This window comes from Colias eurytheme, chromosome 22, assembly GCF_061535395.1.
Source record: "Colias eurytheme isolate Ceu_HAF_F1 chromosome 22, ilColEury1 Martin Lab GWU primary, whole genome shotgun sequence".
NCBI lineage: Eukaryota > Metazoa > Arthropoda > Insecta > Lepidoptera > Pieridae > Colias > Colias eurytheme.
This window is the reverse complement of record NC_143001.1, coordinates 98,306-207,103: the sequence shown is the minus strand read 5'-3', so window position 1 is coordinate 207,103 and position 108,798 is coordinate 98,306. Positions and strand designations below refer to the sequence as shown.

Genomic DNA, 108,798 nt, shown 5'->3' with positions numbered 1-108,798 from the left:
TATTAAACTGACATAAAAATAAAATATTAATTAAATCCACGATCCCAACAATACAAAATATATCGCACCTTTGTAACATTTTTAACAATTCTTATCCAACGCACGAACCACGTATATTTTTTTCTCAAACACTTCATATCCATAACATAATATCCAGCTTAAGTTTTTTCCAAGATTAAGTATCACTCGAGGTTTCGCAAAGCCACAAAGGCTCTATTGATTACAACATAAAAGTTCCGACATGTTTTCAAACAATATAATCCTGTAACAATGGAAATTTGCGCAAATCTGTCAAGAGTATTTGTTATTGTGTCCGCCATAACACCTCTTCAGAAATGGGTAATTACGCCGCCTCAGGTAATGTTACTATCCGAAGATATTAAGGATTTCTTCCTATGTTTGAATTGTTTTTTGAAACGTATGAAATTTTAACACATCAATGTTATTTAAATAAAAAAAGACGGGTTGCACTCCGGGAGTGCCGGCAGAAGTGAAAACGCGCGTAGTAGAGAGGGGATAGCTGTCTACTCTCCATCCGTCTTTTTTTCGATCAGGTCACGTGTCCTGAGTCCTGACGCGAGTTTAAGATTTTATACCCATTACAGAAAAAGTGCTCAACGCCGCTAAAGAAGTTTTCACTTCAAAAATATGAGTGTTTATAATTAATTGGTCTTTCACACAAAACTTTTTTTACTGTTAATTGACTGAAATTTTTTATGCTAATTTGATGAATACCTCGAAAAACATGTAGGATACTTTTTACGTATTATTTTAAGCAGACCTACTTGCTAAAACTATTATTGAACTATGATATAGTTTAGCATTGAACAATATATGCATTAATATCGCAATGCTCGACAATAATGAGTGAAATGAAATATAGAGACTGACGGGGAAACGGGAAATGGAAAACTTAACACGATTAACGACTCATTGTGAAGGATGCGGCGCGAGATGCAACATTCTAGATGTTTCTAGAATATAATATAAAGTCTGAATAAAACCATATTGCCTACATTATTGTACAATATGTTCCGTTTACAAACAATTCTTGAAAAAGAAACACAGAAACTTTTGAAAGGACAAAGCGCTGCATATTGCAATTAATTGTTGATTTATTTACCTAAATATATCTATATTATGTGTTATTTTTATGAAAAAGGCGAATTTTTGCAATCCAAGAATAAGTTACAGAGAGATTTCTTGCACGTCCCTTATTCAATTCAACAATAATAATTTATACAATGCGTACTTATTTGTTTTCTAATATTTTGAACAAAAATTCCTTAGTTTTCAAACAGCTCTCGCTACATCTCATCACTTCTGTCAATCAAAGCGTTCGGAAGCTGGATGCATCTTTATGACTTCCCGCATTTCATCATGATTCACAGCTCAGACCGCCAAATCCTAGATTTTCTAATATATTGAAAATTAATAGGAATGGAAAATCGAACTAAGCTGGTAATTTATTTCAAATTTTTAACATAAATTGGCATTATTCATTTTCCGAAGGAGACAAAAGGTCTTTTTGGTTAAGTATATAAGAGTAAACATTATGTGAATCGTACGATACCTAATCCTACGGTAATTAACTTTACCACTATGATAATAAAATGAATTGAAATTATTTTAGTTCGTACGTAGGAGGATAAGAAGGAATGTATTTATATAGAAAAAAAAGAAAAATATTTTTGTGCAAAATAAATTATTTCCAGGAAAAAGGTCAGACAAAGAAGGAAATTTTATAAGCGTAATTTCTTACGCATGGATAAAATCCTTCTTAAGTATTATCAAAATTTCCTTACATTATGTACTTGATTTACACTAATACATACTTGCAATTACTGAATCGCTCCTAATTAAAGTGTGTACCTAATTATTATTTCACTTCATAATACGTTACATATTACATGTTATTACCGTCTACCCTCCGATACAAAGGGGCTAATAACCATAAATATCTATAGAGTGTAATATTATAACAAATATTAAATTATTAGCGAATATTACAATAAGCTTACGCATAATCCTCTAAACCTCAACCACGACCTCATACTGTTATTTTGTCTGTGGCATTATTAATTATAACAAACGATATTATAGTTTCTATTACAATGTTATAAAATTCACTTTCGTATGAAAAATTATTGAGTATTCTATTCGTTTTTTTTCTAGAAAATAATTGGTGTATTCAATTTTGTACTGTAATTGTATTAATATAAAGGTTATTATGGCTTACATAGATTTAATTGACACACTCGATATGTAGTGTTTAAGCGACATTTCACGGTTTGATGCGCGCGAAGAATATGCGACAAATTTATTTACAGGGTGATAATTTTATTTTATGTTTTTATTTTGCATTTCTTAATTTGTTTATATTTGAGGATTCATAATAATTAATCATTAGCACATCTTATCTTAATACTATTATAAAGGCGAAAGTTTGTAAGTATGGATGTATGGATGTTTGTTACTCTTTCACGTAAAAACTACTGAACCGATTACAATGAAATTTAGCACACATATAGAGGGTAACTTGGATTAACACATAGGATAGGTTTTATCCCGGAAATCCCACAGGAAAACGCGGGCGAAGCCGCAGGCGGAAATCTAGTAATAAAATATTTGTTACTTGTTATATTATGTGGTAGTGAATATTTTTTATTACACAGTACAAAGGAAGAAGAGCTTCGTATAGTAGGTATCTGTAATATACCTTTTATATTATTATTTACAATGTACATAAAATTATTAATACACAGGAAACATAGTGTTTTGGGAATGCTTATTTAGTTAAGAATTACGTCAATAATAATCCTAAACCATTATTCTAATTTCAACCACATTAATTTGTGTATTATCCACGGTTAATTTGTTTTTAAATGAATATAGAAACCTCAATCAAAACTGAATAGCAACAATGATGTAGATTTAATGAATACTCCAGTTCGAGCTCGACCTAAACTAACAGCTCTTTCACAACTTTCATTAAATCCAACTTCATTAACTAATTTAGATTTGTTTAACTTGTTATATCAACTAACCAGGATATAGTTTCATGTGAATACGTATATTTATACACAATAAAACTTAATAAATAACGTGTTCTAGCTATGAACTGCGGTTTCACCTGCATTTTAATATTTCATGTTTTTGATCTGAGAGAACCCTCGAAAATATTATCTAGTTTGACATTTATTTTATTTTTTTAGATTTGGTCTTGAATACGTATCATCTAATAGTAGATTGGTAATTTTGCTTTATACCCACTCTTAAACTAACCTGCAAATTTTACCGATACGACAATCCGTGATGTATAAAGGTTAACTTGAAACTATGAAAAAAGTAGCATAAGTTTGATACTGGATCTATAACTACATTTCAATTTAAATCCAAATCGGTGCTCTGATTTTGCTGGGAAAAACGATTATAAACGATATTTAGTTATCATCATCATACATTCGTAATACTTACCTACTCTACATTTTCCAGAGACATTATAATTATAATTTTGAGCACCCTGTATATGCGTGTAATTCCCGCCCCTTGGATTAGTTAACGCATTAACACTTTTTTGTGAAGTCGGATCAATGCATTGTGCGCGTGTTTGTGACGAAACGTTATGTTCATCGTTAAGCTATTACGAGAGATATTAATGGGCTGTTTTATTTTATTAGTTTTTATTTATTTTATTTATCAAGGTATGCCATTAATTACTGAAAAAAATGTCTATAATTTGATGGTTTAGTTAAGAAAAAAATATTATTTGAATCGGCTCTGAAAAGGTAATTTAAAATTTTTCATAAAAGTTAATTGTAGAATTTCTTGACTTATTTCTCGGTTGAAACATCTAAGTAGGTAGATATTCTTTGTGAGGATAAAAAATATGATTCGGTTATCGGTAGGAGTTAAAAAGTTAGTACCTATTGATAAGGTTTTGTACTTATTATTCAAGAATACAAACGTTTTAATTTTAAGCTAGAGCAAAACGTAGATTTTGGTAAGCGATATACCTGTATAAGACCAAATTGCCTACAATCTACATAAAAGCAATTTCTTATAAAATTCCATATTTGTTTCATATTATGATTTATGAGCTTGATTGTTTAAAAATGTTGTAAACGTTAAGTTAACGTTATACAAAACTTAACACACTAAAATTGAATAACACCGCATTACAAATACAAATACGAACCAACATTTGTATGTATTTCCCACATTTTTCCGTAAACTGCAGGCGTTACATGCATTCACGTCAGGTGTGAGAGGGGGAAGGGGGGGAGCGAGTGGGGGGGAGGGACTGAATTCGATTCCCGGCTATTGAAAAGTTTCAAGAGGCGAAAAGCTTCGACAAACGAAGCTAAGTGAATTTCGAGCCCTCAGATGGTACGGGGACGGATTTGGGATTAGATTTATTTTGTTTTTTATCTTGGACATAAGACTGATGTTATTTAAAAACGTTACTAATTAGGTTGGTCTATACAGAGCGAGCAGCCTCGTGAAGCAGCTCGGTCAGTAGGTAGATATACTCAGTGACGTGGTTCGCTCGAAGAAACGTGTGTATTATAGGTATAGGTATTAAATATTGACTTGACAAACTAATGTGCATCAACAGTACAAAAAAACCCTGCAATGGGAATACATTTTAAGATAGGATACTTATATTTAACATATGCAACGACTACGCCTATTACGATGAATTTAATTTATAATAGTAATTTAATATTATAAATTAAATTCATCTTAATACATAAGCCATCTCAACTGCTTTTCAATGCCTATTATTTTATTTTACATTTTTTATATTTTAATATTAGTTTAATTTACGTATGTTTTAGCGCATATAAAATATCGATTAAAATATGTTCTCTAAGTCTACATCTTAACAATTTTGTGTTATGCGAGTATTTTATTTTGATTGGCTCTTTCATTATACATTGTATCTTCCACAATTTTAGAAACACGAATACTTGAACAAGTACAGCTCTGTACGAGCGGCTTGGTTCCAATTTTTATCAATCCCATTTTATTTCCCCTTACGAAAGTTTTCCTCCAATTTCGCGCGCTCGGCCCGCCCACTAGTGATGTGATTCTTGTCTAATGTATCGATAGAATACTCTTATCGATAAATATGTTATATTGGAAGTAACACACACCATTTAACTTCAGACTATAATCAATTAAGACTTATCTAAGTTAGAAATAATATGGTGATACAAGCCATTATTGATTAAATCTAACAATTTAATGAATAATTGCTACTGTCGCCATATAGTTCCTATTACGGTGCATTTACGAACGAACATAGAGCTAGAGCTAGAGCAAGAGCATTCTTTCATGATCTTTTAGCTTCAACGAAAACTCGTGTTCACTATACTGTTTGTACCACTTTCTATATCAAATTAAATTATTAGATATTAAATGTATGACTAATAACAGGCGGATTAGGACAAATCAGTAATAATATAATATTCACTACTCATTTGCATTTCATTCAAGCACTTACCTTTCTATGCGTTGCCAATTGCTATCCCATATTCCCATATATTAACTTGCATACTCATTGCAGATTCTGAGTCTATAATATCTCCTTATTATTTTTGCAAGTTTGTTGTATGTAGGTAAGTTAATCGTAAACATAATGCTTATCTCTTTCCTTTTACTCAATTTCCTCATACTAAGGTGTTTTTTTTAATTATCGACAAAAAATGTCGATAGTCGCGCATCCCTTTCGGAACAACCGTAGATTGAGAGGAGGTATCGTCACTCGCCGGGAATCGAACCCCGACACCGACACTTCCTATCGGTGACCCAATATAGCTTCTAATTGTCCATAATATATTAAGTAATCTCTTTGTTATTAAAATAAAATCATTTTAAATTTACCTGTTTTATTATTAGAAGTCTTTGTAGGTACTAAAGGTTTGATTAAAATTAAAAAAAGTTATTGTACATATAAAAATTGCGCGTGCTATACAATGACCGAGAATCACACAATACGAGTGGCTAGATAATAATATTTCAATAATGATCTATCTATAAGTTGTTTAAACCGTTTACTTTTCACTTTTATTTTACCAACTTGTTTAAACATAGATGCCAATTATCACTGCGACTGAAAAAATCGCGAAAAAGGTAATTTTTAAACAAATATTTATGAGATAAAACAAGGGCTCTACAAATTGTTCAGTCTAAATTCTAAAGTAATAATTTCATCACTAAATGCATTTTGAACATAAGCATTAATTTAACACCTATCTAAGTATTTTTAAAACATTTTAATTTCCAACAAAACGTCAAAAACGATGAAAAAACCAATTCAAATATTAGCTTAATTCATTCCACATAACGCGCCTCAACACGATAATCTTATAAACATACAAACTTACTTACTTATACTTACAAATGCCCACTTCAAATCCCAAAGCTTCCTTCTCAGAAGTTTTTGCTATTCAAAGCAAAAAGCTGGTCACTACAATATCTGATTTCTATGTGTGATGTACAATGATGCGTGAACCAAGTGACCACACCATTGTATGGATGGGATTAGTCAGCTTTTGTAGGCTCTTGTGTAGCGAAAAAATTGTAAACATGTTATAGATTATAGTATGAAGTGGACTAGGCAAAGGTTTTATTAGGTGAATTTTATAGATTGTAACTTGATCGTAATAAAACATGAATATAGAAGCTAAACATGTCGAAAGACATCCTACTAATATTATAAATGCGAAAGTTTGTGAGGATGGAACGGGAACTATGCGGGTGCGGCGGGCGAGGCCGCGGGCGGAAAGCTACTTGTCTATAATATTATAACGATGTTTAAAGCATGCAAAAGTTAAAGCAAATGATAATAACATTTTGTAAAAAATCGCTGAAATTCCACTAGGTACCTACTTATTATTGAAAATAAGAGATCCCTACTAATATTATAAATGCGAAAGTAACTCTGTCTGTCTGTCTGTCTGTTACGCTTTCCCGCTTAAACCTCTCAATCGATTTTGAGGAAATTTGGCACAGACAATCTTTAGACCCTTAGAAAAAACATAGGCTACCTTTTATTGCGAAATATGTACCACGGGCGAAGCCGGGGCGGACAGCTAGTATTCTAAAACATTTATTGTATTTTGATTTATTTTATAGTCTTATAGATATCGAGTGTTTATATAATAATAATTAAATATGCAGATTAAAGAACATGTGCATTTCATACCCACAAAAAGCAAAAATCGAAGCGTGCCCTCCATTCCGTACAATTTATTCACTCATAGATCGAAATCTCACCAAATAAAAGGTTATTCGAGACGAAACCTCAATACTCCTACTGGTTACATTGTAAAACTAATTGCTACATAAGCTCTGAAAAACATCGTAACATAGAAAACCAATGTTTAAGATTGCGCAAGATTACTTTGTAGTAACATCTTTGTGGTACCGCGAGTAATGTAATACTTTCTTAGAAATGTAGGATTGTTTGCTTCTGGTCTTTCAATGGATCGGCTACTTCATAGATGGTAGATGAGTTTTTGTGGAAACGCTGTCGGAAAGTGGAAGACGTATTACATTGCAATTGTCATCTATGCCATTGCGTTTTTTGTTAGCTCTTATAAAACAAATATTATGGCAACAACACCTAGTTTTCCAGTAACTATAAAATATTATATTAAAAAATATATTGAGACTTAAATCTGTCCACATTAAAAACCAGTTGAAATACTTATATGTATATTATATTTTTAACTGTTTTTTATATAAATAATAGTCATTAGTCAGCAATAAGTACCTAACGAGTTACTTGTAAGTTGTAACCATGTAATGATGTAACTTATTAAGTAGATAAGTTTTTAAAACGAAAAAATTGCTTCCCCTTAATATTAATAAAATGCTCATCTTTTGCTTGCATTGACTGAAAATTTTTGGTCAAAATTGAGATGCTCAATAAACATAGAATAGAATGATGGAAAAGACAGCCTTATATAGAATTAATGTAATATAGTACTAACATTTCTCCTATTTAAAAGGATAGGGGTAAACTGAAAAGCTAAGGAACTAAACTAAAACTAGGAAGCTTTTTTGCAATTTTTTTATTCAATTCATACTAAGTATAATTGTAACAGCAGACTAAGATAGCTCGAAGCCAAAACATCTCATTTGAATGCAATTAATTCCACTCGACCCTTCACCAATTTGTGTTAAAATTCAATTTATTTCGTCCCCACGTGATACGCCTTAAACAAATGTTAAGCTTTTTACTAACTATTATCATTTTACATTTATCACATGTTTTACAATTTTGAACTCTATCACTTTGAAATAGAGCTTATTTGAATGTTTTGTAAATGCTGGGCAAATGTATAACGTTGTTATTTAGTAATGGTTGTTGATTTGTATTGAAATTAAAAAGTATGGTGACGAGATTCCTTTGTGACGATTTATATGGGGTTACTTTTATATGTATGGATATTAGATAACCTATCCTATTACTGTTATTTTAAATATGAAAGAATAAAATTGAAACCTCCAGATTATGATCTGTTGGACTGGTTGTGGTCTGCAATAGCATTATTAGAATATTATAGATTTATCCTGAAAATACTGTAAAATATACTTTATACACGTTACATAAGCTATTATGTAAACAGTAAAACCTACTTTTTGCATTTTTTTTAGTAAAAACTAAAAAGTACAAACTTTAACATCAGGTTTAGCTTTAATTTTTCAAAATAAAAATAAAAGGTTTTCCAATTATTACTACTTAGTAAATATAATGTAATGTAAATGTAATTTCAAAATAAAAATACGCAGAAGAAATGTAAAAATTGAACGATATATTATTTACAGTTTTTTTTTCAATTTCTGCACATAACATTTCAAGGTACAAACATACAGATGTGAAAATGTAACAATTAGCGTATCCGATCAGATATCAGCTATGCTATTAGCCATGTGCGACGCCGCGGGACGCCGCAAAGCTTTGTGTGTTTTACTTTAGGGTTCCGCAGGCTTGCTGAAAATATGGATATAACTTCACCCGCGGCAAAATCAAGCATTTCTAAAGCTAATGTGCTATTTTGATTTTAATCTATATTACTGTAAAGTTTCATCCAATTCCGCCTGGTAGATTTTTCGTGAAGGAGTTACAAACTTACAAATATTCGCATTTATAATATTAAGTCGGAGCTCTTTAAGAGTTGGCTATATATTTCAATAATAAGGTTTTCCTTTGTTATCTTAATATTATGTAGTTTTTTATTTGCTATCTTTTGAGCAACGAGATATCTGAACTGTAAAAAATTACATATATTAAATTTTATGAAAGTATAGGAAGCTAAAGCTTTTATACGCGCAAAAGAAGCGGATTATTTAATGATTATAATAATATTATTATGTTACAACTAGAAGCTAATTGAAGCACCTTAAATCTAATTATACTTACCTACTTTTATATTACGGAACCAAACAATGTACCTAAATTGGAATATTTCTCAGCAGGAGTCCGCCGAATTGTAGTAACAGTTCCCTTTGATCCGGGGTAACTACCGGTTCGATTCCCGCTCCGTATCATTGATATTACACAATTTGATACCTTTCGCTTACATATAATTAGATTTTTTTATTTATTTTGCGTGCACACGATTAAAATGTGTGTAAAAATAATTCGTATTAAAGAAATTCCGTAAAAAAGTCTACTTTCGTGTACTATTAACGGATTTAAAACATTTTTCACGATTTATTCATTGTTACACTTTTTCCTAAATCGTGTTTTATATCAGTTAAAAATCATCGTCACACTATCAATATTTTGATAGAAGTACATCATATCTATCAACAAAAACAATTTCCATCAAAATCCATTCACCCGTTAAGGCGTTAACAGCGGACAAACGGCAACATTTTAGCACAATAGATGCAATCTAATGAAACGAGAGCGAATTGTTATAAAAACAAACGAGGGTCGTGTCTGAGTGCGTAATGTATTCTGTGTTATTGAGTTAGTGGGGTGTGCGCATGCGCATGAGCGACGCGGGGGAATCATGATTCATGAGCGGAGCGGGTATTATTAAAGTTAAAAGCACAAGCTTAAAGTATGTTTATATGGATTTGAGAGTGATCATCAAAGTTGTTGGAATTTGTTAACACTGAGGGCTTATTTTCTCTTCATTGTAGCGTTTCAAAATAGTGCTAGTTTTAAATGACATATTAGATTTTTAATAGTGTATAAGTTTTTAATATGAAAGTTGATTGCTGAATGTGAATTTCTTGAAATAATACGTATATATACGTAATATTATGTATATATTTAATCTGCTTTTACAGATTTTGCCTTATATGATTCGCTATATCGTCGCTCTTCACTGGACGCTATATTAGGTACAAATTAAAAAAGTTTAGTCACTTGTCCTATACTTGTAGTAGATCATAGTAAATAAAATGTATTCCTTATTTACAAGATCCTTTTTCGATAAAGAAATTATCTGACTGCGATACAATCTCAGCCTATATTTCATATTATTATACTCAAATAGGTAAAGGAGCTCAATGCGCGGACAGTCAATTGATGGGTGACCGCTTATATTTCAGCGTAGAAATGAGCACGAAAACTATCTAATATGAGTTGTATTTAAGGGATTGGTTCAAATTCTAATGTAATACTATAACAACGTTTTTAACATCTTTTACTATTTTACATGGTATTTAATAAACGTCCTCGTGATTGTAAACCAAATGTAATTTAGGCTACAAATATATACGTAAATTATACAATTCTAAGAACAAAAAAGATAATATGTAGGTAGTTAGTTCTATAACTATTTACATCTGCGGCTCTACTTGGTAGAGCCATTAAAGATGTTGATAGTTAGTCCAACATTATATGTATTGGACTAGCCATAAATTTATTATATCACATACAATTAATGTACTATTCCGTAATGTCCTTATTCCTGCTCAACTATAGAACGAAAATAAAATTGTAAATTTCTCTACGACATGTCTACGATTTGTTTTAAGCATCATAAGTTTTGCCTCCTGTCTATATCTCCGTGGCAGAGCATCCAAAAGATTCCCTTGCTAAGTTAAACGATGTAAAATGGCAAATTGTTCGTTGAATCACTCGAGTTTTTTAATAATTGTTTTATGCTCTAACAAATGACTTTGAAATTGGATCTGACTCGAAGCGCTTACAAAAAACCGGCCAAGTGCGAGTCGGGCTCGCGCACAAAGGGTTCCGTAGCAGCAAATATAATAAATTACAGTTAAATCAACCTATCTCAAAAACTATAAGAGATACTTTGATCAAACCAAAAATCGTTGAAAGAGTTAATTAGCATGCATCACCTCTATTTTTTTTAGAATTTTATACCCCGTAGTTATAAAAATAGAGGGGGGGGGACATACTTTTTACGACTTTGAGAGCTGATATCTCAAAAACCGTTCACTTTAAGAAAAATGTTTTTTAGAAAACTTTATATCATTTTAAAAGACCTTTCCATTGATACCCCACACGGGTATGTACATCGAAAAAAAAAATTTCATCCCTCAGTTACATGTATGGGGGGCCCCACCCCCAATTCTTTTTTTTACTATTTAGTGTCATATTTTTGTAGCGGTTCATACAACACATATTCCCATCAAATTTCATCACTGTAGTACTTATAGTTTCCGAGTAAATCGGCTGTGACAGACGGACAGACGGACAGACGGACAGACGGACATGACGAAACTATAAGGGTTCCGTTTTTGCCATTTTGGCTACGGAACCCTAAAAATGGATGCATAATTCCATTAGAGCGAGCGAGAGGCACCGCTAGAGCGAGATAGATGATTGTTATTTCCAAAACGGTCATATAGAAATTGTTTTAGACCAAATGTGACAAATTGAGGGGTTAGTTTAGTCGATATATTCTCATTTTCGCCTGCGGCTTCGTCTGGTTTTAACTGGATTATATAATATTCTATTGAATAGTACCAATGTAATAAAATACGTTATAACATTTTTTATTAGTTACATTACAATTTACATAACAAATTCAAATCAAACTTTTTGAAATCTTTTCCTTAAACTTCACGATATCTAGGCACAGTTTAAAAATTACGTCGAATTAATAAAATTAATATGAAATGATAAATCATCAACGCCTAAGCTTTTCTATTTAAATAACTAATGGTCTTTCGTTATAAAACAATAAAAACTGTATTAAGCGCGTCCCATCGTCCAGTAATTACTGACGCCTTGAGAGCCTGCGCCCTGCGCTGTAGGGTCGCCATATTATTTTTTTATTTTTCTTCTGTAATAAAATTTTCACACTTATAATTTATTATTTATTTAAGTTCTTAACCGATATAATATTTAAGTTCCATCTCTGGTGTAAACTTAAAAATAGTGGAAGCTGATCGAAGGGGCAAAGATAACCAGCCAATAAAATTGATATTTAAAATACTGAATTCAGCATACATAATTGTTAAATGGCATGAGCATCGTAACTTTTAAGCCTCCAAAGCTTTGATTTAATAGCTTTTAGAATACAAAAATATGATAGAGGCTAATTATCCCTTAAAGATTCGATCGTGCTCTACTTTTTTCCTCTTATGATTTTCATCTGTATTCCTCTAGACGTATTGCGATGAAACATTAAATAAATCTACACGATAATTCAAAAACAAAGATATGTAGATACACACAAGACCACTGTATATTTATTAAAAGTATCTAAGCAAAACTATATTTTCTTAGATGAAGTCCTCTCCTGGCTACCCTAATCGCAAGCAATCATGTTAAACGACGCTCACAATTCGTTTTAAGGCTCTCTTATAAGATGATGAGGCAATTTGTGACGCTCTTGCTTAATGACGTCCCGGAGCTCGGACACCCAGTACTAGATTATTTGATTTTAATCGAGATGGGCTCCTGTACTACATTGGAATCATTGTGAGCTTCTGACTTCTGTGTTCTGTTAATTTTAAGCTTATTTGGATGTTGTTCATTAATCATTTATAAATTGTTTAAATAAGTGCAGAGGACTGAAACATTGAATAAAATTTGTCAGTATTAAAAACCATTGCATTGATATTGTAAGAGTATGTAATAGTAATTGTTATGACCACAGATCACAGAAACTAATGACACAAGGACCAGAAATAAAATTGAAAGGCTGTTTTTCCAGCTATCTAAAGGAGGCGCTCCTAAAGAACTTATTATTTTGTAATAACTTACAGTAGTTTATTATTTATATAGCTTTTCGTGTAATCACTATAGGTATACCAACAAATAAACAGTTTTCAAAAACACTTTGTTGTGTTATGTGTCATATTTATCTAACGGCGTTGTAAAATGTAAACTCAAATACATCTATTATACATATTATATATTTTGTGCTTACAATTCTCAATACAACCCTTGTTTATTGTGAAAAAATCCGTTTGAAAGGTTTGATTTTATTCCTATTTCATTTCAAATGAACATCGATTCATGGAAAGGATTCATTCAAAGTGCTTGTTATTTAGAATGTGAATGGTCAATGGGTTACAAATATTTGGTGTATTTCAATGATATTGTAATTCGCAAATCCGAAATGTTGTGAAGACGGTTTTGTTGCACTTATAATGTTTGCGTTTTTATGATTTTTTTTTTGTAAATTTGGAGCGGATTAAAATACAATTTTGCTTTAATTTAATTTAAGTCATAGTTTTGATCTGTGATGCTTTATAACATGACACACAAAATATATTTATAAGTAACTACCTAGTTATAGAAGACGATAATATAATATAAATTTAAAACTGTTAAAAATATTTTTTTTTTGCATTTAATTTTAAAAGTACCTAAGTATATATTTTATAAATTTATAGTACCTAAGTAGCTTTCCTTTTTTGAAATGTAACTGTTTTGAAACAAATAAACGATTTTTTTTAAATCAAATGCAAAGATGCCATCTGCTATAATATTTCTGTCCTAAAACAATCATTAGACTGGGGTAGAAGCCTTTGAAAATAATGAAAAGATAAAAAAAATCGCAGTCGGATGAAACCCATTAGAAAAGGAGGGGAATATGATAAAAATGTAAGGAAAAATAAATTACGGTCAATCCGAGTTCGGGAAGCGGGAGGGGGGAGCTTTAAAGAGAAAAAAATGGTTTCTCTCGATTTCCGACAAAACTACAAGTCCTATAGAAAAAAGTTCAATGGCAAAGTTGTAGGTAATCAAAAGTTCTACAACTTTTGTATTCACAATTTTTTCACATAACCTAAAAATTTAGGTGAAAAATTCAAAAAACCAAGTTTTTGGTCTTTTATTTCTATCTACTTCAAAATTTATTTTTTTTCTACGAAATTTGGTGGAAACTTACTTTATTATGTCCCAAATACACTGTAATTTATTTGATTGAAAATATTTATTTTTTCGCCTTATTTTGAATTAATACCAAAAAAACAACCTAATTTTCAATCGAAAAGTCACCCGTCAAAATATCAGCTTTTTTCAAAAACTTGGGGTGCCTTTTATTCATTGAAATCTCTACTTTCATATGGTGTAAAAAAAATAAACACCACCATAGTAAATGTTCTCAGGAAATGCATACAAACAGTCTGAAAATTAGCTTTTACTAAATCAGGCACACTTCTTTAACTCTATATCTTCTCTTGTATCGGCTTTTCGGTAATATTTCAAAAGAAAAATAATTATCTGTTCTAAGTTTAATATTTTACAGCATATTCAAAAGCAAAATGATGTCGATAAAAACATTTCAGGTAGTTCGAGAAGTGTGCCTGATTTAGTAAAAGCTAATTTTCAGACTGTTTGTATGCATTTCCTGAGAACATTTACTATGGTGGTGTTTATTTTTTTTACACCATATGAAAGTAGAGATTTCAATGAATAAAAGGCACCCCAAGTTTTTGAAAAAAGCTGATATTTTGACGGGTGACTTTTCGATTGAAAATTAGGTTGTTTTTTTGGTATTAATTCAAAATAAGGCGAAAAAATAAATATTTTCAATCAAATAAATTACAGTGTATTTGGGACATAATAAAGTAAGTTTCCACCAAATTTCGTAGAAAAAAAATAAATTTTGAAGTAGATAGAAATAAAAGACCAAAAACTTGGTTTTTTGAATTTTTCACCTAAATTTTTAGGTTATGTGAAAAAATTGTGAATACAAAAGTTGTAGAACTTTTAATTACCTACAACTTTGCCATTGAACTTTTTTCTATAGGACTTGTAGTTTTGTCGGAAATCGAGAGAAACCATTTTTTTCTCTTTAAAGCTCCCCCCTCCCGCTTCCCGAACTCGGATTGACCGTAATTTATTTTTCCTTACATTTTTATCATATTCCCCTCCTTTTCTAATGGGTTTCATCCGACTGCGATTTTTTTTTGTTTCAAAAATTATCTACTCTAGTCTACATACCCACTTAGCCACCACAAGAAGGCATTAATCAAAAAACAGTAGTTTGTACGTAAATATATCGTTTCTCTAAAAGCACTCTAAATGCCATTCAAAACTTTTTTACTTAAATATCCTAAAAATTAACATTACTAATAAGCCCGCATTTATTGAGTTACAAACCTTTGAAGATCTTTATCCAGAAACCGAAGTCAATTTACATTGCCCAATTAGTAAACACGATTATATTTCCTATTACTTTAAACATACAGACCAAAATAGCATGCACAATTAGAATTTCAGAAATATCAGGCCAACTTTTTGGTGATATTGTGCAGGGGTCAAGTGAAGCTGGTCGTCGATTGCTCAAATCTATTCCTTTGTAGGCAGGTATTAATTTGAGTGCGTGTTATTATGATCCCCGTGATGGATGGCATGAGTAAGCAAATATTTGTTTTGCCTTTATAGCTGTAATTTCAAGTGCTGGGACTAACTAATCGTTTGAGCGTGTTTTTAGAATTTGTAGTGACAATTTGTGATGATAAATGTGGTTAGTGTGTATCGTCTGCTTTGGTGCAGCAGTTTGCGTATTTATAATGTAGAGATCTGGATTTAAATCAAACTGAAGTACCTAGTTAATGTAAATAGAAAATCACAGGAAAAAGCCGTAGAAGCCTTATTTTGTATTTTTAAATTGTATTTTAATTTGTAAATTGTATTTTTATACATTAACATACACCATTATATTTTGTGAATTTACATTATTTAATTAATTTGACATCGAAAAGTGGTCATAAGTCACCTAGTAGGTATTAAGCAGTTATTACCCATATAATATTTACTTTACTACAAAAAATAGCACAATTTAATCCCAGGAATCAAACCTTTACCAATCGACACCACCACTGCGCCCATGGATGTCAATTACGTCCCCATGAAGGTGTATAATTGCGCGTTGACGAGTCGCGGTCACCAATCGAGTTAGCGCTGTTCGTGTGACCACTATGTCGCTATGTATGGGGAGATACTACAGATAAACACAAAGAATTTAGTTAGGTATATAAAAAGTTAAGAAAACAGAAGTTTGACCACTATGTACGTGATACGTGTGGGGAATTTCATTAGGTAAAAGTTAATTTAATTGATAAGATCAAAATTTTGTTATATGTTAGAGAGAGAGAGTAGACTGAAGCTTATTTTCAGAAATAATATATTTTAAGCAGGCAGTTTCACATCTATTACACGACATAGAATGTGTAATCATTTAATACACGTAATAATAATTATACATGCTACGTAAGTCTACGAATACTCTACGAAATCATTCATTCATTCAAATCATTATAATATTTTTTACTAGAATTCCGCCCGCGGCTTCGCCCGCGTTTTCAAAGGAAAACCCGCATAGTTCCCGTTCCCGTGGGATTTCTGGGATAAAACCTATCCTATGTGTTAATCCAAGTTACCCTCTATATGTGTGCTAAATTTCATTGTAATCGGTTGAGTAGTTTTTACGTGAAAGAGTAACAAATATCCATACATCCATACATCCATACTTACAAACTTTCGCCTTTATAATAGTATATTAAGATATTAAGATCTCTTACGACGAAACGGTGTGAGTCTGGAGTAGCGTGTAGCTACTCCAGACGTACCTCAATTACTAAAATGATTACAACAAGATTTTTGTTTATAAAATCGTGCATGATCTGTAAATCGCGCATATACACACAATGTCCGAGCAATCACAAGACGGTGCGACCGCTCTATACAGCTCACGTAACTCACTTGCGAGTCGCAGACTTTGCTTAAATATTACTTGACTAAATACTCCACTAACTACTTATACTGATATTCACCATTTATATTATGAACTAGCTCTTCGTCCCGGCTGTGCTCGGTTGACAATTTTTTTAACATTTTCAAATTTTCGTCAGTTTTTATTTTAGTAAAAATCTTTTCCTTGTTATCGAACATATTATGAAAGACGTAACTTTCTGAGTATGATTTTCTGTATTTTTTGTGGGTTAAATATAAAGTTTATAACTAGATTAAAATTAAAAAGGTAGGTACCTTTTGATTAAGTTAAGTTTTAAATAAACTAAAATGACGTTAGGAAAATCGACTTTCGGAATATCTTTCATATTTCATCAGAATTACATACAATTACTAAAATTTATCGATGCTATACCAAAAACTATAGCTACCTACTTAAAGAAGCTTCTTTACTATAGGCCTTTTTCTATAATAATTATTGCTTATTAGTTAGTAGTATACAAAATGCCTCGTGCCGCAAATTATAGGACCGTCTTTATCAGATCACAAATTGGCAGCATTTTGCTAAAATTGATATCGATCTATGACAAACCACTTTCATAATGACAAGATACACATCGAAGTGCTCTTGAATAGTTATTTTTAATGACGTTGGTGATTTTTTTTTTCATATTTTTAGTAAATTGTGAATTTTAAACTTTTATTTTTATTTGGTTTCATGTTTAGTAAATAGTACCTATCGTAAATACTAATTTCCGCTTATAAATACGAAATTCTTAATGCTTATGTGGAGCTCGTATAAAATTAAAATTAAAAGTGTATTTAAGTAAGTTTTTTTATAATAATGTAGGTAGGTAGATAGATAGTGTAGAAATTAGAATTGAGTATACCCTGTTAAATAGCATCGATGTTTTCAATAAAAAGTAGAAAACACTGGGAAATAATGGTTACTACTAGGGATGTAACGATACCGATACCGATACCGATATATCGACCGATATATCGGCAAGCCGATATATCGGTATCGCCGATAATAAATCAACCGATACCGATATTTTTTTATTAAATTCTTTCTTTTCTTTTATGTTTTTGCATTGTATTGCACGACTCATGATGCGAAGCATCAGAGAGTGCTTTACGATCGAAAAATTTTTTTCGCCTCATTTTTGCAGCTATTCTTATTATTATAGCCTTGTTAGTTCACGGAATCAAGATATTTTGCATACTATTGTCGAGATAATTTAATGGAGATTAATCCCATACTTTTTAAAAATTGATTTACTTCAATAGAATTGGAAAAAAACACCGAAATAGGTCAAAAAATTTTCCTGTCCGTCATGTGTGATGAAAACACTAAACTTGTGAAAAAATCCATCATTTGAGTTAAATTTTTTTTTTAAATATTCTAATCGACGATTGTAGGTCACTGAATGCGAATGATTAATTAATTCAGTGTCGTTTAATTGCAATTAATAAAAAACGAAAACTACAATAAGTTTTTTTTTTTTATATTTCATAATTAAATGAGCATTAGGAGTCGTGCACTTTTGGATTTTCCAAACTTTTCATTCATATTGTTTTATTTCTGTTTCTGTAATAGTGTTAAGGAAGAGCGGAACCTCCTGACACAAGCATTTTATTTGCTTACTAAGAGTGTGAATCACAAATTTGTTTATGTAAAGGAAAGAAATAAATAATTTTGAATTTTTTTAATTTTTAACGTGATAACGTTTTTAAAATCGTTTTAGTCGGGTGACATGTTCATAAACTTGTGTCACACCAAAACCTCACGAGCGCGATCGCAGGTATAACGAGAGAGAGACGGACCGATCTCCCGTTTCATCTCGAGCGCTGCCACTGCATTATGTTATCACGTAAACATCTCGATCGTAAACCTACTTTACAAACAACCAATTTTTTTGATATCAAATAATTCAAAAACCCGCGCCCAATGAACGATGCGGGAGGCCGCCCGCGCGTGCGCACTTTGTTTTCTGAAAAAACTCTACCAATAGTAAACTTTTATTAGGTACTGATTGTATGTGTATTACTTAAAGTTTAACTGACTTCGTAAAATAATTTAATACTAAAATAAATGGTTTTGTTGTTTTTGATTTGGCATTTTTATTTAAAAGAATACGATTAACAGTTGTCTCTGTTAAATGTTGGTAACTTTTTATGCATAATTCACTATTTATTTTTCTACCAAGTCATCAATATCGGTATCGGTATCGGTATCGCCGATACATTACTACAAATATCGGTATCGGTATCGTATCGGCAAAATCATGTATCGTTACATCCCTAGTTACTACATTTATCAATTTATTATCTTTTATTTATGGTAAGTACGTACCTAATTAACAATTTCGTAAAAAAGAAAACACAACATTTTTTATTTTAATGGTAATTTAGAAATGCTTAAGATTTAGTACTTAGATACATAACCTTAAAAATCGTACTTACCTAAACATTGATGACATAATATTGAAATCAATAAAGTAATTAGATATAATAATGTCGGTTAACTCTTCGGCAACAATCAGCGGACAAGAGAAATGAGGATAATTCAATGATCAAAGCATGCCAGGCGCAGGTGTCCCAGGGTGGGTGTGCGTTTGGGACATCTGGGATTAATGGGAATATAGAAATAATGGGCTTTTGTATCAGATGTTTATGAAATAAAACAAAAGTTAAATTAATGATAGTTCTTTTATTTCTTCAAGCTTAAATTCAATAAGGCTTAAAACGTTATCTACCATTTACCATCGGTTTGGAAAACAGTTTCTACAGAGAAGAGCCGGTATGAAACTCTGTGGCAGTTGCTCTTTCAACACCATATCAATGTTGTGATGTGTTTATATCGAGAGACGAGATATTTGATTCGATAGTAATTGCTGTTATAAATGGGAATAGGTGAATTTCCATATATTTTTATTATTTTACTTATAGTTTTATTCATACCTAACCTACCTAGTTACCTATCAAATCTAACATATAAAAGCAAATTTTCTTACATTATCGTATTTGTTTCAATATCGTTATAAATAAAATGTTATTTTTAAAGCAATGTATGCATTCTTTCATCAATTAATATTTATTCTAAAGTTGTGACCTTATCGCTGAGATGTAAATTCATCCAGTCAAAAAAATTACCATAGTATGGAGTAGGTATATATCTGTAGTTGTAAATGTAAATAAAAAGTGTAGTAATATCTAGGAGCGAAGTTAAGACAATAGATTAAAGCTCCGATTTTTATGAAACTTATGATTTTTTAAGTCTTAAAAGTTTTATAAAAATCAAGTAGCTGGTCACATCACAGCCGCCCGCAGAGTCCGACATTAATAGCTGTGCGGCGACCGAGTTATTAATTAACTCAAGGGTTCATCCCCCTCCTCCCCCTCCCTCTCCCCCCACACACCACCCCCCACACAACCACTCCCACTTTTTATTACATTGTCTGATACATCTCGATATGGGATTATGCTTGTTTTAAAGTGGAGGTTAATGGGCAGTTGAGACAAAAGAATTTGTTATTAGGTTAGCTTAATACGACTTAGGATGGTTTAAAATTAATGAATATTTATTGCCAAAACAATTTTGATACATAACCTGAAAATCTAATTAGCCTAAATAATAGATAGAATAAAAACATATTATGTTTATGTTTTTACTTTTAAATAGGGCCTTAATAGCTGTGTAAAATTCCACTCGATTCAGTGTTTTTGTATTTGGGAACAAAAATCAAATAAGATGAAATGGTAATAGTTGTAGGTATAGTTACTAAAGCACTATGTTTTGTAATTTCTGTGCAAGTAGGGATAGGTAATGTAAAACAGTATTTTGAAAAGCTTAAAGCTAGCGAGTTGCCTAAATTAAAATTAAAGCGGGATTTGTTTCTTATTCTTCAATTTAGTCTAATATTGCTTAGTGAAAAGCGTCTGCAATATCAAAATAACTACCTCATACAAAAACGCATCACCTAGTTCAAATTAATTGACATAGGTACACACAACACAACATATACCTAAACTTTTTCTGAACTAGAATATAATTAAATTTGACACACAGTTCCACAGATTCAAAATCTCTATCAGTCTAGTATTTAATTAACAGACGCAACAATTAATTACTGTAATGTTCTCAATTATGTCGGAGCGAGCTCCCCCCCCTCCCCCACACTACGGGGGGATGTGAAAACCAATCAATGTCGATTAATTGGTGCTTTAATGCAGCCTCATTCAACAATTATTGGGTCGACTAGCGACTGGAAGGATAGGGAAGGGGTGTGTCGATGAAAATTGTCGATACTTTTTCATAAAAAAATTCTGCGGGATTAAAATTTTAATTAATAGTGTATGCACAGTTTTAATATATAAGTTCTGTCATGATTATTTTTATTAATGCGCTTGATTAACGTAGATTGATTACACTTAAAAGTAGATTTTTTTAAATATCTTAACTCTACACGAATAATTCTTCATATAAACGTCAGCATCATTTAAATAAGAATTCCTAATAAAATCGAACAAGGTTTGTTTTACGTGTTATGAAAGTTAAGGTTTTAATTGAAATATAAATAAAATTACAAAGTTAATACTAAACAAGAGAAGAGTCAACGAAATTTTCATAAAATAAAATTGGGGCATTAAAATTTTTAGATACTGCTTTCCGAATCGGTGGTAAATGTTAAAAAAATATGTACCTACTGACGTTTCAAAAGTGCTTCTCAAAGAAGTCTAATTGAATAAATAAATGTTTGAGTTTGAGTTTGAGTTTCGGTAGGTATAAAATGACGGTCAGCATTTCTCACTTTGGTCAAATCGAAGCTGTAGAACTTGAAATTATTTCGTTTAAACACACCATATCTTCAACTATATAGTAGGTACTAGGTACCTATAAGTTTAAATGGATAATATAACTCTTCAACTGAAAATAGTTATAAGTTAAAATAATTGATATTTAAAATAAATATAATATAAAATAAATTTTAATTAAATAAATTCATAGTTCACATCACTAGGTGAAATAATGCCGCGGAGGCTCCACTCAATCTGCGATGTAAACTGAATTCGCGTTAATACAACAAAACGAGTGTTATTTTATCAATCTTCTCTAGTTTGTACTGCGGCGACGCCTGTATTTTGTGTTTATAGTTTAATTTTTGCGTTTTTTGTTCGAGTTGTTTGATGGCGATGGTATCAGCCTATCCAAGTAGGTAATAAGTACTTGATTGAAAGATACCTCAAGTTAATGTTTAAGTCGTTATTCTTAGCATGATCAAATCGAATAATTTATATTTCTTTATTATGTCCATTATTCAAGTTTCGTTCTTGTTATCTAGGTATATATAATATCTAATGTAGTAAAAATTTTATAAAATATAAATATTTGCGAGTAAGTAAGGACCTACCTATGTACCTATATATACGTATAAGATATAGCTTTGAATTCATGGTTCGCTAGGACATGAAAATCTTTTATTATCTACATGTACCTAGTAGGTATGTATGTTCATTGTTCAGATGTTTGGGCGTGATTGAAAACTGCTGTTCCTATCCACATCCATAAAAAGGATATAGGTACCGATAAAAGGTTTAAAGAATATACTTACCATTGAAAACATTGGAAAATGCATAAAAAATTATGATAAAAAATTGACTCTCTGAACAAAAAACAATCAACCACTGTACAGCAATTAAACGCAAATGAACGTAAAACTGAATAAAATATAAGTGAAAATTGCGGAAAATGGAATTAAATCGACATGTAACGAGCGAATCCATTTGAAAAATTAACTTTTTCATGAAAAAGCGGCGCAGCAAAATAATTAAAATCAATAGTTCGCGTGAAAGTAATAAGCTGAGAGCTGCTTTAAATATTCAATGAGTGAACCACTGCTGTATCTCGTTATTACTTGCAATTAATCGTAATGATAAAATATATCACTGTTTATAAGAAGATATTTCGGCGACTTTGCACAAAAATAAAGACTTCTAAAGTAGTTTATTCATTTTATCAGGCAATAAATCTAAATAACGCTTGGAAACCGGCAAGAGCCAAAACGATGAAAGACATGCACTGAAAACAATTAGTAGGTACGGGCACGTGATAAAGATTTAAATAATAAGGAATAGTAAGCTTGTAAATCTAGTTCTAGCTATTATCTAAAAAAAAATAGGTACTTGAACTAATTATTAAAACGTCTTTGATTTAACATCTTCAGAAAACTTTAACAAGCTAAGTTCATTTTAACAAGTTCAGTTAAGAAACGGCCGGGTAAGTTAAACTTGCAAGGGTGGCATACATTTTACATTGGAATTTATTATTCCCAAAGTCATAATAAAAAAAGGAATGTAACAATTATTTATTTATCAAGTTTGCAATCCAACTAACCGCAAATAACATTTTATATTACGTTTACAAATTAGGACAGGCTCTATGTTTTTATTGAAACAGCGAAGTAATGAAGTAATAGTTTCATTGCTTTGGACGCTGATTTAATCTGTTTGCTTTTTGTGTTTTCAATCATCAATCTATTTGCTGCATATTAAATTATCACGGGAATTTGAATATGAAAATTAATATGAATCTCCTCTTCCGTTCGGACAACGTTCGCGAGTAGACGTGTGTATAAGCAGTTTCTGTATTTCGTAAAAATCAAATTTCAAAGTTAATTATTTAAACACAAATAATAGGATAGCATACGAGCAAGAAGTTCAACGGTGATTGTGAAGTTGTTAAGGAGAAAACCTCTCGCTACTTATGTGCTCCTAGTACGACGGAACTACGTTTACGTGCATATTCTTGATTTGCTAAATGAATGAGATCGCCTGCTGATGGTTCTCTCTCTTGCTGCCGAAGATAATTAATGAAAAGGTATGAATGAACGATTAAAACCATAATAATTAATTTTTATAATCACATGTTGGCGGCATTCAACCTCCTACGGACTTATGATATCCTGGTACCTGAACCGACGACGCCTTACAGATATTATTAGCAAATGTGAGAGAAATCATAAGTGTGTTGTTTATTTTGGTTAAAGTAAACACACACATGAAATTATTATAAGAATAAAAAATAAAAATTTTACATCAGTTAACCTCCTGATTGTTCTGTCATCTTGGTAGTGAGATCCAACTATATGGCTGGAAAGGGAACAAACTAGTGTGCTGAATGAAACAATCATACTGGGTCAATTTCCACTTTTTTATAACGCCTATTGACTTGTGTTACCCTAGTACTACAAATTGATACATTCACAAAAAAATGCCACTAAAACGTAGCCCACCAACTAAAAAAGCATTAACTGCATCTCCTAGCTTAGACAAATCTGCCTCGGATTCTCGCATCAATGAGTTGGCTGATAACAGCTCACAGTCAAGTTTTATTACTCAAAGATTGAAACGTGGAAGGGAGGATGACTTAAGCACCGAATTAAATAAATTAAAAGAGGAATTTATGGCTATGTTTTCTTCATTTATGGCTTCACAACAGTCGGAGCTTCAATCCATCAATGCGACTATTAAAGAGATACAGCAATCAAATAATAACATCGATAGCTCCATAGCTATTCTTACTAGTCAGAACGAGGAGTATAAACGAAAAATACAAGAAATGGAGATTCGAGCCAAAAGGGATAAAGAATACATTACTTTGCTTGAAGAAAAAGTCGAAGATTTACAGAGGGATAATCTGAAACGAAATATTGAATTTAAAAATGTACCCGCGTTAACTAATGAAACAAAGGAAGATTTAATTAACATGACTTTACAACTCTCTAAAAACATCGACTGTAAAATCGAAAAATCCGATATTAAGGACATTTACAGAGTACGATCTAATAATCGCAATAACGATTCTAATAAAAATTCTCGTATAATTATCGAACTAACTTCCACCATGTTGAAACGGGATGTTTTGAGGATGACAAAATCGTTCAATATTAGAAATAAAAGCAAACTTCAAGCAAAGCACTTGGGCTTTACGTCAAATGAAGATACTCCTATTTTTGTTACCGAACATTTAACCCCTAAAGGTGCCCGGCTTTTCTTTTTGGCAAGGGATCTCACTAAATCTAAGAACTTCAAATTTTGTTGGACATCGTTTGGTCGGGTCTTTGTGAGGAAGGACGAAACTTCTCCAATTATTGTTATAAAAAATGAGTCTCAAGTCCACCACCTCCTGCAGCAAGTGTCCCAAGCATGACTAGTAGGCAAGATTCTCTTTTATTTACTTTTGTTTCTATATTTTGTTTCTTGTATTAATTATTATAATATATTAAGCGAACAAGTCTGCGATGTGCTAGTTGTATTCTATATAACTATTGTAACTTTTTCCACTAGCTCATCAGTAAATTCTATTTTGTATACCTTAATGTTAGCATATTACACACAACTCACTACTCATACTCTAAATCTAAACCTCACACACAAACACACTTACATATTAAATACAGATATACACCTCTATTACACTCTAGAACGCCTCTATCTATATATTGTTTTCTTGATTGCTATTAATTTGCTTTCATTCAAATCAATGATTGCTCATAGTAAATTACGTTGTTATACTTACGTTGATCTCAATATAAACCTACTCATAGTACTAATTAATGTTAAACTGTATTATCTATTGATAACCTCGTCACTGAACATTCTATTTCATTTGATTTTTAAAAACCTAAGTCGTTATGTAAATTCTAAAATAAGAAATTTATTATGCAATATTGATACCTTTACTTTGCACAATTACTTTTATAATGGATAAAGTTGATTCATTAAATACAATTACAGAATTGGATCAGACTGAATTTTTTACGCAAGTAAGTTGTGATATTCAGGATTTGGAAAAAAACATACGCATTAAAAAAAATGACCTGACTATAATATGTCAAAACATAAGAAGCATTTATCGTAATATAAATGATTTCCTAGTAACAATGTCGCTTCTGAATTTTGACTGTGATGTATTAGTCCTGACGGAATGTAGACTGGACAAAGATAAACCTATACCTCAAATACCTAATTATGTTGCTTTGGAATCAACCAAATATTTTAACCAAAATGATGGTGTTGTAATTTACGCTAAATCTCATCTTAAACCAGAATTAAAAGAAGTTAAACTTCAACATGCCTCATGCATACAATTAATGATTACTGATTTTACCTTATTGGGAATTTATCGCTCTCCATCGATTCAAAATGCGTCGGCTTTCATTGAGTCCCTAAATGATTACTTGGAAAATATAAAATCATCTAACATAATTATCACCGGAGACATTAATATTAATCTTATCCAGAGTGCTAACGAACAAACATATGACCGGAATAATAAAAATTACTATTTAAATATGCTAGCTACTCATGGCCTAGTAGCTGGCCATAAGCTACCCACAAGGGAATCCAGCTGCTTAGACCACATCATATTGAAAGTAAACAAGGAAGTGTTTCTTGCTAATATTGCCGTATTGAATACTACCGTAACTGATCATTTATCTGTATTTTTGAGTGTCTCAAAAATTATTAAAAATTCAAGAATAAGTAAAAAAAATGTTGAATATATTGACTACGACGACGCTTATAATAGACTTCTTAATAAAAATTTAAAATCATTGCTTTTTTGTGATGATCCTAATATAGTAACAGAACGTCTAATAAAGTACCTTACAGAATCATTAGAAGAAAGTAAAATTACTAAACATCTTCCGAGGAACCAACGTACTGTCAAGCCTTGGATAACAAAGGGCATTCTTAGATGTATCCGAAACAGAAACAAAATGCAGCTTCAACTTCGATCTGATCCACACAATGAAATTTTGAAACTTACCTTTAGACGATATAGAAATCACTGTAACAACTTGATAAAAAAATTAAAACGTAAATATGATAGACAATTACTTGCAAAATCCGCTAAGAATTCGAAGAAATTATGGAAATCTATTAAAGAAATAACTCACTTTAAGACAAATAAATCGCATTGTAAAGACCTACTTAACTTAGAACAAACGTCTACTGATTCTCTTAACTCTGTGAATTACTTTTTTGCGAATATTGGTAAAACTCTGGCAGATGATCTTTTGAATAATCCTCCATCCGTCTCTCCAGATAATAACAGTTTTAGCTTGCCTGCTCAGCCAAGCTCATCCTTTGTACTTTTAGAAACAGACCCTGGCGAAGTTATAAGTGTAGTTATGTCTCTTAAATCTGACAGTGCCCCTGGCTGGGACAACATACCAACAAAATTTTTGAAATTATGTATAACTGCTATTGCCCCTCATATTAGCCATCTTGCAAACTTGTGTTTCAGGCAGGGCGTCTTTCCACTATTCTTAAAAAAATCAATTGTTACCCCCGTGCACAAGGGTGGGGATAGGGACGATATCAATAATTATCGGCCAATCTCAGTTTTACCTGCTTTATCTAAAGTTATTGAGAGACTCTTAAATAATAGATTGTTAAACTTCTTTGAAAAAAACTGTATACTCTCGAATTCACAGTACGGATTTAGACATGGGTTATCCACTGAAGATGCAGTTTTGGCTCTCACATCTTCAATCATAGACCAACTTGACCTAGGAAATAAGTGTTTAACTGTCTTTCTGGACTTAAAAAAGGCCTTCGATACCGTCTCTTTTCCCACTCTTGTTCACAAATTAGAGCGTGTAGGAATTCGGGGAACACCTCTTAAATTGTTAACGGATTATTTGTTAAACCGCACCCAAAGAGTTAAAATTGATAATCAAGTGAGTCGGGATATGGACATTACTTTTGGTGTACCCCAGGGTAGTGTCCTTGGCCCGACTCTGTTTCTAATTTACATTAACGATCTTACTAACCTTCCTATTGATGGTGGTAAAATCATTTCGTACGCAGATGACACCGCTATAGTGTTTTCTGGGCGCTCATGGAATATGGTGTACTCTATTGCTCAACTGGGTCTCTCAAAGATTTATGATTGGCTTAAATTGAATTTACTTACATTAAACATTAAAAAAACGAATTATATTTGTTTCTCAATAAACAATAGAACTCAACCTAATAATAACTTTTCTTTAAAACTTCATGAATGTAATAATACAAATAACTTGAATTGTAATTGTAATTTAATTGAAAAAGTCTCCTTTACTAAATATCTAGGCATAATTTTAGATTATCGCCTCTCTTGGTATTGCCATCTAGACTATATTAATGAAAGAACCCGGAAATTTATATGGATTTTTAAAATGTTAAGACATATAACCACTCCTGAACTCATTAACCAAATTTATAAATCTCTTGTGCAATCTGTAATTAACTATTGTATCCCTATCTGGGGTGGAGCAAATAAAACTAAACTCTTGGACGTGGAACGTGGCCATCGTTGTCTACTTAAAGTGATGTATTTTAAACCGCGAAGGTTTTCAACTTCGGAACTATATAAAATCTGCGATCTTCTAACAGTTAGACAGTTGTACATTCTTTTAGTTACTACTAAAATTCGTAAAATGGCTCCTTTTGACAAATCAACTGAAAATAGAAGGAGAAAGAAAGACGTTTTTAACACTATATGTACTAAAACAGTTTTTGCTAAACACCAATTTAAAGCAAGGTCCATTTACCTCTATAATCGTCTTAATAATATTTTGGATATACATAGACTTAATCATCGTGATTTTAAAAAAACAGTTATTCATTATTTAAAAACACTTTCCTATGAGGATACTGAGGCGCTTCTACACTACATTTTATAATATTCCGTAATAGCTTAAACATACCCAAACACACACACACACGAACGCACGCACACACACACACACACACACACACACACACACACACACACACACACACACACACACACACACACACACACACACACTCATTCACTCACTTATACGTCATATACATCTGCACACGTATTATATTTGTAAACTTTAGTTAAGGAAGAGCGGGTCCTCCTGACACAGGTTTTTGTAAACTTACTAGGAGGACTCATCCACTTTCTGTATTTGAAAATTGTGTGTATGAAATAAATTTATTTTTATTTTTTTTTTATTTTTATTTTTTATATGAATAAAATTATTTTAGCGAGATTTAAAAAAAATTACAAATATTTTAAAGATGAGAAATTTTCGAATAAATAGAAATTAGTTAATTATAACTAGGTAATTAACAGTTCTAATTAACTTAAAAGTTCTGAATTAATTTAAATAGATTTGCCAAACGAAAGTGGTTATTTACTTATTTCTTTTTAATAAATATGTATAATTTATTTCCCAGATTTAAAAATAATGATAAGCTAGCTACACGTCCTGGAATCTCTTTTATACGTACTTTTCATCTCTATATAGGTAAAGACCTGGTCTGTACTAAAACAATTACCTAAAAAAATATAAAATATATCTATTTCAGTCATCTGCAACTCAAATTTCATCAAAATCGGTTAAGGAGTTGAGTTGTTGTACAGAGTACTGATTTCGATTTACTGTATTAAACTGCATGAATGTGTGATAGTAGGTACTTACATAAATTATTTTCGTAGATCAATATCTACGTATTGTAAAGATTTGAAACATATTTTTAAACATAATGTCTCTTGATCTGAATTCTGAAGTGGATTGTAGAGCAGCTCTACATTTTAGAGATAACTTAATTTATAGCTTTTATTTTAATACCCTAGTCTACATAACCTATATAGGTACCTAATACCATATCATCAGTCCATAAAAATACCCATCAAACCCAAGTATCAAAACGCCAAACAAAAAACTGTAACTCAATAAAAACATAATCTCCGAAAACAATTTCTCTTATAATAAAGTTAATACAATTTCGTAAACCAATTTGTTCAGTAACCTGTCCCGAGATAACGAGCTACTAATGACGCGAACAATTAAAAAAAAACCGTCAAAAGCTAATATTATTTCGTCCAACTAGTAGAAGTCACCCTAGCGCCCGCGACAAAGAAACGCTAACAAAAGAGAGACTTACAAAAAATACGCGCCCGCCATTGGTAGAACGGTACGTGACGTCACCAGGCCACGCCCCCTAGCAACCGTCGCTACACTGAGATGAGAGTGACAGAGACGGAACTACGCAAATACGAGACAGATATATCATCCACTTCAGCATAGCAACTTTCGAAGGTAGCATCTCCTTAAATTATTCTGTTGAAGTCGAAACTTTATTCTGATGGTGTAGAGTTCGTTTTCAAACAATAAGTGGAGTTGAAAGGTTGTATTGAAGCGGTGATTGTAAGCTGTTATTGTTGGGTTACCGGTTAACCGATTTGGTTAAATTGGTGTGCTAACAGACAGTTGTCCGGGTGTTTGCTCACTCGCACTTGACCCTGCCTCATTATGAGAAAATACAAAGTTTATCAGCAATACAACATTACTTGTATGTTTCGGGTTACCAATTTATGCTCTAGTTGTAGGTAGCTACTGATAAATATGCTCTTCTAAACTGACTCCTAAATAGAGAAGAAAAGTTTCACACTCCACTTTCAATAACCGAAGTACAAAACATCTAATTAAACCCTAACAACAAAGCAAACGAGCCGACACAAACGGCGTCGAAAGAATAATTCCACCGTATTGTACCTGAAACTAATCTTAAACAGTTCAAAGAACTAACGCGTCTCACAATCGACCCAATCAGAGGTGAAAAACACTATTGAACGCTCGAATACCGCGAGGAACGAAGGGGAAAATGCTAATACTCGCGCCTTCCCAAACAAAATCACTTCGCGACCCCAAATTCGCACTTTCAATGGGCAATTTCGCCCCCGGGCTAACTCCGCCCCTCGGAGCCTGAGCCTGAGCGCCGCGGCGTCAGTCCCGCTCCGACCGCCGCGCAGCATGGACGTGTCCGACGAACGCTTCTACGGCTCGCAGACGCCGGAGCGCGCCGACAGCACCAGCCCGCGCTCGCACATGAGCAGCCCGAACTCCGCCTCCTCTGTGAACGTGACCGACCAAGGGCTGTCCATGTCGCAGCATCAGCAGAACCTAGAGACGCTCAACCGCATGGGCATGTTCTTTCACGCGCAGCAGATGCACCTCAACCAGAGCTTCGATGCCGTCAAATCTCGGTTAGGGCTGACACAAGTGGCCAGTGTTAGTCAGGGGCCGCGGCACACGATAGATGCGATATTGGGACTGAACGCGGGGAGACAGCGAGTGAGTGAGTTCGAGCAGAGACGCGAGGAGAGAGAGAGAGATTGTGAACCCGTGCCCGTGTCGCCTGGAGCTATCGAAAGTGCTGGTGAGTTACAGAAATTAACCATACCAAACTATTCCGTATAGTTCTTAATATGTAGTTGATATTAGGAACATCGTTAGTCGCATTAAGCACCAGTAGAGTTATAACAATGCTTCTTCTTCATTGATTTCAAGTAAAATTCTGTCACTCCTGAATACTGAATAGTTTACGCTCTATTTAAACTTCATCAAACTTTCTCGTATACCTACAATCCATCGTTTGTTGCAATAAGATATCTACCAGTACAGCTTTTTCCATCTTTATTTCGTGAAAATACTTATTTATATTATTTGGGATAGCCCGACTTTAAAATAATTAGCCTATGTTACTTCTGAATAGTGTAAGCTCTATTTAAAATCATTAAACTTTCCAATATGGTTACTTGAATCTATTGGTACAAAACTTTAAGAGAATAAGAGAGTGGTAGAGTTTCCACAATGTTTATTTTATGCAAACTTTATAATTTATAACTGACTACCCGGTTGACCCAACTTCAAAAATAATGAACTATGTTATCCCTGAATAGTGTAGCTTTCTGATAGTGAAAGAATTTTCGTGATCGGATCAGTGCTTTCAAAAATTACCCGTACAAACATATTAAGTTGGAAACTCTACCATCTTCACAGTATTAGTATACCTACACCTACCTAAATTATTATGTGTAGTACCTACCGTGTTTCACTTATTATAATTAATGTAAATATAATTTAAACTCAAAATTATAAGTATGTAATCTCGGATTGATAAGAAAACTTTTTAAAGATAAGAGAAAAGCGTGCGTATAATTTGAGTAGCAACTTTTATTCTTATATATAAAAATGAATCGCAAAATGTGTTGGTAAGCGCATAACTCGAGAACGGCTGAACCGATTTCGATAATTCTTTTTTTATTATATTCCTGCAAGTACGAGGATGGTTCTTATGTAGTTCTCTACATACCAACGTAATACATAACAACGTAAACAAGTACCACGGGCGAAGCCGGGGCGGACCGCTAGTGAGTGATAAAAATCGCTTAAATAATAAGAAAACCATTTAGATAACTTTTTATTGATTTAACAATAATTTGAAAGGAGGAAGGATCTACTTTATAGAAAAACTAGCTTTCCACCCGCCGCTTCGCCCGCTTCGTCTAAAACATAATAAATTATACATACATAGGTATATAGGTACCGTCGTCTTTAATCACTATATCTCAGAATATTAAAATAAATAATGCTCAATCTTTGCTCAATTATTTAACAACATAACTATCATGTATGTAGGTACCTTAGAGCTTGAAGATATAAAATTCTCGTGTCACAATGTTAGTCTGCATACTCCTCCGAAACGGGTGGACCGATTCTCATGAAATTTTCTGTGCATATCGGGTAAGTCTGAGAATCGGCCAACATCTATTTTTCATATGTACCACGGGCGAAGCCGGGGCGGACCGCTAGTAATAATATAATATTATCTATAAATGCGAATGAAAAAGTAACTCTGTCTGTCTGTTACTCAATCACGCCTAAACTACTGAACCAATTTGCATGAAATTTGGTATGGAGATATTTTGATACCCGAGAAAGGACATAGGCTAGCTTTTATTGCGAAATATGTACCACGGGCGAAGCCGGGGCGGACCACTAGTATACTATTTATAGTAGAGCCATATAATCTCAAGAAGAGATTAACGCGTTTAACAAACAAACTATTCAGCTTTATAAATTTATAATATTATGAGGTAGTTATTCCTAATCAATTAATGAATTATATTCCTTACGAGAACTTCTTTCTATACCTACTTTTGATTTTGTAGGTATGTAGTTATGTACCTACTTACTTAAGTTATGTAGCGACGGTAAATATATGAAACTGAAAAATAATTTTAGATAAATACCATAGAAATCTAAGTGTCTTATAGAATAGACAATTAGGAAATTTTATTCAGCTCTATTGTTACTTTTTAATTTACACCACGTTGCTAAATAATTAATTTAGATTTTTTTATTGTGTGTAATTTTTCAAACAAAACGTTACCTAAATAGGTATTTTAATGGGAGAAATAAATTGATTCAATATTCAATTTTAGTTAAATAATAAATTATATAATACTAGCTTTCCGCCCGCGGCTTCGCTCGCGTTTTCAAAGAAAAACCCGCATAGTTTCCGTTCTCGCGGGATTGACGGAATAAAACCTATCATATGTGTTAATCCAAGTTACCCTCTATATGTGTACTAAATTTCACTGTAAGCGGTTCAGTAGTGTTTGCGTGAAAGAGTAACAAACATACAAATACACATCCATCCTCACAAACTTTCGCATTTATAATAGTTAGGGAGCCAGGTGCAAATTGGGTTCATTATTTCCTCTCAAGAGATAATTCGTCAGAAGCATCAGAGTATAGTATTATAAAGCCTCGTGAACGTCAGCTGGAGCTCGGTTGGGGGGATGAGCGGCTGTAGCCTCCCACGCACGTAGGAAAAAAAAATACATTCATTCATTTCCTCTCAGCTAAAAATTTGTCAAATTGTAGCTAACCCAATATCTCAACGAAAAAAAATAATCAGCTGGTTACAGCATGGTGTATTATACGTCAGCTGATGGCTCGAACATGAAAAAAAAAATATTATTTTCCGTGATTTCCTCTCAAACAAAAATTTACCTGATGATAGCTTATATGTAACTGTGGATAAATATATATAAGTCAGCTGGCTGTATCTTGGTGGAAAAACCGTCAGCTGATACTTTGAAACTTATTACATAGGAGTTAGACAGAAGCATCTATTGCCAATTTATATGCATCAGCTGACTAGATTTTCCTCAACTTATTGCTAGCTGATTCTTTTATTTATCGCATCAATATATTTTTAACACTCTCACTCACAAATTTTCATCTGAGAGGAAATGACGATATCTTTAATTATTCGACATTACACTTCAATATAAGAGTTGAGTTGAAATAAACATTCAGTATCAATATTTTTGAAACGAATAAGTATGTAATCAAATAATTTTATATATTTAAATAATTAAATAATCAATTAGCAATAAATGAACTAGTTACTCGATAAAAAAAACAATATAATAAACTCTGCTCTTTTACGCATATCCAATTGGTTCACTGCTAATAATTTATTATTAAATGCAAAAAAAAAAAACAAATTGTGTAGAATTTATCCTTCCAAATGTAAAAAAGGTGAAAAGGGATATTATTTTAAACGGGGAGGTATTATACCCTGTGGATTCCACTGTTTTTCTTGTGATTGGTTTGACACTAGATGAGAAGCTACAATGGGGGGCCCATGTTGCCACCACCGCTGCTAAGCTTAGTTCAGCTGCATATGCAGTTCGAAGAATAAGGCATCTCACCGATGAAGACACGGCTAGATTGGTTTATTTTAGCTACTTTCATAGCATTATGTCCTATGGAATTCTGCTATGGGGCAGGGCTGCAGATATAGAAACTATATTTATATTACAGAAAAGAGCCATACGCTCTATATATTATAATTTACGTGCTAGGGACTCACTAAGAGATCTCTTTAAGAATACTGGTATCCTCACTGTACCATCACAGTATATATTTAATAATATTTTATATGTACACAAAAACGCAGACTTACACACAAGAGTAGGAGATAAGACACCGTTATGGCACAAGGAACAGAAATAAAATTGAAATGCCATTTTACCGGTTAGCTAAAGTTAAAAATTAATTTATGGGCCAAGGTATACTTTTTTACAACAGAATTCCTCATAGTATTAAAGAGTTTAGTAGTGCTAAATTTAAAAATTATGTAAAAAACGTATGAGTTCAGAGAGCCTATTACAGCATTAAGGAATATATGGAAGATAAAAACCCATGGAGGGTTGTCAGAGCGAAAACGAATAAATCTCATTATAATTTTTTATCAAGTTTATATAATAAATATTATTTATCGAGTAACTAGTTCATTTATTGCTAATTGATTATTTAATTATTTAAATATATAAAATTATTTGATTACATACTTATTCGTTTCAAAAATATTGATACTGAATGTTTATTTCAACTCAACTCTTATATTGAAGCGTAATGTCGAATAATTAAACACAAACTCAAACTCAAACATTTATTTATTCAATAAGACTTCTTCCAGAAGCACTTTTGAATCGTCATTACATTCTTTAAATTTACCACCGATTCGGAAAGCAGTATCTATGGAGAAGAACCGGCAAGAAACTCCATAAAGATATCGTCATTTCCTCTCAGATGAAAATTTGTGAGTGAGAGTGTTAAAAATATATTGATGCGATAAATAAAAGAATCAGCTAGCAATAAGTTGAGGAAAATCTAGTCAGCTGATGCATATAAATTGGCAATAGATGCTTCTGTCTAACTCCTATGTAATAAGTTTCAAAGTATCAGCTGACGGTTTTTCCACCAAGATACAGCCAGCTGACTTATATATATTTATCCACAGTTACATATAAGCTATCATCAGGTAAATTTTTGTTTGAGAGGAAATCACGGAAAATAATTTTTTTTTTTTCATGTTCGAGCCACCAGCTGACGTATAATACACCATGCTGTAACCAGCTGATTATTTTTTTTCGTTGAGATATTGGGTTAGCTACAATTTGACAAATTTTTAGCTGAGAGGAAATGAATGAATGTATTTTTTTTTCCTACGTGCGTGGGAGGCTACAGCCGCTCATCCCCCCAACCGAGCTCCAGCTGACGTTCACGAGGCTTTATAATACTATACTCTGATGCATTTTACTAATTACCGCTTGAGAGGAACTTGGTCATAAAATCTGCTTCTGGCTCCCTAACCATAATATTAGTAGGAACACTAGGAAGTAGGAAGTAGGATTGTGATGCCTCAGAATATATTTTTTTTCTAAACGACATAATTAGCAGATTTAATTACATCAATTATTATATCTATCGATAGGTAGTATTCCATGTTACATGATAACCTATATTTTCGGACTTCGGTTTATCCAAAACGGCTCTTGTCCCGATTATTATGGAAAAACAAGAGTATACTAAAATTATAAAAGTAATTGGTGTAATTTTGTGACGTGGATTTTATGTTTATTGTTAGATATTTGTCACCAAAACGGCTGATTAGGTTTTGATGAAATTTGGCTCAGAGATAGACTCTCATTTAATCGCCTTTACCTAGGTAAAGATAATTTCAAATTCAAATTCAAATTCATTTATTAATTGCTTGAACACGTACATTAGATGTTTTGTATTACAAAGTATCAATGTTCGCCATCTGAACTGGCATGCAATCGTATAGTTTATAACATATTGATACATTAGAAAATTAATTTGACTTAATTAAAATACATTGAACTAATTCGATTAAATATCTAATAAAATTATGTCTAAATTATTCTAATGTCACAGTTTTAAAAAGTCAGCGTTTAAAAAAATATATATACCTATAATAAAAAATAATGATGATAAACCGATAATAGATATTTAGATAATAATAATTCTCATGTCTGGGTAGAGAAAAATATTTCTTATACTTATTTATTTATTTATACGCGAGGTAAGAAATAGGTTGAAAATAAATAATAAAAAATACTACACATTATGTAGGTAGGTAAGTACAACCATTTATAAACAAAAATAAATATTGAAACATGAAAAAAATTAAACTCTACCAACTACAGATAAAAAATATAAAAAACATTGGAATAACCTTGAAATAAAAAAGTCAAAAAGTTTTGTCAGAAGTGGGATTCGAACCCACGCCCTCAGAGAGGACCAGAACAGCTCAGACCTGCTCAGCAGGTAAGGTTTCCCTTGAGTCTGGCGCCTTAGACCGCTCGGCCATCCTGACAGATACGAGACATGACGAAATTATCGATTGTTTCTTATTTATACTCATTATTTTCATGAAACAGTTTGAACAGTTGGCAGTTGGTACCTATAATTATTCGTTGTCTTTTTAATTATCTGGGGGCACGGTAGTGCCCCCGCCAAGACGAGCCAAGCGAGGCGCACGGGCACTACCTACCTTTTCTCGAAGCGCTTCGACGTTTTTTTGAACCCTCATAACTTGGGTTTGGATTATGCTAGATCAACAAAATTTTCGGGATATATTGTCAATAGCGGACTTATTGAACATATTAAGTTTTAATTACATTAGCTTTTATACTTCAGATTTTATTTATATCTAAAAAACGCTAATTTCGTCACTGACTCACTGATGATCATCAAAATTCTTAAGGTATTTCCTAATGTCCTAGAAAGCTGAAATTTTGTATGTAAGCTAGTATTAGTACACAAACAACAAAAAAATTATAAAACTTGTAACTTTCATCCCCCAACCCCTTAAACTAGGGGATGGGAGTTTGTATGAGACCTGTAATTTTAAATTAAATTTTGATGACGCTAGAGGTCTAATCTAATAATCTAAAACTTGGTTCCCCTGGATATATATATGTATAGGTACTCCTTGTTAAAAAAAAATTGTTACAAACAACCTACAAAAAGAAATGAAATCCCACCAAAAACATTTTCATGTAAAATGTTGCCAAGACGAGCCCATATGACTCGCACTGTCAAAAAGTTATCAGATCTCATGTAGAGCCAAGCTTCTAACACTACACGCCCTAACTCTACAAGGCCTAACTTCACAAACTCTACACCTTATTCAAAATATGTGGCTTGGCCGTTCGTTACTACAAGAACTATTGTATAACACAATAGTAATTGAACAGTGAATTAATTTTTCACCTTACGCCGATGTGAATGTAGCGAAATGGCCAAGCCACATATTTTGACTAAGGTGTAGAGTTTGTGAAGTTAGGCCTTGTAGAGTTAGGGCGTGTAGTGTTAGAAGCTTGGCTCTACATGAGATCTGATAACTTTTTGACAGTGCGAGTCATATGGGCTCGTCTTGGCAACATTTTACATGAAAATGTTTTTGGTGGGATGTTATTGACGATAAATAGGACAGATATTTTTGATATTTTTGTAAAATAACTAAAATAATATACTAATGACTTAAACATAAAAGTAGACTCTAGGTAGGTAATACCACAGACTAATAATAATATACTACGTGTAATACCTACTCTTCCTATAGAAAAAGAGTCGTTCATTATTATTTAAATAAAAAAAAAACTAATTAGGTATAAGGTAAGCCTACCAATTATTATTTATCTATACTGGTTTATATACATATTATAATAATATAGACCTGTATTTAATTTTGTGTTATATACTTATACAAAAATGAATTTTCTAAGAAAACTCCTGAAGTAAAATCTTGTATCATTATATTGTAAGATTTCGCAGATCTAGTCAACTGGCATTTGGCATACAAAATTTCATGAGAATCGGTCCAGTCATTTCGGAAGAGTATGGTAACTAACATTTTATATAGGTATATGTATAATATGTATATGCGTAGCTTGAATATAAATCAAAATGCTGAGATTTACTGCGAGGCCAAAAAGGTTCAAACCAAAATCCCCGCATCGGTCAAACTTGCTGATATTTCAGTCTTTTCTTTTCTAGAAAATTCCACAAAATTCTTTATTTCACCTACGACTTCATATGTGTAAATGGTCTGCAATTTTAATTAACTACTTATGTTTTTAATGAAATGAAATGAATGATGAATACCTACATTCGATCAATTATTATGTATATCTTTTCAGTATAAATAATATGTTCGAAATAAAATAATCAAACAGTTTAAAAATTATACGTACCTATGTTAAACCTTGCATTTTATTAGATAGATACTTAATAAAATAAGTCACCTAGATAATTTAATAAAATTTAAGCTTTAGTTCAGTCGGTATTTACGAGCCTTTTCAAACGAGCCTAGAATTTTCCGCCCTTTAAAATTTGTAACATAATTTGCAGGTTATTACTTTACAGCTTTAAAAACTCTTACAGCCACGAACACGATGAATGGATGGCTCTTACACAATAATCCGTTAATCGTATATATTTTATGAAATTTGGCGAATAGTCTTTAGCCTTTTTTTTCAAATTCAAATTGTCTTTATTCGTCTTATTATTCACACTACTTTCTACTGCAATACTCTACGAGAGAATCCACCAAACCACGCGCCTTATAACGCTAATTACTTTGAAAATATTATTACATAATTCATGTGGCAGCAAATTGTCCAACCAGTCGAGCGATCGATCGACTAACAAATCTAATGTGCCTTAAGGACGCTGTCACAAATCTGCGTTACTCAAATTTAGGTATCTAACGACGTAACTTTGTTCGCGGCAATATCACGCTCACGTAAACATAGCGCATTCCATTTTATAGACCATCTTCATACTTGATATTATTTTTAATTTTTGATATTATGTATTTTTATTGAAATTGATTCCAGAAGATTACTAGGAACTTTAAAAATTCATTTTGTTACTTTTATTAGTAGGTACGATCCTAATAAGTATGTTAGTATATTCAAACAACTTAAAAAAGTGTGACTATTTTACATCATTATTTCATTGAATAATAATCTATGAATTGTATACAATAACAAAGCTTTTTAAGAAATGTAGAATTATTATCATACATATGATGTTACCGGCACTGTATTAAATCCGGCATTGTATACAATTCTTAGTAAATGTATGTTATTCCGAAAAATAGTTGGAATGAAATAAATTATAGGTATTCGTCACATAACACATTACCTAGGATACTCTTAAATCTGAACTTTTCCTACGTAGCAAACACATTTGCAAGTGTGGGTAGTTTTTGGGGTAGCTATTAACCAATATGAGGTCAAAACTAAAATCCAAGATGGCGCCGACGAAAATTTTACATCTTTTCGTCATGGGTGTCATTTTCAAGGTTTTGGAGTAGCTCTTAACAAATATGAGGTCAAAACTAAAATCCAAGATGGCGCCGACGAAAATTTGACTTTTTTCGTGATGGGTGTCATTTTCATGGTTTTTGGGGTAGCTATTAACGAATATGAGGTTAAAACCAAAATCCAAGATGGCGCCGACGAAAATTTGACTTTTTTCATGATGGGTGTCATTTTCATGGTTTTTGGGGTAGCTATTAACGAATATGAGGTTAAAACCAAAATCCAAGATGGCGCCGACGAAAATTTGACATCTTTTCGTCATAGGTGTAATTTTCTTAATAATAAAGAAGTAAACTAAAATAAAATAACAGATTTTCGTCGGCGCCATCTTGGATTTTATTTTTGACCTCATATTGGTTAATAGCTACCCCAAAAACCATGAAAATGACACCCATGACGAAAAGATGTAAAATTTTCGTCGGCACCATCTTGGATTTTTAGTTTTGACCTCATATTAGTTAATAGCTACCCCAAAAACCATGAAAATGACACCCATGATGAAAAGATGTAAAATTTTCGTCGGCGCCATCTTGGATTTTAGTTTTGACCTCATATTGCGTAATATCCACCCCAAAAACCATGAAAATGACACCCATCACGGAAAGATGTAAAATTTTCGTCGGCGCCATCTTGGATTTTATTTTTGACCTCATATTGGCTAATAGCTACCCCAAAAACCATGAAAATGACACCCATCACGGAAAGATGTAAAATTTTCGTCGGCGCCATCTTGGATTTTATTTTTGACCTCATATTGGCTAATAGCTACCCCAAAAACCATGAAAATGACACCCATCACGGAAAGATGTAAAATTTTCGTCGGCGCCATCTTGGATTTTATTTTTGACCTCATATTGGCTAATAGCTACCCCAAAAACCATGAAAATGACACCCATGACGAAAAGATGTAAAATTTTCGTCGGCGCCATCTTGGATTTTAGTTTTGACCTCATATTAGTTAATAGCTACCCCAAAAACCATGAAAATGACACTCATGATGAAAAGATGTAAAATTTTCGTCGGCGCCATCTTGGATTTTATTTTTGACCTCATATTGGTTAATAGCTACCCCAAAAACCATGAAAATGACACCCATGACGAAAAGATGGCAAATTTTCGTCGGCGCCATTTTGGATTTAAGTTTTGTCAAATTGCTTTACCCCACCAATCCGTTCAACAACCCATAAAAAAAGAGGATATCAGTCAACATAATTTTTAAAACATAATTTTAAATTACAAATAACTGGAATATGAAACTTATACAGTTTACTCTTATAAAGTATCAAATATTTCAAATCACGAAAACGACAGTATACGCACAATAATCTTTTTCTAATTCGTTTTTATTTTTGGGACGAGGAGCGATACACCCGTCCTTCCAAGAGCGCTTCTGAGCGCGGTCTGACGACCCGCGAGAGCAAAATGTATGAAGAAATCGACAAGTATTTTTAATTTAGCTTATAATTGAAATAAAATTTTGATTTAGATACAAAAAAATTATCACAATCTATAAAGGACTATATATCCCTCAATAATTTATAGGTAAGAAGATAGATTAGGCTTTTAATTTTCTTAAAAGTGTACCGGTTTAGACCCCATTTTTTTGCATTTTATGCGATCATTGTGCTGGGAAAATCGTATTTCAGTGACAATTTTGTATGACGTCGTACAATTTTTATAAGATGATCGTAGAACTGAATATATTATCTTTAAATTAAGATATTACTTTGTTCTCACGTGTAAGTGCTTTGAGTTAAAATTGTACCGTAAAATAGCGGTTTTTGTTAAAAAACTGTTATAGCACCCTTAATGATTTTAAACCAGTTGCCCAATAATTGCTAGACATCAGATCGGTTGACGGACGCGTCCGGTCGATAATTGTTTATATTGAAAACACTGAAAATAATTAATAACTTGAACGTTTAAATATGCACGTTTAATGTTTGCTAATTGATAATTGATGTATGCTTTTAAAATGTTAATTGCAGAAAGTTTTTAACTATCCGTAGCTATGTATTTTTGCGCGTTCATTTGATAGGTTGGTTCTTGTTTTATTTACTTAATAAATGAGTATATACTTGGTATATATCTATCTTTATTATCTATCTAGATGTGACTGGAAATATACTGAAGAATCACATAACATATTATATATTAACTGCATCTTTTATCTCTTCCCCTCGAATCTCTATCTATTTTAAAACGCATCAAAATCCGTTGCGTAGTTTTAAAAATCTAAGGGTGCATAAAGACAGACCGACTGACAATAGAAAATGTTTTCTATTTACTGAGGTACCTATGTAGTGAGTACAACATGATTTAAGTACCTAGGTATTATACAATAATAATAATAAACTAATTTGAGATGGTTTCAGCCATTCGGTACATTTAAATTTTTAATAAAAAACGTTACATTTTTTATATTGCATTACTGTTCAGATACAATATATGCAGAGGCAAGTTATTTTTATCAATTTTTGTTTGGCTGTCAAAGTTAAATCTATAGGTAATAGATTAGAATATTTTTAGGCAAAATGGAAAAAAATACTTTCGCATCTGTCGCATCTGCTTATTTAAATTGTCTCTATGTAAAGTTTTGGATATTTATTATCAATCTAGATAGATTTAAAAGTTTTCAATGAGAAGCTGAAAAAATATAAGGAGTCAAAAGGAGGAAATATTTTATATTTTACTATAAGTCATCTCCTGCGACTCTGACCGCCTTAAATTGATTTTTGCGTGCTATACCTACTCCCTCCAAAGTAAATTTGCCCAATAATGTGAGCTATCGAAAACATACTTTTATTTATTTGACGAAATTGCCATGTTTTCATAGAAATACAGATACTTAGATACCTACACAGAAGTTTGATGTGTCGCTAAATATAAGTAAAATTTAAATTTTATGTCTAGATATGTAACTAGGTATACCCAGACCAGAGCAGAAAATGTTTTAGTTTTAATATTCATAAAATGCTTTTACTTTGACATTAAAATTTCATACCACAAACTCTTCAAGTATTAAAGAGTAAACAACAAACATACAAACCAAACGACTGTAACACGATTATTAAACATCGCGTGTTCAAGTAATTCGTTAATTATGGGAGCGATATAATAAAATGTGTATTAATTAGTACTTTGCTATTTAGCCTTCTTACCGTTATGACGTATTGTTCACTTTACATGCTTTGCTCGTTAAGATTTCAATTTAATGGGTCGACTTTGCTATAGCTTAATTCGTAAGTAAGATACATGAATTAAAATTCTAATAACACAAATTAGTTTACCTACTTCTACGTTCCTACTACTACTACGAGAGTGTCGCAACTCGCAATGATCCAAAGTGAGCCTAGCGTTTAGACAGAGCATATGCCCACAAATCTTAATTACTCAAATATATACAAAATACCATCCATTAATTTCACAATAATTGAAATTCCCTCATACTCGTCCAATAATCGAATACAAAGCAAATATAGTGAATCGTTTATCTATCTGTCCATTAGGAAACGGCAGGCGGCGGTCAGCCAGTAATCGAATAGCGACGTAATAGCGATTGCAAATCGATTGTCACCGCATCGACTCCCCCCTTACTAATCAACCTCTCGATTATTGTCCGATTATTCGATTCGAATCGATTTTGATTGGTTACCCTCGGTTGTGCAAATGTTTGCTTTGCTATAGCGTTGAATGCGATTATTAATTTCTTTCTTTGTGGTGAATAGGGTAGTGCAGAGTACTTATTGCAATAGCTATTAGACAAATAGGCACTTGGATAGTTTCTGGAAATAATAAAACATCTTATTTAGACATGCATCTGATAAATCGTAAAGAGGTTATCACTAAAAGCAATACGACGTGAATACGACCGAAAGAGCCTGAGTTTGATTACTATTAGAGACTGTAAATATTTACCTAATGGTGGTAATAATAATAATTTCTCTATGGCCCAGTAGTCTAATGAAAAGTAAATGTGCCTGTGAAAAAAATGATGTGTTTAACAAATGTGCAATGTATCTGCCCATGAAAATACGGGCTTTATTTATTTATATACCTTTCGTTGAATTCCTACTTATACATGTAGGTTTACTTTATTTAAAGCTAGCTAGTACCTACTAGGTATTTCGACAAGCGAAATCAATATTGTGAAACATATCTCTGAATATGCAAATACGAATCAATTTTAGAAAGTTGCCTCTCCTAAAACACAAACGCAATTACTATTTCAAAACGCCAATTTACATTAATAAAAAATCATTACGATTGATTGTAAAAAGCATGATCGAATCGCTGCATTGTTATTACTTATTACCATTAGGCAATAAAATTAAACAGCACTCAAAATGATTAAATACGAAGAACTTAATACACAGCACGGCAAATCTGACACGTGATTAGGGTACAGATGAAAAAACAACAAGCCATTATGCCCATAATGCTGCGGCTGTTGCCAGATTAACAATAATTATTACAAAAAAGACAAGATCGTATCGTGATAAGTGTAAAACATCTTAATGCGTCCATAATATTTTTATTTGTTTTCTACCGCTTGAAAACACCCGTCCCTTTCACGCTTTACTCTCAGCCTAAGAGAGAGCGAGACGGTTGTATGGTAGCAGGATTTTGATGGCTCTATCTTTGACAAGTTTTCTGTACGTTTGATTTCTTAATCGTCGTTGCGAGTGACATTGGGTGAGATAGCTCGGAATTGAATTAAAATATTTGTACAATCTTATTTAGTCCAGATAAGCGATTGCGACATCGACTAATTGACTGTAGTTAAACGCTATTGAAGTAACACTTGACACGCCTCACGCCTGCGACACACAGATTACACGGGTTTTTTAATCTGTGATTTTGTTCAGCTATTAAGAATCTGTCTATTCTCTATGAAATTAAATCAAATATAACTTTGAAAAAAAAATCACTCGGTGGATTTTTTGTTTGCACGTGGTTTATTGTGAATTTTACAAAATATTTTGGCATCTTTAGGAGATTCATGTTACAATGTAATTTAACTTTATTTTACGATACGCATAGAAAATAATTTGACACAATGTATTTCATAAAATCTCTCGATGATCTGCTTTTAAATTAGGTAAGTGACTTTTATTTTGTTAAAAGAACATTCTAGTAGCCTTAGCTAGCTAGCTATATGATTACCTACTTTATCCTTCTTCTATATTCTAAAACGGAAGTAAATAGGAACTACAATAAATATCAGTTTCCAGTAATTTATTAGACAATAATGTATTGCAAACATGAAGTTAAATATCCATTTGAACACACAATAATGACTGCGTTATCGGCGATCAAGCTGCTGCTTCACGCAAGCTATACCTAGGGATTGTGATTTATGAAATGTTACTTCCCATAGTGATAACATTTTTAATCTGTATGTGTGTATGTATGAATGAACAGATGTGTTCTTCAATGTAATTGTATTTCACACGGAAAGTTTCTCTTGATGGCAAATTTCGAGGTAATAGGTATGTAGAAGAAATACGCTATGCTATAGACTTTTTACCCGACTGCCAAAGAAGGAGGGTAATGTTTTTCGAGTGTATGTAAGTATGTATGTATGTCTTTTCCTTTGTGACCACCTGTAGCCTAAACGGCTTGATGGGTTTTGATGTATGAGGTATCGTTAGATTTGTCTTGATTACGGGAGTGTCATAGGATACATTTTATCCTAAAAGTCCCACGGGATAAAGACATAATAATATTTTTTTAGTGTGCAGTCGGGTATTTTGTTTTTTTAATAATAATTGTCTTGTTTCAAATGTTTGTTTGTCTATTTATGAATTACTTTTACTTTTCCGTTCCTTTCTTATCTGACTACTCGAGTATAATGTTCTAATGTCTCGTAAAAACTAAATAATTTATCCTAAAAACAATGAATCAATTTTTTTTTTTATATAAAGGGTATCCCTTTATATTTTAACATGATGTGCCTGGCTGATTCATCCTATTGATTTCGTCTTTCTATCCCTTTTTAGGTACCTTATACATATTTTTTCTTAACTGTATGTTTATAACAGACATTTGACTTATTTATTGAAAGATATTTCACACTAAAACTTAAACTATCACTATCACGTATCACTTTACATCGGAAGCGAACACCACTGCACACTGCAATCAGCAGCTATATAAATCACAAACATACACGCTATCTGTCCGTGTGTCCAAATTTGAATATAATTGCATTACAGTCTCACTCATTAACATAAACAAACACACTAATTGTTATGTTTGATTCAGCGTACGGACGGACTTGGCGAATCATTTGGGGCCTCATTATCTTTAAACTGAGTATTTCAAATTTCTCGTGTACATACTTATATAGGCGTATGGAGAAAAATAGAAACATTAAGACACTAATTTCAGTGGGTGTCTTCTTTATTGCTTCATTATAAATGCGACAACAGCTTTTATCTGTACCTACCTATTTCACTCTTGCACCGCTATAGGTATTTTTTAACTGATAATTTAAAAAACGAAAGATATTCTAACTCAAGTGTATTTTTATAAATCATTGAAAACCATGTAATTAGTCTAGTTTAATTCACGAAAACAAAGCTCGAAAATACTATAGATGTGTATGAAGAATATGAACTCAACGCAAGCGAAGCTGCAGCCGGAAAGTATTTTATAATTTTTGTTATTCAACACATGTAAGCTCTGAAAAATTATATGAATAAATGGATAAACAAGACTCTAATAAGTCAATACATGTCTAAATAACATACATATGTATGTAGATGATGTAGTATGTTGACTGTTGGGGCCTCTTAACATCAGGGCCCTAAACATATAAGTACATCCATTTACCTGATTGGTGCTTCAATGATATATGTGTTTGCACACCACTTATCTGTTATTGCTGATGTGGATTTAATGCGGTTTGCTGTAGGCCTGTAATAACTACTTGCGTTTCCTTGTACCAGTATTTAGTAGTTTGTGTATAAAATGATTTATAAGGCACGTTTAGAAGGTGGTAATTTGCAGATTTGTGTATCATGTTATATATGAGTTTCTCATACTTTAAATTTCTATTCTTTATAAATTTATAAATTTATATTTGTTGTAGATACATATATGTAATAATATTTTAGGTCTATTAAAATGATTATACAATTTATACCTAAATAATTGCGCCGGGTCTATCCCGCGATAATAAAACTCAAAACACAAAGATCTGTTCATTCAATTAGATTACTGTTGAATCATCATTAATTACCTACCACTACAACATTAGGTACCTACCACTAAATCGTTTACAATTTAACATATTCACAAACCCATTCCAGGCGAGGGTTCATGCAACAGCAACGATGGTTACCAAGTTGCGGACAAGTCAGACGACGAGGGTCCTCCAGCATCTGCAGAAGACAAGAAGAAGCATCGGCGGAACCGCACCACCTTCACCACGTACCAGCTGCATGAACTAGAGCGAGCGTTTGAAAAGAGCCACTATCCTGACGTGTATTCGAGAGAGGAGCTGGCTATGAAGGTCAATCTGCCGGAGGTTCGGGTGCAGGTCAGTTGCGATTTTTAAAACAACATTGATGTCTTATTCACAGATAATATATAACTTAAATATGTGTATAACCACAGATACTATACGAATAGTATAACCTTAGTAATCTGTAGTAGAACAATAATGGTTGGAATGCTACTAATATTACCGAGATAATCATCTACAATATTTATAAGCCTCGTTTGATATCTAAACTGCGATATAGCGTATTATGTAACTAGTTGAGCTAGTTGTCTGTACCTTACAATCGCGTTGGGCCTGGAGATATTCTGCCGCTGACGGGTCTGCGGACGCGGTTCTACCGAATACCCGCGGCCCCGTCAATAAAGCGGCACGGCGGAACACAGTGGAGTTTAGTCGGTAGGACCCTGCACTCAGCAGGGTGAGTCCGACATAACCCAGGGCTCTTTCCCCAAGTGCCCTGGGTATGCCTAAATGCATTCTCCACTATAAAAAAAAAGTTGTCTGTAGGTACCTATTCAAATTTTAATAGGTATCTGATTAATTGATAACATTGCAATTTACAAATAATGAATTCCATACCATTCGCATTATAAGTATTACCCGTAGACATCAGCCTATCGTGAATTTAATATTTACCGAAAAAAAAAAAACAAATATAAGATTGACGTAAATCCTACAACAGCCGTACATTTAACAACTAATAATGAACGATTAAAGTTTCACAAACGTTTCCGAACAAACCCAATTTTTCACTTAAGCAAATAAACCGCATTCCGAATCCAATCCAGTCCATAATTCAATATCGGAAACTAAACGAAAAGCACCCTTTAGTAAGTAAAGTTCGCAAACAAAATTGGCTTCAAATATAATGAACCCAAGGGGTTTAGCTCCCCACCGGAGCATATGTCAAACGAACCCCAATGTTGGAAAAAACCTTCCACATAATACAAAAGTTATCAGGGAACACGATTTGGGGATCCTTTCAACTTGGACATGCCTTAATTGCTTCTTATGCCACATTGAAAATGGCATCAATTTGGCATTTGTGTGCAGTAATAGTGTTAGCGGACAAATTAGCATTATTTGTGAAATGTTACTTTATTTTACTAAACGGCTTTGCATGTAAATCATGTGTTTCAAATCACATGTGTTTTAAAAGTGTATTGTAGAAAATGGTTTACAGAAACTTATTCTGAAAGCACTAAAAGTTATAGCTGCATTGATTTTCATTTTATCTATGAAGATTGTTTCTTCTAAAAAGGAACCGCATAACAATTGTTTGTTTCTGAACACCCCGTTAGCGCCAATCTTTAACAAACGTTTAACGTACCTCGCGTGACTCGCACCAATTTATCACCACACAATAAACGCACAATAAAAACGCTATAACAAAAGCGAAGCTGATCGCTTACCGCTGTAACTAGCACTGAACAAATACTACACTGTCTGTAACGCAGTTAATAAAGGGGTACAAATGTTTTCGATGGGAAAGCGTTCGCTACGCATTCCTTGTTACACCTAATCTATTTTGCTAACGGGTTTTTAATTGTTAAAGCTTTAATTGCTTTATAAAGGTTTGCTAGGTTTAAGTCATTGTTGCAATTCCTTTTATGTACAGTAATTAATAATTATTAATTGGTGTTTATTTGTATATACAATTTCCCAAAATACTTAAGATGTAGATAAAGCTACATTTTAAATTCTCATAATGTTCGCCTTGTCGTACATCTGTTCTATTTTAACTATTGCACGCCTCATAAGCGAAGCGTTGAGGTGGGTACTACTGTCACTTCGCGCAAAACATCTGATTTTTCAAACTTAAAATGTCTTTATGTATCATACATTGCACTTGTAAGATAATACATACACACACATATTAAGAAAAAACACTATTTTTAACGTTCATGATATTTTTGATGTCATTTTTGTTATTTAAACTAGTTAAAAAACAGTTTAAAAAAGTTCTGTCTTGGACGTCCGTGTGTCTGTATGTGCGGATCCTTTTTCTTGTTAACACGATAGCGACCGAAATACTTTACTAATCGAGTCTTTTTTTTTCTCTTACGCTTGAGTATGCTCAGGAATAGAACCCTTTCATTTTTCAGGGTCTGATTCGATGTGGTTTAATTGTTATTAAATAAACAAAAATAATAATTAATAAATATTTATTAAAAAAAATTATGAGGCGTGCACTTTTGGATTTTCCAAATTATTTTACTTTGCGATCATGTTAAAAAATGTCTTGATCCCTATCGACTCTGTCTCGATTTTCTTTATTTCGTTTGAACTCTTCTCTCCAATCTCGTATTTTTATTTTTATTCTTCTTCCAGTGTTTCTTACTTCACGGATAATTTGATTGCCGTCCTGTTTTCACATCTAGATAACCTATGAGGCTGCACTCAAGATTCACTATTAGTAACTAATTTATAAGTAAAATGCCTCAATATCCCTTACCCTTTAACCTGTCTGTAAGGCAATTAACTGCCCCAGAATTAGCGGCCATTTCGCCACTTCTCATTAACTTTTTCATTACTTTGTGTCCGAACTTCGCTAAAGGACGGTTGCGATGTTTATTTGAGGGCTTTTCTAACTTTGAACGTAAATTTAATGAAAATAAGACACCAGACGAATCTGTTATTGGAAATAATTTTGGTAAAAGCAAATTATATATGCCCTTTCACCTTTGATAGTAAGAAAATTATTCATTGTACCGAATTAATGTTCATTTTTTTTACAACTTGTGTTTATTTTTTTGTGAAACTTCTGCTAAAAATTATGATAAAAAGTGGGTTTTATTATTCGATCTTTTTGTTTTATATCTGACTTAAAGAACAACAAATCACCAATAAATAGTTATTTAATTCAATTTATGACTGTCTTAAACGTTTAACACGTATTTAAGTACCCATTACTTCTCTATGTCCCCACGTCAATGAGAATAGGGGACCGGCACTTAAACCCAATATGAGATCTGTTAAAATACTTCAATTAACAATAGTTTAATGGCACTGATTCCGATTGACTGCTCCCGTACACTCGTACAGTGAAATTAGCGAATCAGATAACAGCTGATTATTATCTGCATTGTTGAAGCCACTACAAAATAGGGCATTGTGTTTTTGTGTTTGATACAATGTTTTTATAAGTCTTCCCGCTATTTTTTTTATTTACTTTTAAATTACTCAGTGGGAAATTAGTGTAGAGTAATAAGTCTACAGATATTATCATCGTAATTAAATGTATGTAAAAGCAACAGTTTTGATGCGTTGATTATTTGACAAACAATCCAATAACAAAACTTAAATAAGACAGCCTTATAATAACCTTCTCCTTATTATCATCATAATTATACATTCATACAATTCTTACATAAAATAAAACGACCTACACATGTATAAAATACAAAAATACATACGAAATATGCGCACTAGTATATGCAGGTATATGCAGGCGTAATAAAGGGTGTTTAGCTAGCAATCAATATGTACTAAAACAACAAAAGCCTATAAAACCATTCAGAATAAATGGCTCTCAAATCGTCCATCTGTTCACTCAATTGCTTGTCGCTTCACTGGCGCGGTTCACTTGCTCTAATGTGCTAATAAACGACGCGTACTAAACGCTCCTCGAGGTACAACTCTGCAAAATAAGACTCTATCACATTCATATAAGATTGAAAGTCGGTTGGCATATCTTGGTGATGAGGTAAAACAAAACGTTTATACGTTACTCGAATATAGACTTTATTTATTAGCAGAAAGGTTCATTGTAATTTAACTTTCGAACAACTTTCGAATTTCGATTGATTTAAGTGTGTGACGAGTGATATGTGGTTCGTTAATCGTAGAATATAAACCTTATTACGGTGCATTAAGGCTATAAATTAAATGTCACAGTGATAAAAAAGTTTATCACGGTGGTGTTATATTGGGAATCGAACTTTGCTAATTGTTAAGTTGAAGTTCAAAACAGCCTGGCAAAAAACAATTTGGCAACAGTAAAAATGACATCTAAAAGGGAATTTACGTTTTAGTGCTTACGAAATATGGTTTATTTTTCCATATGTACCAAACATCTAATATTAAAACTTGAGGGTATTTGTGTTTGTTTAGTAAACGGCTTTCTTTTGATATCCGTTACAAATTGGTGTACCTAAGTTTTTGTCGTAATTACAGGGGTTATTGCGAATCGTTTGACACTTGGAGATTATTATGTTTATCACAATGTATATGATGTATTGAAATACTCTTGGAATCTTTTTAACGACTTATTTGTATTTTGTTGTATTAATTCATAGAAATAAGCCATGCTTTTTTAAAGCCTTTAGTTTAAAACAATTTTTGTTAATCTATATTGAATATTTCCTATAGTATATCTTTATTAAAATTGAAAATTTTACATAAATTATACTAATATTATAAAGAGGAAAGGTATGTATTATATGTATGGTTTTCACGCATAAACTACTGGACCGATTTTGATGAAATTTGGCACAGATAATCTTTAGACCCTGAGAAAGAACATAGGCTACCTTTTATTGCGAAATATGTACCACGGGCGAAGCCGGGGCGGACCGCTAGTTAATTTGAGTTAAGATAAAAATAAAGTATCTTATATTCTTGCCAACTCAAACGTACGTATATTTTCCGGCAATAAAAGAGAAAATTAGAGCAAACAAAAAGCTCCCCTTCAATAAAATTATGATAACCATAATCGAACCCCACGACCTTTGACGGTAATAAATACCGTCACGCATTAGAGTGCGTGAAACTGGCGGCAAACGAGCCAAGCGGGGTAAGCGGATAAATGCCCTGGAGATAATTTGGATGGGTATAGAAATTGATCAATTATGTAAAGATAAAATTTATTTAATTATGCATAAAATGGATTTGCTTGTGTTTGATATTACGCGAGTATTATACGTTCAGATATAAGACTAACGAATTTTAAACGAGATTTATTCATTATTATCCGCCCATCCGGGAGATGGGTAGGTATTTAGTAGTTGTATGTATAAATGGTTGATTGTGTAAGGAACGTGATTGGTAGATATTTATATAACTACTTGCTTTTACCACCGCAAAATAATGTTAACAGATATTTGTAACTAAATGTGTTCAGATTCCTGTCTGTTAACAGTGATAGTTTTCCGTTTTATGAGAAAAGTAGAAGTAAAATAAATAAATCCATGTTCGTAAATAACAAAAAGAGTAGGTACACCTAGTAGAAACTAAAATATTAGTTACTATGATCTAGTAGACAAAAACAATAATTTCAATCTATGCCAATATTATACTATCTTACTGGACATAGTAAAGCGACAGACAAACGAAGTTATAATAGTTGATTAACCGGGAGGTGGAGGGGAGGGGGGGAGGGGAAGGGGGGAGGTAATATAATAACTTGCGCGGTTACCTCGTTGAGGAACGGATATATTAATAATATTAATTCGAAAACAATCATCGTGTATTGCAAGTGAATTATTATATTATGTACGTTCACTTAAATTAAACGAGGCTTTGATTTCAAGTTAATTTGCTGCTCTTAAAAGTATGCATGAAGGTTGGACAATTCATAAGCAATTCTAGAAGGTGCCTAATATCTCGATTACCAAGAAAGTGAAGCGATTAAAGCCGGTAAATCTTTCAGACGTGGTAGGTAACTATATTTAGGAAACTATAGTGGTATTTATAATTTAGTAGTAACTGTTACTAATTAAATACTTCAAATTAATTTAGAAGGAGAGCCTTCTAAACGCCGTTTTGTTTGTTAATTATTCTCATTGCAACCAACTTTATATAAAGATGTAAAGGAGCATATACATGCACTACGAATAGTCTAGTAAGTTAAATAATATAGTGTAAAGTCCACATTAACACCTCGTTTCTGATCGCTAGTTGGCTGTAACTTAGTTACTGCAGCTTTCGTTAAACCAATTACCAACTGCTTCCCAACTCAGACTGCACAATTTGCAATTATATTATATTCAATGAAAAATAATCTCTATTTACGTGGTCGTAAGATGTAATTTTGTAATCATGTCTTTTGTTTATTGAGGTGTATTTATAGTTATGTAAACATATACATCGTCTAAAATATATCTTGCGAGTATATTACGATATAAGACATTCCTTTTAGCAATAGGTACATATTTGGTTCTCTAACTTGGGACAAGAAATGTAAAAGCTTTTTTTTCTGCAATTATAAGTCCGGTTGTGTACGCTTTCTGACTCTATGAGATAAATATAGAATAGCGATTGCGCGCGGCTTTACTCTCTTATCTCAGTACACAGATAGGAGATGTCACCATTTATTTCGGTCATGTATTATAGTTAACTATCTGCAGAAAAACATTCTACAGAATTCGTCTGAGTGCAAAATCGTTTGAGTTAGATATTAAATATTAGCCATTATTTTGTAATCTTAGAAAGTAGAAACTGCTATACGAACCAAAATTATTATTTAATTTGTATTTTGGCGATTGAGAAACGCTTCTAAATGAAAAGCGACGCAAAACTCAAATATAATTCCGATCTAATTTAACTGCAAAAACCACACCACAAATTCTATATTCCTGTAAACAAACCAATAGAATTACCGGCCAAAAGACATTCCTTATACACTGGGAAGTGTTGAAACTCAATAACCGAAGCAAGCTGTAATCGCGGAGTCAGATCCCCGTGGGAGACACAGCGTGCTAGATATGGGGAAATGACGTGGGCCTGATAGCGGGAGGTTATGGAAATCGCGAGGGATGTTAAATATGAGCTGAAGCGGTTATTTAATCGTGTGAAGGATATGGATTGTGTATGAGTTCAGAGAATCCTGCTAATATTATAAATGCGTAAGTTTGTGAGGATGGATGTTTGTTATTATGTCACGTAAAAACGACTCAACCGATCACAATGAAATTTGGTATTTTGGTAGCTGATGGCCCAGAACAAGATATACGCTACTTTTTATCCCGGAAATCCTATAGAAACGGAAACTATGCAGTTTTACTTTGAAAACGCGGGCAAAGCCGCGTGCGGAAAGCTAGTGGTTGATAAAAGCTAAACGAAAAGTGTTGACAACAACAACAAATTACACAGAAATAATATTTGCGGCAAGCAAAATTTTAAGCATGTATACGTATAATTTGAGTTGATTTGGTAGATAATAAGAGGTGGACAATTCTTGCTCATTTTGATTTAGTACTTATAGAATTTAGGTAACGATTCCTAGGCTTCAAAAATCAAAGATTACATATACCTACTATTATAATGTCTCATAATATAATGAAGTTTTTATACTATAAACCGCTTTTTTCACGGCCTCGTGGTTCCCGTGTCGCTATTTTTCGCCTTCGCTTCAGGATCAGGAGATTATGACGGCCTGTAGGTAATGGCGGCTAATTTGCTGAATGTCGTCATTTGTGGCGAATTGTTTAGGGTGATGACAGCGGGTTATTTACAATATTGTGTTATATTTTTCGAATATATTATTATTTATTATGTTATATTATAGAATATGATTTACCTAATTATTATACTGACTTTTATTTTGGTTTTCTAGATACCGTTATTTTTTTAACACAGTTTGTAGTACCTACTTCAATAACTTTTCTTTTCCAACTCAATAAACTTTTGAAATAAAAGAACGTATTAATAATTATAATCACACGTTTCTGTTACGCCCTATAAAACCTATTCACAAAATATTGTACCCTCTGCCTCTGTACAAGAATTATCCATTATTATCGAATCAATACGCACAATACAGCGAAACTAATCATAACTTGCTTTGTGCCATAATTTGATTAAAATTTGACGGCTCCTTCCTGTTAAAAAACCCTTTAAAAAACAGGAAATGGCTTAATAAGGGTAATTCAATTAGCGACCAGCGTAAGATGAGCCCTGAGTAGTTTTGATCGACGAACGTAGGAAGTTAGGTAGGGATCATGTTATACTGGTCTGTTTTTTAAGATAATTTATGAATGAATTAGTGAATTAATGGCGGGTTCCGAACGTATCATGTCGGTATAGGTTACGGCGGAACTCTTAAACTTGATATTTCCTTCAGTTAGTTTTGTGAGAACTTGAGAACGCCGCTCTGCAATTACGCGTGTATTTGCTAATATTTTTGCTATTTGTTTTATCGTGTAGGTATGTTGCGTCAATTCAATGGATTAAGCAGTCTTCCGCGACAGGCAAAAAATGGATGAATATAATTAATTGATGACTTAATTCAATAAATAAAAATACTCACACAGTTAGGAATAGGTAGAGCAGAAATCAATGTTAATTAAATTAGTTATTGTGAAAATAAAAGCGAGCTAGCTATAATATTTTGTGCAAAGGAAGAAGCAGCACAGATTACTAAATATGTACCTACATATTATGTTGTTACCATTGAAGTAGTAGATTTGATGAGTCAAATGGTACTTTCATAGAGAAATTGATAGGCTATCGATAGATTTAAATGTAGTTCCTAATTACCTAGTATCTCCTTAGTTCTAAAAAGCTGAAAACACAGATGAATAAATTTCAATTGTAAGTCCTATTTCGTCTTCATTCACATTTCCGTCACCATAGAGCACTGCAAACACAATCGAAGCCGGCAAAACCATTCAAATGTATCAATGAACACAAAAACTTACCGTGTCTAAGTGCAGTCTATTGTTACTGAAGTATAAACTTTCTTAATACCCTGTATTTAGCGCCAACAGCGACAATGCAACCCAACAAGCAGATTATCCGACCAATTTGACAATTCAATTCAATTCAAATCTCAGTGTTGAGTGTCGGCGCTTACAAATTACACACAACATTATAATCTCATCCCCTATTTATAAGGTTTATAATCGAAAATTTAAATTTCGAAGTCGTTATTTCAAAAAAGTTCGAACCAAATTCTATTTGCAGTTCAACAAATTGATTTGAACCATATCGTCATTATAATAAGAGTTAATAGTTTTTAGCAAGTTGCGTGCACAAATCAGCCGTCTCAAAATACCTATTCATGACGACCAGTGTAAGAAGACCCGCCAGTAAACTAAAGTGAACTCTAACTCAGGTTATTAAGGTTGATGTGTTTTGATGTAGTCTGGTGATATTTGAGATGGCCAGTGAGCCGGCTCTTCAAAGTAGGCAATATCACGGAGTATAATGCTAAAGTTTCGATTTCATCAAAGGGCGGTTTCCTTTGCATCATCTGCTTATTTTTAGGAATCCGTAATCCACTGATCAATGCTAAATGACGAAAATTCTGATAATTCCTGCTAAAAGTTTCAAAAAGCCTCCGTTGGCAAAAATATTTCTTGTGCTTACTAAATATTTCTGGTTTTACATTGTTCATTAATTTGGTGTGATTCAATAATAAATATCTGGAAAAACTGCAGGTCCAGATTTGTATAGCAAATATAGTACTACGTAGTATCTTTGCTCTACAAAGCTTTGCTGTACTAAGTACAAAAAACACTTGGCTAGAGTGGTATAAGAACTTAGGGTACGATGTACACATTGTACTTGTGCCTGTAGGTATTTTATTAGTTGTTCTGATCTGCTTTATAAAATGTATGTACATATTTACCTACATCATTATATATTCATCCATAGATTTTTTATAATTAGCCAATATGAACTGACCTTTATCTAATATCAAAGACGCTCAGTGCGTCCGCGGCCTAATGATATAATTAATTAATTTGTCGGCGTCTGCAATTAGCCCCGAGAATTATTCATCAATTTGTTTATTTATTTTTTTTCCCTTACAATTAATTACGACGTCTTGTTTAAGGTCTTTAATAATAGAGTTTTTCCTTTTCCTTAATATTTCAGTTTATTTATAAAGATATAATATTTTTATGAAGACTGACGTCCTTTTTTATTTCATAAACATACCTATTCATTTGAAGGAATCGAAAATGTACCATAACCTAGAGCAGTTTATGTATAATTACTATAGGTATACACAGTCAATTAAAATAAATACACAACATAAAGAGCAAATAATAAATTGATAAGCAAAGCCGCAGGTTTAAATTATACAAATAAAATCCTCTCAAACCAACTTAATTAAAAGTAATTAAGCTCGGTTATATACAAACAGGACACAGAATAATCGACCTTATTCCTTAACAATACAGTTCATAATAGTTCAATCTTGTTCGAAGGCCGAGGCGTCAAAGCTTACGAAAAGCTCACAGTTGAAATGGAGTTTTGATTTAATTAATTTTAAAGCTGTGTGTGTGCTTTATGTTTTAATTGTTTGTGTAGTTGTTACAAGTGGAGATTAATATTTTAAAACGGGTTTTTAACACGTTTTATTGCTGTTAATTTAATAAGAAAGCTTCCCTGTTTATACAAGTGTACAAGAACACTTTGACAATAATCGCTGTACACTTGCGATTATTGTCATGTTTTAGATGTTGGCTACATACTTTAATTTACTTATTTATTATTTAAAGTGTGTGATTAACGGAGCTCTAAAGTAGTACAGATTAGGTACAATATTAAATTCGAGCAAAAAGTTAACAAATTTTTATGGGTCCTAGATGTCTTCCGAACAAATTGTATGTAATTTGACACATGTAGCCTATTATATACTTTTATGACTAAGGTACAATCTCCAAGTTATCCTACCGTTGATTTCTAGATTTCAACTCTCCACCACTGTATCAAACATAGTTACCGAAATAAAATTACTACTTTCCCCCGTCCCATGGGACTTATTACAGCTTTTAAAACAGTGACCCCACATTCACAATGCAATATGTGCAAGTTAAGTAGCAGTTAAACGTCCGACCTCACTCATTACTATACTTAACTGTGAAATTCGATACTGTTTGTGACGCTGCGGCCAATTAGAGGCCGGCACGTGACCGGCACGTGATCGAAACGTGCCCGACACGGGCACGACACGACACATGACACGACTGTCGCGATTTGCCATGTTGATTTGCACTGTGTAAATAAGGAAACTTGTTTGAGATTACTGAATTGAAACAAGACGCTTTGAAGTGTAATAAATTATGCGTAAGTACAGTTTTATTGCGTAGCAGTCAGCTGTCAAATGTCAAACTATGCGTCTATGAACATTACTGCTGTTCATTTAGATGTAGATGATGTAAATCGAACTACATACAATTATCTTAGTATACCATAATCAAAATCATATCATAAATCAGGAAAAGGTGCATCTATATGTTTGGAAATGTAAATTTAATGCTTTTTCAGTTAAATACTACTACTTATTCATACTCTGATTGGGTGAAAATATAGGATATATAAATCTATAAACCGCATTGCTCCTATCGCGTAACCCAATACAAGCGAGTTTCTTTCAAAAGCTCTATCTATATTAAAATGTAAATTCATATTAGCAACAATACAATACAAAGCTAATAGCAAACAAAATATATTCCCACATTGTAATGATATCTGATTAGCCATCACAGATCACAAAGCACCACGTGGCAGGCATTGTGCGTGGTGACTATTTAGTATTAGTTATTGTGCGTTTTGTTCGGGAGCGGGCAGAGTAGGTATACGTCGTAACCAATGTTATGTTGGTAATTGAGTCGTTTTTGTGGTTAATCATAATAATAGTGGTTGTGTGTGAAAAGCTTGTAGGTGGTAATTAAGAAAATGCGGATATAAAACTCTGAGATGTGGTCTTGATCACAGAACTGTCTTGATAATATCTAGTGAATTAATTCGATTGAATCTGTAAATTCTAGTGCAATTTATTAATGTAATGGATCCTTGTTAGTCCTAAATAAAGAATTTATTTATTTTTTTATTTATTAATAGATAATCATTACTTTATTATTTAGGAAGTGTACCTAAATATACCGAAGTTGGTAGGAAATAGGAATAAGTGATAAGTGAGGTGTTCCGAGACTCTAAAGCCATGATTTTACCCGCATTGCTATGCTAGTACTTACTACGGTAACGTAATGATATACAATCTATAGCCTTCCACGGTAAATGTGCTATCTAAAACGATTTTTTCAAATCGGACAAGTTCCTAGTTCCTGAGATAAAAGCATTCAACCAAACAAACACTCTTCAGCTTCACAATATATTAAGAATTGAACAATCTAAGATTCAACCCACCCCAAGTGCATTACAATATAAAAGTCCTTATATTTAACGTCTATAAGGTCGTGAGCACACTGTTTGCGCGCACTTAATATCGCGCTATTTGCCCGCCAGTCGCTCGTGTGCGCGCGCCTTATTTGCCCCAAATGCCTGTTTACACGCGCCTCTTGCCTCTTGGCTCTAACATGACCGAGTATATTAATTTTGTGCAAGTTCACGGGGTTAAGGAGTTTTTAATTTGGGGGAGATTGATTTGATTTAGGATGTGAATTTTGTTACTTTGTAGTTAGTATACGATTTGTAGATCTAGATTCATACACAGCCTAATGAAGAGTAAAATATTTTGTAACCATTACCCACTTAGTAAATTTATGTTAATTGTAAAGAGTAGAGTAAAAAGTTGAAAATACATAGTAAATAGTAATGTTCAAAGGAACTTTAACTATGTAGAAGTCAGTGGAAAATGCTGGTCATTGATTTCTGTAGTAGTAAAAATAATCTTAATCTTAATGATTAAAATCAAATCAATATCAAATACAAAATCTCCTACAAGAGAATGTTGGAAAAGGAACAATTTAAAAAATAAACGTTATCAATGGTTTAATCGACAAAGTTTCACTTAAGTACGTAATAAAGCAATTTATAAAGTTTGACACAAAAAGAAAAACAATGTAAAACAGTAATTAAAGGGAAAAGTAAACAAAAGGAATTGATTGGAAAAAGTTAGAACAAACAGCGCGTTCGTTAGCTCGTATTGTGCTGAATTGTGTGGGTTCCATGTGTATTTTTGTCTATTTTTTGATGATATTAAAAAGAAGATTTTATTTTTTATGTGTTTTCCTATATCTAGGGAATAGATGATACTGTTAGGTAATGTTGAGCCTAATTTAAAATTTCCTAGCTCTGCTTCAATTAAGGGTTATTTAAACGGTTCAAAGATAATATTTTTATTTTTTAGATATTTGCTTATTTCATATTTGTGATCATCTTTCATATTAGATTTCCACATTCTTAAAATATAATGTAAGCAGATACTTACTTCGTTATCAGAATTTACTGTAAATAATATAATGAATCCCATACGAAATGTTCAGCCCTGAAATATCTACGGAACCCTTCAACTCGCAAGCTGTCCCCTAAACTAATTACTGACACAAGCGACTCAACTCTATTAAGCACTTTTATGAACTCCACCTTTCTCTGTATATTTTGGAAGGTGTGAAAATTCTATTGTGAATAGAATTTTTTTAGGCGTAATGAAAAAAAAAATTGGTTGTCTGTAAAGTCGGTTTACTGACGATAGTTGAACGTGACAACGTCCGATTGTGCTTCTAGTATGTCGCTCGTTCCGCGATCTCGCTTGCACTCCAAGCCTTACATGGAACGCCTCAGAGTGAGGTAACGCCGCATGAGTCATGTTTTTTCGTGCGTGCAGCCGGCTCTATCGAATTATAAGACGTTGTCACGTCAATATGTATTGTTGGATTTTCGCTTTACCTACCTAGGTAGTTAGTTACGTACGGACCTATTCTGTCTATAAGGTAAAGTGGGATATTAAATAGTTAAATACTATAAAAATCGTCAAAGCATTTAAAATTTAAATTATTAATAAACAAAAAGTGTTTAATAATAATTATTTACAATAACTCAACACTTCATGCAAATATGGTTTATTTCGCACTTGACACACAATATAACCAAAAACCAAAAACCAATTTTTCAAAGGATTATTTATCCACACTTCACGCCTAATAGCTTTTAAATATCCTTTTAATGAATCAAATGTAACTAAGCAAATTAAACCTTAAGTATACGAAATAGAATCCACATTAACTTGCCCACAAAACGAGGATATCACCATTAGGAACTTAATTGAACGAAATAAGAACTGAAAACGTTCGCCGTAAAAATCTATCAAGAGTTAACTGTAATCGAATAAGAACTCTATCTCATTGTGTTACGATTTCAATTTAGTTAACAATCTATGGCGCTTACAACCTTTCGGGCCGCATTATCATTAAACGGTTTGAAGATAAATTGAAATCAAGAGATGAGCGTAACATTACAATCAATTTTGAATCTTATTCCAAGGCGCTACAGTTTAGATTTTTCATTAACAATCGCAATAACAGTATTCTATAGATCGTCGAGTGTAGTTTATATAAAATTAAGCGTTATCTCGTAGTAATAAAGTCAATTATTGTTTGCGAGTGGTCGTTAAGGGGACGCTATGTTTGCGAGAGTTAATTTAGTTGCAGATTAATTCAGTTTGATTGATGTTTTTGTGCTTTTGATGAGGTCGCCAGTTTATTGCCGACTAATTGCGCTTCCCGAGTTCTTTTGGCTAATAAATGTATGGTTTAAAATTTATTTACATGATTTTATGTGATACAGTTTGAAACTTTTAAATCTTATGTTACGTAGTTTAATCCTTGCGTAGAATAGACGTGTGTCCCGGCTTCACCCGAGTTTATGTTTATCGGTATAATTGTAGATTATATTATTGTTATAATTAATGCAGAATTTTTAATTTTAAATATTCGCCCGTTCGTCGTTCAATTCTATAATATTGCAGACAAAAAAATAATTAAGTAAACAGATTTTTGGAATACTAAAAAATTAAAATGTATAATATGTCGAGAAAGCTGCCTTATTTTAAAAATTAACAGTTGCAATGTAGCAATCATGTTTTAAATATTATTTTGCTTAGGCAAAGCAGTAACAAACATAAAAGTAAGATGTTTGTTTGTTTATACAATGGGACCTATTATTATTTTTTCGCTTCGTCAAAATTAATAGGCACATCAAATACAATCGCAAGTCATTATTAAAGGTAACATCAGGAGCAGACGTAACAAACCCCATCAGAACCAGATCATTGTGCCCTCCCCTTAAGAAACGAGCAAATTAGCTTTCACTCAATACAAACACGACCCTAACTTGCAAAGAATACAGTCCAAATTTAAGTAACCTTTCCCTTTATATAGGTTCTTTTGTGTTTAACGAGTTGGCTAACTTTTGGTCCAAAGCTGCATCTAAGATGGCGATGATCGTGTATCTCGCTCGCTCGTATGGGTAGAGTGGTGTTGTCTCGCGCGTTTTCTTAAAAGAAGTTGTTTGTAAAGGGGAGGGGATTTGTAAATAAAGGTATTGTGGATCGATGGCTGACTGGCGTCATTGGCGTGCTCGAATACTTTACACGTTTCGGCTCTCATCTTGTTACTTTGTTACGTAACTTTGTGCGTCACTTTTTGTATTGATAACTGAAAGATTTTGGTTGAAATTACTGATTTTGATTGGCTGAAGGTAATTGGAAATTAATAAAAGTTTAAGCTGGTTAATAAATTATTAAATTATGTAAGTTAGTATATAAATATAAAACATTAATGCCTGGTGGCATCCCAGGTGCAACTGTTTCAAAATAAGTAAAATAAATAAAATTACATCAGCAGGTATAACAAAAACTTTATTTTCAACACCACGCGTAGTATTTAAAATCTAGTTACAAATTACAATAAAAGCTATCTAGTGCACTAATAACATAGTAAACTGTAAACAACGTATATAGGTACTTTAGATCATAGACTAAGTATATCATAGAATAAACTATAGACTTTATGGCTAGCGGCTGGCTATTGGTCGCCGTAATGTGATTAGGTACGGACGCCCACAACACATCTTTTGTATAACTATAGTTTATAGACGCTATAATAGGATAGTTTATAATCTAGCAGCTACTATTGTTCTAAAATCTTATATTTATCGGACGTAATTAGCTTATCAGTCATCAAAATCAGTACAGATTTATTTTGTTATTGTGTCTGTCTGTCTATTCGTTCTGAAATATTAAGATTACCTATTATATTGATTTGATTAATTAATAATTATTAATTTCCTTACTGCCTATAGAGGCATATTTATTGCAGGTGTTTACAAAACATCATGATTCAGAAGACAAAACAAACAATATAGTTTAATAATTTGCAAGCCTTCCAAAATAAGCACAATAAATTCTTACAAAATGAAAAAATAAAGAACTGAATATTACCAATAACTCTACCATTTAAACCCCATACTATATCGAAGTTTTATTGTCCCGTCCGTGTCCCGTCAGACATGTCACGTGACACAAAAAGATACGTGACAGCGGTCAAGCCAGACTATAGTTTTATTGTAAACTCTTTTTGTACATGTGTAACCGCCTTATGTATAGGATTTTTTATTTTCTTACTAGCTCGGCTGTATCCGGGTAGTTTTGTCAGTTTAGATTTTTTTAGTTATACCTAGGCACAGATACCTACACACACAGTAGAGCAACAAATGTTAAATTCGAAAGAATTTAACATTTGATCATCAGTTCTTGAATCATTCTTACATTGTAAAGTAAATAATATGCAACCACTTTCTCCTGTTCATAACACAATATGTATTAGGAAATAATATTGTAATACTGTGACAATATCGTCAATAGAAATATACACAAGTGGGTAAATTGTTCTTTTCGATGTTACTTATTGCTATTACGCCAAGCTAAAGTTGTGTTTAGCTCATCCTGAGCTATTAAAGAGAGGAAATGCGGTTGGATATAATTTTGAAAATTGAGTAGGTAAGTAGGTATTTAAAAAACTATCGCGGTGTATAATTTTTTTTTAAAGTGAAACTTTTATTACATCGTCTCAAACTTTTTGGTCTGTGTAGCGCATGTCGCGTGACGGTCGGCTGCCGAGTAGGTATAAAGCAGTGTTCGGAACCGTTCGAACAGTTTCACTTTTACCGTGGTTTCATAAAACCACCTAAAACCACACAACATTTTTTGCTAACCACAGCGTCTTGACAAAATTATGCAGAAACAATTACATACCTTATTCATATTTAATTTACCAAAAATTTAATGTTAAATAACAAAAGGCATCAGCGTATCTAAGTAACAAATATTCTAAGTGACGTATGTGCATTATATCCAATATCTAAGGATGTCTCGAAATGATTTGAGCGGAAATCATACTTCCTGCCGTGAGACGCTTCCACTTTACATTTCCGTATCCTAAGAATATGTATTTGTATGTCTGTCTCTCAATAATCTGAAAACGTCTGTATAGATTTGAATAAAACTTGTCCCAGTAAATTTAAAATTTGGATTAATAACTATTAACTCAATCATATTTTTAAAAGCCTACATTTAATATTAATTTAAATTATATGCTTTTAACTAGGTTGTATTCGTGACGTTCAATTGTAAACTATTCTTAAGGGACCGTGAGTTTCGTGTGTTCTAAACGTCGACAAACAAACTGACATGTAGAGCTAACGACTTGTTGTCACCAGATAGCACTTACCCAGTCATTTGGGACCGTTTCACACGATTCAATTTGTCTGGACGGACTTTTGGTTTGATAGACGTATACCTACAGAACGGTGTTTGGTAGGTAGGCGCATTATTTAAATATATTTACATCGATTAGGTATAGATTTTTGTATTACGTCGTGTTTATTTGATGCATTGAGCCTTTTGAGTTTTATTTTGTTTAACCAACTTTGTTAATTTATAAGTCCTCGTTTGAACGTTCTTGAAATTTCAGTGAAAGTTCAAGAAAAAAGGCACGAAGACAATCGTCTTGTTTTTCCTTACTACGTCGTAGGTACCTACTTGAGATAGAGTTAGCTCTATCTGAAATAAATAAAATAGTTATGAACGCAAACTTTTCATAAAAAATGAATTCAAATGTTGTACGAGATAATAATATAACAACAGCATCACAAATATAATTTGCTCACAATCTAACCTCAAAAGCAATTACCCCGCTTGCAATCAGCGTCAACGCGTTTACAACAACACATGTTAAAAGCGAAGTCAATTTGTTACACAATTAGCGCTAAAAGACTTCGCCAGAAGAGAATAACTCAATTATGTTCAATCCTATAACAAATACGTAGGAACACGACGCTTCGACCAATCACGGCGCGGCGCAAATTGAAATCTGACAGATGTCATATCCCGCCGCCATTGTTGTTTTTTATCTGTGACAGTTGGCGCGGGCGGGTTGAGTATTTTGCTTTTATTGTGACGTTTTTATTCAATCAATGCGTAATAAGAATGTAACTAGAGTCCGGAACCCCGCAGCTCCGCGGGCTTGATTGCAATTGTTTGGAAATGTTCATTGATTTGGTTTCATGTTTATTTATATTTTAGGAAGGTTATCATACAACTTCAAGGGCAGATTTTGTCCGAACTAATTGTACTATAAATCGTTTGTTTCTTCGCTACATTTCCCGTATAAAGGGCCTAAAGAATCGCGTGCCGCGGCCGCTTATTACAGCTACGACTATACGCGCAGTTACCAACATTTTATTATTATTAATTACCAAAACAGGCTTATTTGTTGACGTTTGTTCAGTTATAATTAGATTTCCGAACAGATCGCCTGAGCACGAAAACAAGCATTCAATTTGTGCGTGATTTTATTTTACTGTTGTGTAAATTTTAATTGCTCCGAAGTATGTAGGTTATGTAGCTTAATTATTTTGGTAATTGCGTTTTAGGTTAGATTAAAGATAGCATTAAAGTTTATTATTTGAGCACTTTTATAGTTATATTAGGTTATGTTTTACTTATCTGTAAATAGTTACGGAATAACGGTTATATCTACACTAATATTATAAAGAGGAAAACTTTGTTTGTTTGTTTGTTTGATTGATTGTAATGAATAGGCTCATAAACTACTGGACCGATTTTAAAAATTCTTTCACCATTTGAAAGCTACATTATCCACGGACCACGAGTAATATATAGGCTATATATTATCACGCTAAGACCAACAGGAGCGGAGCCACGCGGGTGAAACCGCGCGGCACAGCTATTAATCTCGCTATTAATCTATGTACTTGTAAACATGAAAAATAATGTAGGCACAATAGGTAGTGAACTAGTGACTTAGGTACATACCATACTGTATTTGATAGCTAATGTTTAAAATCTTACAATCCATCAAAACAGTCATCTTCGTTCATAATTACACATTTTTTTTACAAATTATCTAGGTATATATACCTAGGGTAAAAGTGGGATAGATGCCGCACTAGGATAGATGCCCCATTTTCCAAAAACCTCACTTCCCAGAGTCCTGACTACGAATTAATGATTTAAATAGGAGCTCATATCACCCCGAACCTCGTGTACGCATGAGCTGTTGTTTGGTGAAGACGTGTTTCGCTAGTGCGTGTTATAATATCGGCGGCGAACTTCACGAACACGTTAAAATTTAAAAAGGTTGATATTTGCCTTTGCATAACTTTATAAGTATTAATAAATTTCACTATATTTCTTATTATGTCTATACACTGGTTCAGTAAGTACAAATCTAAGTAAAAATAGTGGCTCTTTTGTTTTTATTTAATAAAAAAAAATACTGGGGCAGCTATCCTTATCAAAGAGTATAGTTGCCCCTTTTTTTTCGAGGGATAGATGCCCTTAGGGGCCTCTAAGGGCATCTATCCCTCAATACATATGTACATGTTATTATCGATAATCACAGGTACTGTTTATATTTTTACCTGATTGCGTCAGAGGTTTTCTCTATGTTAACCGATTTTACTCGTTTAATTTGCTTTTTTTGTTATGTTTACTTACTTATTAATGATCTGCCCTTATACTGATTGTAGGAGAACCACACCACGAAAATACAAACGAAATGAAGGAGGGCGAGCGCAAGTATATTCTTGGACAACAGAACAACTATGTGAACATGACATTTGCTGGTTTATCATATAAATTTTATTAGATTTCGCGTTTATAGAGTATGTAAGGCATCTATCCCACTCTGCAGGCATCTATCCTCCTTAGTATTTTCATGGTGGGGCAACTATCCAACTAGGTAGGCATCTATCCTCAAAAAAGGTGTTCTAAAAAAATATTTATTACACATTATCTATAAATGATAGGATAAAAAATATATATAGTAATTCAAAACAGATAATTAACCTAGCTATATTCATACAAAGTGTTCGTATAAGATTCATGTTTTTAAAATTATGAGGCTATTTCAAAAAGTGGGGCATCTATCCCACTTTTACCCTACTCTAAAAGCTTACAGGGGCGTAAAGCCTCTGGCTTTACTTTCACAATTACTTTATAATCGGGTTTCATACATTAATTCTTAATCCCTTAGCACTATGTGATAAATAATAGTCTCGCTATAAAACAACACATAAAATGGCAGAAATCAGAAAGCGTCATGTGTTACGAGTAGCGACGGTGTCGGGTCGGGACGTCGGCTGGTGTCTCGCCACACTCACTAAATTCATATTAAACCATATTACATTATATGGATAAGAAGAAGAAGCTTTTATAAAATATCTAGTAATTTTGAATACCTCTATTTTACCCTTTAAGTTTAGTTTCGCGTGTAATTTCACGTAGGTATTATAATTCAGAGATAAAGTCATCCGTGAAAAAACTAAATTACAGATCTAACATTTCTTCCTAAACATTGAGTACAATTGAAAAATTAATTATACGATATATTACGCTGCATTTTAACATCTTCTTCAAACTGAAATTCACGAATTATTTACAAAGCAACTTTAAATAAAGCAAATTTCATTATAATGCTATTGGCTCACTAGCCAATAGCATTATAATGAAAGCAAATTGTGTTTGCTGTTCCATTCTTTATTTCCACGAAAATTTAACATTATACGAAAAGCAATAAGTATCTCAATATATTATCATAACAGTAAACAACAATCTGCATGATACGATGTACCTACCTATCGTCAATACGACGTGAGCGCTAATATGTTTGACGAAACCTCGCGACCCGCATGTAACCGACTCCGCACGAGTCACGCAAACTATGAATTTTTACCTTCACCCCATGAATATATCATTTGACACTAGAATTTGACACCGCATAACCATCCAACCGAATTTAAACCGTAACAAATACGTGTAAAGATCAAATTGCAACACCCCATAGTTATAGGGTAAAGTACACTATAACAGCACATTTAAATGATTGAGTTCGCGTTCACCGTATTCCAAGTTTTGTTGTGTCTAGTCTCAAACTGTTTGACGTGTTTGTTCGCTGATTTATCGGTTCAACCGCCGGTTTTATGGCTGAGGGTAAACTTTGATAGTAATAGGCTAATAGATGGCGCATCAATTATCGTCGACCTGCTGCGAGTCACTTCATTAATCTGTCGAGTTATATCGTTTTTATTTTTGGAAGTTTGTAAAGTTTTACTGTTTATGACGACAGTTTGAATGTTTCGGTTCTTTGTTCGGGTGTAATGGGATATTGTTTAGAATAACTGCTAGCTGTTACATGCGACGGCGTTTGTATTTAGATTATTTCATCCATATAGAGCTCTCCTGATTTTCAAACTACTCTTGTGTCTATCAAATTAAGTAATTTGGATATCTAATTAGTTATAGGTATCATAGACAAATATAACCTCACTATTATATGTTTCATTACATAAAATGATAAAATGATTAATCCTATGCAGTCTTCTTTAATTGCAGTAGATATAGATTTTTATTACTGATTATAATTCTAATCCCACCACTTGAATTCCAGGTCTGGTTCCAAAACCGTCGCGCCAAGTGGAGACGCCAGGAGAAGATGGAAGCAGCTCGCCTGGGCCTCTCGGAGTACGGCTGTGCCCCGCCGCGGCTGTCTGCTCTCGGCCTGCCGGTCGACCCCTGGCTCGCTCCACCGCTGCTTACTGCTTTACCCGGTATGTATAACATGTAGAGTGGAAATTATATCGATTAAATTAGTTATAAAAAATGCATCCAAGTCTACTTCGGATTTGAAATGTAAGAATTTATTAAGTACATGTAAGAAATTGACATTCTATGTTATCATTACAGAACGAATTAATAAAATATAATGTTTTAACCTACTTTACACCTAATCAAAATAACATGAAATATAACATGTATAAATGATTGTGAACTATAATATTATAAACGCGACAGGTTGTAACAATGTATGCATGTATGTAAGTTACTTTTTGACGATACAACAACTGAAATAAACATAAGCTATGAAATACTTGCTTTTGCTCACGGATTTATCCGCAAATCATTAAAGACAACTAGGTATGATAGATTACAGCTGCATTTTAAATATCTATACTAATTTTGAACATCTCTTTTCCAGGTTTCCTAAGTCATCCCCCCTCGGGCTACCCGAGTTACCTCACTCCCCCCGCACCAGTGACCCCCGCGCCCGCGCCCCCCGACCCGCGCTCTACCTCCATAGCAGCGCTTCGGATGAAGGCCAAGGAACACGTGGAGAGCCTTAGCAAAGGTCTGCAGATGGTGTAATAGCATTAATTATAGGTTTAATCGGATCTCATTGAAAGCAAGGCATTTGTCTTGGTGATTCTTTTTAGCTTATGTTATTGAAGACGGTAATAACACAATATAAGACTTGTTTTATACATTTGGAAACTGTAGAAATTGATGGTTTTACATTGCAAAACTAGCATAAGACGCATATACTAGACATACAAATAATAATGTTTTGTTTCATATAATTTCATGACGTAGTTTTACGTATTCTATGATTAATTATTTGAGTATACCAGAGAAACGTATATTTCCTGACTGTAAGAATTGTTAAAAAATAATTTTTAATATGTTTAGTATATGAGTCCTTGTAGAATTAGGGTTGAAATAGATAACTTGCTCTTATAAACCTTATTTATATCTATGAATATGTATCATTATCATGTAGATCTTTTAGTTACTCGGCTCTGAGATTTCAAGTGACATTTTTCTTCATACAATTTTCTTTGTATAATGTTGGTTTGATTTAATGTTCATATTTCTTTTTCAGAAAACTATTAAAGCGATCAAAACGTCCAATATCTAGAAACGTCAAGTATATCGGAAAATTGAGAGAATTCTATTTTTTCACAATAAACACAATTAAAGGTTAATTTTAAATATTATTTTACTGTGACATTAATTAGTACTTTACCCTATAGGTTTCTAAATTGCTCAAGATATTATTTTTTTCGTATGTTTGTGTATAAAATGTTTAAGAATATAGAATGTGTACTGTATACTTAGGATCTTATGTACATACTGTATACTACTAGCTGTAGCTCTTGTGAATGTATACTATTAAGTCCTAGGTAGCTAAATTATTGTGTTTAGTAGAATTTTGTTGTATTCCACCCGTCTTTATGTGGATAGTTTAATTATTTCCGCCTGGCTTTCCATTTACTATCATTTATGACCTAGAAGAAAGATAATATGTTATGACGTACAATGCAAATGTAAGCAGAAAATAAGAACGTATTTCATAATATTATTCATTATCAAATTCCCAGAAACTCGTTCTATCCGTTTCAAAATAATAGATTTGCGAAAATTGTTAATGGTAAACTATTTTCTTTTTTTACAATCTTGTTACAGTACTTTTTACTTGACTGTCACAGTTTATAATGACATGACATAATCTTCTTCTTCTTATATATAAAAATGAATCGCAAAATGTGTTGGTAAGCGCATAATTCGAGAACGGCTGAACCGATTTTGATAATTCTTTTTTTATTATATTCCTTGAAGTACGAGGATGGTTTTTATGTAGAGAAAATGTAAATATGTACCACGGGCGAAGCCGGGGCGGACCGCTAGTATATTATATTAATTTAAATATTAAAATTGATTTAATGTAGATTTGCGAATAATTGAATTTATTAAATACGATGTAAATAATGTACATATCCGGTGTGTTTATTTATTAATAAATTTGCCATATTTAAAATATATAAGTTAAAGTAGAAATGTATACATATAGTACCTATATTTAGAAATAATGTTATTTTTTCCACTAATGGGATGAATATTATTTTGCATTTAAAAGAGTTATTTTAAAGTATGTGTGAAGCAGATTAATTTAATTTTATGTTATAATTATTTTGAATTATTAAGTCAATGTAAATATAAAGACATACTTTTATAAAATGAATTATGTAAGAGCCTAAATTTTGTATATTTTAGTTTATTTAGCACGTGAGTTGACAAAACTAATGTATGATCGATTAGATCATTGCCTATTTCGTTCATTTAATAGAAAAGCTACTTAAAAATTACTCATAAGTAAATATCTGATAAAAATATAATAATGGTAAAGATAAATAAATGTGTTCTTTCATACTATATGCTTTGTTTTATTCATCCCTATAATAATGTATTGTTCCAATGTTCCTACTCCATTACAGTGGGTTATACCTATTAACATACGCTATGTTGAGTATAAATTATTATTGGCAAATGACTGTATATATTATTAGTTAAAAAGCTTTTAGAACATATTCCCCTAATAATCTTTCGTCACACTCACTTATATCTATAAACATAAAGATGAGGTAAAAACATGCAGTGTACCTAAATTTGAAACAGAAAATATGTAACGTTCAATATGAACGAAGTTACATTAAAGACTTCATTTTCCTTTAATTTTACGAACTATTTACTATACAAAACAAATAAGAAAACAATAATAATATCATAAAACATACAAACAGTTCGGGTGCTACGCCGTAGCAGCGTAGCACGAAACTGATGAATGGATTCACCCGTAGAGGGTGCTACAGTTTATTTAATAAACTCAACTACGATCAATTATTGTTTTTCTCTCTCAATGTATGTATTTGTTCTCGTCGGTTAAGGTTGGCTTACATGCGGTAAATTTTTATTTAGCGATACATTTTCAGTGTACCCACTCTAAACTGACTTTTGGGACGAACTTATTTATTAATTTAAAATAACATTTATTTTGATAACAAATCCCAATTTACCTGATATTTGAATAATCTATGATTAATTACTGATGCCTAACACCGGTTGTTAATACTTCGTGAATCGTGTTGTTTAGGTATATAAATACTTACTTATAGGTACTTTAATATAAAAATTCGTCCATTATATGCATAGACTATAGAAATAGATGTTTGATTGTGACGAACATTAACGTTAATGTTTTTAAGGTATTGATATATAATATGAAGAAAGTGTTAATTAAAACACATATAACTCAAGAACGACTGAACGGATTTCAATGATTTTTCCTTTGCTATTCGACATCGCTTGAATCAGGATACCTAATGACTGTAAGTTTATTCAAATAAACATAATCTATCCCTCCATGTAGTCCCACCCTTACCACTCGTAACAAAATGAATACCGCGCGTCGTCGCACTCGATTAGCGCGCAAACGCCACATTAACATGTTATTGGACCCACACCCCCCCCCCCCTCCCCCGCACCGCCCGCACCAACACCTCACCCCCTCGCACTCCATTACAGATATGCTATGGAGGTAGTCGAGATTATGATGCGATTGTTTTGAAATTTATGAAGTAGATAAGTTGTGTTTTCTTAGTTTATGAAAGGTACTAAATGTTTTGATAGAGTTTGTTCTGCCCTAATTTCATGGTGTTTTTACTCTCCATAAGAACTTTCCTTATGTGTTACCAAAAGCTTAAAAAATATGTACCTATAGTCGCATTGGTTTAGCCTTCGTTGTGTCAACAATGTCTTTAGTGAACATTTGTAACAGTTACAGAGAATGTTACATACTGATGTAGCTCTACTTTTTCTATCCTATTAATAAGTAATTGAGAGTTGAAATGTTTCTATTTATTACTTGTTGGGCCCGAGTTAACTCAAGAATAGGTTTAACTTAAAAGTCATTTACCACTTCAACTGGGGTGAAGCCGGAACAAACGGCCAGTTTAATTTAGATTCTCTGTATGTAGATATGCAAGTAAATCCCGGGGCTAAAGTTAAGCGCTATCACCATCAGTCACCTGTTATCAGAATTATAACTCATAACTCTTGGAACTGCGTCGCGTGGTTTGTAACTTTGTTCCCGGGTTCCGTACTTGAAAACTTGATAAAAATCATGTATTTTAATTAGTTTAAACTGACATGTTTGATACAGAGTTAGGAAATGTGATTGTGGAGATAATGTGTTTGACTTTCATATTATAGAATCTGCTGAACAACTTTCTGGTCGAATCTGCTGAGCTGATTTTGATGAATTTTATTACTAGGTACACATTGCTACATTATAGTAGCATTGAAGCTGTAATAGAAAATGGACGATGAAAACTGGAAGTTATTGCGAATGATGGTGCGGACAACAGAAAGCTAGAAGGCTTACAATAAAAAAAAATCTAGCAGATAGATTAGGACCCTAGCCAGTTAAAAAAAAACAAGGTACTTTCAGCTAGGTACTTTGAGTAAAACAAGTAATTAATATTTAATTATTTAACATTCATATAGTCTTATAGGTAAACTAGATTGATAGTCCCTATTTTGAAACGTTTTCGTGTTTAGTATATCCGTCCGCGGAACCCAAAACCGAATCAAAGCAACGCGTGTAATGAGGGCGAACATTTTTAGTTAATTTGCATCAATTAGTTTAACCAAATCAACTAATTACTACTCCGCCTCTCACGATTACTGTGTGCTAAGAGCTGCTGAATTATTGCTTATTTATTTTTTAATAGTTATTGGATCGTAGAATATTAAAACAATGTCTCTTGTAAAAGATTTTATTGTCCGATGATAAGTAGTGCATCTATCTATGGTATTTCATTTTATCCAAAAAGAAAAGACTTTGACCTCATAATATTAAGTTACTACGTAATTTTGACGGAGAGAAAACTATCACTCCGTTTCAGTAACTGCAGCTGTAAAAACTTTAGGTACAGTAACTAAATGTAAGAGGACATAGATATAACCTTGAGATTAAATTGATATATTCTTTTTACGGTAGTTTCTATAGTTTTACACATCATATAGTAGGTACCTAGTTAAGCAACTATTACCTACGAGATTTTTTATTTCATTGTGTAATTAAAAAAATAAGAAAGAGATTCCGATTTAATACATATTAAAAATTTAAGAAATTGTAAAATGTAGCTTAACCTATATGTTTGTATGTAATCAACTCCTTACTCCTTAGACTCAATTTTGACCATCTTCAAACGGACAGATTTAACTCAATTTAAAATTTGTAATCATGGATCAGTGCCAATATAATAATTTCACGAGTGTACCCTATTAAAGCGTGTTTTCAAGTTCTTTTATTTTTGAAGTGAAACTTCTTTATCGGGGTTGGAAAAAAATTGTGTGTAACATTTTTTCGTTACGCGTGAAATTTTTCCGTTACGCGCCATCTTTTTCTTATCCCTACCACGCGTGATTCGACGTATTTCTGTAAAGTTGCATATAGTAAATTATTTTTTAAAAAATAAGGCCATAAAGAAGTTTCACTTCTTACGTGTGTACACTAGTACACGCACACATTTTTTTTCTTATTTATATTTATCTCAATTTCCTTGCACTCATGGCCTAGCTCCTAGCTGACGAGTCGGCGCACGGCAGCCGCTCGTTACGAACCGCTAATTGTTACACGAATCATAATGCTCGTTTGTGTGACTGCGCTCTATTTGTTTAATTTCAAGATTTGGTTAAATGTGGGATTTGATTAAGGATTGTTTTTAATTTTATTTCCGCTTTGTTATTTGGCGGAGATTAGGTACTTACATAGGTACTCTACCATTTATTAGCAATATTGTAGTGTAGATTATTTATCGTTTGTAGCGGATGGTCTTGTATAATATAGGAATTTAATTTTACAAAATTTCCAGTTCAAATATCAAACTTTATCTCAATAATTCTCGTAGGTAGTCAGTTAAATAAAAAAATGATATAAAAATAATATACCTATACTCTATAGAAACTATAAAATTTAAAAACTGACACACTAAAGTCTACTAATTGTTTTATTCTTTCATCAATTAACTATGTATGATTTAAAATTATTTTCCTATTAGACTACACAGTACGTTTTCTGTTCTACGCCATCTCGTGGCGAGAGGAAACACCAAATTTATTTTATATTTTCTTTATAACATTGTTGTTTTATTTAATTTATAGTAAAACTAATAATGAAAAAAAAAATCACATCTAAATTCTAACGTAAATTAGGTTTTCGTTAAACTTTCAATTTATAAGTAATTTCAAAGTTTATATATTTTGAAAACATTTACATTACCAATAGTTCCGCTACTCGCCGCTATCGCTCATGGCGCTAGCATAGCAATTTTTTAATTACGCCGCCTCAGCCCGGGGCCATGGGGCGGGCCGCGGGACACATGAACGACTACAATTTGCAAGTCAAAGCCGCTGAAAAAACCCAAAAACACCCGACACAGCCCTTCGGCATTCGATTGAAACAGAAACTGTGGAGCTGTCAAATTCAGAACAAGATCAACATATTTTAAATTAAAATAATTATGTACACATTTTGTATTAATTTAAAAATATTTATAAGTACAAATTATCACGTGTTTAAGTATTGGCCCTTTCGAAACAAGTACGTAATAGTACGTAATATTATGAACTTTTATTATCTTCCTGACAATAAAATAATTTTCAGGAATAAAATAATAGGTATATGTAGTTTGAGCTAGTTAATACCATATCAATATATTATTGTAGCGACTGTAGACAATATAGTTTTTAAAAACTGAAAAGTGAAAAATATAATATTACAGTTACTTAAGTATTAAAACATTAACAATAGGTAATATAATATATTTAAGGTTTATTTTATGATATGTTCTCGAGTAATATTTAAGCCTGATTCCGTCATAAGGTTAGATATTATTTGCAGACATGAGAATATCACTTTCAAATTAAATAAGCTTCGCTTTTCCACTAGGTAAGTATATCGTTAGTAAATTAATATTTCACGAACAATTTTAAAGACCCTATTAATTCTGTCGGATTAATATTTGTACTTACATAAAAAAATTGCTAGAATGTTACTGTATATTTATTTTTGCAGCAGAATATCATGTCAACACCTCCACTATGCCACGTTCATTTAGCAAGAGGTGAATATCGTTACGTTTCATTTGTTTAGCAGTAATTGCTGGAGAATAACCCATTGACCACCGAGCGGCCCGATCGGGCCGAGACACAATAGATTTTCTATTGTGTCTGTGATCCGAGGACTGACGGAATAAACCAACTTCTTCTGCACTGTCTACCCTTTTAGCTAACTCTGAAAATTACAGGATTAGATAAAAAATATAGGACAATGTAGGTTAAAATATAAGTACCTAGGTACATACCTAGATAAGTTTACATGAATAACAGCTTATTTCATTATGTATTATAAAACGCATCTTGAACATAGTAAAATCAGTCAACGAATATCAATATTGTTGCTCAATTTTTTAAATCAAGTTTAGTAATTTTTACAAAATGTCGAAATAATTTTAATAAAAATTATTTTTTTATGTATAGCGCCCTCTATCATTTATACAATGTACTAGTATACTACCAGTGGTGAAATTAGTTACAGCGCCATCTATAATCACGTATCTGCAAATATTGTTTAACAACCTAGATGACTCTTTTTAGGAATTTATAATACAATATCACTGTCTGAATCTCCGTAACGTTTGAAAGATTTTCATGAAATTAAGCATGCAGAATGATTCAGGGTCCCTAATCTATCTAGCTAGGATTCATAGATAAATAGGTATTATTCTTTACATAGGTAGTTAGTTAAGATTAAGATACCTATATTTAATTATAATATACAATCACGGTATCTTAATTGATTGTAAATAATTGTAATGTATAATATTATTTATTGAATCTAAATGTTAAAAATTAAAAAAATTTTTATTACGTCTTGGACCTAGGTTCTTATGTTTTTGTAGATGTAGTAGTAATCATTCTTTTCTTATACAAAAACTAGCTTTCCGCCCGCGGCTTTTTTATTTTGTGTATTTTTTTTTTATACTGTGTATGATGATATTGTGTATGAGTATCAATAATTAGAAGTTTAAAAAGTTCGTGTTTCTGTAAACAAAATGCCTATTAGTATTTCACTGTACATCGGTAGGGTAATTTAAAGATAATGATAGGATTCTTTCTACGAAGATAAATCGTTTCATTTCTAAATTAGCTACAACTTCTAACTAAATCATACGAGAAAAAGAGCGTGTGTGCCGAGCACAAGTGTCAGAAGTGAATCTTCGTTGGAAAATTCACAGATACCAAAATCGTCGCCTTACTCCATGACGTGACGGTATTGACATGACGTGACCTTTAAATATTACTCTCAACGCGCCTGAAAAGTTTCACTTCAAAATTTACACCACACGATAAACATCGTAGCCACATCGCATCGTGGCCACATTGACATCCAGCTAATGCGACCCCAAACGAAAATTTAATAAAGAAAGCTAAGCTAGCCGGTAGCCGTGTCCACAGAGCCGCCCCCCCTCCCCCCGCGCGCCGCACACCCGCGCCCGCCCCTCGCCCGCGCTACAGTAATAACGTTTGTAAAAATATCCGCAGACACACGCTTAAAGAGAAGTTCATCTGGTTTAGATTTTATTAATTTATTAGTTCCTTTTTGTTTTAATTTTAAAGGATTTAAAGATTGGGCTAACATACTAGCGCTAATATAATAATATTACCATAATATGGTCATTGACTTGCTCGAAAGTGCGTGAAAAACTCTATTGAAATTTCTCTTTCATCCAAATATTTTTGAAAGATTTCCCATTACTGAAATCACCACCTGGATTAAATCTTATTTGTCTATGATCTTATCCAACTAATCCAATTTGCAGGCTTTTTAAGTAGAATAAACATACAAATCTAATTAAATACATAGGTAACTATCAAATGGAAAATTACATCTGTGATGCATTCACTTTTAACAAGAGAATATACCGAAATTTTTCATTGATGCGCTTGTGATTTCAAGCATTCTTCTATAATTAGAAACTCAATGTGAATGTCATTTATCTTTTTAATTTAACCATCATCTTACTGCATCTTATTAGAAAAGTTTATAATTAGATTATAATATAAAGCAGACAATACATTGTTTTTTTTTATATTCTAATTGCTCTACTTATTTCAATTAACCAAGAAGAATAGCTTATACATGAAAAATCTAGCATATACTTTTTAGAATTACCAATACAGCAGTCAATATTACTACAAATTTTAAAAAATTTCTCCTATCAATCTATGTAATTATCACCGAAACTAAAACTCCAACTTGCCCTTAACATCCCGAGTGAGTTTTATTTACTCGTCGCCTTAACCCGCGCTCGCCGCCAATATTAAATTCTGCAACCGAAACCCCCCCCGCTCCCGGGCCCCGCATACCCCCCAATTACATTATGTCTGTTAATATGGTGATTAATTATTACATACTCAATATATTAACACTTTTTATAGTAAGCCAAGGCACATTTCCAAAAGAAGAGAGTTGATCAATAATTATGATAAACAATTCATATTTATCAAATAATAATTAATATACTTACTCAAATAACAAAAATCACTAGAATTATATAGCATGTGAGAAATTATTTAGATAAACAAGAATTTTCCACTCAAGCTGCTACGACGTAGGTAGCGACTTCTAATAAGAATTGATCATCTTTGATCGGGTCCCGGGACATTCCTTATATTCTTCAAGTATAAAATATTTAATACTGTGAATAATACATATTATTATATTAATAAGTGTCGTTTCTAGTATTTAAAAACACATACTACATTAATTAATATTAATCAATGAAGACGCACATGCTGGAGATACCTAACAGAAATGAAAAGCCGGGATTCTTTTAGAGCTTTTAAAATATGAAACAGATCAAAACTAGAATTGCGATTTCAACAGTTCTTCCAATAATAATAATTGTTGTTATCTATTATTAATAATACGTACAGAATTTTTGTGTAACATGTAATAGTACATTAACTGTCACCCAGTTTAGCTATTTCAAGAACTCTTGAAATATAATGGAATCGAAAATAATGTACTATACTTCTACTATAATCAGTTAATCACTAAATAATAATGATAATTTTAATGCTTCGTTTTATAGCAATCATATTAGGTAAGGTATGATTTATAAAAGAAAAAAAAAATTATGAATAGAAAAATATCGATTACAACTGAATCGATTTTGCTGAAATTTTCTATTCCACGGCAATCAAAGCCTGCAGTAAAATAAAGCATGGATATGTTCATGTCTTTTATATTTTTCATTCAAATTATAATATGTATTATAACAGTCGAACTTTTAAATTTATTAACCTAATTAAATAAGTATAACAGAAGTAAATCCGCAATAAATACATTCGAAGTTAGATTTGTTTGTCTGTCAACTGAATGGGGTGGACACACATTCGAATACGGTTTAGTATAAATAATATCTAAAGGATTATCTACAATTGATTTTGTTTTTACAATGACAAACTAGATGTTTTTTTTATATTTCAATACCCCGTGGTGTTTTAAGGATTACACGTTTTTTATTAAGAACTAGCTGTGCCCGCGACTTCGTCCGCGTGGAATAGTGACTGCATAGTAGTTACTACTTAACACACAATTGAGTATTTGAATGAAATTTTTTTTTGTGATAAATGGAAAGATTATATATTAGTTTTATGACAAAACTGTTTTTATTTTTATTTTTTTTGCAATAATTCAAAAGTTATTTCAAAATAAAAATTAGTCTTTGAATCCAGTACCGAAGACACGCCGACAACTCGCGAAGCGTCACCCGAGCGCGTGTGACGTCATAATGTTAGTTTTCACTCATTGCAGTTGATAGAAAAATAAATATAGTTTGAAAAACTAAACAGGATAATAAGATAAATGCATGAAATTATTGTATAGTTACCGGGTTTTTATAAGTATACAAAATTTAAATTAAATCCGTCGGTTTATAGTGGGTCTAAATCGAATCGAAAGGAGAATTGGTTACTTACAAACATTGTTTTAAGCTGATCCTGGCGATCTTTATCAGTATAAAAGGATAAATTTATGATATTATTGTATTGTCATCGGACCTTGACAAGTGTTCAAAATTTGTGGGTCAAAATCGGGTCGAAAATTCGAAAGGAGTCGGTTATATACAAACATACAGGTGAAGCTAATAAAAGCGTGTTAATAATAAATACAGTGTTTTGATCTATTTAATTTTGTTGTCTTTATTAAATTACATATTAATTATATTAATTGTTAATTATATTATTTAAATTTATATTAAAAATGGCGAACCTCAAAAGTTATCGTTTTGTACCATTTTGTACGAATACTACAAAGGCAACTCCTGACAAAAATCGGTGATCATAAATATATCAACATCAAGAATATTATTTTCGTAACTAACTAATTCGGAACCAACTAACAAATCGTACTTTAGCAATAAACTTTCAATATTATTGTCTAATGTCTAGTCACGTGTAATAGCCGTAAACGCTATATACAGCAGTTAATAGCTATAACATTTTGACGTCACAACAATGGTGACCAGTCATGGCGCGTTTGTAGTCACGTGATTCTAATTTAAATTTCATCAATTTTTAATTGCTTATAATTAACGGAAAAAAATTTTTTTGAAGTTATTTTCATTAAATATCAATATTATTGATAATAAAGTTTCAAAATACATAAAAAAAATCAATAATTTTTTTTTATTCAAATACTCAATTCATTGAGTAAACACGTCTTGAAACACGTACTATCATATACAACTAAATTATAAGTAGGTACTTACACATTATTATAAAGTTAAGAAATAAAATAAATAATAACACAAAAAAACTGTTAGTAAAATTTATTACTAAACTGAGCTATAAAACTTAGGTTCAGAAGAGTTCAAAATTTCCAGGATGTGGTTACCTATTCTCCCGCTCCCATATTCCTTCTACTTTCACAGACTTTCAACTTTTCCCTTTCACCCCTAGTAAATGGCAGAACCGATTTTGATCTAAACCATGTCTAATCATACCTATATATTATGTACATGTCATATCCTTTCGTTTGGTACTCCATTTGGATTATTTATCCCCACTATCACCCCTAAGGTGCCCTATATGTAATAAACAGATTAACCGATTTTGATAAAACATGACTAATTGTGATTCACACGTCATTTGATATGCCGCTTGATTATATTATTCGACCACATTCGATTATTCATTCCCACTTTTACCGCTATAAATCAATAAATGGATGAATCGATTTTGATTAAATATGCCTCATCATACTTCTCACGTCAGGTCCATGCCCTTTCATTTGATAAGCCACTTGGGTATATTATTTGACAACTTTTATTCCCACTTTTATACCTATATCCAATAAATGGATGAACCAATTTTGATAAAATATGTCTTATTGTACTTTACACGTCATGTCTTTCATTAGATAAGTCACTTGAGTATATTTGATAAAATTTATTTATTTATTCCTACTTTAACCCCTATATCAAATAAATGGATGGACCGATTTTGATATAATTTGACTTGTTGTTTCTGACGGGTCGTCTTTTTTCATTTGATATATTACTTGGGTATAACAGACAACATTCGTTTTTTTCATTCCCACTTTTACCCCTCTATATAATAAATGGATGAACCGATTTTGATTAAATACCTATGCCTCATTATACTTCTCACGTCAGGTCATGCCCTTTCATTTGATATGCCACTTGGGTATATTCGACAACTTTTATTCCCACTTTTATACCTACATATTAATTATTATATCCAATAAATGGATGAACCAATTTTGATAAAATATTATGTCTTATTGTACTTTACACGTCATGTCTTTCATTAGATACGTCACTTGAGTATATTTGATAAAATTTATTTATTTATTCCCACTTTAACCCCTATATCAAATAAATGGATGAACCGATTTTGATAAAATTTGACTTATTGTTTCTGACAGGTCGTCTTTTTTCATTTGATATATCACTTTGGTATAACAGACAGCATTCGTTTTTTTCATTCCCACTTTTACCCCTCTATATTATAATAAATGGATGAACCGATTTTGATTAAATATGCCTCATTATTCTTCTCACGTCAGGTCATTGAGTATATTTGATAAAATTTATTTATTTATTCCCACTTTTACCCCTATATCAAATAAATGGATGAACCGATTTTGATAAAATTTGACTAATTGTTTCTGACATGTCGTCTATTTACATTTGATATATCACTTGGGTATAACCGACAACATTCGTTTTTTTCATTCCCACTTACCCCTATATATAATAAACAACTAATGTAACAAAAAAAAAAACATCTAATTCGTATTACCCGTTAGCGAGCTACGGTGGCACAGACAGACATGTAAACACACATAGCGGACATAACACCCCTCTTTTTGCGTCGGGCGTTAAAAATATAATACCTACGACATAATTTCAAAGACCTTTTATAATATATAAAATTTACCTAGAAGTAACCATAATGCTATTTGTGCAGGTTTTAGACTTATGAGCAAAAATCTAAATAAAGGTCCTTTGACCCCCCCTACTACCCCCTCAGCATAACCACCCCCCCCCCCCACGCTTGGGGACTTTCGATATGATCATCTGGACATGTCAAGGAATAACTTTAGCGTATAATTTACGTAATAAAGTAATTCATGTTTAGAATGCCTTAGCAAATGTTCGCTGTGATTACTTAAATGGTCATAACTTTTTTATTTATGAACCGATTGATATGAAATAAACACTAAATGTTAAATGAAGCTTACCACAATATATTAGTGAAAACCGCATCTAAATCGGATAAGCCGTTTCTGAGATTAGCGTGGTCAAACATACAGACAAACAGACAAACCGACAAACAGACAAACAGACAAAAATTTTTTTAACAACAGTTTTGGGTTTGGGATCGATTTAGTAATAACCGCTGCTGATTTCTTTTTTACATATTTTCATTGTACAGACACCACTTTTCTAGAATTTTATTATATGTATTGATGTATTGATGATGATGATAAAATCAAAGACATTAATTTACAATTCAGAATTATACAAATTGAATGTGTATGTAAATAATGCTATAGAAATATAATAATTTCAGAGCACAAATAAGTTAATGTACTAGAAATATACTCTTTGAACACTTATCATATCTAATATGTTATCTAGTAATTTTGTTTGTTTCAAATAATATATATACCTATGTTATTTATAGAACTATACGAATAACGAACGGCTAAATCGTTAATGTAAGATACAGATTAAAAATATTTTATATCATAGTGGTTTCCAATAATATTAATATAGAGAAGGAAGAAAGTACATATTATACAGATACTCATAACACCACAGGTTTATGTGAGAATTTCTAAAAAATGCGATTGAGAGCTTTTAAAGTTCGTTAAAATACATATAATAACAATATAATAATATTTTAACGAACTTTAAAAGCTATATCATTGTAATATTAATTCTATTGTCTTCGACTTAATTGCACGCCTCATAAGCGAAGCGTTGAGGTGGGTACTACTGTCACTTCGCGCAAAACATCTGATTTTTCAAACTTAAAATGTCTTTATGTATCATACATTGCACTTGTAAGATAATACATACACACACATAATATTAAGAAAAAACACTATTTTTAACGTTCATGATATTTTTGATGTCATTTTTGTTATTTAAACTAGTTAAAAAACAGTTTAAAAAAGTTCTGTCTTGGACGTCCGTGTGTCTGTATGTGCGGATCCTTTTTCTTGTTAACACGATAGCGACCGAAATACTTTACTAATCGAGTCTTTTTTTTTCTCTTACGCTTGAGTATGCTCAGGAATAGAACCCTTTCATTTTTCAGGGTCTGATTCGATGTGGTTTAATTGTTATTAAATAAACAAAAATAATAATTAATAAATATTTATTAAAAAAAAAATTATGAGGCGTGCACTTTTGGATTTTCCAAATTATATTTTTTTATACTATATTATAATATAAATACACAGGTATTCCTGTGTATTTGTATTTTTAATAGTTGTGTAACGGCTTAAACCAAGTTTACGTACAGAAGTACACGTACAGAAGAGAAAAGTATCATAATATTATGCCAAGATTAAATTAAATTATTTTGACAAAAATAATGAAGCATTCGATTGACGATGAATATTAAAATTGTCTAGGATTGTAATCTATAGAAGAGGCAATATAATATAATCCGAAACCAATTGCGTTAGCAATTCTTATATGTTTTAGAAATAGAAGCAAAAATATACCTAGTTGCATAATTAATTAACGAAAGCTCCCAATTATAATTATAATTTTATTCTTTCATTCCAAAAGAAAACATTTATACACACAGACAATAAAACGAAACGAATCGTAAATTAAAAATTATATTACATAGCACAGACTCCGATTAAAAACTTCAATACTTTAAAAAGCACATTTATTTTCGTTTAAGCATTTAATGATGCAAGTATTCATCCAAATAAGCGATAAACAACGCAAAATAATAATTTAATTCGTAATGAAGTCGACACAATCGCGTCACACAATATCAGCAGATATTGGAATATCAAAGAGTAGCCGGCATTGTAACGCGCGCATTCAAATCGGTTGATAAGAGCGAATTTAATAAAAAGCTTCAAAAGCATAACGGTCCACCGGCTTCGAAAGCGCGGGGTCGCTCGCAAGCGATAATAGACCTTATTGATTGCGCGACAATTAAATTCATTTAAGCTTTGATCCGTTCCAACAATGCTCTTTTATCCGCCCTCTGGGGATAATGATTATTAATATTATAGTTTAGTTAGCTATAAATGAGGCGTCGACAACTTGTCTCATAACGGGGCGCGCAAATAGCAGCGGTCGGGCACAGGCCGGGAGCCCGCGACACTATCCGCTAACTATGTTATAATCTTTTGTTATGGGGATAATTTAGTGGCTGTATTTGGACTCACACATTTTTTTTTATTAAGCTATTGCATAGCTTCTATCGCGGGCCTTGAGCGCGGGGACCGAATCCAGAAATTTAGTAACGAAAAACCTCACGCTCCCCACTCCGACGGGCTCGGAGGTGTGGCAGCCACACCTAATGCATGCTATGCCTTTAAGCCACACTGTGGCTTGAAGGCATAGCATGCAATAGCTTTACCGCGGCAGTCCCCGAGTGTCACACGTCTTTTTGTTTATATTGATTGATTTTTATATGCATCAATATAAATCATCATAACATTTCATCATTAATTTACATATCTGTTTACATTATAGTATCGATACGCCACGGCCGCTTAACAAATGTAGATGTAGGAATAATTGCTAGAAGCATAAATTTATTTTGTCGATTCCAAAGCACTTTTGAAGGCATTATAATTGAGTTAATTCATATTTGACTTTGAGTTGAGGATTGCACAATTTTAATTTATTTAATGTCATCATAGCACTAAGAATTTCAATATCATACAAACCCGAAAAACATTAATAGCAAAATTCAGATCAGTAAGCCCAACCCGCCACGGGCTCTCGCACCAGGTCGCGGTGTCGCAGTTACGATATTAGCTCTTTGCAGAATATTTCTATTGTTTCCGACATTTCGCTCATATTGGAATCAAATCTACTCCGCTCCAAACTATCTCGCTTTATATTACACTTGATTAAAATTTGTTAACACTCTAATTACATTTTGTATTTGTTTGTTATGGTTTCATAAATGGGTAATACGTTTTGATCGAAGTTAGGAGTTTGTGTTTATGGAAAACATAATTAGGTATCTTTAATTAGAACGCTGTAATTTCTTATAATTAAAGGTGCAGAAGATCTAACAAATGTAATCTGTAACCTTTGTCAGAAATTCTAAAATAAATAAATAACTAATTAAACCAAAATTTTTGTGAACATAATGTTTCTAATGCTTTCTTGCAGAAAAGAGAATTTTGATTGCATGATTTTTGTTTCAACAAAAAATCGCGTCAAGAATATCGCATTTGTATAATTTCATAATCGAAAACACACTATTGTGTTCACAGTATTCTTATCCAGAAAATCTTAATTTTCGTCAATATCGGTTCAAAAGTAATAGAAACGTATCGTCATCCGAGCTAATAAGCAATTGATAGACCCGAGTCCCGACCAAACAAACAGCTCCTCATTACGGTAAATGTTGGCTCGGAATGACTTCCCACTTTCATTTATCTCCAACTGATTTAAATAGTAACGCCTTTCGAGACAATTGGATCCCACCAAAAACATTTTCATGTAAAATGTTGCCAAGACGAGCCCATATGACTCGCACTGTCAAAAAGTTATCAGATCTCATGTAGAGCCAAGCTTCTAACACTACACGCCCTAACTCTACAAGGCCTAACTTCACAAACTCTACACGTTAGTCAAAATATGTGGCTTGGCCATTTCGCTACATTCACATCGGCGTAAGGTGAAAAATTAATTCACTGTTCATTACTTTTGTGTTATAAAATAGTTCTTTTAGTAACGAACGGAACAAACTCTAGTTTGTGAAGTTAGGCCTTGTAGAGTTAGGGCGTGTAGTGTTAGAAGCTTGGCTCTACATGAGATCTGATAACTTTTTGACAGTGCGAGTCATATGGGCTCGTCTTGGCAACATTTTACATGAAAATGTTTTTGGTGGGATTTCATTTCTTTTTGTAAGTTGTTTGTAACAATTTTTTTTTTTTAACAAGGAGTACCTATACATATATATATCTAGGGGAACCAAGTTTTAGATTATTAGATTAGACCTCTAGCGTCATCAAAATTTAATTTAAAATTACAGGTCTCATACAAACTCCCATGCCCTAGTTTAAGGGGTTGGGGGATGAAAGTTACAAGTTTTATAATTTTTTTGTTGTTTGTGTGCTAATACTAGCTTACATACAAAATTTCAGCTTTCTAGGACATTAGGAAATACCTTAAGAATTTTGATGATCATCAGTGAGTCAGTGACGAAATTAGCGTTTTTTAGATATAAATAAAATCTGAAGTATAAAAGCTAATGTAATTAAAACTTAATATGTTCAATAAGTCCGCTATTGACAATATATCCCGAAAATTTTGTTGATCTAGCATAATCCAAACCCAAGTTATGAGGGTTCAAAAAAACGTCGAAGCGCTTCGAGAAAAGGTAGGTAGTGCCCGTGCGCCTCGCTTGGCTTGTCTTGGCGGGGGCACTACCGTGCCCCCAGATCTGTTTTCGCGCGTTTTACGAACAAATAATTAGCGCCTTTGAGACGCGTATCGATTTCCAAGTGGGAGGAAAATATAGGTTTTCAGTCATTTGTAAGTAATATATATAGATACATTACGTCATGAATGAAATGTATAGAAATTGTACGCTATTGAAATATGCGACAATATATTGTTGGACACAAACATATTTTTGTTCATATTTTTCTGTAAATTGCTTTTTTTTATCATGTTGTGTTTTATATGTATGGTAAATTGAAAGTATTTCAGTTAATAAAATCATAGGTAATGGTCCTTTAAACTTATTTTTCACCAATTATTGTGTAATGTAGAGTTCTGATGCTCGGCTCTACAAAGATAATATAAGAATTCTTATATCCGTAAATGCCTCGTGAGCATAAACTTTTAGAATTTATTTGTATAAAATCGTGAAAAATTAGAATTTCATAGAAACAAGTTATTACACACACATTATAATACTTAGGTATACAACAGTTCGATGGTTTCTGTACATATGCAGGATCATGCAAAACAGACTTCTAATTACTTTGGTATTTGGCACATTTTTCATCTTCTAAATCCGTCACTATGTTACATCATTGTGCTGCAGTCTACAATCATTATTATCTAAACAGAGTAATTCATCGTGAATCAATTATTGCACACTTATCTAATGTTGGCAGCCTTGTTAACATCTGTTGACTGTTTGTTTGTCACTAATTGTGTTGTCGCTATTAACAACTCGAAAATTGTGAATCATAAGCTAAATACTTTTGCGTGATTCAGACACCTGTAATCTTAATACTATTATAAAGGCGAAAGTTTGTAAGGATGTATGGATGTATGGATGTATGGATGTTTGTTACTCTTTCACGTAAAAACTACTGAACCGATTACAATGAAATTTAGCACACATATAGAGGGTAACTTGGATTAACACATAGGAACACAAACACTTGGTTTTATCCCGGAAATCCCACGGGAACGGGAACTATGCGTGTTTTCCTTTGAAAACGCGGGCGAAGCCGCGGGCGGAAATCTAGTTCTAATATAAGCGTGTTTCGTATTACTATTTTAAGCTATCATCTATCTTACTTAATATTATAAAGCTGAAGAATTTGTTTTTTTGTTTGTATGTTTGTTTGTTTGAACGCGCATATCACGGGAACTACTGGTCCGATTTGAAAAATTATTTCGGTGTTAGATAGCTCATTTATCGAGGAAGGCTATAGGCTATATACCATCACGCTACGACCAACAGGAGAGGAGCCACGGGGGTGAAACCGCGCGGAGCGGCTAGTATATAATAAATTTGTTAAACAGATTGTGATAACGGGAATCTTTTATATTAGTAGGACATGTTCATATAGTTAATAATATCTAAAAATGCACTCGCTTCTTTAGTGTAACAACACACACACAGAAAACAAAAAAGCGTAGAGTACTGATTTTCAAGGGAATTACTCAGAATCAATTCAATGAACCCACTTACTACATTTCACATACATAATATTATATTGTTTCTATCATATCTTATCTTTTGAACTATGCGCTTAGGTTAACTGCAAAATAAATCAATTTTTTTTCGTTTTGAAAGAAAAAATAACCGGGCTATATTTACAATAAAAATGTTTATAGACGTAAACTAGATACTAGTTTCGCACTATATGACTAAGATATAGGTCGCTCATTGATACATATGGATAAATAAGCTCTAGCCTCAGGCTCTAGCATCAAAAGTCGACGAATCTTCAAACTATATGTGAGCCAAAATGCACATAAGCTCATTATTAGACATGAGATGAAAATATTTACGATCGCATGTTGAAATATGAGAATAAATACATACATGTTCCTATGTCTTATATCATACACAATTTCATTGCAATGTGTCCCCAACTCCCCACTTCGCAATACATCTATAACAATAATAAAATTGGAATGTTTGTTTGTAATATGTATTATGTTGAAAATGAATAAAAATGTATACACGGTTTAGTTACCAAAATAGCATTTAATACAATTTTTTCCGTCTGTCTGTCTGTTTGTTGCGGTTAATTTTTGAAATCTTTTACCAATTTTGTCGGGGTTTTAACTAAGATATAGCTGATGTAATAAGGTTTAAATTAAGTTACTTTTTGCTATATTATTTAACACTTTAATTTAGATTTTGAATTTTATTTTATATTCCTGTAGAAAAAACATATTTACTCGGGTGAAACCGCGGGATGCAGCTAGGTAGTTAGTGATAAGAGCGATCGTCCGACGAATTCACCGCGGCTTTTATAGTAATCAGTGTTGTGCCAAAACTACGTCATACTTAGTTCTTGTGCCTTGAAATGATATAGTATGTAGTATAGAAGTTATGTAGTTAACACTATAATATGAATCATTTAACACCACACACGAAGTAAATTTTCTTTTCATTTCAATGTTTATCTCTACTAAAATTATTAAACTGAGAGTTTGTTTATTTGTTTGAACGCGCTAATCTAGGAATGGTCTGATTTGAAAAATTATTTCGGTGTTAGATAGCCCATTTATCGAGGAAGGCTATAGGTTATATATTATAATATCTAATATATTATAAAACCGCGGGACATAGCTAGTTATAATCGCCATAAAACGCCATATTATAGCCAATAAAATCGGTTAATAGGTAATAATAACTATTTACCACTGTAAAAAAGTTTTAATAAAATGCAGCTTTTAATAGTATCTATAATTACATAAATTATGAATTCAGATAAACTTTATCAAATGATTTACTATTTTATTGGCATTAAGTTTTGTCAAAATAAATATATAGAATGTACAGAGAGGAATTCGGTAGAGACACCAACACATGATGAAACACCTAAGGTAATCAATATAAATGCAATTCCACTACAATTAACTTCGAAAGTACAGTAAGAAAAGTAAAGAATAGGACTACCCTTAAATGGTAATCAACATTTGACTACAGGTGAGGAAGATATAAATAGAGAAACCACGCTGAGTGTTATCAGCGCACGAAACGCAGGTTACGCCTCAATCTGACTCAAGGATTAAAATTAGCTTCAAATCGTAATAATGTTCAATATTAAAACACGTCACATCAGCTGATCGATCGCACACAATGGGTTTTTAAGTACTTGACGTCATAATACGTGAACCCTTTTAAGGGAACACTAGGGGAAGTATAAGCCAGAACGACGCTAAAGGGCCAACAATATGTCAGCATTCATGCCGGAATATCCCTCACCTTTGTTCCGTTGCTATTAAATATGATATAAATAGAATTAAAGAGTTGTTTAATATTTATGAGAGTCAATGGAATTGTAAGATTAACCATTAAAATAGATATAAATACAAGCGCAATGTCTATGAATTATTCAAATAATATGTTTACTGAACAACAACATAATGAATGGTAGTAGAAGCCAAAACATACTATTATACGAGTAGGTTTATGATACCACAACAAGAAATAAATTTATAGTTGTCAAAAAATATTTCAGTTAAAAAATGGTAACGATTGCAAGAGAAAGAAAAAAATATTTTATGTCTTTAAAAACTGAAACTGAATGAAACACTCTATCATGAACTCGGCTCTCCATATTTGTAAGTGGAGACCGAACGAAACTAAAATAGCGGATCGAAATAAATCTAAGATCCACGAGGAGTCGTAAAACTGTAGCAACTTCCCGAAATAACGCGCTTTATCTTACAACATGTGAGTCAACTCGACTGATGAACAAGAACATAATTATCTTATTAGTCACATAAGTACGTCCAATGCTGAAACTACCATAAGAGAGTATGTTGGGATTGAGTAACATCGCAACAAACATCGATTCACCGAATTGGCCAATAATAAAACAAATATAGAGCAAGTGCTTTGACCGACGACGCTTATGATTTCCGCGGAGACCGTAAAAGTTTCGTATGATTGTGGATTTGTGGAGTAAAATGAGACGATCGCGTCACGGCTGACGTCGCGCGCGCGGACCCGGCAGCGCCGCGCGGGAGTCGCGTATTATTAGACCGGCCCCTGCCTCCTCGGGAGATATTTACGGAAACTATCAACGCAAGCGAATTCCTGATCTATCGGCTTAGCTTTAGGATTAGGTTCTCATGGCAACAAGCGCCGCGCTATTTCTTTATATTTAGACGCTCCGGACGCGGGAGTTTTCTTGACTATTTATGGTAGTGCACGCTCTGCCCGATTTTGTATCGTGTGGGGTTGCCTACGCTTCTATATTCGTCCAAAAGGATGGGAATGTTTATATGAAATGAAAAGTTTTACGATTAGGTGTTATGTGTGTTGTGTGATGAAACTGACCTAGTTTTCACCAGGTGTGTGTTGTTTATAGCTACTGCTCAAAATATTGTTTTAGCAATCGATAGAGCTTATTATTGTGTGACTGATGTCATTGTTTCATAGAATGCATTGCTGATATATGAGATGGGAGACTAGGTCGAGGTGGTTCTAATTAAAAACCAAAGTCAACAGCTGTATAAAAAGAAATGATGTAATTACAATAAATAAATTAACCGTTTATTTATTAATTACATTTTGGCGTGAGATCCATAACGATCCCGTGTATAATAAAAATAAAAAAGAAAATTAAATTTATATAAATTTTACAATAAATTACATTACACATTAGATGGCGTTATATTAGATGTTCAGTTCTGTCAGGTATCACTACGTACAACGTACAAAATGCTTGCGTTCCGAAACTCATTCCAGAGCACCACAACACACAGCAGGCGCTCACGCGGCTTGCGCGGGCGCAGGCGCAGCGAGACACTTAGAAGCACTTGCGGTGGACGATGCCGGGGCCGGACTCGTCGTACTCCTCCTTGGAGATCCACATCTGCTGGAAGGTGGACAGGGAAGCGAGGATGGATCCTCCGATCCATACGGAGTACTTCCTTTCGGGGGGAGCGATGATCTTGATCTTGATGGTGGAGGGCGCGAGGGCGGTGATCTCCTTCTGCATCCTGTCGGCGATACCGGGGTACATGGTGGTACCACCGGACATGACGGTGTTGGCGTACAGGTCCTTACGGATGTCGACGTCGCACTTCATGATGGAGTTGTACACGGTCTCGTGGATACCGCAGGATTCCATTCCCAAGAAGGAAGGCTGGAAGAGAGCCTCTGGGCAACGGAACCTCTCGTTACCGATGGTGATGACCTGACCGTCGGGAAGCTCGTACGACTTCTCGAGGGAGGTGGAGGCGGCAGCGGTGGCCATCTCCTGCTCGAAGTCGAGGGCGACATAGCAGAGCTTCTCCTTGATGTCACGGACGATTTCCCTCTCAGCGGTGGTGGTGAAAGAGTAGCCCCTCTCGGTGAGGATCTTCATGAGGTAGTCGGTCAAGTCGCGACCGGCCAAGTCCAGACGGAGGATGGCGTGGGGCAGAGCGTAACCTTCGTAGATGGGCACGGTGTGGGAGACACCGTCACCGGAGTCCAGGACGATACCGGTGGTACGACCAGAGGCGTACAGGGAGAGCACGGCCTGGATAGCGACGTACATGGCCGGGGAGTTGAAGGTTTCAAACATGATCTGGGTCATCTTTTCCCTGTTGGCCTTAGGGTTGAGGGGGGCCTCAGTCAGGAGGACTGGGTGCTCCTCGGGGGCGACGCGCAGCTCGTTGTAGAAGGTGTGGTGCCAGATCTTCTCCATGTCATCCCAGTTGGTGATGATACCGTGCTCGATGGGGTACTTCAAGGTGAGGATACCTCTCTTGCTCTGGGCCTCGTCACCCACGTACGAGTCTTTCTGGCCCATACCGACCATCACACCCTGGTGACGGGGGCGACCTACGATGGACGGGAACACGGCGCGGGGCGCGTCGTCGCCGGCGAAACCGGCCTTGCACATGCCGGAGCCATTGTCGACTACGAGCGCAGCAACATCGTCGTCGCACATTTTGAGTTTTGTGTTTGTGTTGTGGGACGCGCTGGAAGTTGACTCTACGGCAGCGAGACTGCGAGTGCGGCGGAGAGCGGCGTGTTGGGTTTATATAGCGTACGCGTCCGCCACGCCGCGCTCCATACAAGGCGCGCGCGCAGCCCGCACTCGCCCAACCTCGCGCCGCATTTTACTAACATTTTAACTTAATTAACAACATTTTCAAACATAAAACTATGCAATACATATAGGAGAAGGTATATAAAGGTCTATAATAATGTAAAATTTAGCAAAACCTTAACGGGCGCGCCGCGTTCCCGCCCGCCCTGAGCCATTTCAGGCGCTGCCCGCCCTCGCGTGTTTGACCGATAAAACCAAACAATTTCAAGTTATTACTCAATTGTTTTACTTGATAACAATTCTAAAATTTACTTTAATTTCCATTAAATAATTATGGTAAAAAATGCATTTAATTTTTACCACACAATTAGAAATCAATTAGATTCTTATTTGATTAATGTGTTCATAATTTACAATTTTTAATATATAGGTTTGAGTATTCACATTGATATATTATTATTCTGTTTGTTTGTGTTTTAAGAAATTTAGAGTACCTAAATATTTAACTAAATAATATATAACAACATAAATAAGATTAAAAACATAACTGATTAAGTAAATAGAGTCCTTATATTTTTATTGACTAGGTCACCAAAAACCTTTAATTTCTTAATTTATACAAACTACAACTTATCTCTTAATGTATTGTCATATAATATACATTTAAATTTATATATTCAAATAATAATTTCAGTCTGTCCTGTAAAAAATAGCAATCATTTTACTTTATACATTCCATAGAATTAAAATTATTCGCTAGTATTAAGAAATTATTAAATTAATAGTACATTATTTTTATACGATTGTATATTTATTTTTCAGGTACCTAGGCCTCTGCAATTTTGCACAACAAATGGGTGGATTCTTAGAATGGATAATTAAAATGTGAAAGTGTATTTCCCTAGTTTACCTTAGCGGAGATGTTTACAGGAATATAATTACAGATTCAAAACTACATTTGCAATTAAATACACTTTTTATCATCTAGCTAATACGTTATTTTTTGCTTTTATTATAGGGATAATCATAATTAATATTAAAATTTGGTACCATGATGGGTGAAAATATCACATGAAAATACAAGTACATACTGCATTCAATTTCAAATAGGTTTTTTTTTAAATGGAATCTTATGGGAAAGGAATAATGTGCATTAGCTAGATTATTTTACCATTTAAACAAATAGTGGTAGATTTGTGATATGTGTGTATTTGTTTTATTTAGCTATGATACATTTTTATAAAAAAAATCAATGATTTAATTTCTTATTTATTTAATAATATTATCATCATAGTCTTGGTCTAGATAACATAACAAATAAATTCAATGACTTAATACATTGTGTTCGTGATGTAATTATTTATAATCTGTTTTGTTTTGAACGTTGTTTTGTTTCATAATACTATTCAATAGCTCTACAGCAAGTAGATGTCAACAAAGTATTACATTATCATAAAAGTAATAATTTCAATTAGAGATGTGGTAGTCAAATTAAAATGTAATATATCATCTAGGATTACATATTTACGAACCGTTTAAATAATTAATAAATAGCTTTTGATTTCAAAGGAACATTGGAGATTAATAATTATGACTAATAAGTCGCTTCATTCAATTGTTGTTGAGAAATATAATAAGCAGGTAAACTATGTTTGGTTAGCGTACTTACAAACACTATTAATGAATTATATACTTAGTAAATGTTTTTTCTTAAATACCATACAAAGTTATGTAATAAATAATAATGTAAGGAAGTAATTGCTTTCTCTAGATCTTCTTTTCAGTTTTTCCTATTTGAACAATCGTAATTATTTAAATTATTTAAAAATAGAAAATATAATATTTGTCGAAAGGTAGAGTGAAAGAGTTCCCATGTTTTATATTTCGCTTGTTTTTAAAAATCTTTAAAAATGTACTAAATAGTATAATTTGATAATGTTTGACTAAGGTTTTTCATTAGATTGCTTAAGTCAGTGGGATAATGGATTAAAAGTTTTATGAAAATAATGTTTTTTTTTTATTTTAAATCCTGTACTTACAGTAAAATATACTTAAATGCTATTTTAAGATGATATCAGTAACGTGGTTTACATAATTTGTTAAGAATCTGAAAGAATGAAAAATAAAAATAAAATCTTATGTCTGAATGATTTTAACCAGGCAAAAAACAATACATAAACAACGAATGCACATTACATCTTCTTAATATATATATGTATATAAATCTCTCTCAATGTTTGTCCTCAATGGACTCCTAAACCACTTAACCGATTATAATAAAATTCGCACACTATGTGCACTGTGCAGTTCGATCCAACTTGAGAGATAGGATAGTTTAAACATGTAGGTACCACGAGCGAAGCCGGGGCGGACCGCTTGTACTATATAAAATAAAATTTATATCGTGCATATGTTTCTCCTTAATAAGAAATACTTTTTGAAGCAAAAATTTAATTCCTATTACTTAAACGTATTATGAAAAATATGCCTTCTTGTAATTAATGGTTTCCTGTACACTTATAAAATGCCTTTAACATAAATCCAGCAATCAAAGGAAATAGCTTAATCTCCTTCATTCATTCAATATATTCACACTTTCCAACATCGGACATAATATGCTCTACAATTTTTCATAACACACCATACATTACCACTTTTATATAAGAAGCCATCGAATCGTCCTTATTAAATCATCAATGTATATCTTCTTTGATTGAATACTATTATGTAGTTAGTTTCGTGGTGGAAGCCAGTTGCAAGTGCAGAGTGCATTGGCCGGTTATATTTAGAGCCAGGTGGTTCATGGTATTACGTGATTTTTGGTTAAAAATACCGAACTGTTTGCTGCAAGGATTCCATGTGTACATCGTATTTATCGTCTTACTTATAACAACTTCGAAAAAAGCGCTTGAAATTGAAAGTAAAAGTTATATTTTGTCGTGTCTATCTACGACATCAAACTACCTTTTCTTCCGGAATTCCTATCACTATTTCTATTCAGAATTTTGAATAGGAATAGTGATAGAAAGATTCTAACATATATATATATTATGTTTTTTATTGTTATTACGATTGAAACATATATTTAAATCGACAAATCGTGAAACAGCAAACTGCGATTCTTACGCAAAATACGCGTCAGATGAATCAATAAGTAATTTTTATTAAAAAATAAAAATAAGAATCTAAAGTTGTTTTTATTTACATTGGAAAGAGCAATTATATTATTATGGTAAGCATACCTTTACTCTTCTGTAATATGTTAACTCTATAAATAATAGAAATTTAACTAACGTTAGGTATTTTTAGTTTAGTTGCAATCAAATGATAGCTATAGTATGAAAAAATATTATTTTTTTTACATATTTATTTATTTTCAAATTCTTAAACAAACCACAACTCTTTCCAACTAGTAACAGTTTCTCGTTATAAAATTCTGAAACTAATTGAAAATATCTACCATACCAGTAAATTGCAGAATCTTTGTGAATGACAATTTACACCTTTGCAAATGTTTATGGTCGGTGGTAGCGCTTACTATCAGGCGACCCAATGGCCAATACCTTATTATGATATTATATTATTACTAGCTGTTGCCCGCGACTTCGTCCGCGATTACGTCGTTTTTCGTCATTCGTCGTTTAAAAAAAATACGTGACACTTTATTTTTGAATGTTCTTAATTGTCTCTTATAAAAATTAACTACATTAAAATTGAATACTCTGATAAGAAAATCTTAAAATCGGAGGACATCGAAAATCTGAGGAAAACATGAGTGAATTTGATTTAAATTCTACATTACTTAGTAATTCAAATAATAATCTAAATTAAATGTAGATTAACAGTTTGAGCGCATCATTATATAATATGTACCTAAGTATTAAATTACGTTAGTTTACATAGTAATTTTACTAAAAACACGATGACTTTCTTTCGCGCTCGGTACAACAAACTAAGCATGTTTGTGGTACGTGGCCCGCGTCACTCGACCCCCCGTGAGTTCCCCTCCGTTACTATGCGAAAATACATTCGTCGCCCTACTGTAGGAAAAATTGTAATATTTTAAATTCGAGAAATATTGATTTCTTGTATTCGACTATTCGTTGTAGTCGAATACAAAATATACTCGCCTCGCCCACCGTCGCAGAGTGGCAAGTTTATCGGTTTTTTACCGGATACACTTTGGAGAGTGCGCTGCGGAATTGCACGACCTAATTCCGCCATCCCCATTTTTCCATCGTTCGTCGAGGCGCACAGATTCTAGGCATCGCCACATGGTTGACGTTCCATTTACCCGGACAAAGCGGTTCGGATCGTCATTCTTTATTCGAACCGCTAGGGACTGGAACATGCTTCCTGAATCTGTGTTCCCCGACGAGTACAATTTGGAGGTCTTCAAGAGGAGAGTGAACAGGTACATTTTAGGGAAGCGCGCTCCATCTTAGGCCACATCTCAGCTTACCATCAGGCGAGATTGTGGCCAAGCGCTCCCCTATTGTACAATAAAAAAAAAAAAAAAAAAAATATATTTGAAGAAACTTAGGTTGGCCTTCAGGCAAAAGGGATCCTATCAAATTATAAACTTGACCTTGTATCTTAAAAGTAAGCATGAAAGGATCCTCTGATAATTGTTGAGCACCAAAGGATCATTTAAAACGCACTACTATAAGAGCGAATATTGTCTAAGAACTGTTTAGATTGCACATGTTCCTCTAAAAGTAGTGATTTCAAAGGTTCTGGTGTATCTTCAAACGAAAGCCGACTCCTTACTCCTCTTTAAAGCATTACAAAAAGAACATACTACGTTAATATCGCCTATACAGAAGATGATCAATTGTGAGGTTATAAGCAAACCCACTTTTATATTTGTCGGACCACACCACCGAACTCGTAGATTGATCTTCTATGTTTACCTCTAAGTCATTAAGACTGTCGAAATCTGTCTACAGTAAGACGGGCCTCTCGCTATTCGTCCGTTTCAAGAGACCAAATAGTTTTAATTCTTGATCTTTCATTAAACAAACTTATTAATCGTACTTGTCTCAAATAATCTTGTCTCAAATAATGGTAATATTCGCGTCCCTACTCTAGTCATTGCTTATGCTCATGTTCATCTTCAAGAGATCAAATAATATTATGGTGCACCCTATCATTTGTCAAACGGTCTTCATATTGAGTAAAAGTTTCAGATTATCGAGATAAAATATGCCATTTGCGATCAGCTGTGAGACGTTATACCTTCTCAGTGAAGGTTTCGGTCTCACAGGATAGTACATGCCGTTCGCGGTCAGCTGTGAGCCGCAATTCTTGTTGTGAAGCGGTTTCAGGTTCTCGGCATAACACATGTTGTTTTCGGTCAATAGTAAGCCTCTTACCTCTAACGATCCTTGAGAACTCTTATTTCTCATTTTCTTAGCTTTGCTCGAATTTCGATATAAAGATTTTTTAGGTGGCACTGATGCGAGTGAATAAAAATTAAGTTAAAACGGACTGAGAGTGTTATAATCATCAATCATCATCATCATCAATAACATATAATAAAATTGTGGAAAAGCTATGTCTGTACAATGAAAATATGTAGAAAAAAATTAGCAGGTGTTATTATTAAATCGATCTTGAACCCAAAACTGTAGTTAAAAAATTTAAATTATTTTAAATTTAATTTTTATTAAAAAAAATTCTGTTTGTCTGTATGTTTGTGCACGCTAATCTCAGAAACGGCTTATCCGATTTAGATGTGATTTTCACTAATGTATTGTGGTAATCTTCATTTAACATTTAGTGTTTAATTCATGTCAATCGGTTCATAAATAAAAAAGTTATGACAATTTATAAGTAATCACGGCGAACATTTGCTAAGGCATTCTATTGTACACTGTACAGTGTACGATAAAACGCAATTTATCTGTTATACGCTACAGTTATTCCTTTACATGTCCAGATGATCATATCAAAATTCCCCAAGGGTTTGGGGGTAAGCTGAGGTAGTAGGGGGGGGTGGTCAAATTAACATTATGGTTACTTCTAATAGGTAAATTTTCCACATAAAATGTCCTTTAAATTATGTCGTATTATATTTTTAACCCCCGACGCAAAAAGACGGGTGTTATGTGTTTGACTGCTATGTATTTATGTGTGTGTGTGTGTGTCTGTCTATGGCACCGTAGCTGGCTAACAGGTAAACCGAATTAGATGCGGCTTTTTTTTTGTTAGGCAGCATATTTTCCGACGCTGGTTCTTAGATAAATTGTATCAAAATCGGTTCATCCACTTATTATACCTACATAGGGGTAAAAGTGGGAATGAAAAAAATGATATAATAATTTATTTTTAAAGATCGTCGGGAAGTTTATGAAATTATTTATTCCTTTTTCTATACACTTTTCTTGGTCTAAACGGTTTAGTTACGTGCTCCCTCTCTCTCTCTTCAGCCTTTAGTTACGTGCGTGAGACAGGAAACATCTAATTTGGATTTGTTCCTGGATTTGATAAAAATTGAGTATCGATTAAGCTGATCAGTGGCTACACCATACATTATTAAAAACATCCATTTAAGAAAGGAAGGAAATAGAATTTGCTCCTCTCCCCCCCTGGTTCCTAAAAAATAATATGACATAATTTAAAAGAAATTTTACGTAGAATTAGTTAGGCATTTCTTTTTTGATTTTCGATATTATATACTAATCATAATTTTTAATTACAATATTATGTAGTAACTATTTGGTATAGGTTAGGCATTTCATTTCTTGATTTTCTTTAATAAGTTGGTTGGTACGTAAGTTTTTTAGCTCAGTTTAGTAAGAAATTTTAATAACAATTCTTTTAATTATTTATGGTAGTAGGTACGTATTTACTCAATAATTGTATGTTAAGTAGTAATTCAGCATTGGCGTAGCCACGGTGGGGCTGGGTGGGGCGCTTACCCTGGCTTTGATCTGGTAGGTACCAATTGTGAAGGGGAGTGGGCGTGGGCGTTGGCGTGGGCCTGGGAGTGGGCGTGGGAGTGGAAGCATGAAAATAAAAACAATTATTGTTGCCCCACCCTGAGCCCATGGTCATAGGTCCCATAGTCACTATTCCACGCGGACGAAGTCGCGGGCACAGCTAGTAGACAAATATAATCAGAAAGCTTTGAACTCCTAAGCTCAACCATAAAAGATATATGATGTCGGGAGATATTTTTTATATAATATGGAGAACATTTCTTTCATACTTGATTTCTGTGTAGCTTTAACCCTTAAGGTTGCACACGCGACGAAAGCTTAAAAATGGAGTTACTGCTCTGCTCACAAATATGAAAAATAATTGTACCAAGTTTCGTTTAAATCCGTCGAGTAGTTTTTGTTTCTATAACGGTTATACAGACAGACAGACGGACAAAAATTTTTGGCGTCAGTGTCGATCCCTAATCACCTCGTGATAGTTATTTAGGAAATATATATTTCATGTACAGAAGGTCAACTCTACAGATTTAATATAAGTATATAAGTATACATATAATTAGATTCCAATTTCCATGTAACGTTAAATTCGACTATACAATAACTAACAGACAACGCAGGTTACTCTCGTTTCCGTAAGTTGAGGCGGCTACATATTCGGTCCTCATAACTTCACTTTTTGTGAACGAAACGACAGCGTGGTTTAATTCGATGCCAACACCATCAAAAAAAAGGAAATATTTTTAATTGTGAAAAAATATTATGATTTACACTATTAATACTATTTTAACATTAACACAAAATATAAGACTGTGAGTGTGTAAAAATAAATCCAGCTAGTTTCACATCAAACTTATGTTTTTAATTAGGTATACGACATGAAAATATTATATTAATTACCAAGCAATAATCATACAGGTAAATACTGAACAAAAGTATTAACAGTCAAAGTATATTTTTACTTACAACATGTAAATGATGAAGGAATAATAATTATCAACTAACTAACCTTTTTGTATTATAAAGAATAGATAAAATTCGACCACTAAAGAATGCTGGTTCGAGTCCCGCCTCGTTATCAAATTTTTAAAACACGAAGATTTTTAAAAATGTAACCAATGAACACAATCAATATTAGATTAACTGAAATGGTGTCTAGTTTGACGTAAAATAATAAACATCTACCCTCACTTTTAAAAATGTAGTATATTCACACGAATTATAAGCGCACCTTATAGGGAAGGGAAGATATGGGTTAAAGAGTTAAATAAATAAATAACATAATTATATTTCAATTATTAATTTTTAACATTGTGTTCAGTAGTGCTAACATGTAAATTGATTTGATTTTTACGAAATCTCATAGATGGCGCTGTTTCAAATTTGTATACTAATAAATTCATTAAACTGATTCTCTGCCCAAATTACGTAAATGACATAGTTTTTATTGTGTAAAGCTAGATAATAGCATGGCTTATCCGAAACCAACATTTAAACATGAATCTTTAGATTGTACGCTGTCGTAATACACGGAATACGTAAGAAAAAAAAAGGTTCACAGCTCCTCCCCCGGAGGTGATAGCATGATAATATGTTTAAAAAAGCCTCACCCGACCTGTTGCAGTACTTTTCGAGATTAGCCTGGACAAACATACAGACAAACAGACAAACAGACAAACAGACAAACAGACAAAAATTCTAAAAACTATGTTTTTGGCTTCTATATCGATTATAGATCATGGATTATGTATTCTTTTAAAAAAATATTCAATGTACAGTTTTGACTTTCCTACGATTTTATTATATGTATAGACGATGAAATAAAATGTTGACATGATTTTAAAAGAGCAATTACCTACTGAGTTTCTTGTTGGCTCTTCTCTAAAAAAACTAATTTCCGACCGTGGCACATGTATAATTGATATATGCATTTTGACCAAGCAAAATTAAAAAAATAATTAATATTAATGTTTGAGTATATATCTAGCTGTAACTCTCTATGTAAACTAATTTTCTAAAGAGGAAAGATTGGTATTAACTAAGTATGTTTGTAGCGAATTGACTCAAAAAGTACTGAACTGATTTGTAAGAAACTTTACAGTGACATAGATTATTCATTAGAATAACACATGAGCTCTACTTGATTTTGCCTGCAGATTCGTCCGTAGGTGAATCCGCGCGGCACAGCTAGTATAATATCTCTATTATACCTATAAAAATGAATCCCAGTCTCCCTTGGTCTCGGCATCACGCGTGAACGGGTTGACCGATTTCGATAATTTCATTTTTTTAAATATTCCATGAAGTACTAGGATTATTCTTATGGAGAGAAAACTTAAACATGTAGGTACATGAAGCCGGGGCGGACCGCTAGTAATATAAATAATATTCAGTACTCGAGAAATTTAATTGCTACAAAGAGCATTTTGTTTTCTCAACTAATTATTTCACTATCTTGTGACCTTGAAAGAAATATAAATACGAATGTGACCCTGAAAAGAACAGCTGTAGCCGCTGCGACGTAATTGTTTAGGTTAATTTCATAAATTCACACTAACTGTTGTATTTTATGCAATTTAATCGAATCTGATAATAATCATTACGAATAAAATAGTAAATAAAAACTTTTAAAGCTTTAGTTATCCAACTACATACCTACTACAACTACATAAGTACTACATTTAATTTTCAAGATCGTTAGCACAGCAGTCGTAGTTACAATAATAAAAAGCTTATGTGTCATTATTTCTATTCTACCTCTGTCCGCTACATAATATTTAAGGTTTTTATTAGGTATAGGTTATAATAATTTATGTGTTCATATCTTGAGAAAATAAAGTTAGTTTTTATTGATTTTGTGCTATATAAAGATTTGATTTATAGATAGGTGCAACAAAAATTGTCCAAATAATATATTTTCACGGTATGTTGAAATCCTGCCTAATAATATCAAATTAGTTGGTAACAATTGGGACTAAAGTAAATGTGTCGTCACATCATGTCCGGAGGGACAGATAGGCGGACAAATTAAATGTAACGAGATGAACGGCCGCAAAGATGAGTGATTCGTAGATGTGACAGTTTCTAAAATCCGTCAGTAATCAGTATTCTATTTTTTTTGTGACATTACTGTAAAATTATTTATTTTATTTTATTTATTTGGTTCAAAAATTGGAATTGAAACAAATAAGCTTAAAAACTATTTACTAAGAAAGATTTGCGTAATAAGCCCTAAATTAGACACGCATCACGCATAGTGAAACTACTTATACTAACAGATAGTAAACATAATAATTTTTTAAAGAAAACTTGAAACTAAGATCAATCAAATAAAACTAAAATTTTTACTCATCGCAGAACTAGAGAAAATATCGAAATGTAACCGAATATGTATCATAATAGTATGAACATAATATTATAATAGATTGATTTCTGAAGGTAATCTAGCTTATTGTATAAGCGGTGGGTATTATAAATAAAAGCACAAGCAATTTTTTGTATCATATTTAATTCCTTCATTCATTGTAGTTTGTGTTATAATATGTTCCACATAGCTCGTACATTGACCTCTCAGAGAGCATAACATCGGAGGCTTAAACCACCCACTTCCACATCTGCTTGCCGCTCTATGTCCGCTGGTCGCGTGCGGGTTGTGCCGCGTGCCGCGCCGCAATCACTGCTCTAATTGACTACTTGCTGTACACTGCAGACCATGTGTGTTGGTACCATTAACAATGTTAATATTTTTAAACTCTCGATGTTAAATTTTGATTTTATTTTATAATAAAACTTAATATATAACTTATAATATAACTATCGAGTCAAAAGTCGACTCTGAAATCTAAATTAATACAACACAAATAAAATAAACGTCAAAGGATAAAACCAACTATTAAATAGTTTACAGAACTACTTAAACATTAGAACTGAACATAAACAGTATTGCTTTGGTTAACTAAATAAAAACCAAATTGTTTTCCATTAGAGAAACCAATAATAGAAAATGCTTAATTAACTGCATCGTAGTAAAAGTAAGTAAGTCGTAAGTAAATCGAAATAGTAATTTCATATGAACTATCTATTTAGAATTCACAGTAAAAATGTATCCAAGAATTTATTTAGAATATAATATGTACTACCTTTTTTTTATGAAAAAATACATTTAAATCACCTACATAAAGCACTTTAAATGCAAATTGATATATTTGTTTAATATAGCAAGCTCAATTTTATGGCCACCACATGTACACAGCTAATCCCGTCAACTAGTCCCTCGACTAAATCCATCATTGTATCACTGTCCCTTCGTTTGTCCCGCTAATTGGCGCTAGTTGCTCTTTTGGGGCAAGGGGTTTGGGCCATGGGCCGTGGGCCGTGGGACGATTAGCTTTATCGACTGCGAACTGACAGATTGACATCAATGAATTGGGTGTTAATATTATTAGTTCATTATTTGATATTTGCTGTGGATTTGTGCGGCTTATTTGTAGATTCAAATTAAAGTAAACATAGAGTAGGTTCATTTATATTTGGCATGATACAGTCATGCGAAAATGTTATTTGAAATAATATTATGTTAAAGTAAAATGCATGAGCCTGCAAGTAACCTTTTATTTTGTTTGATAATATGTACAAAATTGTGTTTCTAATATTATGTTATTTAAACATTAATAATAAAATAATCTTTAAATATATTTTTTTTATTTATATAGATTGTATTTTCATGAACGTCTATAAACGAGATTAAACATAATGTGTTTTACGTTATCTTGTAAAAAACTGAGCTTAACGTTATTCGTACCAAAATACATAAAAAATTACTTCATTCGTATTGATTAAACCTAAATCTTAAACTACTCTAAATATTATATTATTTAGCAGTGACTAGCCAATGTTCATCTCGTAAAATCAAGTTTTATTGAAATCTCTGAAGACACATTTGGAAAAATAGGTAAATAGAATCAAATGTATAAAAGTGTCACACTGATGAGAATATACGAGGATTGCTAAACAAATCATGCCATTTTAATGAACCAATAAGCTATAATTCCCACGATTGTCCCATGGCCCATGGCCCGTGTTTGCTGAGACAACACGAGGGGCCAGTACGGGTTGAATTTAATTCCTTTCGTCTTATTGTTGTAGAATTTGATTAGAATTGGGTTCAGTAATTGTTACACTATGTGACAAGGATGTAACTCGCGGTTTAATTCCAGTTTAAATTTGAAACAATTTCTGAATCTATTTCTTATTTCTTTCCAATTGTTGGTTTTCTCTTTGTTTAAATGGCTTCGGTTTGATTTTATTTTACTTATTGCCGTTTTGATTTGGATTATCACTTTTAATCAAACGATTTGGATTATTCACTTGAAGTGTCAAAGAGAAGAGGTTTTCTATAATAGGTAGTACCTACAAATTAAGATTTTTCCTTTCTATGTTTTCCATTTATTCAAATACGATTAAATCACAATGCAGGTCACATCTATGATCTAAATTCTAAAACATTTCTAAATAATTATATTTAGTCTATTAAGACGTAGGTCGTTATGTCACTTTATCCATTCTAATGTTTACTGTCCGCCCAAATTTTACACAAATTAGTTCATATCAGGCGTTTTTGTTCCATAAGAGCCCCCGCAGACCACAGACTTTTTATCGGCAGATAGTTTGGTCGGGCTCTTAATCAGTACGCAGATGTAAGCAAATGCGCACACTATGACGATTAGGTATCGGCCGATAAACAAGTTTGATGGGCTTCCCGATTCAATTCAAACTAAACTGTCGGTAAACTATCGGCCGACTGTATAATCAGTATTGACTCCCTACCACACGCGCACACACGACGATTTTTTAGTCGGCCGACTAAGCCGATAGTTTAGTTCGCTCTGAGCTTTGACAGCGAATGGTCGGCCGCGCGTGTAAAATGGCGTCACTTTCTCAGTCGCTTATTTCGGAATCTTCGATCATTACTTTGATCGAGGAAGTCGAAAAACGCCCTGCACTTTACAAGAAAAATCTAAAAGAGTACTGTGACGTAAATGTAAAAAAAAAACTGTGGGAGGAAGTTTGCGAAGCTGTTGTTCCTGATTGGAATGAGCTTAGTGCTCAAAATAAAACAAATCAAGGTACGATACATTTTTATTTATTTACATTACACTTTATTATATTGACACGGAATTGAGCCTGCAGGAGATATAAAGTATGACGACATGTATTGCCGAACATTATTCATATTATTTCTTCCTCGGTTATTTCCATTTGTATTGAAGTTATTCATAGTACAACTGTAGAGAGTGTCTTTAAAATGTATTCCATCTTTGATTCGTACATAATTGTGTAGGACACAGCAAGCTTTAATAATTTTAACACAAAAATTAATATTTACGTCAATTGGACGGTGAAAAATACGCCATTTATTAGCTAGAATCCCGAAAGTACATTCAACCATGCGTCGAGCTCTTGTATGTCTATAGTTGAAAATTCGCTTGGTGTAGTTTAAATTTCTTTTTGCATAAGGGCGTAATATATGATTTCCAAGTCCAAACGCTTCATCGCCTACGACTGAGAATGGAATAACATCTCCGACATCATCATTAGGCAATTGCCTTCCAAAAGGAATATTTAGTCGATTCTCGGAAAGCCGTTTACCCATTTCTGATGTTTTAAATATTTCCGAATCACTAGCTGTTCCATAAGAACCAACATCAATGTACACAAATTTATAATCGGCATCTGTCCAAGCCATCAAAACGCAGGAGAAGAACTTTTTGTAGTTAAAATATGATGAACCGGAATGTTCTGGCTGTATCATCCGTATATGTTTGCCATCGATCGCTCCAATGATGTTTGGAAAATTTGTGCGACTGTAGAATTCGTCTGCTATTTCAATCCAGTCATCTTCTAGTTTGGTTGGCATATATAACGGTTGAAGCATATTCCATATTTGCTCACATGTACTTTTTGTAATATCTCGTATTGTAGAAGCTCCCATCAGATAATCAAAAGACAATGAATTGAAACTTGCTCCAGTAGCCAGATACCTGTAATGAATTAATTATATTTTATTATTTTTCAGGCCGCGATATACAAAAAAAATGGGCCAATTTACGGACTTGCTTTCGCCGAGAATTAAATGCACAAAAGAACACAAAGTCGGGGCAGGCTTCGGTCAAGAGGCGTAAATACGTATACTTTGAACAATTATTATTTTTACTTCCATGCATGGAAAATCGTCAAACGGAAGGTAACCTGAACCTGGCCCAGGATACTTCAGAAAATGCGGAAGATGATGAAGAAACTGCTCCATCCGCTTCCGCACCTTCCGCACCTCCTCGCCAGAAGAAAACTCGTGTTTCGAAGAATACGGATTTGGATGAAGCAATATTAAAAGCATTAAATGAGACTAATGTTGATGAAGATGTAAACTTTGCATTGTCTCTTGTCCCATCACTCAAAAATTTAACCGCAGATGAAAAACTCGATGCTAAGATTAGTATTCTTAACGTATTTAAACAGATAAGACTTGGTAGGCGTGTTCAGCCTCTTTCTCAACCAACATACACCATACTGCAACAACCCATAAACTCTTTTCCTGTTTACCAACGAGGGACTAACATCTTGCCGCCACAACAACAATCTCAGGCTTATACATCCGGTTCTACACCATCCCCCACTATACCACAAACAACCATTCAAAATGTTTCATCACCAGCTGATTCCAACATGTCAGCCGAGTCATATTATACAAATTTTTCAGAAGATTCCCAAATATACGACTTGTAAACTTGGCATTTGAATTATTATATATAATAAATAATTAAAAATATGTTTTGTGGTTTATCTTACCTTATCGTAACGCTCAATCTCTCCTCCACAGGTATAGATAGTCTTAAATTTGTATCCTCCTTCGCTATTCCTGGTCCAAT

General features: G+C 32.9%; 4 protein-coding genes and 1 non-coding gene across 5 annotated transcripts; 3 read left to right on the top strand and 2 right to left on the bottom strand.

The window, feature by feature from the left end:
- The first annotated feature begins 23,771 nt into the window (after window positions 1-23,771).
- LOC149898450 (uncharacterized) lies at window positions 23,772-25,578 on the top strand. The gene has a single exon (XM_090115146.1). The coding sequence runs from the start codon at window positions 24,429-24,431 to the stop codon at window positions 25,365-25,367; it is 939 nt and encodes a 312-aa protein (XP_089971272.1). The 5' UTR covers window positions 23,772-24,428; the 3' UTR covers window positions 25,368-25,578.
- Window positions 25,579-30,999: 5,421 nt separating this feature from the next.
- On the top strand, window positions 31,000-70,289 carry LOC149898448 (retinal homeobox protein Rx2-like). Its single transcript, XM_090115124.1, has 4 exons — window positions 31,000-31,405; window positions 47,561-47,790; window positions 69,417-69,576; window positions 70,005-70,289. Exons 1-4 carry the CDS (start codon window positions 31,000-31,002, stop codon window positions 70,169-70,171), a joined length of 963 nt encoding a protein of 320 aa, XP_089971250.1. The 3' UTR covers window positions 70,172-70,289.
- On the bottom strand, window positions 37,114-37,228 carry TRNAL-CAA (transfer RNA leucine (anticodon CAA)). Its single transcript has 2 exons — window positions 37,191-37,228; window positions 37,114-37,158 (listed from the first exon to the last, which is right to left on the bottom strand). It is a non-coding gene; the product is annotated as a tRNA-Leu (tRNA).
- A 22,132-nt stretch (window positions 70,290-92,421) lies between the features above and the next one.
- LOC149898447 (actin, muscle) lies at window positions 92,422-93,896 on the bottom strand. The gene has a single exon (XM_090115193.1). The coding sequence runs from the start codon at window positions 93,828-93,830 to the stop codon at window positions 92,700-92,702; it is 1,131 nt and encodes a 376-aa protein (XP_089971319.1). The 5' UTR covers window positions 93,831-93,896; the 3' UTR covers window positions 92,422-92,699.
- A 12,603-nt stretch (window positions 93,897-106,499) lies between these two features.
- LOC149898446 (uncharacterized) lies at window positions 106,500-108,691 on the top strand. Its single transcript, XM_090115092.1, has 2 exons — window positions 106,500-106,998; window positions 107,949-108,691. Exons 1-2 carry the CDS (start codon window positions 106,776-106,778, stop codon window positions 108,653-108,655), a joined length of 930 nt encoding a protein of 309 aa, XP_089971218.1. The 5' UTR covers window positions 106,500-106,775; the 3' UTR covers window positions 108,656-108,691.
- Window positions 108,692-108,798: the final 107 nt, after the last annotated feature.

What these genes read in the sequence shown, in the direction of transcription:
- LOC149898450 (XM_090115146.1), top strand. Translation starts at nt 24,429, where the DNA reads ATGCCACTAAAACGTAGCCCACCAACTAAAAAAGCATTAACTGCATCT.
- LOC149898446 (XM_090115092.1), top strand. Translation starts at nt 106,776, where the DNA reads ATGGTCGGCCGCGCGTGTAAAATGGCGTCACTTTCTCAGTCGCTTATT. An exon ending in TCAAAATAAAACAAATCAAG is followed by an intron (nt 106,999 to 107,948) that starts GTACGATACATT and finishes ATTATTTTTCAG; the next exon opens with GCCGCGATATACAAAAAAAA.
- LOC149898448 (XM_090115124.1), top strand. Translation starts at nt 31,000, where the DNA reads ATGGACGTGTCCGACGAACGCTTCTACGGCTCGCAGACGCCGGAGCGC. An exon ending in TGGAGCTATCGAAAGTGCTG is followed by an intron (nt 31,406 to 47,560) that starts GTGAGTTACAGA and finishes AACCCATTCCAG; the next exon opens with GCGAGGGTTCATGCAACAGC. An exon ending in TGCCGGAGGTTCGGGTGCAG is followed by an intron (nt 47,791 to 69,416) that starts GTCAGTTGCGAT and finishes CTTGAATTCCAG; the next exon opens with GTCTGGTTCCAAAACCGTCG.
- LOC149898447 (XM_090115193.1), bottom strand. Translation starts at nt 93,830, where the DNA reads ATGTGCGACGACGATGTTGCTGCGCTCGTAGTCGACAATGGCTCCGGC.